The sequence below is a fragment of the Numenius arquata genome, chromosome 23 (genome assembly GCF_964106895.1).
Source record: "Numenius arquata chromosome 23, bNumArq3.hap1.1, whole genome shotgun sequence".
Classification (NCBI taxonomy): Eukaryota; Metazoa; Chordata; class Aves; order Charadriiformes; family Scolopacidae; genus Numenius; species Numenius arquata.
Window position 1 is genome coordinate 2,947,939 of NC_133598.1, and position 135,664 is coordinate 3,083,602.

The window sequence follows — 135,664 nt, forward strand, 5'->3', positions numbered from 1 at the left end:
ATTCATGGATGCACACACAAATGCACACACGTGCAAATGCACACATGCTCATACACACATGCAAATATGCACACACATGCACAAATGCACACACGCATGTACATGCAAACATGCACACACGCACACAGATGCTCGTACACCCATGCAATCGGACATGCACGCGTACACACACACATGCACTCACATGCTCATACAGACCTGCAAACACGTGCGCACGTACACACAGACATGTGAGCACACAATGCGCACGTGGCAGGCACACATGCACACACATGCGCTCATGCTCATACATGCATGCAAACACGTGCACACTTGTACACACACGCAGACATATGGGCACACGCACGCACACACATGCAAACACACGTGCATACATGCACACACATGCACTCATGCTCATACACACATGCATTCACATATGCACACATGTACACACAACCAGACACACGAGCACACACATGCACACACATGGCAGGCACACATGCACACACATGCACTCACATGCTCATACATGCAAACATACATGCACATGTACACACAAGCAGACACATGAGCACACACATGCAAACACGTGCATACATGGCAGGCACACATGCACACACGTGCACACACGTGCACTCACATGCTCATACACACATGCAAACACATGTGCACACACACACGGCAGGCACACATGCACACGTGCACTCACATGCTCATACACACATGAAAACACACGTGTGCACACACACAAGCAGACATATGAGCACACACATGCACACACATGGCAGGCACACATGCACATCTGTGCGCACACATGCACTCACATGCACACACATGCACTCACATGCTCATACACACATGCAAACACACATACACATGTACACACAAGCAGACATACGAGCACAGATACGGCAGGCACACGTGCACTGGCACACGCAGAAGTGGAGCACACACACGTCTGCACACACGTGGAGCAGATGTGCACGGGCAGGGCGGAGGCCGGGGTTGGTGCTCCCCCCGGGGCAGAGCCACCTCCCCACCATCTGTTCATGGCTGCAACACGTGTGTGTGTGCACGTGTGCGCAGGCCCGGACACACGCGTGTGTGCTTCCCCCTGCTCACAGGACACTTTGGGTGAAAACCCGCCGGTTTTCACGGTGACTTCGGCAGCGCTTCCCTGTCCTCTGACAACAGCGACAGCCTCGGACACCCCGCGCCACCCCCGTGGGGACGTCCCTCCCCGTGGCAGCGTGTCCCACGCGTGTTGGGAGCCTCCCAGGGCTCCCCGTCCCTGCAGCCCCCCCCCGGGTCCCGTCCCCGCAGGGGGAGCGTGGCTCTCGGGGCGCAGCGGAGCCACCGGGCGTCGGGGCAGGGGCCGCGGGCATGGGCCACGGAAATGGCAGGGAAAAGACATCCCAGGAAATAACAGCGAGGAAGTAACATCCCAGGAAATACCATCCGAGGAAATAACAAGGAAATAACAGCGAGGAAATAACATCCGAGGAAATAGGCAAGGAAATAACGGCCGAGGATATAACAGGCAAGGAAATAATGGCAAGGAAAGAACATCCGAGGAAATAGCCGGGGAAATAGCCAAGGAAATAACAAGGAAATAACAGCAAGGAAATAGTAGCCAAGGAAATAACAGCAAGGAAATAAGATCCAAAGAAATAGGCAAGGAAATAACAGGCAAGGAAATAACGGCAAGGAAAGAACATCCGAGGAAATAGCCGGGGAAATAGCCAAGGAAATAACAGCAAGGAAATAACAGCAAGGAAATAGTAGCCAAGGAAATAAGATCCAAAGAAATAGGCAAGGAAATAATGACCAAGGAAATAACGGCAAGGAAAGAACATCCAAGGAAATAGCCAGGGAAATAGCCAAGGAAATAACAAGGAAATAACAGCAAGGAAATAGTAGCCAAGGAAATAAGATCCACAGAAACAGGCAAGGAAATAACAGCAAGGGAAGTAACATCCGATGAAATAACAGGCGAGGAAAGAACAGCAAGGAAAGAACATCCAAGGAAATAGCCGAGGAAATAATAGCTGAGGACATAACAGGTGAGGAAAGAATAGCGAGGAAAGAATAGCAAGGAAAGAACATCTGAGGAAATAGCCGAGGAAATAATGGCCAAGGAATTAATGGCCAAGGAAATAACAGCAATGAAATAACAGTAAAGAAATAACATCGGAGGAAATAACAGCAAGGAAAGAACAGCAAGGAGAGAACATCTGAGGAAATAGCCGAGGAAACAATGGCTGAGGAAGTAACAGCTGAGGAAATAACCGAGGAAATAACCAAGGAAATAACAGCCAAGGAAATAACGGGCAAGGAAATTACAGCCAGGAAATAACGAAGGAAATAACGGGCAAGGAAATTACAGCCAGGAAATAACGAAGGAAATAACGGGCAAGGAAGTCAGGGCGCAGGCCGGCCTCAGCAGTTCCCGCACCAGAAGCAGAGCTGCAGAACAGCCGCCGTCCCCGTCCCCGTCCCTGTCCCCGTCCCCCTTAGCGTAGTTGGGCTTTGTTGAAGATCTCCTCCTCCTCCTCCGAGGTGTTCCAGTCCCGCAGCTGAGCCAGGGCCTTTTCCTGCTGGGATGTGAGGGGCTGGTGCAGGTCCCGCAGCCACTCCGGCTCGGGCGGGCCCTGGGACAGCAGGGAAGGAAAGGTTTTGGAGAGGTTTTGGAGAGGTTTTGGAGAGGTTTTGTGGAGCAGCCGGCAGCGGCCAGACCTGCTCCCTGCCCTTACCTGCTTTCGAACACCATCCCTCTTTCTCCGTCCCCTGGGCAGTTTTTTTTCATAGTGCCTGGAATAAAAGAAAGGAAAAGCGGGATAAAAAGTGGAGGCAGCTGGCGAGGGCGGTTACTGGCAGGAAGGTTGTCTGTACCCAGGGAAGCAGCAGTGGGATCCAGCCAAGTGGCGTTTACGGTGCTGCAAAACATCAGGATTTGGCGGGTTAAAGGGGGAGAAAAAAGGCTTTTGTGCATCATCTCCTCGGAATTCACCGTTCCCAGTCCGTAGGCCGGGAGGGGAGACGGTTCAGCTGCGCCCGAGGAAGGTGAGGAGCCGCAGAAGGAAGGGCCGGTGCCGGCTGTCGTGGCCGGGAACGAGTCCTGGTTTAGCCAGGATGTGAAAGGCATCGGAGAGGACAAGAGCGAGCTCTTCAACAGTCTCCGGGGAGCGGGTCAGGGAGAAATTGGGCCGAGGTGGCACCGGAGAAGTGTTTTGGTGGGAACCAGGGCAGAGAGGTGTTTCCTCAAGGTGGCAGGGATGTGGGACCACAGGGGAGCCCGGGGCCAACACATCCACCACATCCAGGGTGCAGTGGGCTGAGATGTCACCTCAACAGCTTTGGGGTCCCTTTTCTGGGTCTCTTTAAAAAGCCACATGTTTTTAACAGAGACTGGTGAGTCTTGGGTTCCCGTGTGGCTTGGGGGCTCGGGGATTAGGTGCTGTTTGGAGTAAAGATCATTGGTGACACAGCAGTGGGACCGCCCAGGGATTAATTACCTTCTCGGTCGTGATTTACGGGTGCTTTGAGATTGGAAAGCGGCTGCGCATTTTTGGGAGCAAACCTGGTGAAGGAGAGAGAGGGAGAGAGACTTGTAACATCAGGGTTTTCTCCTCATACTCTGCAAAATTAAGGGAGGCCAAAAGGTTCTTCCTCCAGCCGAGCCCGTTATACACACGTGCCAGCCTGTACCAGCAGCCACGTTTTTAGGAAGAGCCCATCCTCCCTTCCCAACTCCCTGCTTTTCCCTGCCTCCGGAATGACCCGAACTCCCAGAGCTCTCCTAATCTCAGCAGTGTTTATGTCTGCCTTTCTTATCTGCCTGGTGTTTTGCAGGGAGCTCCCCTCCTGTTTAACCCCGGACTGAAACATGTAGGGAGGCTTTTAAAGAAATAAAAGTGCCTTTTTTTTTTTCCTTCTTTTTTTTTTTTTTTTTTTTTTTTTCTCCTGAGGAGAAGGGCCCCAAAGGGGGACCGAAACCTTGCGGGCACTCTGGGTCCTCTCCCTGCCTGTCCCACCACCCTGACCCATGCGGAGCCATCAAGCCTTAGAGAATGACTTGATTTTGTCCTCGCAGAGGACAGGCTGAGAGAGCTGGGGGGGTTCAGCCTGGAGAAGAGAAGGCTCCTGGGAGACCTCCGAGCCCCTTCCAGTCCCTCAAGGGGCTCCAGGAAAGCTGGGGAGGGACTCTGGATCAGGGAGGGGAGCCACAGGAGGAGGGGGAAGGGTTTGACACTGACAGAGGGGAGATGGAGATAAGATCTGGGGAAGAACTTCTTTGCTGTGAGGGTGGTGAGAGCCTGGCCCAGGTTGCCCAGAGAAGCTGTGGCTGCCCCATCCCTGGAGGGGTTCAAGGCCAGGTTGGAGGGGGCTTGGAGCACCCTGATGTGGTGGGAGGTGTCCCTGCCCAGGGCAGGGGGTGGCCCTGGGTGGGCTTTAAGTTCCCTAACCCAAACCATTCTGTGATTCTATTCTACGATTTTGGCAGGAGGGAAGGCAGCAGGGGAACCACTGCATGGCTGAAAGCAATTGGTGTGAGTAGAAGAGTAGACCAGGGTCAGGAGAAGAGCCCGGGAGGTGAATCTTTAGGGTTGGGATTGTGGAATAAAACTCAGGGAAGGGCTGATGGGAGAGGCTGGGTTGGAAAGAAGCTGCAGCCCCACTCAAGGAAGCTGCAAAGCAAAGCTGTGGACAGGTCACGACAGATGCCAGGACAATCCCCCCTCAGCAGGCTTGAAGCCACGCTGAGCTGTATGGACGCCACGACAATCTCCAAGGTTGGAAAAACATCTCCTGTGCTACTCATGGGCATTCGCATCGGCACCCCGGGGCTCATAATCCCTGTGGGGAGGCACCACCCTGTCCCAGTGCTCTCCAGCTCCGAGGCTCAGCTGACAGCCATCTGTCAAACAAGTTATCTCCTTACCTCGAAGAGACAAGCCACCGTGAGAACAATCATGATCAGGACAGACACCACCATCGCTAACAGGGTCCCGTTAGCCAAGGTGTGCTCTACTTGCAACTGGGAGACAAGGAGAGAAGATCAGGAGAGGAGAAAGGGTTGCTCCTTCCATTCCCCGCTGTCCAGAAGGACACATCCAGCAGCGCCCAGTATCTCTCCTACCTTCTCTGTGACTTTCATTGCCTTTTCCTTGGCCAGGGCCGTGCTGTTGGAAAGATTCTGTTCCAGGAGACACTGCTCCATGAGAGCAGAGACTACCTGGTCATTTTGCCTCTCGCTGAGCACCTTTATGAGCAGCCCCGTCTTTGAGATCATCTTTGCACAGAACACCTGGAGCTTGGACTGGTGGCAGTCCATCCTCAGGGCTCGTGCCACCTGGGTGATGAATGCCCGCAGGGCTTTGTCAGGGACGAGGAAGTGTAGGTGATGGTTGACCTCGGTTTCAAAGAGGTCTCCTTGAACCAGCTCATCATCCGGGCTCTCGGAGCTACCTGAATTATTGAGGAAACTGGATTCTTCCTTTTGTTGCTTCCAGTGGGTTTGTGTGGTTTGAGGGACGGCTAGAAAATACTCACGTAGGGAGGGACCCTCTTCTTCAGCCGTGTCCTCTAGCGTGCTACTTGCAGTGGGGGGGCTGTTAACCAGCAGGTTATCAAGAAAATGCTGCTTTGTGTTTAGTCTCTGCTCGTCCTGCCTTGGAGGTAGTGCTTCCTCTGCATCTTCTACCTTCTCCACATCCTCCATCCCAGGAGTTTTCTCGGTCTGTTCCATAATATCGGAATGAATCTCAAAAGACCTGGATAGACGTGGGGCTTCTGCTGGGGAGAGGGAAAGGGAATTTTTTGAAGGAGGTGTGGATATTTTGTGTTGTCTGAAGACCAAGGGGTTGCCGTTGGGGTTTAACCTACCAGCTGCTTCGCAGGGGTTCAGGGCTGCAGGGTTCAATCCCACGTCATGCTGCTTTTGTACCCAGCCCCTGGCTGTCTCTCCCTTCACTGCTGGGATCTCCCGCCCCTCCTGCATCTGTGCGGCAGGCACTGACAGGGGTGAGACAGTGTTTTTCACAGTCACAATGATTTTAGCCTTGTGCAGCTTCTTCAGCTCAGCCATTAGCAGCTTTTCTAGAAAATAGAGTTTACTTATATCGGTTTCACTTGTCTGGTGCGTGTGCTGAATCCTGTGCAGCATCAGCCTCAGCTCCTTGCTGGTTTTGCCTTCCTGCCTGGATAGGTGCTGAGGGGGATATGAATTTGTTCTGGAATTGTGATCACTGGGGTTACAGAGATCACTGTCAGTGCTGGCCAGGCTCAGGTCAATCCCAAGCGTTACGATTTCATGGTCTCTGAGCAAAGTCTCCTTGGGACTGAGGTTCGACATCGTGCTGGCGTTGAGTTTACCGGATTGTAGCGCTTCCATTTTTTCTCCTTGTGTCTCTGGCAGAGGATCTGTGTGAGCCGTAAAACACCGAGAGAGCAGATCAGTGACTTGGCATCACAAGAAGCTTTCTGCCAAAACCCAGGGTCAAAGGTTTAGCCCGAGCAGCAGGCGCTCGTCTTTAAGACAAGGAAGTGTGTGAACTGAATGGTGGATGTGTTACAGATGGGAAAAATCTTGTTAAATCAATCAGATTATCTCATCGGGGCAGAACAGATAGAAGTTTCTTTTCTGCTCTCTCCCAGGGCTCTGTTTGAATCGATGGGAAACATCCCGGGGGAATGGGTTTGCTGTCGGAGATTTTCCCACAGCTCGATATGAGCCAGTGTTGAGTTGCTAAAATCACCATAGAGCTTTTAAACTCGGAGCGAACCTGGAAAGGAGAATTCCCAAAGACATGATGTTTGTCCCTGATCAGTTATCCCGACTAGTCCTTTTCCCTGCAGTCAGGAAAACCTGGGATATTTCACATTAAAATGCTGTTGTCTGCCACAATCTGCAGTCAGAGCGAGCCCCCAGTAATGGAGAGGTCTTTCTCTGCTGGTGGATGCAGTTACCATCACCCTGGCCTAGAAGAAGTGGGAAATGTAGGATTTTGACCCAGAGTGATGCAAACAGCCCAGGAGAGCTCCTGCCCTGGCACGCAAAGGGCACCCGCTGAGTCTGCAGAGACAGGATAAGTCTTCAAGAATCCCACACCAAGGCTGCAAACACAACCTTATCTCTAATCCTGCTTTGCAGATAGCTTAATGGCAGAGGCAGGGTGACATGGTCAAGAATATTTACGGATTGCAAAGGTATTTAAGCTTTTTTTTTTCCTGTTAAAATGATAGGAAATTGGACACATAAATAAGGTATCTAGCCCTAAATGGCTTAGCAGCCTGTTTTGCCTAGACTTGCAATGAGGTTAAGGCTCACTTGTCCACCTCCAGTTTGAAAATGAGTTGCCTGGGGACCTTGGAAACTTTCCTGTACCTATTTGCAGAAGTCCAGCTTGTCTCTGCTTTGAACGGGATGGTATTTCCCCCGTGCAGAGACTGAGCGGGACAGTGCATTGCTCAGCCTGCCTGAGGCTAATGAGAGAATAACCCTGCTTGGTGTTCCCCTAATGCCCTGCAGGAGATGGGGGTTACTGTCCTCTCTGCTGCACCCAGGGAGCAGGGTGATGGAGAGACCTGGCAATTTTTGGGATCACCCAGACAATTTTTTGAGCCTGTATATCCCAGACCCCCTCCAACATACTCCAACATTACAGGAGGTTTCTGCAGAGTCTCCCTGGGGGCATCCATACTTAATTATGGGTCTTGGGGTTTCCAGTGTGTGTGGTAGGGTGGAGGTGCAGCTCAGCACGTGCCACCTTGCCAGAGCAATGCAAATATCGCCTGACCCTTTGGCCACCTCTGTGCTGTGTCTGGGACCCCTCTTGCCACTGAGCTGTGACCAGCCAAGGTTTGGTGGCACTGGAAAGGCTCAGGAGGTTGTCAGGGTGAATTTCTGGGGCTTATGAGCAGACGGTGCCTTCCAGTGCTTGGGAAGGGTACCCGGCCTGCATGATTTCCTTGGCAAGATGCACTGTGTGCACTGGAAGCCCATGTGTTTGTTTAGCCCAGTGAGCTATTTCTTCTCAAGATAGTATTTGACACAGAAGATATGTGCAATCACGAGTAACTTTTCAACCCTTGTTTTTTCCAAGTCCTATGCTCAAGGGGGAGCTTTATGTGCCTGTGGCTCTGGGAGCAGACTCAGAGGCCTCCCAGATCCCACCAGAGCTCCCTGCAGCGGCTGATTTAAAGGCCTTGCATGAACAAAGCTCCTCTAGCTGTGCTCAGCTCACTAAATCTGCCTAGATTTAGTGTCCCCGGGACTGGCCAGGGCCCACCGGGCTGGACTGATGCCATCAATGTGGCCAACGCTGCCTGGGAACCCCCACAAACTGGGGCCATGCTACTAAAGCTAGAGGAAACGGGGCAGACGTGAGGAGTCTGCCTCACGGGGAAGCCTTACCGCACTGGGGAGCGCTGGTGGAGCACAGCTTCTCGCAGCAGAACTTGATGGTCCTGCAGGGGGTTTTGGTGATGTGGTTCTCCTGGCAGAGGCAGCAGGCCACGTTACTGGACAGCTTGCTAAAGATAAGAGGTTACTGGAGAGAAACCCAGCATCTCAATCCACGTCTCCGAGTCCAACTCAGGTGACATATAGATCAAGATTTTGCTTGGGTTTCTTCTACAGCTCTGGAAAACTTCCCACCCCACAGTTCCGATGGACAAATACGTTCTCCAAATTTCTGAGTAAGGTTTCAAATAGAAAATAGGCTTCTCTGGTGGCATCAAAATGTTGATTTTACCTTTGAAAATGGAACCGATCCCAAAACACTGTTTGAAACAGAAACGTACCCCAACTTGATTTTAAAATTCCCTTTGAAAAACCTGGAGAATGTCATCTAAACGGCGAAATTCTGTTTCTTAGCAGGTGAGTTTGGGAGGTTCTCAAAAGTAAATAGCAAACCTGAGGCTCACTGGGGTTATTCTAATTTAGTGGTGAGCTGGTTTGTTTGCCAAGCAGACCCCCTTGTTTCAGCAATTCTGATCTGCTGGCAGCTGGGGCCGAGTCCCTGCATACTCACAGCGTTTCCAGGTGGAATGTTGTCAGGAGGAGCCTGAGCAATGCCTGCTGAGTCACTTGTGTTTCACCCAGGTTTCTGAAAGGATTTGAAAAACCACATTAAATTTTCAGGCAGCGTTACCAGAACTGTGCTCTGAGAACAAGAACAGGTCCCTGGTGATTGTGGTGGTGTTTGCAGCGGGATCCACTTCTGCCTAATCAAACAGAAATGACTCAAAACCCTATCGTCTTTCTGCTTTGACCAGTTCCTAGCCCTGGGGTCTGATTCAGGAGGGGATCCTGCAGATCTCGTGGGAGATGAATGCAAACAGAAAGGGTTCCCTGGCTCAAAAACCTCCTCCTGCTCTCTTGCGAGTGCAGCTCCAGTCCTCGAAGGGGGACACTTCTTGCCCAAGAGGATGAATCCACTGTGACCTTGGAAAGAGAAATTATACCAGTGAAAAGAGAAAAATGTGCGGGGCAGAAAGCAAAGGGTATCTGTGGGACAGCAGGGCTGCCAGCAGGAAGGACCTCTGCAAAAACCCTGCATGTCTTCCTCCCTGAGGAGTCACACAGATGCGAGCGGGAGCCACTGGATGCTGTGAATTGTGATCAACACAGACATCACCTGCCCTGAGCTGTGTCAAGGCAGCGGGGTGGGGATGTGGGACCAGGATCCCACCTTCTCAGTGCCCAAGCAGGAGTGGGGAGCATTCCCACACCCTTCAGGCCACTCCACAGCCCCAGACCTTGATGTCTTTTGTGTCCCAATTCCTCCGTCACTTTGCAGCTGGGGACACACCGGAACTGCTTGCCCTTTTGCCTTGCTTTGTCAGTGTGGGGTTGTTTGTGCCTCCAGCAGAATAAGGCTGGGAGAAAAGTGAGCTTTGCTGCTGGGTCTCCACTTTCCTGACCACAGGGCACTCGAGAGAGACAAAGATCTGTATTAATCTGGTAAACGTTGAGTCAATACTTACAGATATTTGATGGAAGGCAGCTTGAAGAACGATGTGTCAGCAATAACAGACAGGGGGTTATGGCTTAGGGTCCTGAAAAAAACAACACACCTCTGTGAGGGGGTTATGGGAAGGACGTGAGCTGTGTGGGCAGGGGGACATGGGGACAGCCTGTCTCCACCTCCTCTGACCCACGAGTCTGGAAAGACAAGACCAACTGGCCCTATGCAACAGGCACTGGAGAAACGGGAGATGGTTAAAACACTTACTGTAGAGTAAAAAAAAACCCCAGTGGGTCCTGAACTGTGTAAACACAGCAGAATCAAAGTGAATTTCCACTAGATCATTGCAAAGTATTTCTGTGATCATGGAGTTTTTCCTCTTTGCCAGGCTTCACATTTCTACCCTTTGAACAGCAGAGAGGCCCAGAGAGAGTTGTGCCTGTTGGATCTGATGCGGAATTACACTGGAATCTGCTTTCCAGGCTCCTCTCTAGTGTGCGAGTGGTGTAAAGAGGTTTATGGTTGGGAAGGATCCAGCCTGCTTTTATGGATGGCAGATGTGGATTTGGCTGAACAATTTTTACTCAAACCTCCCCAAAGAATTTCCTTTCAAGTAGAGAACAAACATAGGAAATTTCAGCCTGAAGATAAAAAATTGGCTCAGTGCGACGTGTGTGAGGAAGGGCCTGGGATGAAGGCTAGAGGCAGGAACAGATGCTGATGGGCTGATTCACAAAATACATCAGGTCCTGATTATCTCCGGCTAAAAGAGCAAAAGCCCAGAAGTGCTGCTTCTGGAAAACACAACATCTCTGTCTTTCCTCCTCAGCTCACACCTTCTCTTTGCTTCCCTTGACCAGGACTTTGATGTTATTTTGGAGTCTAACTTTCCGTATTTCCTTACATTTCCACTGTTCATAAACTTTTACTCTATTACTGTATCCAGCCAGGCAAAGCTGTGGCCTATTCCTACGGGAATTGTCGTTCATAATTTATTTTCCCACCTTATTTGGTGTATCATGTGAGAAGTATTGCAATTTTTGGGAGGACAGGGAGACTGTGCTCTTTTTCCTTATGTATATGAACCCTTGGTGGGCAAAACGCCCTGGCTTCCCACTTATTTCAGGTCCAGATGGAAACAGTGATCTTATCCCTGGAAGGGGATAAGGCTTCTTGATAAAACCCACTATGGATTAAGTCACGTTTTTCTCCAGGCACCAAAAGAACAAAGTTTCCTTTTTGTGGATGTTTTTGAGACCTTTTACTTTTAAATGTGAATGTGCAAAGTGAAATATCTGGCTAGAAACCTGGGTCACATCCCATACCCCTCATCGCCCTGCCTCTTCTCCCTTCCTGCTGCATCTCTTTCTTATCCAGTCCCATGGTCTCCCTCCATTGCTCTCTGAACCTGATGCTGGTTCGAGGAAGCCATGGAATCATAGAATCATGGAATTGTCTGGGTTGGAAGGGACCTTTAAGATCATCTAGTCCAACCATCAACCTAACTCTGATAAAAACTATCACTAAACCATGTCACTAAGCACTATGTCAACCCATCTTTTAAATACCTCCAGGGATGGTGCCTCAACCACTGCCCTGGGCAGCCCATTCCAAGGCTTAATAACCCTTTCAGTGTCAAAATTTTTCCTGATATCCAATCTGAACCTCCCCTGGTGCAACTTGAGGCTGTTTCCTCTAGTCCTGTCGCCTGTTCCTTGATAGAAGAGACCGACCCCCCCAGCTACACACTCTTTTCAGGGAGTTGTAGAGAGCGAGAAGGTCTCCCCTCAGCCTCCTTTTCTCCAGGCTGAACACCCCCAGCTCCCTCAGCCGCTCCTCACAAGACTTGTGCTCCAGACCCCTCACCAGCTCCGTTGCCCTTCTCTGGACCCACTCCAGCCCCTCAATGTCTTTTTTTGTGGTAAGGGGCCCAAAATTGGACACAGTAAAGAGAAGACGGGTGGGCCAGGAGAAGGTGGCTTTCAGGCTGCAGACACGTGGTGGACCCTGGATGACATCTATGGTAGGATTCAGTCCTTCACAGAGGGCAAATCTGCCCTTCCCCACTGTCCCTGCAGAGTCCCGCTCTCATCTACTCCTTTAGACCTTGTTCCACTTACAGCTTCTGTAAAAACTGCATCCCGTGCCATGCCTGGAAAGTGCCATTCTGGATCTGGGTGATGAAATTTCCACTCAGGTTTCTGGGGGAAAAAAAGGAGATCACAGAAATGAATCGAGCCTGTCCTACAGGAAGCTGGAGCGAAGCAGTATTGATTTGTAGGAAATATGCAAATCCAAGGTAGAATAGGGAGGAAACTGCCATTTTCTCATTTTTTTCTTAACCTGTCAAGGGGAGGAAATGAAGTGCACATGTGCTTAATCTATTTCTGCTCCAGGATACAACAAGCCTTCAAGAAATGGCTTCTATTATGGCTGCGTTTGGACAACCACGCGATGATCTCTCATCCTGTTGTGGGTCACCCAGGCATCTGCATTGATCTCTTTAGCTCCCTTAGTCTTTTAGCAGGAGAAATTTAGTCATTGTTCTAAAAATAACAGGAACATTTTTCTAGCACAAGAAGGGTTATAAATGCAAACAGACTTCACTAAATACACTAGAAAGAAACTTTTATAACTCACATAAGCTGCAGAAAAGGAAGTGGCTCAAAAGCGTGTTCCTCAAGCGACAGGATTTTATTGAAAGATAAATCCCTGTTAAAATTAGAACGCGAAAAGTTAATTACATTTGCACTGTCATGTTTACTTCCAATTGCTTTGACACTGGCAGCATATATGTTACACGGCTCTGATTGCACATGGTGTATATATCTGATATTAGCTCGCAGTGGTGTGTAACCTGTGATAACCCTCCTGACCACAGGTGGCTTTCATCTCAGTGATACTTTTTTTCTAGCTCTGATCCCACTAGAATTATTTTAGGGCTTGATTTTCCTCTCTGATAACAGAAAAGATGCTTTACGCATGCACAGTTTGGCAGCTGAGGATGCATTTGCACGGTCTGCACCGATTTGTGACCCTCTGGATGTGCCACGGGGATGGAACCTGCCTTCCCCTGGTGCCATCGGGGCTTTGCTTGCTGAAGCCAGCTGGAAAAGTCTGAACAGAACCTCTTGTTTGAGGGCCCAGAGATGGGTTGGTGACCATGTGTGACCAAAATGGTAATTTTTCTCTTAATTCCTCCTTCCTACACTACATTTGGTGAAAAAGTTTTGTTAAAGGGACTCTATTAAAGATGCAAAATCAAGAGCGTGTAAGTCTGAAAAGGGCACAATGAAGGGGTAACCTAAATTCCACTTTCCTGCAGAGCTCTGCTGTGAGATGTGTGTAGACACTCAGCAGCTGCAGGATTCACCTGGCCCAGCCTTAGAAATCAAAAGAATCCTTGTCTCAGCCTGCATTAGCTGCCCAGGCTTGCTCTGCAGCAAACAGCAAGAGAGAAATACTTTTGGGGCGTGATTCATCCCCTCCTCGGACAGGTTTCCAAGATCATTTGGGTGAATGGGAAGTGCCTGTTCCTCTCCACAGAGGACAGAGAGCGCCTGAACAATTAGCTTAATCCTAGGCAATTATTAGGCATCTAAAATTAGAGGAGATGAATGCAGAAGGTTTCCTCTGTAGAAGATGGCCTGGCTACTGGAGAGGGTGTTCAGGGAGAGCGTCGGGGAGCGACCGCGGCTCTCGCCTGCGGGGTCTGGACCTCCCAGGGAGGCAGCCGGGTGGTGGGAGGAAGGTTTTTGCACGGGTGATCTCGGAAAGTGCTTTGGAGAGTTCAGTTTTCAGCCTTGTGGAAGGGGAGCGTGGCTGGAAGCCTGTTTCTTCCCAAACGGGCTCATTTAGCCTGCAACCCACATCCTGTAGCACATGCTTTCTGCTTTTAAGCTCTTGGCTCCTTCTTTTCCACAACGTAGGGCACACGTACCTGCTAAAAAGACATGGGGAGGGGGAGCTGGTGTGGGCACTGGGCCCCCGCACTGGCGTTACCTTGTTTTCCACCATTCCCCAGCACCAAGACAAGGCTTATATGCAGCCCAAGGGCTGGCTCGCCCCAGGAGCAGCTCCAGAAAGGCCAAGACCACCCTGGACTTGGCTCCTTCCAAGCCAACAGGAGGATTAGAAAATACAAATCCTCCCTTTTTCTGGGAAAAATGCAAGCACGTAAGGGTCACACTCAATAAATGATGCTACAAATGCAAACGGTGATGAAGCTGAGATACTTGCAGTGATCTACAAATAGGAGCAACAAAGGGGATTTTGGGACACCTCTCTGGGTCCTCATTTCAGCTACTCTGATAACAGAGGAATGGGACCCAAAACACAGCCCTCATGAGCCAACTCCAAGCCAGGGATTCCTTGGCTGTCAGCTTTTTTGTACAGCAGGATTTTTATCTTTGAAATGAAGTTTGTGTTGGGAAATGAGTGTACCTGTGTCTCCTGTAAGGCTCAGGTAATCTGGGCTCCGGGCACTAAAGCTCTGAGCCTCCACGGGGGGATTTATTTCTGCTGCTTGGCCTTTAGGAGAAGAAAAGACATTGTGACAGCGGCCAAGCAGAGGAAAGAGAACAGGGCAAGATTTTGCCGCTCTTGTTTCACACTTCCTTTGCCTGCGCCACACAGGAAACCCCAAAATATGTAAAAACCTGAACTTCAACGAGAAAAAAAAAACCCTAATGCTCTTCTGCTCCTTTCCAGAGAGTGTTAGAGACAGGGGACTTGTTGCAAGTTTGTACATATGACATTTCATAAGACTTCCCTAGATGCACAATTGTTTCTGACCTCGTTTTGTCTTAACCGCACCCACGGAGCCATTCCGAACCCCTCCTGGAGCAATCGGACCAGGACCTTACATCCTCCGAGAAGAGAGGTACTTGGCTGGGTAACCTCATTGATTTTTAATAGAAAAATCCTGTGCTAGCAGTGAGGTTAGTCCTGCTCAGAGCTGGAGGTTGAAGCAGAGACCTACCAACCCTGGTCCATCTGGGATTTCAGCAGAGCAAGGGGCAGTGCAGGCCTCTCTCTTCCCACCTCAGATAGCTCTCCCAAGAGTGGTCAGCAATACCGGGCTCTAACAGCGATCTTTCCACCCAAACCCTAGCAGAAGCAAGGCATGTCTGGGGTTTTGCCTTGTTCTAGGTGGTTCTCACCCCAAAAATGTCGGTCCTCAGACAGAGCCAGAGGCAATGTCCCAGTGCTGGGAGTGGTCACTGTTAGCTTGGGGTTGACTACAGGTCATCCCATAGTGGGAAAGGGCAGCAGCCTCCTCCTCTGGGTTGGATTTGGGGAAACGAAAGCTGCGCTATGGCCCTACGGGAATCCTCCCACCAGGCACTATTGCAGCGCCAAGACACACTGCTCTGCTCTGGCTGTGGCTTGAAATGGAGGAGGAATAAATCCGAGGTGCATGGGGGTGCGTCGAGCATCAGGGCTCCGAGGGAGGGTGCAGCAGTAGCCCACTGTGGTGGGCAGGGGATGGTACCTACAGGTGCTTCAGCAGGAGCAGACCCTCCAGTGAATTCCTCTTCACTGCCTGCAGATTGTTGTCCTGGAGGACCCTGGAATGAGACAAATGGGCATTTACTGTAACACCAGCTGCTCTCCAGGAGGAAGTGGAATTTTCAGGGGAAAATGTCCTGCAGCAGCTTTGCTAAATCATCCCTTTGAGTCACTACAGGGATCATCACCACTCATCTCAGGAGCAGGCACTCGCTCCTGGGCTGCTGAAGCTCACTGTAGCCTGATCATTGATTAAATAGGCACAGGGATGGTCCCATAGGATGGAAGGGAAACAGCTCATGGCATTTCTCGACATCCTAGAAAGCCCTGGGGATTCGCATCCCTCCTTGCTGAGCAGCTCAGCTTTGAGTTCAAATGGAAATGGTTTCTTGCTGAGCAGTCAGCTTTTAATTGAGATGGAACAGTTTCTGTGGGTGCTCATGCTCATCATACCCTTGGCTCAAAAACCAGATGAAAGGATTGAAAATACCTGAACTCCTGGTGTTTTAAATGCTAGCGGATACTTACAAGGACTCAGCCCACGGGTATTCCCTCCATGCTTGTTTTTCAATGGAAGAAATTGAGTTGCTAGTGAAATCTCTGCAAAGAAATGATGGACACTGTCACCCCTCAGGAAGACCCCTTCCTCTGTAAATCTGGCTGCTGAGGTGGAAGAGGAGTTTGCCTGATGAAGCAACAGCATGGCCAGCCTGGCTTCACCCCTTGGTGCTGCAGCACGAGCCCCCAAAACCAAGATGTCTCCTGCCAGTGATTCTCCGGGTGTCTCAGGAGGGGTTATCAGGAGTAACCAGAGGAGGGGAAGATAGAATTGTCTAGGTTGGAAGGGACCTTTCAGATCATTGAGTCCAACCATCAACTCAACACTGCCCAAACCACCACTAACCCATGCCCCTCAGCACCATGTCTGCCCGGCTTTTAAATGCCTCCAAGGATGGTGATTCCACCACTGCCCTGGGCAGCCTGTTCCAAGGCTTAATAACACTTTTTGGTGAAGAATTTTTTCCTAATATCCATCCTAAACTTCCCCTGGTGCAACTTGAGGCCATTTCCTCTTGTCCTGTTGCCTGTTCCTTGGGAGAAGAGACCAATCCCCACTTCTCTACACCCTCCTTTCAGGGAGTTGTAGAGAGCGAGAAGGTCTCCCCTCAGCCTCCTTTTCTCCAGGCTGAACACCCCCAGCTCCCTCAGCCTCTCCTCACAAGACTTGTGCTCCAGACCCCTCACCAGCTCCGTTGCCCTTCTCTGGACCCGCTCCAGCCCCTCAATCTCTTTCTTGTTGTGAGGGGCCCAAAACTGGACACAGCACTCGAGGTGGGGCCTCACCAGTGCCCAGGACAGGGGGACCATCACCGCCCCAGTCCTGCTGGCCACATTATTCCTGACACAGGCCGGGATGCTGTTGGCCTTCTTGGCCACCTGGGCATGCTGCTGGCTCATAGTTAGCTGGCTGTGACCAACATCCCTAGGTCTTTTTCCGCTGGGCAGCTCCAGCCACTCTTCCCCCAGCCTGGAGCATCCATGGGGCTGGTGTGACTCAAGGACAGGACCTGGGACTTGGCCTTGGTGAACCTCACACCATTGGCCTTGGCCCATCCATCCAGCCTTTCCAGATCCCTCTGTGGAGCCTTCCTGCCCTCAGGCAGATCAACACTCCCACCCAGCTTGGTGGTGTCAAGATGGAGGGGGTCTGGCCGTCGGTACTCACAGGATAAAGAGGGCCTGTCGGCGTGTGGCGGGGGGTACAGTGGCCAGGGCGGCATGTCTGCAGTCCAGCAGCCGCCCTTGGCAGCGGCAGGGGAGCGGGCAGGGCCCCTCGAGGCAGGAGGCCGCCGCCGGTAGCAGCACCAGCAGCAGGAGCGGGCGGCCGGGCCTGGGCAGGCCCATGGCGGAGCAGGCCCCCCCGGGGGTCGCCAGGCAACGGCAGGGATGCAGGCCCAGGGCCTGGCGCAGGCCTCACGGCCCAGAGCTGAGCCTGGCGCTTCGGGCCTCTCCGCCACCAGAATATAAAATATCATTACAATCTCTGCCCAAGAACTTGCCCCAGTAGAGGACTCACCACACCTCACGGAGGGCTGGTCCCTCCCTCCAGCATTGCCCCTTGTGAAACGCTGCGTCTCGCTTCCCCATTTGGATTTCTCTAAATTCAGCATCCCGCCACTGGATTTTGTTTCACTTTCCCAGTTAAAAAGCTCACCCGCTATCAGGTGCCTTCTCCTGGAGCAGATCACCCCCTTCCTCTCTTTTTTGTGAAATTAAACAAGACACACTCCTCTTGTTTCAAGAGGGATCTCAAATTATTCCTGTGGCTCTTCCCTGAGCTCTCTCATTTTATATTCATCTTTTTTTTCCCCCAAAGACAGAGGTCAAAAAACATGCACAGGGGTCTGTTATCAAACAAGCATCCCCCCCCAACCAGTGCATACCCTCATGATTCTGGGAGCTTGATGCCCCTTCCCATTGCCTGTGCTGAGATTCATTCATTCATCACCCAGAGTTACAGAATTTTACTTAATTTAATGAAAAACCTGTTAAAAAGAATCTTTGCTTTACATGGTGACAATGTCCCAACGCCTTGTAGATGGGTCTCAACCCATGTGGCTCAACAAACTGTTAGAAGACTGATGCTCATTTCCTTAAAAGAAATGTCACTTAGAGCAGTATTTTTCGTGCCTGAGCAGATGTATGTAAGTACCACAGCTACTCCTGCTGGTAAGATGTCTCCTCCTGCCGTCTCCAGCTTTCTCCTGCGGATTGGAGCGAACCTGAACTGTAGGCTCTTGCAGGGAGGGCTTGTTCCTTCTATTTTTCTTTAAGTGCCATACACATCTATTACGCTGTCTAAGTACTAATTGTGCAGTTTCCATATATAGCTGACCTGGATAAGTTGACAGGAAAACACTTCCTTTCCAAAAACAGCATATATTTTTGGGCTTAATTTTAGTAACATGAGGTTTATTGCCCATTTCTTTCGCTGTTACGTATTTGGAGAAGAAGAAAACAGTGGATATGACGCACATGTCATTTTACAGCGTTAGACTTTCATTCCTAATCAAATGCTGCAGAACTTCTGGAAACGATGTGAAGACAGAGCTGTGCTAATTAGACGGCATCTCCCGGCTAGGGAGCTCATCATCAAAACTGAGATCAGACAAAACTTCTTCTTCTTCCAGGTCAAACTGTTCCAAGGACAATTCACTGACCTGGGAAGAGAAATGAAGAGTAAATTTCTTTCTCTCCGCTGTATTTTCGGTTCATCATTCTGCACCTGGAAACAACATATTTTTATCACGTACAAGAGATAGCCTCCTCGGAATTTACCAACTCAGGAACGTTTCTGTTTCGGAAAGACTGACCGACTTCACAAGGCAATGGACCCAAAGGACACCCAGCAGCTCTCCTCCCCAGCAAGTCCTTCCGAATTCCCGCCTCTTCCTATCAGGCTGGAAGGTGCCTTGCAGAAAGAGCACCGAATTAACCTCCCACACACCATCACAAGGGAAGTGAGAGGGCAGGGGAGGTGAGGGATGACTCTCAGGGTAAAACAGAGGTTTGAGAAGCAACAGGCTTTCTGTTTGACTCCACTGCTCGCTTCTCTCATGGTCATTGCACGTTAGGTCAGTTCTCTGTGGGTTTCAAAGAAGTCAGATGGAAGGGGCTGCACAGAGGAAAATGCAGAAAGAGAACAAAGTAGCAGAAATTTCATCTTCTCAACTGATAAAAAAAAATAATCTGGTAGATGTTAGTTACTTCACACGAAAATACCTCCTATTTTACTGCTGCTCTCCAGTAAGAAAGGAAGGATCCAGCAGAGGGCCATGAAAATGCTGGGAGGGCTGGAGCCCCTCTGCTGTGAGGACAGGCTGAGAGAGTTGGGGGGGTTCAGCCTGGAGAAGAGAAGGCTCCGGGGAGACCTTAGAGGGGTCTCTAAGTCCTTTCCAGTCCCTCAAGGGGCTCCAGGAAAGCTGGGGAGGGACTCTGGATCAGGGAGGGGAGCCATAGGAGGAGGGGGAAGGGTTTGACACTGACAGAGGGGAGACTGAGATGAGATGTGGGGAAGAACTTCTTTGCTGTGAGGGTGGTGAGAGCCTGGCCCAGGTTGCCCAGAGAAGCTGTGGCTGCCCCATCCCTGGAGGGGTTCAAGGCCAGGTTGGAGGGGGCTTGGAGCAACCTGGTCTGGTGGGAGGTGTCCCTGCCCAGGGCAGGGGGTGGCCCTGGGTGGGCTTTAAGGTCCCTTCCAACCCAAACCATTCTGTGATTCTCTAAGATAGTCCTGCCCGTGGACACCAGGTGACTCAGTGTCACCAAACGGAATAAAGTGTCACAAGGTTCGTTAGACACTTCCTCCGTGCAAACTGCAGGAGTGAGACATCAGTGCAGAGCTGATCCGTCATATGAGAGTGATGCCTGCTTTCAAGAGCCCGTGTTTCAGTGAGCTCCCCTGGTACAGCAGCAGTTTCAGCCCTCTGCTTGGGACCGGCTGCGTGCATAAGGTGGCGCACAGGCAGAACTCATCTCACTGAGCACAATGATTAAAGCTTTACTTTTGTACCCAGGTATTTTGCGTTGGTGCACACTAACAGATCCCACAGTTACCTGCAGGGATTCCACCAAAGCTTTTAACTTATCCTCTGGGGCAAGGATAAATTTCTGAAGTGCCTTTCTAGATGGGGAGTTTGAATTATTTAAGAACTTATTAAAAAATCATTTGATTTAACCTACTGTGACTTTATGGGGGTTTTCACTCTCACAGATTCTATGAAGAGCAGTCCTGGACTCTGTCATGTGTCAGACTTGTCAACCTGCACCACAACAGTCCCGTCCCCTAAATGCTCGCTTTCCTGTGCTGTCTAAAATATGCATGGATTTCTGCACAAAGATACCCAAAAAAGTAAGGTTTTTAAAACCTTGGTGTGCTGTACAATTTCAGGATGTAACTACTTCCTAGGATTTAAGTCAAGGTAATTGCTGCATAAAAGGAGGGTGTCAGAGGCTGTAAGAGTTAACAGCTCTGTCTCCAGTCCCTAGATGAAACATACAGGTCCTGTGCCAAAGCTAAGTATCCACTGGTTTTACCTGAACAAGCCCCTTCAGTTCCTCTTCTGTTAAGGAGTCTGTGAGCTCCTCTTGGGTGGGATTGTACTCCACAGCCACTTTCCCGTTCTCTGAAACAGAATAAACAGCCAGAGACAGGGTTAATTACTACGGTGTGTAATGACAATAAACCTACCCTAAACTCCAAATGGGACAATTCTGCTTCAGAATGGCTTTCAGAGCAACTGGCTGGTTGGTCTGAAGGAATGTGCTTCTTTCTCTGCCTCTCTTCTCTGCTGAAAACCAAACGGCTCTTACTAAATGGAATGGAAACTGAAACCGAGGGAGCAGAAATCCATGGAGAAGAGGGAGCATGTTAATTGCTGGTCTCTGTGTACGTGATGGAGCAGAAGGCGGTAAGTGCTGCAAAACATCTGAATCCAGAACCCCACCTTTCCAACGAACACCTTACAGAGTCCAGGGAGGAATCTGGCAGATGAAAGCCCCCACTCTGTAAAATGAGGATAGTGGCACTGACCTGATCCCATGCGAGTCTGTCACTAAAGTACTTAGACACCACATAAACAGGCATCACCTAAAAGCTCAGCGAGCACAAGACCTGGAACCCAGAGAGAGCAGATCCAGCAGTTCCTGGGCAGGCCCAGAGCCAGCTGCTGTAATTAAAAACTCAAAGGAGTAGTAGCCCCAAAGAAGCAACACTGAATGCAGCAGTCAGGCATGGACTTTTGATGGCACCTGGCTGGCTTGGAAGCAGGACAGGAACACGCCAAGTGCTGCAATTCAGTTCATGTTCCCCCTGGAACCAGAACTTCCCTCATCCCTCTTTGCTGTGCACACGTAGTGTTAAAAAACTCTCCCTGCCAGCGTTTACACTCTTGGAATTTGGAGATTCAATGACTTATTTATCATAAAAAAATCTGACCTCCTGTCTGATCTTCCTTTCACTCTTATAGCTCCTAAATCATTACAGACCACAACAGAAGTTTATTTTCTCCGAGACCCCCCAAGCCTCAATGAATTCCAAGAAAGGTTCAGAGAAAAAGAATTTATATCAATTATCATGAAAGTCATAATATCATTCGCCCAAACAGCCCAGTGTTCATTACAAAAATAGGCCTCACCTAAGACTATGAGGAGTATCTTCTGAAAGGCGCTGGACAAAGCCTTCCCGACTGCGAGTTTCTGAGCTCTCCTGGAGGCTGTGACGACCTCCAGAGGATCTGAACACAACAAGCAGCACGTTATTGATATCAAGATGACATTCTGCATACGAAGCACACCAGCTGCCTTGCACTAGGAAACGCAACCAAACACAGCCTCAGGGATCTGATAAAAAGGCTGCTTGTGTTTCAGGAGCTTGGCAGCACCCTCACAGGGGGGTTTTGTGGCCAACCCCCAGCAGCAGATGACCCTCAGCCCTGTGTCAGGACCCTGCCCAGGGCAGAGCCCTGTTGGCACCTGAGCCGTGCCACAGGGACAGAATGGAGAATCCCATGGCGTGTTCACACCAGAAGCGGCTGCGGTGGGGAATGAATAACGCTGCAGGCAAGAGGGAGAGAACAGAGGGCAGGAAAGCAATCCTGGTGTGAAGCAGGGAGGGAAGAGGCACGCTCAGCATCCCTCGCTGTGTAGCACTGCAGCTCACAAGGCCCTGCGCAGATCCTTGCCTCCGGCTAAATTCAGATAGTTTATCAGGCCCACAAACTGTGCAAAAGCCAGGCTGTTCGGTGCCTGAGAGAGACTCCCAGCTGCATCCAAAACATACCTTCGCTGTTTTCTATGTCTGCCTCGCCGAGGGCAACTCCCCTGGTGCGTACCCCATGGTTGGGCAGTGTCACCTCTACAGCACACAGGTATTTCACGGATCGCTTCTGTAAGGTCTCTCCTAGTTCCTCATTCTCGCCATCAAAGCCAGATACATTCTGCAGCTGTTGGGAAGACCACAGATAATTAATTTGATTAAACAGGAAGGGGGTGTTATGACCACTTAGGCCTATGCCTGCATAACATGGACCTCCTCTGCACAGCATCTGACTCCAAGGCACACGGTGGAGGCAGAGCAGGAAAATTTACTCTTTTCACCCTATTTTAGAAATACCTCATAGTCCCCATCCTATGAGTCTCAGTCATCTTGGACACCTTCAGCACACAAAGATTACGGTCAAGCCCTGGCACCGCTTTCATCACAGCTGCCCCCATTTTTATTAACAGAAGCCCAGCCAGTCCCTCACCCATAGCAATCTTCTCTCTCCAGGCTTTCAAAATACCTTCACTTGTAGTCCAAAACACAGCTCCTGTAGCTATTATTTGCCGATTTGAGGACAATTCTTCTTATTCCACCAGCCACTCTAATGAAGAAGAGGATGAGGGGAAGGATGATGGATGAGTCTAAAGGGCCCCTTACCGTGATGATGCGACTGGACCAGCCATTAAAGCCAAGGTAGTGGTTGGCCAACTCCTGGCACTTGTTGCTGTTGAGAGCAAGGACTTGTTGCTGAAACCCCTTCTGCTTGGTGCAAACGCAAACCTGTCCAGGAAAGAAGAACCCTAGTTAGCCAGGCTTTGCTTGCAGAGTTTCCACTACAGACACACCATTGATGGCTCCGGGAGAGTCACCTGAAAGTAACCTATTCCACGACCGCAGGTGTGCTTCTAATATATGTTAAATATTTTTTTCCCAGAAATGGGCCCTGCAAATTATTCCAGAGGGATGCTGCCTTTTTACTGCTTAAATGCTACCTGGGAGCCAGCGGATGGTGGGCCTGTGCGAACCTCATGAAATTTAACCAAGCCAAGTGCAAGGTCCTGCACCTCAGGGCAATCCCAGGCACAAACCCAGGCTGGTGGGAGAACAGACTGAGAGTAGCCTTGAGGAGAAGACTTGGGGGTGTTGGTGGATGAGAAGCTCCACATGCCCCAGCAACGTGCGCTGCAGCCCAGAAACCCCTCGCACCCTGGGCTGCATCCCCAGCAGTGTGGCCAGCAGGGCGAGGGGGGGATTCTGCCCCTCTGCTCCGCTCTGGGGAGACCCCCCCCAGTGCTGCCTCCAGCTCTGGCGCCACCAACAGCAGAAGAACATGGAGCTGTTGGAGTGGGGCCAGAGGAGGCCCCGGAGATGCTGGGAGGGCTGGAGCCCCTCCGCTGTGAGGACAGGCTGAGAGAGTTGGGGGGTTCAGCCTGGAGAAGAGAAGGCTCCGGGGAGACCTTAGAGCCCCTTCCAGTCCCTCAAGGGGCTCCAGGAAAGCTGGGGAGGGACTCTGGATCAGGGATGGGAGCCATAGGAGGAGGGGGAAGGGTTTGACACTGACAGAGGGGAGACTGAGATGAGATCTGGGGAAGAAATTCTTTGCTGTGAGGGTGGTGAGAGCCTGGCCCAGGTTGCCCAGAGAAGCTGTGGCTGCCCCATCCCTGGAGGGGTTCAAGGCCAGGTTGGAGGGGGCTTGGAGCAAGCTGGTCTGGTGGGAGGTGTCCCTGCCCAGGGCAGGGGGTGGCACTGGGTGGGCTTTAAGGTCCCTTCCAACCCAAACCATTCTATGTCACCACAGTGGTAACACCCAGCCGCAAGTTAGTAAACTTTTTGCACAGGAAGCATCACTGAGACCAACAAGTATTTAATGTGAATCTATCCCGCTGCTGGATGTCACGGTGCTGAGTCCTGCACGTTGCACACCTGGTGCAGTTCTCTGTACCTTCAAGGGAGATGTCTGAAACAGCCTCTGCCCGTTGCACGTGCGCTGGGCTCTGCCGGCATCTCCAGCTGAGTAAAACTTGATGACGGCGTAATACCCCGGCCCTGCCACGGCAGCATTTCTGTGCGCTCGCACCGAGTAGAGTGGCCCAAATTTGGAAAACGCTGAAAACAGGGAATGCTGAGGGAAAAAAAAAAAAAAAAAAAAGAGAAAAAAGGGTCTTTTGAAATATCTATGGGTGCTCCAGGAGCTAAGCAACAGTGACAAAGAGAAGATGACTCATAAGACCTAATTACCTAGAAATCGAGGAAAATTTTTAGTACTGTTTAATGGCAATAAGCACTGGAATAAGGAGTGAGACTGATCCATATCTCTCCAGAAAAATAAGCTCAACCTGGCTGGACCTCTGACCCTGAGGACATCTCATCTCCCTTATCATCCACCCCCTGCATTGGGAGGAGAGCGAAGGCAGACGCGGGATCCTCTATCCCCCGTCACCCTCATCCCAGGCGGCCTCTTGCTCTCCGCCATCCCCCCTTGTGTGGGGGCACCGTTTGCCAAAGCTTTCAGATAAAAATTAGCACAATATTTTGCAGGTTGACTCATGGGGTTTTGTCCCAGCTCTTCCACCTTGTGCTGGTGTCTCTGCAGTTTTGTTGTGCAGAACCGGCTGTGCGGCACTGGGGCAGAAATCACCCCGGGGTGGCCCGACACCCCCCCAGGGCTGCCCTGTGCCCAGCGTGCGTCAGGAAGACAAGGGAACTAAAAAAAATGATTAAAACTAAACAAAACAAAAAAAAAAAAAAAGAGGGAGTTAAAAATTTATTATTAAGACACAGACAAAGCCATCAGTACAAATGGGAGGGAACAGAGGCCTTAGCTCCAGAGGGGGAGAAGCATTGTGGGGGTTCCAGTCCCTAGTCCCCAGTCCCCGGGGGATCCAGGCCCCACTCTCCCAGCCCTGGGGGGATCCCGGGCCCTGCTCCCCAGACTCGGTGAGATCCAGGCCCCCTTCCTCAGTCCCAGCGGGATTCAAGCCCCACTCCTCAGTCCTGGGGGGATCCAGGCCCCGGCTCCCCAGACCTGGGGAGGATCCAGGGCCCCACTCCCCAGCCCGAGGGACGACCAGGCCCTGCTCCCCAGACCCGGGGAGAGGGATCCAGGATCCTGCTCCCCAGATCCAGGGCGGGGGGATCCAGGCCACAGCTCCGCAGCCACAGGGGGTATCCCGGGCCTCGATCCTCAGCCCCAGGGGGGATCCCGGGCCCCGCTCCCCTGCCCCGGGAGGGGAATCCAGGGCCCAATCCCCAGCCCCAAGGGATCCAGGCCCCCGCTCCCCAGCCCCGAGGGGTGGATCCCGGGCCCCCATCCCCAGCCCTGGGGGGGGTGCCAGGCCCCGTTCCCCAGGCCCGGTCCGAGACCTCACCTCACCTCCAGCCCCGGCTCGGGCTCCAGCCCCCAGACCAGCAGCGTCCTGTCGCTCCCCGCGGGCACCCGGAACTCCACCACCTCCGCCATGCCGGGGCCGCCGCCTGCCCGCCCCGCCATCGCCCGGCCCCCGGCCCGCCCCCCGCTCCGCCGGGAGACACGGCCCGAGCTGGGGGACCCCGCCAGAAGTGAGGGGGAAAATCCCCCCAAATCCACCCCCAGCCCCAAATCCGCCCTCACAGTCCCGAATCCATCCCTCAGCCCCAAATTTACCCCCTCCAGCCCCACACCCGTCCTGCCCAGGCAGCGGCTCATCCCTCCCGGCCCCCCATGGCGGCCTGTCCCCGCAGCCCTGCACAAACCAGAGGCATGTCAGTGGGTTGCAGGTTTATTCTCTGATTTTCTTTACAAGGAGCAGGGCAGCCATGGCCAGCGAGTGGCCGGGGCGGCTGGGGAGCCGTCCCGGTGTCAAACGGTGCAGTTTCCCTCGCCGTAGCGCCGGCACTTCATCACCTTCAGGTAGGTCTCCACCTTGTGCAGGTCCTTCTTGAAGCAGGAGAGCAAGCCGTAGTTCTTCAGCAGGGCGTCCTCGTTGCGCAGGTGGATGTCGAATTTGTCGTAGGTGGGTTTGAGGATCTGGGGACCCCGCGGGCTCCGGTCCTCCAGCTCCTGGGAGAGGATGGGGAGGTCCTGGTGATGAGCATCCTCCAAGGGGCCCATCGCCAGCGCTCCCGTCTGGCTTTAGAGGATGTTGGGGTGTTTTTTCCCCCCCTTAATCATATTTCAAATGTATTTTTGAGTGTGTATTTGCAGGAAGGGTAACTACGCAGGGGTGATGCTACACAAAATGCTGCCAGCAAGAAGGGAGCTGGGCACAAGGCTGCAGGGAGGGATAACTGTGTCCTTTGGAGTCTTAAAATAAGGGGAAAGTTTCAGGGTTTCTCCATAGCTATTCTAGCCAAGGAGATGGGGAAACTGGGTAATTAATTCTCTTTTCTCCCACTTTCCCAGTGAACAGAGCTCTAACCCAGTCCCAAGGCATGTGCATCTGGAGCTGAGAGATCTGCAGTCTGCCATTCCTTCTGCCTTGCTCTGCTTACCAGCTGGCACAGTAAACAAGACGGTTTTGGTTAAGTAGACAGTGGTGTAAATGGGTGAAATGTGATTATTTGTCTAGTTTGTGTATTTTTTCCTGATGCCCAAGCATATAACATACAGAGAACAAAATCTGGAAATACTGGTACATATACCTACTTACTCCAGCTGAAGTGCTGGGACTGAAGATCTCTGTTTACTCTCAGGGCCCGACTTTCAGAGTTACTTAGATGCTAGAAGATCTAAATAGTTTTTCAGACTAATTTCTCACAGTTACAGGTCTTGGAGCTCAAGCTATATGGTGATGCTGGCAGATAAACTTAGTTATAGAGTAAGCATAACTGAAAAGGCATCCTGGCAGATAAGAAGCAATTTCATTTAAAATAACAAAGCAAAAATTAAGAATGGCCCTTGCAGAAGATCCCTCTCCAGCTCTCAGCTGCCTGGGTGCTGGATTAACTTAAGAGAGAAACATCAAAGTGCAGGCTTCTGTCTGTACACAGGCTTGTACGCGTTGTTTTTATAAAGTGTTGGAAGTCCTTAAGGCCAGGTTACGAACTTAATAAAATTTACTCCACTTTAAAGTGCTTTGCATGGAGATACAGCAGACATCCTTATGTTGCTGTTTGTACAGCAGGTTTTACTGATTGAGCAGTCTTTGGTGCTGGGTTTGGAACTGGTTTTGGTTCTGGACTGTTGTGATTTCTCTCGTCTGTGCTGCTATGGTGGTTATGGCAATGCTATTAACAATTATTATGTGGGTTTTTTATACTCCCCCGTGATGAAACATGTGCCATGGGCTGTCATGATCTCATTATCTTAAGCTAAGCAGAGTCCAGGGGATGCCACTGGTCTTTAGAGTGGAAGGTGGGGAGATTTCCCACGGTCTTTGAATCCCATGGAAGACCCTGAGAGCTGAGCCCTGTGTCTATGAGATTTCTGTTAATCTGTAACCATGCGACATGCTCCAACTTACCCTCATCAGAGCTTGGATCCCTTCTTCCAGGTCCTTTAGTTTTTCATACACTCTGTCCGAGGTGCCAAAAACCAGATTGTTTGTAAACACCTTGCTTAGGTATTGCACCGGGGTCAACCAGGACTGGATGAGAACCAGTGAAAACCGAAGAAGCTCCATATCCTGAAATTAAAGAAAAAGAAAGGGTCAAAGCTGTGCAGGTGAGATGCTTGGTAGAGTTGCCTGTGGCTCTTCCTCCCTCTGAAACAGCCCAGGGGTGACCCAGAGATGTGAAGCTCCTGCAGCTTCAGCAGATACAGAGAAGTATGCAAGCTGAGGAGCACTCCCCAGCTATACGTCCTGTGGAGGCAATAGTTTTTCTCCTCCTTGGGGTGGGAATATGATTTATAGCCTAACCCAGAAGAGTCTGTTTTACTTCATGCAGGGTTTAAATAGTAAAAAAAGGAGAGGAGGAACGATACCTTGGGAAACCCTCTGTTCCTGAAATGAAGCACGGCTGGGCTCTCCAGACAGGTCTGTGCTCACTCAGGGGAGAGAACTTACCGATTTCTGCTGGGCATCGTCCTTCCCTGTGGGAGCGGGGATGGTTTCTGAGTAACAAAAAGCCGCCTGAGAATTTTTGTTGGCGTGTCTCTGGTCCTCTGGAATATAGGTGCGTTCCTGTGGAAACATCCCAAATAGACTTAGGTCTGTTGCCCGTGTGCTGGAAGAAGACCACAGATGCTTTCCCCAAGCTGCCCTGAACTGTTTCTCTTTGCAAGAGATAACTGTGAGACATGAGGTGTCTCTGCACAGGGCTGGCAGGTAGGAACAGGAGTTTGTGTGTTGGCACAGTAGCTTCTGGACCTAAAGGTCTTCCTCTCACTAAGGCAAAGTGCTGGCGTGAACAGAAAAGACACTTGGACAGGGAGTAGGTGACCTCCAAGGACAGCTCTTGCCAAAGTGACAACTCATGCCAGCTCCTGGTGACAGCAGAGACTGGGTAGTTTTAAGCACTGAGAATCAGCCAGGGCTGTAGGTGACGGTCACAGGAAAGTCTTGGAAAATATCTGTGCCATCTCTCACTGCTTTCAGAGCAGGGTTTCTCATTGAGACAGCAGACCCTGTGTGGTGGGTTTGGACACAGGCAGGAATAGCACTGAGGAGGGGACTGTGCAGGATCAGAGGGGGGAATGCTGAGAGGAGGAGATGGGCCCAGGCTGATGGGACATAACCTGTCTTGTTCTATTAAGACCCTTTTGCCTCATCAAGAACTGACAAAGACAACACTAACAGTTGAAAAGTCTCTGTTTCTAGGAAGTTATACTGGGTGGGAAGCTGTGGCACGGTCCTGAAGCCATCAAGCTAATGTGGAGGAGATGCCCAGAGGATGCAACACTTACGAACTCTTTGTATGTCTCAGCAGCCAGGAGGTGAAGGTGCTGAGCCCTCAGCACGGCGTTGGCAAACAGGTTGGAAAGGGGCATGGCCGGGAAGGTGGCAGCTTCCTGCGGCCACTGCAGCCCCAGAGTGATCACAGCAATGAGGAGAGGAGAAAACCATGACCCTGCAGCAAAGGGGAGAGGAAAGATGTTAGCAGTCTCTTAGTGACCCTGCTGAGGACGGAGGTGGCACCTGAGAATGAATTCCCAGCCTCTCCTGTCCATGCTGGCTGAGGGATCACCTTCCTGAATGTCTTGTTTGACTCTGTGGGTGAGTTTTACCCTCCCCAAAATCAAAAGAAGCCTTGTCCCCTGTCACAGCACGAGGTTTGTGCTGCTCCCAGTGTTATCAGTGGTGTCTTCCTGGCTGAAGTCATTGTTCCTCCATGGAAACTAGAGTGTGTCCCTATGTTTTTCCCTAACATGCTCGTGTTTTTCTGTGGGCCTTGTCCTTGTGAGGAGAGCACATTGTGTGAGCAACCAGCGGATGGTGAGTCCCAGGTGAGGGGCTGGGAGCAGCTCACTTTAGCCTTGGTTTACTCCATGACCTCAAACCTCCTGTTTGCCTGCTAGGACAAGAGCTGGTGACATTACCAGTGCTGTGACCTGCTACTTTTTCTCTCTGGGATATACCTGTAGACTTTGGTGATCTCTGTCAAGCCTAAAGTTTTTCTACCCGTGACTCATACAAGTTTCCATCTGTGTCCAGAGACCACAAAGTTAATCTCAGACAAATAAATACCTTCCAGTGGAGGAATGCCCTGGAGCCTGTAGGACTTGGATATGCATTAGACATCATCCTGATCCCTGTCTTAAGCTTTGAATATGAGTTTTAGTATCCCTGCCAACATTTATGTTAATAATAACTGCTATAACTGTGGCTTGAGCTTGTTCTTCATGTTCTCCACCCTCTCCTTGCCCAGTTTAGGCTAAAGACTACATAAATTCAGTTCCACTGTACGGAAAGGTATTAATTTTCATAGATTTAGAAGTTGGCACATTTTAATTTTGGGCTGGCACTGTGTATAGCCCACCACAGTCCCACCCCATCATCATCTCCCATCACTCTAAGCACTGGCAATCCTTTAAAAGTGAAATTAAGAAAAGTACCTGGAGCCATTTCTGCCCGGTGCGTTGCTCAGGTGTTGCTTGAGAGTGAAGGTTTCCTCCTTTCATCTAGGCTGGTAAAGGTAACTGTTGAGCCACCCCTTATATAGCAGGGGGTCTGTTTAAAATGTATATATGTGTTCACGATCACAACAACATCTCTATATCTTCCCCGTGCATAAATGCACAAGTGTTCGCAATGGTGCGACTTAATCGTAGTCCTTTATACATAGATGTAAAGGTTGGGGAGGTTGTTTGCCCGGGGATGAAATCAGTGCCGAATGATTTCACCATATTCTGCTGTTTATTGCAAATAGGGCTTTTAGAAGACCCATCCCAAATCAGATCGGTGCTTTTGCATGGTGGAATTTGCCACAGAGGGTCGAAAATCCACCTGATTTTCCCGCCTGGCTCTACAGGGCAGGCTGACCAGTTTGGGAGACTTCTAACAAGTGGGATGTTTTCCCCTTTATTGTTGGCAGTGCCAGAGCTGGATGGATGTTGTTGGATGACAAGTCACTTCTTTCATGCTACCAGAATTTCCAAAGTTCAGCCACTAGTTTTGGTGAGCTGGTTTGGCATCGGTGTGACCAGGAGCTGTCACACCCAGGTGTGTGTTCGGGGACCAACCTGCCCACCCCACATCCCAGATGCCATCCGAGAGGTTTCTCACAGCCTTGGCTGGACAAGGCTATGAGAAGATCTGGTTATCAGCGTCTTCCTCCTCTTGCCTGAGTTACAAACATGAAATATCTTGATTTAAGCAGTGGGCTGGTGTGGGAAGAAGGTATTGGAGGTGGGGAAGAGGAGATGGGGAAGAGAAGATGGGAAAGAGCAGAGGTCACAGCACACCTATCCCCACTTTTGAGCAAAACAAGACAGAACCTGGGATAGGCAACTTCAGGGGAGGCTTAAAGGACTTTTACTCCCCATAAGGCACCGACTGCCCCAGACCACCCTGTTTTAGCCGTTTGTCCGGGGTTCAGGGACTGCTCCCTGGTCAGGGGTAGTGATTTGGCTGCCTTGGGCCCTGGATTTGCTGTGGCTCCGGTTTCTGAGAGGCGGCATCGTCACCAGGGTGGCTGGGGCAGAGGGTGCAAGAGCTGGTTAATAAACATGCCGGGGAGAGCGCGGTCTTTTCTGAGAAGCCCCTGGGTGTTTGCTTGCTGGAAATGTGGTGGTGTCACAGAGTAAATGTCAGTCCCTAGAGAAGAGGGAACAGTGGGTCCCGCAGCTATCAGGTATCCCGTCACCCAATAGCCAGCAACATCTGGGTCTGTTTTTCTACTCCCGATCATGTTTAAATATGTCAATATTTGTCAGAGATGAGCAGAGCCACAGGCACCCCAGCCCAGCACAGGCTCTGCTGCCTGGGAATGGTGATGCTTGACTACTGGTACAGCACCTTGCACCCGAGTCCTGCCCATCACTTGCTGCCCTGATGCCTCTCGAGCTCTCTTAGTGAAAGCATGGTGCTAAACTGACATTTTCTTTACGTTTCAGCCAGGCATGGGGATGCCAGGATGATCCAGACTGCGCGGTGCCCCTGAGGCTTGGTTTGTCCCCGTTTGTCTCTGAGGCAGAAGCGTCGTGGCGAAGGCAGTGTGTGGCTGCGAAATGCTGGGCTGGGCACACACACGCCGCTGGCGGAATCACAGTTGCATAAGCAGCTCTCAGACATCAGCTCGGCATTTTTCTAGCTTCCAAATGCCTGCCTTGGTGACCCGAAGTAGCATCTCATAAAGCAGCGCGACACTGTGTAATTTCCAAATTCCTTTTATTTTCTGAAAGAGAAAAAAAAACCCCTCAGTTCTCTTCAGGGTGGTCCCATGTCTCCACCTGCCTCGCCCCAAGCATCACCAGCGGCATCTCAACAAGCGAAGCCACTTTCCTGGCCTCTCCTGCCCCCCGGCCTGCAGTGGTTGTGTGGAGAAGACCTTCCCCAGCCGACGGGCGAGCTGTGACCAGTGAATCCTGACCCAGGAGCCAGCTGCTGGCCCACAACCCCGGCGCTGCACTTCGGTGGGCGACGACATGATTGACAGAGCTTTTCCGTGACGGTTGACTACCTCTGCTAGCTCACAACTCGGATGGTAAATATTCCTTTTCAGATTAAACTGATGGGTTTTATTTATTGGAACTAGAACTGCTTAGTTTCACTGAACTCGTCTGTAAAGATGAGGCTGACGAGGTCCAGGACTGTGACCTGTCTGCCATCCTGCTGATGGGCAGGGATACAAATCGGGACAAAAATACTGGATATACCCAAATATATTTATTTACATGAAATGCATTTTAAATGCAACCCCATCTCAGTATAAAATTACAACAAACCCCGTCACTAGGCTCCCTAGAAAGTACTCGAAGCATTTAAAATAAACCACTAACGCTACAGAAATATTTATTTGCTTCTGGCATTTTAAAGGAAGCCGAAGCTCTGGGCTGAGAGTTGTAGCCGAGCGGCAGAGCGGAACTGGGGTCGCCAAAACTACTTTTGACATTGGTGGCTTCCTCTCCAGGTGCAAAGAGCAGATTCTCCTCAATTTTCATACCGTTCGGTTAAGGCAGTTGAGCGAGTTGTTTACGCGGAGCTGAGGTAGCGGTTGGGAACTGGGAAGGCCAGAAAATGTGCCGCCTTCTTCCATTTTGTAACCGAAAACAAGGGGTGGAGGGATGAGCTCTGCTGGTCCTGAAACCTTGGCAAACATGGGAACCGGGAACAGCCAGTTCACTTCTCTCGCTGTGAATGTTCCTTTCTTTAATTAACCCATTTTATAAGTAAAACATGTTTAAGTAACATTTATATACATGTGCATGCAACTAATTTGGGGTAGTTTTATTTAACTAGTAAAAATCAACCTGAAAATGCCGGTTTTGTGCTGTTTAGATTGAATTCCAGTTTTCCGTGAAGGTGGTTTGCTACTAAACAAGAACCATCCTGTTCCCTGTTGAAAAGCCCTGTTTGCTCATGATTTTACCCTCCCTTTTCTGCCTGGGCTTTGGGAAGCAGCATGGTCCCATCTTCTCCTCGGGGCCCAAAATGTCACGAGCCACAGGGACACGGGGGCCCCGGGCTCTCCGAGGGGGGACAGACTTTCAGCCCCACTGTCCTCGTCACCCCCTTGTCCTGCTTCATTCAGCCAATCCCACCGTGTCTCTCCAGATCCCCCAACCACCTCCAAGCCCCACACAGCTGCTTCCCTGTCAAGATGGATTTTTATTCACAAAGCCAGATGTTTTTTAGCTTCTCTTGCAAGAGCAGATGTAGCCGGGAGAGGAGTTCCTGGCCCTGGGCCCTCTTCTTCTGCTTCAGTTCCTGGTGATGGTCTTTGTCCCTTATCACAAGCTGACGTCTTGGGACTGTGTAGGTCTCCCCGATGCGTGGTGAGAACTTCCAGGAGAGCCCCACAGCTGCTCTCAGCTTTTTGCTCAGGGCCCTGATGAGGTGAAGTTTGGTTTCTAGCTAAGATGGACCCATGAAGAGCTGCTCCTTATTCTCAGGGCATCCATCCTGCCAATCCTGGCATCAGGGTGATGGGACACCCCTGGATCAGGCACAGCAGGACAGAACAGGATGTGAATTTACCCATTACCTTTATTAGGGCTTGAAAAAGCAGATGGACATTTGTGTCCCACGATTTACATCCTTCCCATAGGTTCTGAGATTGGACATGTCCTTCAGCAAGGGGATGTCCTCATGACATGGGCCAGCTCTTTCTTAGACAGGAGCAAGACTTGTGCAAGACCTTCTGGGTGAGAGCTGTCTCCCCAGCTTTTCCTGGAGTCTTTGGGGAGAAGGAGGTGCTTTTGGAGGATCCTCCATCTCAGACAATTACCAGCTTGGCCTGCTGGACACGTCCATGGCTTGAGAGCTAAAGACTGGCCCAAAATCCACTTCTTGTAACACCCACATGGTGTTGCTTACCTCGGCTCTTCTGCCTGCGTTGCAGCGGGGTCTTGCAGCCCAAGGAGGGTCCTTGCAGCATGGAGAGTGATCATGCCTGGTCCTCTCCTTCCCAGGGATGGTGGGGCTGGAGGAGACCCACCACCCACCGTGGTACTTCCATTGCATCTACCATGCAGGAGTTCAGCGCTGTGGTGTGGGGCTGCCCGGGGTTTGGGGCCAGTTCGTTACTGGGGGGACAGCAGGTAGCTCCTAATTTCTACGTAGGCTTTAGGGGTTCATCAGCGGGGTGGTGAGAGAGACAGGGCAGCCTTGGTGGGCACAGCCTGGACACAACAAAGCCAGAACCCAAGGGCAGCAGGACCCGAGCTCCACGCAAGGCTGCTGGAGATGGTTTGCAGGCACCCATCAGAGCTGTGGTCCAGGCCAGGAGCTGGAGGCCGATCGCCGTGGGTGCCATCAGGGTGCTGGCAGGGAGCCGTGCCACCGGTGCTGGCCTGGCGGTGGGCGCAGGACCCCTCACTCTTCACCCGGGTGTTCCCCAACTGTCCACTTGGCCTTCATGTCCCGGAAAGGAGTGATGTCCTCGTAGGTGGCCATCTGCTCCACCTCCAGGCCCTGTGCCAAGAAGAAGGAGGTTGAGACACGGGAAGGGGACCATGGCTTTGCCTGCAGCGAATCCCACCTTGGGACCCTCAAGCAGGGACCCATCACTAGGCTGTTACCCTGGAGATCGGGGCAGCTTCTGAGAGGGGAGAAGGTGGAGATAGATGGCTGGATGTGCTCAGAGCTTTGCTTGGTCGTACAAGCAGCTCTTTACGGCTGATGTGCAACAAGCACTTGGGAGGAAGATGCCCTGCAAAGCCTGGTGGAGCCCAGAAGACAGCGAGCAAGGTCACAATTGGCTCTTTCAAGGCTCAGGTTGATATTACAGAGGCATTTCTATAATTAATGATGAATTACCTCATAGGTGTGGTCCTCCTCCGGGCTTTCCTTCTCTTCACCCTATGGAGAGGAGAGTCACAGGTTGAGTGTCATCAGCACCCACTGGGATCTTCTGTCCCTTGTCCCCAGCCTCATCCCCCAGGTCAGGTCCAACAGCTTCCATGTGCAAATCCAGGCTGTGCCTCCCTGCCCCATTTTAGATGCTTATTCTCTACTGCAGCCCATCATGCTCCCATGCAACAGCCCCATCCCTAGCAGTGTCCTGCCCCTGGGGACATCCCAGGCTGATGCCCAGAGATGCCTCTGATGATGGGCTGGAGATGCCGTCACCACTTACTTTATCTAGGAAGAGGAGCATGGGGACGCTGATGAAGACGACCAGCAGGATGGACTGGATGATGATGATGGCGTCTTTCAGGGTATTCCTGCTCTGGATCTGCTGGATGTTGCTGTGACCTGGAAGCAGCAGCACAGGGAGAGCCCTAAGTCCCACCACTGTGCCCGGCTCCTGAGGAACGGAGACGAGGTCGGCATGGCCATGGGTTTGTGTGTCAGCAGAGGGGATGGGGGGACCAGGGTCACATGCCCTCCCCTTCGGGAGAGAAGAAAGCATTGCAACCCCTGGGGTTGGCATCAGGGACCAGCCCTGGGATGAGACAGGGTCCTTGGGCAGGACCCACCACTAGGCAGGACCAGGAAAAATCTGATTTATTATGGGAATGCAGTCCCCAGGATGTATTTCTGTGGGATGGATGTGCCAGGGAGAACCAGGGGGAGGGCGTCCTGCTGCTTGATGGCTGGCAATGAGCAAAGAAACCTCTGGGGGGCCATGGAGCATCTACATCTGAAGGGGTCCCACCAGCATGAGGAGAGGTGGGTGCACAGGAGCATGAGATGGGGTTCACATGGAGGAGGAAAGGGTGAGAGAAGGGGAAGGAGCATCTCCTGGGGTGTGTGGAGGAGGAGGATGGGGGGCTCCCACTCACCCATGACTCTAAGCTCTGTCCCACACAAGTGCGGCCGCTTCTTCTCTGCCATGAGGTTCTTGCTGTCACACACGTAGACGCCGTTGTCCTCATAGGTGATCCTGAAGATGGTGAAGTTGATGTACCTGTCTCTCCTCTCAATGTTGTAGCGGGAGGTGTTCTCCAGCTCATAGAGTTCATTGCTGTCCTGCGCTATTTTGTACCACTGCATGATCTGGGGCTCCTTGGAGTAGCAGATGAAGTGGACAGGGGCGTTCTTCTTGGCTGCCACGTAGCGTGGGTGCTGCTGCACCAGGGGGCACCTGCCGCCTCCTATGGGACAAGGGTGGTCATGGCCAGCAAGGACCCCGCACCCAGGGGAGCATCAGAAAAAAAGCTACTCCCACGAGACCTCCCCCCACAGCGTCTCCCAGATCAAGAGCTTTCCGTTTTCATGGATTACACTCCTTTTGAGCATTCATTTTTGTTTTGGTGAATCATCATAGTCTGGGGGTAGGAATCAGAGACTTTTGGTGAAAACGCGCTATTAATGGAAATTCTGATTTTCTGTGGGAATGGATTCACTCAACTACTGTTTTTGCCGCTCCCACCCCTCCCTTTGTACATCTCGTTAGTCCCAGCTCCAAAATTACACCCTGTGCCGACATGCGCAACAGAGCCTTTGCCAGGACAGACCCACCCATGCTCGTGCTTCCACATTTTTTGCATTTTGCTGTATTTTGTATTTTTGCCTGTGTTTTGGCCCCAGAGCTGGTGAGTTTGAGGGCTCGTCTAGGTTGCGGAGTTCATGCCTGATACCCCCCTGCGTGGGAATGGCACAAGCCTGGTCCCAGGGCACGGCTTGTTCACGCAACATGCTGGGCAAATGCAGAGGAAAAACTCGTGTGTTCTTCGGAAAGACAAAAGGGATTGAGTCTTGCAGAGGGAGAGCAAGGTGCAGGGCTGGGGACGTGCCATGGAGGAGGTCACCACCTGGGAATCGCCTCTGTGGTGGGGAAGGATGGTGGGTGATGGGACATCTCTAGCTCTGCAGGGGACTAGCACCTTTGTGGTATAGCCAGCGGGGACAGGAGGGACCCTGGGGACACAGGTAGGGAAGAGCCCAATGGGTCTGGGAGGTTACCTGTGCTGCTGCCGGTGCTGTTCTTGTCTGCTGAGATCCCACCTGCAAGACAGAAGGGCCCTGAGAGAGTGGCCAGGAGCTCAGGCAGGACAAGCCCATGTAGGACAAGCCCATGTAGGGTGTCCCACATGGGATGGCACATCCCATGAGTCCTTTGTGCCCACTCCATGTGGGATGGAGTGCTTGGGAGCATCAACCAGAGCCCCACTGAGAGGACCCAGAGCAGTGGAGATCTAGGTGCAAACCCTTCCATTTCCATCCCATCTCCTGAATTTTCTCTAAGCTGCTTTCTGGTTGATGTCCCATGAAACCTGCCTTTGTTGTTAATATTCCCGCAGGCTGGCACCCTCTCAGAGGGACGCAAGCCTTGTTATTTACACTCTCCATTTTTTGAATCAACCAGAAACACATTCCTTGCTGGGGCTTCCCTGATCTTGGAGCCCCTTGATGGCCAGGGTGGGTTCTCAGACCCTGGGACCATGCAGCCCCCCTGGGACAGGGGCTGGATGGAGCTGTGCGCCCTACGATGCAGTGCAGGAAGCGGGGTGAAGCAGGGGGACCCCCAGCACCCATGGGTGCCCCTGCCCACAGGTCTGGTGCCCCTGTGCCTCGGTTCCTCTTGCTGCAGCTGGGCAGGAAGCACCAGCCCTGTTTATCGCATCGCTTCAGTGCCCAGCTCCATCCGCTCGATCAATATTCGCCAAATGCCACCACGGGGAAGCTGGCACGGAGGTGGAGGCTGCACCACCTCCTAGCACATTGGGGCAGCTTCAGAACTCACCCCCAAGGAGGAGAAGAAGACGAAGAAGAAGACAAGACAAAGATGAAGACGAAGAAGACGAAGAAGGAGAAGGAGAAGGAGAAAGAAGGAAGGTTCAATTCCCCAGCCTGAGTTATTGCCTTGCCACCCACCCGCAGACCTTTGCCCAGCAGGGACCTCCTGGCTCAGCCATGGTGTCCCCTCCTTCTCCCAGAGCCTCTTCCAGGTCCGTGCTGCCCTCCAGCACCTACATCTCTGCAGGCAAACTGCCCCCTCCAGCCTCATTTAATTTGTTTTCTGAGATAGGGAGATGCACCTTGTCCAGGCTGTGCGTTGGGTACTTGTCCCTGCCATCAGGCCGACTGGGGCACGGGGCTTTGCTCTCCATGTTTTGTTGGTGTTTCTAAACAAAGACCAGGCTGGTTCCTCACCCTGAAAACCCTCACACCCCTCAAAGCCAAGGTTTCCCTTGCACCCACAGGTGGACTGAGCTTCCCCTGCCCTCCCTTGAAGCCACCCAGGAGAGCCAGGATGAAAACCTGTGACCCCGAATCCCTGCTGGACTTGGGTGGCCACACAAAAACCCTTTAAATGCCCTTTCTCCCAAGGGCACAAGTTTCCCCAGCTGAGGGTGGAATCTGCTGCAGGTTCTGAGGGTGTCCCCGCACCAAGCAAGAGGAGTTGGAAGGGGACAGGAGTTGGGTCCTGGGTTTAGCTGCTGCTTCTCTGTGGGGATGCAAAGAGGAACAGCATGGGGATGTTCACACAGGGCCCCCAAATCACCCCCAAAAGCCTGTTTCCTCCCATTTCTCCTCCGCTCCCGTGCACTGAACCCCACAGAGCACAGGGACATGGGTCGGCCATGGCCCCAGTGATGTGCTGGCCCCATCCTTAGGCCTCTGAGAGCATTAAATGGTAAAAAAACCCACCCAACCCTCTCTTTCCTGACACCTGCAACCACAGCTGGGCAGGCACCGAGGCCACCCGCCCGCCCCGGAAAGCTCCGTGCTGGGGGCGAGAGAGACGCGTCCCATCCCTGCACCCCAAGGGGAAGCAAAACCCCAAACCCGAGGCAGATGTTGAGCCCCGACCCCCCCCGTGGGTCCATCCTGGCTCCGAGCGAAGGAGGACGATGATCACAATGTTTAAATCCAACGCATTTAAAGCCATCCCTGGGCGAAGCCCTTCATCGCACCGAGCCCGGGCGCATCCCCTGGGTGCGTGTTTTCAAAGCCCCTGTTTGACACCTACCCGTGACCAGGGCCATCAGCCAGAGGTTGGCCTGGAGCACCCACAGCCTGGTGCAGAAATCAGCCATCTTTCACCTCAAACGGCAGGGAAGCATCCAGTTGGCCAGCCCTCACCTCTGCAGGACGCAGCGGCTGCTCCGACCGGCTTGGTCTCCCAACCTAAAAATGGCGAAGCTGCCGCTACGTGAGACAGCCCCTTTCCTGCTCATGTAAATCCTCCTCGGTGGGGACTTTCCCCTCGGGGCCGGTTTTGAATGCGGCGCAGACGCTGGGGCAGCCGGTGCCTGCGCCCTGGGCACCCTCCAAGCCTCGTGTCCCCAGGCTCTGCTCGTCGCGGTGACCACCTTTGATGGAGGTGGCCACCTTTGATGGAGGCGGCCACCACTGGTGGTGGAGATGAGCCCACCTGCAAAGCACTCGGGGCTGCAAAACCCAGGCTGAGCCCAAGGGATGTGCCCAGGGAGCAGGAGGTGACCATCAGTGCTGTCACATCCCTTGACGGGGGTAAAAGGTGGGGGTTACTCCAGGGTTGTACCCCAGCTTCACAGCAGCATGGGGAGGTGTTGTCTTCCCCCCCCGCCCAGTTTAGCCCTGCAAGTGATGGGTGCAGGAGGTGATGGTGGCCCAGTGGTAAGAGTTGGAGCAGGAGCAGGGTGGGACGAGGGGATGTTTGTGGGGCTTTTAATCTCTGCTCATTGAGTGGTGCAGTTGGGTTGGTTCCCCCAGTTCCCATCCCCAACATCCCAGAGAGTCCCCACAGCTGCTCTTCCAGGGAAGGGTGAAATCTAGAAGAGGAGAGAGATGACCGAAGTGAGGCGTCACCTCCCTGGGTACCAGCCATGCCTGCTCCTCCACATCCTGATTGCCATGAAACCCTTCTCTATGAGTCCTTTGGAGACAACCACTCCATGGGGAAGCTCAAGGTGGCACCCCAAGGTGGTACCCCAAGGTGAGCTCTGTCCCCCTCTGCTCTCACGCAGAAATACGGTTTCCCTCCATGCCGTGCCCTCCGGCTGCAGCCCTTCACCAGCTGCGGGTGAGCACTGAACTGTAAATCCATGTGAAAAACACCTTTGGGTACTTTTGCCAGTTGTGTTGGTCCCCAGAGCCCCGGTGGCTCTGCCTGGGGCCTCCCCAGACCTTCACCTTCTGCAGGTTTGGTGGATTTTTTACTGGTTCTGAGCATCCGGAAACTGCTGGGAACCAAACTGAGCCTCATCTTGAGTACGAGGGGACGTGAAGCGAGAAAAAAGAGAAATAAAGGTTTCCAGAGAAAAGCTGGCCCCAGGAGAGGAATAGAGATGATGGGAGAGGTGCCTACTCCTGGTAGAGGAGGCAGGTCATGCCATGCATGGTGCTGTATGTTGGTCCCTGCTGCTGGCACCCCTGGTCTTGCTGGAAAAGCACAGCCTGGCTATGACATCCCAGCAAGGCAAAAGCCATCGGGGATGTCCATGTGCTCGGTGGGCACTGGAGGGATTTCCATCAAGCCCTGGGGTGGGAGATGGCAGCTGCGCTGAGCGAGGCGGGGATGCTGGAGCTGCTTGGGAAAGCCCCATGGGGCAAAACCAGGAGCAGGACACAAACTAAAGAGGGTTTGCAGTGACAGTGGCCAAATTACCCTACTGCCTGGCCTACAGGCTCCTTGGCACCCTCAAACAGGTACAGACCTGGTCCAGAGAGGCTTGGTCAATCCTTGAAGTCCCCTGTACTTGCAGTGCCCCATAGCACAGGATGTAAGGAGACCTGAAGGTCTCACGGGGAGGGTCCTGTGTCCCCATGTCTCTTTCCCTGGGCCACCCTGGCTCCCCAGAGATGCTGCCAGGCAGCTGTGTCCTTTCCCAACCCATTCCTATTCATCAGGGCTTGGGTTTCACTGCTGTCCTTTCCCCTGCCGTGGGAGGACGGGGACGGTGGGTCACACCACCTCCTTCTTCCAGCCCCCTGCCTGCGTGGGTACCATGATGCTCAACTTGAATTACGCCAGCCTTGGGACAAGCTGTTCCAGCCAGAGCAAAAACACAGCAGTGAGGCCATGCCGTGGCCCTCAGGGACGTCAGCGGATCCCAGAGGTGGCTCCTCCTTCAACCACACGTTGATGTAGAAACCTCCTTCGCCCACTGCTTCCTTCTCCCCATGATGCTGAACTGCTCCTGCGTGGCTGGTGGGGCAAGTTTGGCCCCACAGAGCCTGGCATGGGGGTCTACACCTCCTCCAAGCCCCCCTCTCTCCTTGCTGAACCTGCAGCAGCATTTCCTGTGGCTCCTAGAGGTGGGGCTCATTGCTGTGAGGCGCCAAGGGCTCCAGAGGGACTCGTTCAAAGAATCATAGAATCATAGAATGGTTAGAGTTGGAAGGGACCTTAAAGATCATCGAGTTCCAACCCCCCTGCCCCGGGCAGGGACACCTCCCACCAGACCAGGTTGCTCCAAACCCCCTCCAACCTGGCCTTGAACCCCTCCAGGGATGGGGCAGCCACAGTTTCTCTGGGCTCATGAGCAGAGGAGAAGCTCTGGGCTCTGAGCTGGGTTGGAGGCAGCCCGGGGGGTCTCTTGTGCAGGATGGGACCGCCAGGTCCTGCTGAGGATGGCAGGTCCACCCAAAGCCACGCAAAAAGGGTCCCCATATCTACCCTGGAGCAAAGGGAGGGGGCATGGGTAGACATTTCTCCCTCCAACACACACCAACGCATTCGGCATCGTAATCATAGACCGTTTACGGTTGTTTATTTTAAGAAATGTACAAAGAAAAATGCCTTTAGCGCACACGGATCCTGCTCTTTGGCATTTTTTCCACCACCGACGACACGTACGTACAAGCAGCATCGATTGTGAACCACAATCCGGGCTGGGAACCGCCGGGCCAGGGATGCTCCCCCACGCAAACGCCATTGAAAGGGGCTCAGGCTCCTGTCCCAGGGAGCACCACCCTACGCAACACGGAAACGACAGGCACGACGCGACGGGACGAGCAGAACGACCCCGGCTCTGCCGCCTGGCCGACAGCACGTGGACGCAAGCAAAGCTCAGCACCGCTCCTGGCCAACCTGAACGAGGGGCATCCGTAACGGCTCAGCGCCAAAATCAGCCCAAGGAAAAAAAAATATAATAATAATAATTAATAAAAAAAAAAAAAAAAAAAAAAGACAGACCCTTTGGCTTCAAGAAGCAGCCCTTGTTTTAACTGGAAGAGGTTTTGGTTCATGTTTGGTTTGATCTCAAGAGGGGTTTTTTTCGCTTTTGAAGGCAGAAGGCGGTCCAGAGAAGAACTTGGGGCCTTCTGCACATTTTTCTTGAATTATTTGCCTTTTCCCCACCTGCGTAAAGAGCAGTTAAAACCCTTCCCCCCTCCCTGGGGAAACCCTTCTTTGCTGGGAGGGTTCCTGGTGAGGACCCGCCTGGCCCCAGCAGCTGCTGCAAGGTCATCTCCGGAGCCCCAGCCAAGGGAAGGATGCTCTGCCCCAGGATTTTGGGATTTACACCCCTGTTGGGCACTGATTGCATTAAGGCCCTCGGGTGGCTGGTGGGATTTAAGGGACCCCCCATTGAAGCAGCTCATTGTAACGACCGTTCAAAGACCCACCCTGATCCCTGGGCATGCGTCTCGTTAATTACCGCTAACCAAGAACATCCATCAGGACATTTCCACTTGCTAGGGGGCTTGAAGAAACCCTGGAGGGTTTTGTTGCAGGGACTGGGGATTCTCAGAGGAGGTTCTCCAAACCCTACCTTTGCCCATTGCTTTCCTGCCACAAAATCTGGATGAAACAGGAAAACGGAGAAGAAACATGAATATAAATACCATTTACATTCGTACCGTAGAGACCTGAATGATTTATGATTTCAATGCATATTCAGAGACCTTTAAAACCTGATATTTAACCCTGAGAACATATCTGCAGATGCTTTGTTTTGGCTACGCAAACAAATCTTTAAGACATAATTGCACTTTCTCTGTATATAACAAAAAAATAATGCATAAAACTTATTCAAATATTCAAAAGAAAGGTGCTAATTTAAGACATTGGAGATTTTTGTTCAGAAAACCTTGCCTTTTCTGTAATTATTTTTAATATTATTTCACTTGGCTCATCTCTCACTGGCTACTTGTCTGCACTCCGGAAGAATAATATACAAGAAAATCTCTTAATTGTGAAATAACATTAATAAATAATTACTTTAAGTAAAAGGACGGCCATACTCATTTGTTAACGTCTGAAAAACATCGTTACCATGATGAGATCATTTCAAAACTAAAATGTTTCTCTTTCACCGACGATAGAATTCACATTTAATTCTCATAATAAAAATATTAAACTCTTTGCAAGTGCAGCGAGCTGTAAAAACCAGGATCAGTGAGAGATCCTGCTTCGAAAGTTAAGGTGTCTGCTTGAATTATCTGAAATTAGCTTGATATCTAAGATCTATTGATCTGTATATGGAAGAGCTCTTGAAAAGGAGATATAAATGAAGTCTTTTCAGGCCAGGAGAGAGACGGAAGCCTCTTTCTGTTATACCAACGACTCTTTCACAATGCATTCCTTATCCCATCCTTCCGCTTTGCCAGGAGCATCTTGAGTCTCTGAGCTGGGAACGGGTGCAAGACCAAAGGCAGGGGCTGTCTCCACATCTGTCCCACTGTTCCCATACATCTCGTGCATTTTGGTGGCGATCAGACCTTCCTTCTCGGGTGCGTCGTCATTCAGGGCCTCCTCGTCCTTACTGTGCCTGTACATGTAGGACGCCTGCTTCACCGAGCGCCTCAGGAGGTACCTCCGGAAAGCCCTCTGGATCTTTGTGGCACAGACTTCCTCATGTTTCCTTTTCAGAGTGGTGGTGATCGGTTCATAGGAAACTTTTGAGGGGTTTGCAGCCATGAACTTCTCCTCCATGGTGGCCTTCAAGGCATCCATCTCTCCTGAGTCTCCCAGCACTTCCTTAGTCAGGGCAAAGAGGATATCCAGACAGTGGATTTTGTCCCCAGCAACCATTGGTAGATCCATGGTGATTAGCTTGATCTTGTTTGGCTTGGGAATTTTGAGTGGCTCCTGTAAGGTGTCTACAAAGTCAGATAAGGTGCTGTACGCGATGAACTGGGTGGCGTCTGGGTCAAACTTCTCCCAAGTTTCATAAAACATTTCAAAATCATCTTCGCAGAGGGGTTCGCTGCTCTCCTCCGTGGCCACATTGAAGTTCTCCAGGATGATGGCAATGTACATGTTCACCACAATTAGAAAGGAAATGATGATGTAGCTGCAGAAGAAGAAGATGCCGATGGAGGGATTGCCACAGTCCCCTTTTACTGAACTGCCAGGGTTTTCCAGGTTGGGGTCACAGTCGGGGGGACCGCTGTTCAGGATGGGGCTGAGGAGGCCATCCCATCCAGCTGACGTGGTGATCTGGAAAAGGCAGATGATGCTGTTCCCAAAAGTTTCAAAGTTGAAGATGTCATCAATCCCCGCCTCCTTCTTTACATAGGCAAAGTTGGACATCCCGAAGATGGAGTAGATGAACATGACGAGGAAAAGCAGGAGGCCGATGTTGAACAGGGCAGGCAGAGACATCATCAGAGCAAAGAGGAGTGTCCGGATGCCTTTGGCCCCTCGGATCAGCCGGAGGACACGGCCAATCCTTGCCAGCCTGATCACCCTGAAGAGGGTGGGTGATACGAAGTACTTCTCTATGATGTCTGAGAGGACGATACCTGTGAAAGGATGAAGGAGAGGTGAGTTTGCCATACTCTGCAGCCAACACAGGGAGGTGAGATGGAGCTCCTCCAGCTGCCAGAGTTGGGCAGATAGAGGGAGATGAGACCACCCCCGATGGCACACAGGTCTCTTCTCCTCTGGTGGCAACGGGAACATATTAAAAAATAAACTGTGAGCACAGACCCAGAGATTAAATGCTGGTTTCTCTGTTTCAGAGACAAGGGGAACCCAACAGCAAGGAGGAGTGAGACACATCCCCAGCACATCCCCAGCCCCTCGTCCAGCCTGGTGGCCTCACATCCGTTTTGTCTCAGAGTCCTGTTGGCTTGGTTCTGCTCAAAGGGTGGGTGTAAGGGGGTGGCCAGTGACAGCTTGGTGGCTGTTGATCAGCTAGACCATTTCCACTCTTCATTATCCAGAGGGACCTCTGAGGAACTGGTGGAACAAGCAGGACTCACCTAAGATGGAGAGGATGACCACCACAAAGTCAAAGATGTTCCAGCCGATAGTGAAGTAGTAGTAACGCAAGGCAAACATTTTGAGCACACACTCTCCAGTGAAGATGACAATGAAGATCAGGTTTATCTTGTAGAGGACAGATGTTTTGAGTTCACTTTGATCATCAGTTTCGACCATCATGGTCACCATGTTCAGGCAAATCAGGATCATGATGGTTATGTCAAACACCTGCTTGGTAACAAAGTCAAACACCATCCCTTGAAACTTGTTCTGTCATAAGGGCCACGTGGGTGATGATGGAGAACCAGAGGTGAGGTGGGAACAGACACACACAAAACAGAAGACACAACAGAAAGAGAAGAAGGAACTGTATTTAGAAGAGCATAGAAAACCTCAGGGTCGCGGCCAGTACGTGGGTCTCATGGCCACAAAAACAATGAGACGAGGATACCCAACACCTTGCAGGATGAAACCCATCTGGTTACACCACAGCCAGGAGGCGTGGGCACAGGGGACAGTTGCTTTCTAATTATATCCACAGCTAATGCATCAGGGCGAAAATAAACACATGGAAAAGGCCTCACTTGAGCAGATCTATCACAACCAAACCCAAGTCACAACTGTGTATGTATTGGCTGGGCCAGTGTCCCTTCTAGGAGTGTTGAAAGCTGAGCTTTCCCCGAGCTGAGCTTTCCAACTCCCTTCTGGAGAGGAGCTGGGAGCTGAGATAGGAGAAATCCCTAATCCCTGCAAAAGTGAACCCTGTCCCTTGCCCCTGCCAGCGGACCCAGGGCTGAAGAGCAGACCCAAAGGATGTCGCCTGATGTGAACCTCTTCTGAAGCTCCGTCTCTTAGCAAGGTCCTGTCTGAAGAGCAGTGATAGGGAGCCAGGATTTGGCTTGTTGCCCTGGCAAATGGCCTTCCCTAGACCCTTCTGATTCACTTTGGGACAGCTGGTGGCTTGAAGAGCTCCCTCCCTGCTGCACCCCAGGGTGATTAACCCAACATACCGATGGCCTGGGGATGGGCTTCTGCGGCTTCTTGGAGCCCAGCTTCTTCATGGCATTATAGTATTTCTTCTGCTCTTCCGTCATGAAGATGTCTTTGCCTCCAAAGTATAAAGGGAATCACCTTGGTTAGTCTTGGGGTCTTGCCTCCTCCCACCAAGCATCTCTGACCATGCTCCTTCCCACCAAGTGTCTCTAACCATGCTCCTTCCCTCCAAGCATCTCCAGCCAAGCTCCTACCAGGCTCTACTCACTGCACTGACTCAGTTAAACCTTCTTCCTCCCTGCTTGCCCCTTTCTCTGCTGCTTCCCCTCATTCACAGCACCCATGGGTGCTCACCCCAGCGCTGTGGTTTCCTCCTGAAGGGGTGAGATGCTGCCTCCCAGCCCACTGCAGAGAGTGGGGCACCCCACACCCTGCCGGGGATCACTCCCTACTTGCTGGCTGGATCCTGCTGGGACCCAGACAGCATCTCAGGGGACTTCAGAGCTCACTCGGCACAAACAACGTGCTCTGTTACCCCCCCTCTGCTTGTTCCCCCCTCCGGCAGCCCAGGGGCATCGGTCCCCTGCTGCTCGTTTGAAAGCAGAAGTCGAGTCTCTCCTTGATGCATGGAAAAATGATGAGAAAGGGTCACGGGGTAGGAAAAGAAAATAATAGTGACGGCACAGGCATACAGCTGTGCCTGCTGGGGCACAGGCAAGAGAAACCACAGCCCTCCTTCACCTCCTCCCTCTGCATCCATAAACAACATCCTCTATAAATGCTATGGCCAGGACACAAATCCCTGGGTGCTGTTTGCCCGGCTCTCCTTGTTCACTAACGGATAACAGCAATTCAGGTTGCAGAGGGACCCTGGGGGCATCCGAGCCCTGGTCTCTTCATCCCACAACCCTGCTGGTCCTCTCCGTCCTGCTTCGGACTAGATGATCTCCAAAGGTCCCTTCCAACCCCTGCCAGTCTGGGATTTTGTCCTGGACCAGTGCCCAGAAAATACTTATCTTTTTCTTCTGCTGGTTGAAGTTGTCAATGATGACACCGATGAAGAGGTTCAGGGTGAAGAAGGCGCCGAAGATGATGAAGATGACGAAGTAGATGTACATGTAGAGGTTGATCTCATACACTGGCTGCTCTTCAATCTGACCAGGAGAGATGGGAAACGTGAGACTGTCACCCGAAAGCATGTCCCCAAGCCCTTGGACAATCTGTCACTGTATCTGGACAGAGCCGTGGGGTGGCTGCTCCTAAACCTTTGGCAGATGCTGTGTGGATTGAGTGGTTCCCATGGGAGCAGCCACGGGAAGGGACATCCATGTGACACAGCCTGGGTGACAAGGATGTGCTGACCCCCATCCCACACCATGGGCTGGGGAATAGGAAAGGATGCCCAGGTGCAGCGATATCAATGAGCAAACTTGAGTTTCTTCCCAATAATCAGCTTTCCAAGGCCTGAAATAAAGCCAATAGGGGAAAGGAAAAGTGGTTTAATTCATGCCACGCCAGCACAGAGGGGTGACACAGCCTGGCAGCCTCGGAAAACGCTCCTCATCAAGGAGTATCATTTAATTCTGCTCTAGAATTGACTGGAAACATCCCAAGGTGTCACAACCAGCCTCCCTCATTTCGAGGAAGGCTCTTGGCAGAAGAGAGAGGTTTTTCTCCCAAAACAGCTTTGCCCCAGGTGTTCGGGGAGGCAGGAGCCCGAGCCGTTTTCAGAGGGAGCTGGAAGCAGCTCCTCCACTGGGCGCCAGCAGCTGCAGCCGGGTGAGAGAGCGGCTGTTTCTGGTGCTAAAAAAAGGCAACGAAAACAATAAGTTCAGGCCCGTGGGTGTGTGGGGCTGACCCTCTTGGCGGGGCACGGGCAAGCTCACTCAGTTAGAGAAGGGTGGGATGTCCCTTGTTCTCTGGCTCATGGCCGTGTGTGCACACATGGGCTGGCCAGGGGATACTTTTTGGGATGGATCACAGTAGAAACAACCCCTGCATGAAACCCTTCAAAAGATTATTTTTTTGTAACCACCCATTTAACCCAAGCCTGCTCTGTTTAAATAACCCAATTATCAGGGGGCCTACATAAAATAACCCATTTAGGGAGCCTACAAGAAAGCTGGGGAGGGACTTTTTACAAGGGAGTGTAGTGATAGGAGAAGGGGGGATGGTTTTAAATTGAAAGAGGGGAGATTGAGATGAGATCTGGGGAAGAACTTCTTTGCTGTGAGGGTGGTGAGAGCCTGGCCCAGGTTGCCCAGAGAAGCTGTGGCTGCCCCATCCCTGGAGGGGTTCAAGGCCAGGTTGTAGGGGGCTTGGAGCAACCTGGTGTGGTGGGAGGTGTCCCTGCCCAGGGCAGGGGATGGCACTGGGTGGGCTTTAAGGTCCCTTCCAACCCAAACCATTCTGTGATTCTATGATTATTGCTCAAGGGAAGCCAGGCACTTTATCCGGGGTGGGATGAGCTTTCCCAGCTGGAGGAGCATGTGGAGGGCATCGTGTCACAGCAGGGTGAGGGATGAGCCCTCCAGGTTGGAGCTGCGGAGGCAGAGAGGGGATTTCAGACCATGAAGCTGACACCGAGAGGAGCGGTCTGAGCCCCAGCTGTACCCCAGGTGGGGTGGGAGCCCCGTGTGGGGGCCAGGGTGCAGCTGGAAGGGTGGCTGTGGTGCAGGTGACAATGACATGGGTGGCTCAGGGACAAAACTGGCTGCCTTTTTTAGGTTGTACACCTCAGCAGGGGGGATATTTTGGGGGGTTCTCCACTCTTTAGCCCATGTCCTAGCTGAAGCCATGGGTGGGATGCAGGCAGCACCCCCAGCATCCATGGAGCCATCCAGAGCCAGGGCGGATTTTGTGGCTGGGGAGTCCATCCCCAGCCCGTGCTGAGCACCTGCTTGGCCCCAGGACTCTGCTCCCAGCCTGCTGGGGGAACTGGCCCTGTGGGACAAGCGATGCTTGGTGCTGGTTGTGAGACATCCCAGCTTCTCCTCTCACCTCGCGAGAGTCCACAGCGGCATACATGATGTCCATCCAGCCTTTAAAGGTTGCCTGTGGGGACAGCGGAGAAGAAATTTGTTGGGAGGTATCTGGGGCTGGAGAGGGCAATGGGTGTGATTGGGGTTTGGTTTGGGGGTTCAGCTCTGAACATGCCTGCTCAGCCTGCTCTGAGTAGGTTACAGCTTCTCTGTAGGAATGGCAGGAGAGGGACCATGAGTTGAATCCGTGAGAAAAATGCCCTGATACAGAAATACTGAGATTTGCTCGTGCACACACAAAGCTCCCTTCTGTGGCTGAGGTTACCAGGGGCTTCCCAAAACACTGCTGCAAACCAGGCTGGGAAAAGAATCAATTCACTCTTTTCTCCCCCAAAACCAAAGTGCATTTCCCCAATGGCAAAGCTGTGCTGGAGCTGGCTGCCTCCCTCCCGCTCCCAACCTCTGCCACCTCCATAGCTCTGACTTCTTCTGCATCGCTGCCTCTGCTACCTGGATCCCGATCCTGGCACGGTGCGTCGGGGGGACACTGCATCTTTTACAGGCTTTTTCTGCTGATTTGTTAAACAAAAAGCCTGAACATCTTTGTTTCCTGATTCTGATTGAACAACAAATCTGAAGAGGAAGCTGAATTTAAAGTAGGTTGATCAATTTGGGTTATGCTCCGATTCTGCAACCACCAGTTCCCCTGGATCTGATGGGAGTAACCCCAGCCCACCCCATAACAGAGCACACACCTATATTTTTATTAAAATTGCGGTGAGCAGTTCCTCTTCTGCTCGCCTGGCTCAGCTGCGGTGGGTTCAGTGGAAGAACGGCTGCGTTCGCCCACTGTGGACACATGCGCTCTTTTTCCAGTCGTCATCTTCCCCATGCAAAGCTCCTGCAGCCCACGACTACAGCACAGCGAACTTTTTAAACGGGTTGGGGGAAAGACAGACCTCCCCTCCTTGCTCCTGCATCCTGTGCTCTGCAGAGGACTTCTCGCAGCCCCAGGCTCGGTGCTCCCTATACTCATCCGCAGTGGTTCCCTGGTGACATTTATCTTCCCCTTCCATCTTATACCCTCTCCTTTTCCTCCTTGGCTCTGCAGGGTTTGGTTTTTTTTTTTTTGTGTTAAATACTAACTTTGGAGCTAAGAAGCAACAAAGATGCTCCATCTGGGCATCAGGGCAGCATCTTGCTTCAGCCCTGATGCTAATTTGACTGGGGCAGTGATCGTACCCCAGTACATGGCACCGGTGAGGCTCCACCTCGAGGGCTGGGTCCAGTTTTGGGCCTCTAATGACAAGAAAGACATTGAGGGGCTGGAATGTGTCCAGAGAAGGACACAATGGGGCTGGTGAGGGGTCTGGAGCACAAGTCTTATGAGGAGAGGCTGAGGGAGCTGGGGGTGTTCAGCCTGGCGAAAAAGAGGCTGAGGGGAGACCTTCTCACTCTCTACAACTCCCTGAAAGGAGGGTGTAGCCAGGGGGGTTTGGGCTCTTCTCCCAAGGAACAAGCGATGGGACAAGAGGAAATGGCCTCATGTTGCACCAGGGGAGGTTCAGCATGGATATTAGGAAAAGTTTCTTCACTGAAAGGGTTGTCAAGCTTTGGAACAGGCTGCCCAGGGCAGTGGTGAAGTCACCATCCCTGGAGGTATTTAAAAGCCGGGCAGACGTGGTGCTGAGGGATATGGGTTAGTGGTGGTTTGGGCAGTGTTGGGTTGATGGTTGGACTCAATGATCTGAAAGGTCCCTTCCAACCTCGATGATTCAGAATCACAGAATCTTCATGGTTGGAAGGGACGCTTGAGATCATCGAGTCCAACCATACACACACACAAAAAAAACCCCAACCCAACAATCTCAGGCACTAGAGCATGCCCTGAAGTGCCACGTCTACATGTTTCTTAAATCCCTCCAGGGATGGCGACTCCACCACCTCCCTGGGCAGGCTGTTCCAGGGCCTGACCACCCTCTCAGTAAAGTAATTCTTCCTGATATCTAATCTAAACCTCCCCTGCCCCAACTTCAGACCATTTCCTCTGCTCCTGTCATTATTCGCTTGGGAGAAGAGGCCAACACCCACCTCTCTACAACCTCCTTTCAGGTAGTTGTAGAGGGCAATGAGGTCTCCCCTCAGCTGCCTCTTCTCCAAACTAAACATGCCCAGTTCCCTCAGCCTCTCCTTGTATGACTTGTTCTCTAGACGTCTAGTTCTCTAATTCTAATTGCACTGCCCTGTTACAGTGATGCATCACGTGAAGGGATGGCAGCTGTTTTCATTACGTACCACCTGCAGCAAGGAGAGGTATCCCAAACCCACGTTGTCGAAGTTGACCTTGACATTGACCCATCTGACCTCGTTGGTGTGGAGGAGGGCCATGCAGTCGCTCTTGTTGTTCACCACACTGATGTCAAAGAGCTCCCCTGTGGTTGTGTTGACACATCGGTAGTACTTCCCTGCAAAGAGGTTCACCCCCATAATGCTGAATATCAGCCAGAAGATGAGGCAGACCAGCAGGACATTCATGATAGAAGGGATGGCACCCAGCAAGGCATTCACCACCACCTGCAAGGGGAGAAAAGACCTTGGAGGACCTGACTTTGGAACCAGGATAGCAATGATGTGGAGCTTCATGTCCCTGTCCCCCAGCCTTACCCACCCCACAAGCACCAGGTGGGCTCAAACTGGATCAATGGTGCTTTAATATCAATCCCACTGACTTGGAGTCCCCTGAAAACCAACTGGGATGGGTCCCTGATGTAGGTGACTGCTGAATGGCGCCACGTTGCATGCCTGTGTCAGAGCCAGCAGCACACGGGGGAGGCACCTACCCTCATGCCTTCAAATCTGGACAGGGCACGCAGTGGTCTCAGAGCCCTCAGGGTCCGCAGGGACTTGATGGCTCCCAGCTCGGAGTATCCCAGCCAGTTTGCTGTCAGGCTGACAAGGGAAACCTGGAAGGAGCAGCCCAAGGGATTAGCAGTGTCTCAGCTGGAAACACAACTGAACCCCGTCCCTGCAGATCCTGCACTTCCCTCTCTGCCTAGCACTACCTCAGGCCGGTGGACATCATCGTCTTGGGACACAGGGATTGGCATCGAGTCCTTGGGTCCCTGGTGACCAGCCACCTAGAGGATGCCCCTGCTTCTTGGGTATGAGAGTGGAGGTGACAGGGGATGCAGAAATAATGCCTAGGTGGGATGACCTGCTGTGTCACGGAGCTTGTGGGAGACCTTACATCCCTTCACATCTCTACTGGGGTCTGGTAGAACAGCACAGGGTTGTTCTTGGCTTGAGCTTAAAACAGAAAGGGGTTTGAAAGGGTTTCTGCAACCAGGGAAAGAAGTGGCCCTTCCTGTGGGGGACCATTATTTTAAGCAATGGTCTAAGTCCTCATTCCACAGCCACCCATTGTCCTTTAAAATACAACATGGGTTCATTTCCAACAGCCTGCTACAACCCCCTAATGCTCCCAAATCCCTTGGCTAACTATGACTCTCATCAGACCACACTTACATCGACGATGAGGAAATCCAGCCAGCACCAGGCGTTGGTGAAGTACACCTTGAAGCCGTAGGCCACCCACTTGAGCAACATCTCTATGACGAAGACGTAGGAGAAGACCTTGTCAGCATACTCCAGGATGGTGCGTATCACCTTCCGCTGTTCGATGTAGATGTCCTCAAAAGCCTGGAAGAGACATGGAGCTACGTGACAGTCATTCTTCCATTAGACCCGCTGCCTGGCTCAATGCAGCCACATCCACACCTTTCCTTGGGTTTGGAGCAGCTTGAAGAGTCGAGAGCCTTGCTACAGGTGGCATTTACCGATGCACCTGATCAACGTGGGGTCTAACTCTTGTTTGTGAGCTCTTGTTGGCTGCGTAGAGCAGTGTTTGTCCCCAAGCAAAGCTTCACTGCAGCAAATGTCCAGCTGCACCTAATTCCCCCTGGTCTGAGCACAAGCCAAAAGCCAGGACACCAGCCTGCACCTCTGGATGCCCTGGTAGTTTTGAAAGTGCTGCTCAGGAGCACTTGGGGTTACTGATACGTGCTCATGGCATGTAAGACACAATTAGAAGTAGGGGCATGGTGACCAGGTGTTGCACAGCTGTTTTAGCACAGCTTTCGATCCCGGCACTGGCTACAACCTCAGACATCCCCAGTCTGCACTTCAGAGCATGATGCAGACACGTAGAGTATGTCTGAAAAACAGTTCGGTCCCTCCGTCCTCCTTCCCTCTGTCTTTCTGCCCCCTGAAACTTGCAGAGAAGTTGGTCTCCCCATTAGCTCTGTGTATTTACAGGTGCAGCTGAGTAATATCCAGCCCAAATACTCCGAGAGGGCACACAGCTTTTTAATGAGGGTGATTTAAATGGACACTCGGGTCTGAGAGGGTGCACCGGTCTGAGGCTGGAAGTGCTGAGCAGCAAAATAATAACCATGAATTGTTCGAAAAGCACCTCCCGACAGCCAGTTATGGAGGCAGTGAAGTAAGGAACCATCTGCATAAAGCTGAATAGATGGTGCGGATAGTTCATGGTTGACATTGAGAGCAGGATGGGAGGCTGTAGGAGGTTGCATCCCCTTGAGCCCATGGACCACAGCCCACGTTGTGGGGCTGTACAGGGGTGACCGTACCGATGCAGGGCTCTTGGAGGGCAAGAGGAGGATGTTTAGATGCTTTTTCAAGGCTGTACATGGGGCAGACCTGAGCCAAATGGGGTTTTATGTCAAACATCTGCCCACAGCTGTATTATTTTCCACAGGAAACAACCAGGTGATGCCCAGAGCCTCTGGTGATGCTGCCTGGGCTCTGCCTGCATTCCTGGGCTCCCACCAAGCTGGGGGGCTGCTGCAGAGCAAATGGGACAGGGCAACAGGTGGGACCTACCAGCGCCCCACTGCTGAGGAGGATCATGAAGACGATGAAGGTCTCAAACCAGTCGTGCTCTACAATGCGGAAGCAGGTTTTCCGGAGGTTCCACCACACCTTCCCTTTGTCACTGGTGATGTCCACGTAGAGGCAGGGAAACCTCTTCACGCAGGCTGGGGATGGGACAAAGAGCTGTGAGTTACCTCCTGGCTGGGGTGCTTCCACTATTTTTGCTTTTATTGTCTTTTCAAACCCTCTAGGTGAGGGTTGGAGCAGGCTCCTGCTGGGTTTGAGGGTGTGCACGCAAGAGGGGAGCCCCACAGGGACCCTCTACCTGGTGGTACAGGAGGATTTGGAGTTTGGGCTGAGCTAAGTGAACCTGGGGGTCGTTTTGCTGCAAGAATTGGTTGGCAAAGGGTCCTCCATACCCACCTCCCCCTCTTCACGGGGTCCCCTGCCCTGCTCAGTCCCTCACCTTCAGTGAAGCACTCCTCGGGCTCGTTGCTGTCCTCAGCCTCTTCTGCCACCTCCTCCTCCACTGGCGGTGGGGGCTTGTAATCCACGGTGCTGCACACGGATGATGTGTTGTCATTGGGGAGGGGAATCTGCAAAGGGAGAGGAGGATTCAGGCTGGGCTGCCCTGCGGAAGGGATGCTCCTGGGCTGTGGATGCCTCCAGCCATCCTCCAGCTCCTCCTGCCCCCACCGTGGGAGCCAGCTGGTGGGACCCCCTCCCTTGAAGGGTCCTCTGAGTCCCTTTCCTATGAAAATGCAGCCCAAAACAAAGCTGTTGAATTCTCCAGGGCTACAAACCATGAAGCATTGTTGGTGCAAGTGCTTGCACAAGCTTGGCTTTTCATCCAGGTTCAGAGGAGCAAAAGGTCCCCTGATCCCAGCCTTCCTCCCAGCACAGCAAGTCCATCTCCCGTCCGCTTGTACCATCACCTCAGGCTGATTTTCTCACCTCCTCCTTCTCCTCCACACGCCCCTGACTAAGAAATTCTCTGCCAAACACCCTTTGGTAGAAGGAGACCTGCAGAAAGCTGGGTGGCCACCATGGCACGTGTCTCAATTCCTGCTGCCTTGGTTTGTGCCGAAGGGCTTTTAGACTGAGGTTCACTCAAGTTCAAAACCTGCATCCCAAATATCTCTCACCGGCTCCATCCCACGCCACAGCTCGGCTTGGCCAGCTTCCCAGACACCACTCAGCGAGGCCTGGAGGGGCTGATAATGAGAGAAAACCTTGGCAAGGCCCTGGGATTTTTTTTCCTCCACTTTTTTTTTTTTTTGGCTTTCTGAGAAGACCTTCCACAGCACTTGGGGAAAGAAGAGATCTCCAGAGCTGCCTGTCCCACCTGGGAATCTGAAGATCTTGGGTGGACATCCTCAATGCAGGATGGCACTGGCTTGCATGAGGAGGAGATAATCCTCCCCCATGGTTTCTTTCAGTAGTGCTTTCGGTAGTGAATAAAGCAGCTATTCTGTCCTCCAACAAGCCAGGGAAGACCCGCTGGGGTAATTTGAGGCACTGTCATTGCCTGCAGCTTCAGAGGCAACATCCACATCAGTGGGAGAAGACATTTCTTTGGGGGACCCTTTCAGCCTGCCTACTGCAAGCTAAGGACACACAGGTCATTGCCTTGTGGAGCAGGACACAGCAGGAGCGGTGGCACGAGCTGTTGGCTGGTGGCTTTGCACGAGCAGAGGGGCCACCCTCCTCTGGGGCTCGGGGTGGGGGGACAGGAGGGACAGGGGGATTAGGAGGCCTCGGCATGGAGCCAGGCAAGCTGTGACCCCGGGGAAGGACACATGGAAACCATCTGTCTCTAGGACAAGAGTTGCAAAGGCACGAGGTGGGGATGAACCAGCCCAGCTAGGCTGGAGATCAGGGGAAAGGTGCCCATGGCAGGTCCTCTTTAGGGAGGCACAGTGATAACTGTGCTGGTCCCACTGCATGGTCCCCAAACCACATCTCTGGGGGTTCCTGAGCCCCATGTACCTACAACCAGCAGGTCTGCAGGGCAATTTCCATCACACACCTGGAACGGCACCTCCTGGCTGGGTGTTTCCACCAAATCCAGGGCTTTCCCCATCCTTGCTAGTCCCAGACATTGGCATTCAGGCGCTGCACACCCAGACTCACCCTGTGACCCTCAAATTCACAGCATTTGATGACACTCCAGTGGTGTGCACAGCCCAGAGCATCCTAGGAGACATCACCCTGCCTGGCAGCGTGGGGATCTGAGGCAGAAAGCCCCCAGGAAGAGCCCTGAGCCACAGCATGAACTCTTTTCACACCCGTGGCACACGGGCGCTGCCATCCCCGTCGTCTCCTCGCTGCTTCATAAGGCAAAACATAAATCAACCGTAAGATGCACAAGTGCTTGAGGAGAGCAGCCACGCTGCTCCCTTCACCCTGCCGCTATCGTTCCACCCTGAAGAATGTCCTTGCCTCAGAAAGGAGCTTCTCTGGGAGAGCATTTATCAGCGTTTTCTGAGCAGCCCATCTGGAGAAAAAAACCACAGTTTGCAATTGCCACCGGTGGCCCGTGTCCCCTTCACGAGGTGGTGTGCTGGGCTCTGGCTCCATCTGGAGCTAATCGAGGGCATGTGAGCAGCAATCTTGCCCGAGGACCAGCTCAGAGCTCCCACCAATTAGTGCCTGATTTCTAATTATCATTTCACCCCATGACCTGTTTGGGCAGGGGCTGGGTTGTTAATGCACCCTCCCTGCTTCGCACCTTGGGCAACACTTAGCCACCAAAACCAGCAGCGATGGTAGGGTGAACTGGTAGGTAGTGGTGGAGAGATGCTGTTTGTCCCCTGCAGGAGCTTAGAAGCCAGGGATGTCTCTCAAAATCTGAGCTCCCTGGAGGGTGTTGGAGCAGGTGCCGCTAGATGTCAGCTGAACACAGCCCCATGGTGCTGGAGCCACATCGGGACATGTCCGATAGCTGTGTGCTGAGGTTTTCCCCCATCCATCGGGAAGTGCATCGTGGTGGTGGGGAACTGAGGTCCATTGGGACCCCACAGACCAGGCTGGATGTGCTCCCCTGTGGTGGCTGGGTTGGCATTAGCATCCAAGGCCAGGTTGGACGGGGCTTTGAGCAACCTGGTCTGGTGGAAGGTGTCCCTGCCCAGGGCAGGGGGTGGCACTGGATGGGCTTTAAGGTCCCTTCGAACCCAAACCATTCTGTGATCACCTCTGTGCAGCACGACCACATGCCCTGTGTGCTATGGCATGGCCTGGGTGTACTCGGGATTAGTGCTACTGGACTGGACTTGTAGTAGGAAAAAATTTTGGGAAAAATGCCAACTCTCAGCCCTCCTGCTGGCAGCGCTCTGGGGAACGACAACAGCAACTGCCCTCGCTCCTTCCCTCCACCAAGGTGCTCCAGGCAAGCTTGTCCCTTCTGAGCACAGCAAGCAGCACAGTTGCAATGGGTCACAGCCAGCCACAATCACTCCTGCCATCTTTTCCCTGCAGCCCCAGCTGCTGAAAACACCCAATTTTCCCAGTTAAAAACAAAAAAAATGAATAGATAATCAAGATTGTCACCTCTTCTTGCACCGTGCCCCGAGCGAAGCCGGGTCCCTGTCACTGTGAGGAGCTGCAAGGAGCCAGCAGATGGGGAGGGAGGCGGGTGGCTCTGGGGTTTTGGGGGTCGTGGTTCGTTTTCCAGCCCTGCACTGGGATCCCTGGGCAATCACAGCCAGGCACTCAGCAGCAGTTGTGATGGCACCCAAACTGTACCCCTGCCCTCTGCCCCAGCACGTTACCCCCAGCAGGACCAGCTGGGACAGAGCTTCCCAAAGGCTCCCCAGCTCCTGAGCGGACACGTTTGCCATCGATAGTGATGATAAATCCCAGGGTCAGAGCTGTTCTGTTATTCATACAAAACCCCTTTCCACGTTGCTGCAGTTGCTCCTCTCCACCACATTATCCCTGCTGCCCTGCATTTCCCCAGCACCTCTGTGTGACCACGTTGTGAGCAGTCATTTCCCACCAGACCGTCACGTTCCTTTCTGTGCCCGCTCAGGTCTTCCTGAGTTTCTTCTCTCACTCTTCCCAGAGCACCGAGGCGATGGGTGTCCCACGAGCCCTGGCAGTCCTCCCTGCGCCTCGACACTGCAGTGCCAACATCAGCTGTCTCGTCAGCTTTGGATCCAAAATGCACTGCTTCATGTTCACTTGTGCTAAGCTCCTCCATCTGGTTCCATACCCCCCCCCGCCCCGATGATGCTTTCTGAGGCATTAGCAGTGGATCCAATGTTAGTGCCATCAGCAGATTTCCTGGCATCAAATTCCTCTGGAACATCTTTAACCCCCAGCTGAGCGCTTTGACCCTCGCACCAACCCTGTGGTGCCCCCTGCCACTAGCGCGAACCCCATAGACTGACACAAACCCCTGCTTGGACCCCCCCCATCTCCAGCTTACACTGGGAAATGCCAGGTTGAAAAACCCCAAGTCTGGCCCATGCTACACGTTGTGGAAAAGCTAGAAGTAACCAAACCCAGCATCTTTCTTGGGTCAGTCCCAGTTTTTGGGTTGAAACCCTTCCACCCACCTTTCTTACCTTGATGTCCTCGGTGTCGGACTGCGTACTTGTCTCCTCGTAGAGGTCAGACTCCTCTGAGGCGATGGGGACTTGCACCGTCAGGTTGGGGTTGTTAATGAAATTCATGTGGTCCAGTTCATCCATGAAAAAATGCTCTTTGCCAGCGACTCCGTCCAAGTATTCCAACTTGATCTCCTGGCCAGTGTCCATGTGGTTTAGCACAGAGTTGTCCCTCTTACTGTGCTCTTGCTCTTCCTCCGGGGCCACCTTCTTCCCCTTCCACAGCCTGCGGAGCAGCGTCAGGAGAGAGGTCTTTGCAAAGTCGATCCCCCTGGTGATCCTGCCAATAGCGATCTGCAAATTGTTCATCTCTCCATCGTCGTCGGATGCCGCCAGGCTATCAGCGCTGAAGGAGCTCAGCAGCAAAGCTAAGAACAGGTTCAGGACCTAGAGAGGATGAAAACAAATACCAGCGCTGATGTTCAGCACCAACATCATCCCTGTAGGCATGGACCAGTCATGGCCATGGAGAAGACACCTTCATGGAGCATGTCATAGGACTCCCTCCTCCCATCACCCAGCTCTGGGGACTGCAGAGATGTCGACCCCATCTCCTGGAGGACACAGGCATGGTCCTTCTCACTCCTCCCTGGGCTGTGATGAGTGTAACCTCAGTGTCACCTCCAGATGCATGGGTCCTGCTGATCCATTTGCAAGCGATGTCAGTCATTGCTTCAGCCCCTCTCAAGCCATCTCCCCTGTGCATCCATCAACATGTCCCTCCCTTCACTCTCTTGGAGCTCTTGGCCTGACTGGTCCCCATGTGGGAGTCCCCAAGCCTATGGTGGTTCTCCCCATCACCCATAGGGATGCAACTCAGCTCCATTCCTTCTCTTCCCATGGAGAAACCTCCTGCTTATTGTCCTCCCAGCTGTGACCCTTACTCTCCTCTTTGCTGGCTTTGGTAGCTTAGACACCCAGCGAGGTCCTGAGGGTCTCCAACACCCTGGAGCCACGTAGGAGCCTGAACCATAGCCATAACCTCATCCCTTTCTAAGAGAGACTGCTTTGTTCCGTGGAAAGTGCTATTTCATCTCAGCACAAGTCAGCTCATGGGATAAAAATGCTCTATAGAGAATCACAGAATGGTTAGAGTTGGAGAGGACCTTAAAGCCCATTCAGTGCCACCCCCTGCCCTGGGCAGGGACACCTCCCACCAAACCAGGTTGCTCCAAGCCCCCTCCAACCTGGCCTTGAACCCCTCCAGGGATGGGGCAGCCACAGCTTCTCTGGGCAACCTGGGCCAGGCTCTCACCACCCTCACAGCAAAGAAGTTCTTCCCCACATCTCATCTCAGTCTCCCCTCTTTCAGTGTCAAACCCTTCCCCCTCCTCCTATGGCTCCCCTCCCTGATCCAGAGTCCCTCCCCAGCTTTCCTGGAGCCCCTTTAGGGACTGGAAGGGGCTCAGAGGTCTCCCCGGCGCCTTCTCTTCTCCAGGCTGAACCCCCCAACTCTCTCAGCCTGTCCTCACAGCAGAGGGGCTCCAGCCCTTGCAGCATCTCCATGACCTCCTCTGGCCCCGCTCCAACAGGTCCATGTCCTTCCTGTGCTGAAGACTCCAGAGCTGGACACAGTGCTCCAGGTGTGGTCTTCCCAGAGCAGAGCAGAGGGGCAGAATCCTCCCCCCCCCGGCCCCGCTGGCCAGGCTGCTGGGGATGCAGCCCAGGATGTGGATGCAAATGTTCTACATAGCTCCAAACACAGGCTCTCTTCTGCTTCCCCCAGATCTCTCCTGCTTCATCATGCCCAAAACGTGACTGGACCCCACTGTGGCCTCGCCTGGCATGGGTGGACTCACTACATGCCAGGAACCTGGAGCAGCTCATGAGAAGAGGAGCGGGATGGGCTTTCCTGGGCATTTGGGAGCATCGGCAGTTCCTGGACACGCTCTGTGCGGAGCGGCCGATGGGCCAAGCCCACAGCTGTTGGTGTTTGTGCCTTTTTGTGCCAGCAGCGCATCTGAGATGGGAATTAGCTGCTATTCAAGGTCACTGCTGTTTTCACATGGCTCATACCATATGACTTAAACCGCATCTTTAAATAAATCCCTACTATCCCGTCAGTTTAATACTTACGTTAAGTACCAATTACAGCTAATAGTTGCTGTTGGCTCTGGCTTTTATGGACAGGAGTCCGTTACCTTGTCACCCGACTGACTTCCTCCCTTTTCCCTTAATAACCCCAAAGGAAATGCTCAAAGTGTCATTAACAGTAAAGGACGACCAGCCGTCGTCTTATTCCTCAGCAGAGGAAGTGGGGAGAAACACACACCTCCCAGCGGCCGGGATACTCGGGAGGCTGCGCAGGACGGGCTCCGGCACTCGGAAATACCAGAGACACAGCCAGGAGAGCCTGGCAGAGGGGACGAAGAGGGCAGAGATGGCTCTGTAGGTGGTAGTGCGCTGTGTTTCTCTACTTAGCTTTAAAGGAACCCTGTGCAGCAGCACAGGACACAGCAGGAGCTGCAGAGCTTGCATGGAAAACTGGGGTGCAATCTCAGGGAGGGTTGCACCTCCGGGAGGACTGCCTCTGACCCCACCAGCTGAAAATCCTGCTGCCCCCATATTGTCTCCAGGAAAGTCTCCTGGAGGGGTGGATGGGTTGTCCAGCTCCAAAAACTGGCTCCGCAAGAGGAAAAGTTTCCAGAACCCCTTTTGGGGAGGGTCTCCAGGGAGCCCCTGCTGTGATTCCCAGTCTCTAAGCTCCTGCACCCTCTGCAGACTGTCCTGGAGATGCTCCTGCCACTTACGGATGATTTTTAGCCTGGTTCAATGTTGCAATTCAAATGAATGTGATTCCCCCTTGAAAGGTAGCATTCCAAGCCATTACTGACTGCTGGGTGATGGACAGCCCCGGGGGGGTAACACGGAGCTGCTTCCCACCATGAGGTGTCACCCAGCACAGACCCCAGGAGACCCCAGGGTGAGGTCTGCAGCCAGCCCAGCTCTCTGTGCCGCTATGGTGGGGGGGGTGACAGTTCCAAGCCCCAAAAACCTGGCATGAGCCAGGGAAACCAAGCAGCACCCAAATCCCAACTTTCTGCCCTCAAAGAAGGACACTCCAAGCTGCCCTACCCCTGACCCGAGCTGTGGAGGGGTCTGGGTTTCTCCCTGGGGCTGCTTTCGCCCCACTGGAGGGCTGTGCCAGCCCGGGGCTGGAGCAGCTACCCGAGAGGCGTCAGCAGCTCCCCGGGCAGATAGTTTTTCAAAGCAAATTCCAAAGGGCTTACACAACCCCGGCAAGTAACAGGAGCAATTCGGCAAGCCGCCGCGCTTCTCTCCCCTGCCTTGCTCCTTAAGAAGGGCCCACGCAGCCTGGAAAACAAGCTTCAAAGCCGCCAGCGAGAGGGTTACCAAGTTTAGAAAGGATTTCACGCTCGCCTGGAACTTGCAGACCTGCAGCGCGGGCAGCGAGCAGCTCGGGTTGGCAGGGAGGGCAAGGGGCAGGGAGGGAGGGTGACGGTGACCAGGGTGTCACCAGGACCTGGGGGAAGGAGCCACGGACTGCCAGAGGGGTTGTGCATCCCTGGGATGCCACCCGGACTGTGGGGAGGATTGGGGATGCTGGGGGTCTGCTCCCAAAAGCACCCAGGAGGAAAGGGCCAGGCCCAGGGCCAGCTGGATATAATGCTCTCTCCACCTCTCATCACAGGAGAGTGGGAAATGGGGAAGGAAAGCCTGAAAAGCCACGTGAAGAAAGGACAGCTTGAAGATGAGTTCTCTTTTGCCCCAGAGTTGCTCCTGTCCCTGCCACAAGCTCGTTGTTAAATTTTCCCTGCCTCGGTTTCCCCCTCTGTTCCTTCCTGATCTGGTTTCTGCTGAAGGTCCCTCAGAAATTGCTTCTTACCCTGCTTCACATGGATCTGAGCACATAGCACATCCCCACTGGGTCTCCAGGAGGGAGGTCAAGCCCTTGGCCTGTGCTTCTATACAGCTCCAACAAGACCATGCCTACAGACATAGCCCTGTAGATGAGCTGAGATGGACATCATTGGCCAGAAAGCGAGGGACAGAGGTGTCCCTACCCCATAACACTCTCCATCCTTGCCCCCCACCTTTTACTGAGGGTCCACCCCAGCTCCAAGACTCACCACAAGGTTCCCGATGACCATGACCATCATGAAGACGATGAGGCACATGGTCTGGCCGGCCACCTCCATGCAGTCCCACATGGTCTCGATCCACTCCCCGCAGAGGATGCGGAAGACGATGAGGAAGGAGTGGAAGAAGTCGTTCATGTGCCAGCGGGGCAGCGTGCAGTCGAGGGAGATCTTGCACACACATTCTATGTAGCTCTTCCCAAAAAGCTGCATCCCCACCACAGCAAAGATGAAGACGATGATGGCCAGCACCAGTGTGAGGTTCCCCAGGGCGCCCACCGAGTTACCGATGATCTTGATGAGCATGTTGAGGGTGGGCCAGGACTTGGCGAGCTTGAAAACCCTCAGCTGCAAGGAGCAAGGAAACACGGCATTGATTTGCCTGGGGCTTTCATTGCCACAAGGTGTCAGCAAGGCTGCGAAGCTGGGATTAAACCTTCGTGTGGCAGTTTTATTAAGGCAGGAGAGATTAAACACCCAACTGCTTTGCAAAGAGCACAGATTCCGACTTTCCTAAATATTTAGCTTGACTCTCAGTGTTATCTTTAACAGGGAACAAGTTGGTGATGACCATAAAGGAGACTGAACGAGCCATTCTCCACCCTGGTGGCAAATGCATCCCAAACCCCCCTGCCCAGCTCGTCCCCACGACACGTACCAAGCGGAAGGAGCGGAGCACGGAGAGCCCTTGCACGTTGGCCAGGCCCAGCTCCACCAGGCTGAGGGTGACGATGATGCTGTCAAAGATATTCCAGCCCTGCTGGAAATACTCGTAGGGGTCCAAGGCAATGAGCTTCAGGACCATCTCCGCTGTGAAGATCCCCGTAAAGACCTGTGGGAAACAGCACCCCGTTAGCTTTCTTGAAAGCCAGTGCTTGGCATGGGGTGGGCAGCACCTCTCTTTTTTGGGGTATTTCCAAAGTGTTTCATCCCGCTGGGTCTAGCCCTGCTCGAGAACGAGATCCCCAGTGTGGCTTGTGGAACCAGACTGGGACTACTGGGGACCAATTGCTACTGGAGAGACTTGGCAAAGCTGTGTGTTGGCAGGCGGAAATTAAAAATAAAAGCCTAATTAGCAAAGGGACCCCTTTCAAATAACTGCTGAATCACAGGGATTCCCAGCACCGGGAACTGGGCTGCTACTGGGATGCCCCTGCCCCTCCCCGAGCCCTGCGAAAGCTGATCCGGCTTTTACACATTATGCTTTTCCTGGGACCACAACGGCGGGGTCATTATCACATTACCCCAGAGCGGGATCAGCAATGTGGCAATTAGCATCCTTGATGCAATTTCCTGACATGGCATGTGCAGAGCGGGGCCGGTGGCAAATTCCACTCAAGATGCGGATCGAGTTGGGATGCGCAGGTCCCTGCCTCCAAGTTTGCAGAAAGGATTCTGCACTGGCATCAGGGCTATGAAGATGATGAGGGCACTAGAACATCTCTCTTACAAGGAAAGGCTGAGGGACTTGGGTCTTTTTAGTCTGGAGAAGAGAAGCCTGAGGAGGGATCTGATCAACGCCTATAAATACTCAAAGGGTGGGTGTCAGGAGGATGGGGCCAGTCTTTTTTCAGTGGTGCTCAGTGACAGGACAAGAGGAAATGGGCACAAACTTGAATACAAGAAGTTCCATCTCAACATGAGGAGGAACTTCTTTCCTGTGAGGGTGGCAGAGCCCTGGAACAGGCTGCCCAGAGAGGTGGTGGAGTCTTCTTTGGAGACATTCAAACCCCACCTGGATGCACTTTCCTGCCCAACCTGCTCTGGGTGGACCTGCTTTGGCAGGGGGTTGGACTGGATGGTCTCCAGAGGTCCCTTCCAGCCCCATATCATTCTGTGATTCTGTGATCCCAGGGGATGCTCCCCAACATCCCCCTTTGTGTTTAATCCCACAAACGTCCCCCTTTCTGCTTCCCTGCTCTCTTCACTTACAGCCCGGCCATCCGTCTGCCTGCAGTGAGATGAGCAGCAGGCACTGATGCTTTCATCTCAGACACAGGCAGGCGATGTGGGGGGAGACCGTGGCTCAGTGAGAGCTGCTTCTCCTGCTTCCATCTCTCCCTGGCCCTTCCCCAGCAAATCATCTCCATCCCCACCGGCATCGGGACGTACAGGCAGCCAGAAACCACTGCCGGCCCGAAAGGAACAGCTTGGAGCCGTCTTTGCAGCCTGACCGTGCTACGAGCAACCGCCGATTAATCCCCTTGTATTTCCTGAATGAAACCAGAGACAAAGCAGCTATGTGCCCAGCGTCATCCCGCCCGCCCGGGGCTCGGGCACCGGCATGTGTCACTCTGTGCTCTGGGCACAGAGAAGCCCCAGCAGGGGCTGGAGCAGGGCAAGGTGGCAGGAGAGGAGACAGTGAGCTCTCCCCACCCCTCAGCTGCATTTCCCAAAGCCACCAAGGGCATCCTGGACCTGTCCCACCAGCAGGTTGCACCCAGCTGAAAGCCCTTTACCCGGAGCTCCAAGCAGGAGCAGCCACAGCTGGTTGGTCAATATGCCCATGAAATCGGAACAGCCCAGACTTGCAGTGATTTCACTTGGAAAACTCCTGATTATTATTATTTTTCACTGCTTCCTCCTGCTGCATGGGGACCTGTTTGGTCCCAGCATCTGAATGGCCCCTGCTCCGCCACGTGGCCACCCAGCACCGCTGAGGACACTGTGGGGTTGGCCAGGGCTGGCAGCAGCTTGTGCCTGACCCTGTGGAAGATGGATCAGGATGGCTCTGCAAGGCCATGGCCACATTGTCAAAGACAAGATGCACCAGGTGAGACAGAAGCAGCAGCAGAAGGTGGAACAGGGGGTGATGGATCACACCACCATATCACTTCCCTTGATCTGAGCTGTCCTGGAGCCTGACCCACCTCAGGGATGCTGGGACCAACACCCCCCTCCAGGCCCCAGCCTAAGGACTTTCGCAGCAGCTGGAAAGTGTTTCCAGGCACATATAGAATCACAGAATGGTTTGGGTTGGAAGGGACCTTAAAGCCCACCCGGTGCCACCCCCTGCCCTGGGCAGGGACACCTCCCACCACACCAGGTTGCTCCAAGCCCCCTACAACCTGGCCTTGAACATCTCCAGGGATGGGGCAGCCCCAGCTTCTCTGGGCAACCTGGGCCAGGCTCTCACCACCCTCACAGCAAAGAATTTCTTCCCCAGATCTCATCTCAATCTCCCCTCTTCCATTTGAAGCCATCACCCCTCCTATCACTACATGCCCTTGTCAAAAATCCTTATCCAGCTTTCTGGTGACATGATGGCAGCAGAGGGGATGTGCCCACCAAGGTGGATGGTGTGGTGCTCTAAATGGGGAAGGACGGGATGTCCGCAGCTACTTACCAGGTTTCCCACAGTCAGCACATTCTCAAACTCCTCTGTCATAGGGTAATGCTCCATGGCCATGAAGACTGTGTTAAGCACAATGCAGATGGTGATGCCCAAGTCCACGAAGGGATCCATTACCACCATCTTGACAAATTCCTTCAGCTTCACCCACGGAGGACAGCAGTTCCAGATCAGGAAAGTGTGGGCAAATTTGTACCACCAGGGCGGGCACTTCTGGTGAGCTTCCTCCAGCTCTGAGGGCAGAAAGGAAAAAAAGACATCAGTGTAGGCTTCTCCTACCTTCCCCGGAGTGGGCCAAGTGCTAACCCCCTAGAAGAGACCTCTCCTGAGGTCCTGAACCAGCCCTAGACCATCTATGAACTTCATATGGGGGCTAAAAGTAGGAGCCTTCCCATGCCCAGACAGTGACGTTGCAGACCTTAACCTCCAAACCAGAGGGGGGTGGAAAGGCAGTTCATTCAGGGAACTGTGGGTCCAATCCTGCTCTCAGCACTCAGGCAGGATTTGAGGTGTCCCTGCCACGCTGGGATGGCAGTGACACCCAAGGGAACTGCCCTGGTACGGCTGAGGGGCTCAGTGCCCACCACCAGGGAGGGAAGGGCTGAGGAGCCTGTTATTGCTAAGCCCATGGTACTTTTTGCTGAAGTTGAGACAGCAGCTCTTGGGAAGCCACTCAACAGCTCTTGATTGACTCTGGGATGACTTTAGGATGATGCTGGGATGAAAAGCCTTGCTTGAGCATCACTACAGTGCCCTGACCACATTTGGAGGCCCCAGGTCCAGAGTCATCCCTCACATGGGGCTGGAGATGTGGGACAGCCACTGTCACTGGTGTGTGCTGAGCACCCAAAACCCTCCAACGCACAACGTTTGGGCTAAAACAGCCAAAGCACACAGCCCTCGCCTAGGCTGGAGGAGGAAGTACCTTCCACAGCGTTGGAGATGACACTGATGGCACTCCCCACTCTCTTCTCGAGGCCTGGCCCATCTTGGTTGCCCACGGTGAGGTGGTTGTGGTCCGATTTTTCTGGCTCATTGGTTGGGTTGAACTAGAAGGAGAGGAGGCCACAGGGGGTGAATGTAGAGCAGGGTATTTAATGCACTTAAAGGTAGAGCAGGCAGAAAAAAAGGGGCATGGTCTAGAGAGACCTTGGGGTGCAACATGGGAGCTGCAGGTGGGCTGCATAAAGCCTTGTAGGACCTGACCCACAAGCTGGTCATAAGCCTGTCCCTCCACCGGGGTTTGTTGGGGTGGGCACCCTCAAAGGATGGCAGAGACAGAGCCGAGCACGTACATCAATCACCGTCGCAGACCGCTCCAGGACGACCTTGGGGACCACTTGCCCGTTGCAGTCCTTTGCCTTGTCCTGGTCACTGTTGAGGTCCGAGTCGCGCTCCTTCTCAGCCACGCTGCTGGGCAGGGAACCGCTGCTGGATCGCCGCTCCTGCAACTGCAGCAACCCACGCCTCCATCACCCCCCTGTCCGCAGCCATCGGGAGCTCCCACAATCGCTATGGGCCACCAGGATAAGGGGGGGGAGAATTGAGCCCCAGGACCATCCTGGGTAGGACTTTGTGGCTCCCAAAGTCTGCTGCCACAGGACCTGGGCAGAGGTGAGCTCATTAGCAAACTCGGATACTCTGGAGCAGCGAGGAGGGATAACAATTTGCCGCAGCCAAACACATGCCTGAGGTCACAGGCTTTTCTCTTTTTGCTGCTTCACCATTTGGGCAGGGTGAGTAATTCAGAAAGACAAAAGTATGGCAACCCCCTAATTTCTGTCCTGCAGGAAATTTTGATCTTTGAAACACCCTTTCATCCCAAAAGGAAAAGCAGCAAAACTTTCAAGGCTCTTGCTGAAAATGTATCATCCAAGACTTTTGGACTTGCAATGAGTTTGTGAATGTTTGGGTCAAAATTTGAATTTTTTTTCCCCCAAATGGTGTTTTATTTGATTTTCATTTGCACATGCAATCCTTCCTTTTTTTTTTTTTTTTTCTTTTCTTTCCAACAGTGCTATTAATATTTGAAGTTTACTACACCCTCTGGTAGCACTAAGGATGTCACAGGGGAGAGGGAACCCGTCTGTTCCCACTGCACATCACTGAGATGAAACACGATTTCCATGTTCAGGCACTGGATATTAAATGGATCCAAACACCCATTTCTTGTAGTGCTTTGCCCTCACTCTCTGCCTTATTCCCTCTGACTTCTCTATTTCTCTAGGTGACAGTAAATGAATAATAAAGCCTTTGGGCACCTCACTGGTTAATTTGTTCAGGGAACGGGCCATGGCATCAGCTTTATGCCCAGCCCTGGTGTCCCCATCCCTTGGGCAGGACCTGCTGAGACCCATCCTGCACACAGCAGCAGCCAGATAAGAGCAAAGCCACTTCCTCAGAGGATGTTGTGGCTTGGCACAGATAAGCACTGAGAGATAGAGGCTCTAGAGAGAGGAAAACACTGTTTTGTGTCTCTCTCTACATGCGAGGAAACTGGTCTTCTGCCCAGACTAACAGTTAGATTTGCAGGGATGTCTCCTGCGGACCTTGCTAACATTGGCCAAAATGATGAGTAGAGATGGGAAATGGCTGGGCTGCAGTATCAGACATCACAGAAGCTTTTGCTCACATTTTTAGAGGCAAATGGTGGCTGAAAAGGGGCTCCTAAGGACTGGAAAGGGGCTAAGGTAACATAGTCTCTCCAGCCCTCTCTTCTCTTTCCAGTCTTGGCCAAAAGCAAACAGTTTGCTAACGCATTTAGCTCTGCTGCAACTTCCCTGGCTTCCTTGAGTGCTTCTTTTGTACCCTGATCATAATCTGCCCGCCCAGGCTTTCTGCCAAGTTTCCTGCTCTTGACGTGCTGCAGGAAGACATATTGTTAGCTCTGGGGCCTTTTATGCCTTATGTCTCACCTCCTCCTTTTTGAACAACGCCGCACCTCTGTGCTGCACCTCTCTGCTGCCTCCCAGTGCTCCCTGTGCTGGATTTTGCATGTGGAAATTAAAACTTTTCAGCCTTTTTTGATTCAGCTGAGACCCCCAAAATAGTTATTCTCACTTATTGTCTACAATTCCCTTAAAGGAGATTGTAGCCAGGTGGGGGTCTGTTCCTTTTCTCCCAAGTAACAGGCAATGGAACAAGTGGAAACGGCCTCAAGTGGCACCAGGGGAGGTTCAGGATGGATATTAGGAAAAAATTCTTCACTGAAAGGGTTCTTGAGCACTGGAACTGGCTGCCCAGGGAAGTGGTGGAGTCGCCATCCCTGGAGGTATTTAAAAGCTGGGCAGACGTGGTGCTGAGGGACATGGGTTAGTGGTGATTTGGGCAGTGTTGGGTTGATGGTTGGACTCGATGGACTTGAAAGGTCCCTTCTAACCTCAACCATTCTATGATTCTATGATTCTAATTATTACCTTTGCTTACCATGGACCAAATGGGGTTTATTCTTAGATTTTACATAAATAGAGGAACTACCATGCTTGTTGCTACTTCCCCTTTTCTCTCCCTATTCCTAAGGTCCCTCATTTTGGCTTCCACACTTTCCACCAACCATCCTCTCTTGCTCCTCTTGATGCTTCTTCAGCTGCTCCATGAGCTGCTGAAATTCCTCCTCCTTCTGCTGCTCCTCCAGCAACGTGGCGTCGTTTTGCTCTGCATAAGCCATGGCCACCACTGCCAGGATGAGGTTGATGAGGTAGAAGGAACCAAGAAATATAACCACCACGAAGAAGATCATGTACGTTTTCCCTGCTGCACGCAGCGTCTGTGGAAAGAGGAAGCACAGGCTGTCACACCACCTTGGCACGGTACCGGTTTGGTGATGCTTCCAACGAAAGGTCTTGCAGCAGGGCACCCTCCCCTTTGTGGAAGGAGTACAATATTTTGCTCCCATCTTCCCCAAGGGCTGATTGTTGCACATTTGACCTTCCTGCAGTCCATGGCATTGGGTTAGGACTTGTGTGAAACAGCCAGAAGTCTCAGCAAACCCAGCCATGCTATCTGGTAGCCTAGGGGCTGCAAGCATGTATGGAGATGGAACCAGTATTTCATCAGAGAGTCCTTTTGCTGTGGCAGGGGCTGATGTCTCTCAGCCCCCAACTTCTCAGGTCTCCCCCTTGGGCCAAAACCAGTCCTTTTCTAACTCCAGATCTGGGCATCATCATTTCCAGAGGACACGTGTAGCCTTCAGACGTAGGTCTGCTTTTATCTAAACAGTCCCTGGACCCAGGGTCAGCTGAAAATTCATGATGTCTGCAATGTCTCCCTAAAGGGTGACTCAAGCCAGGGGACAAGTGACCTGTCTTTCCCCCTTACCCTCTCCCTTAGCTCAAGCCAGAGAGGTACTGGATACTCCTGTAAATCCCTGATTTCCATGATACAGCTGAAGCAAACCTGGGCTTTGCCCTGGAAAATACACTGCACTGCTCAGGTTGGGGAGCTAGGTGGGACCGTGCCCCATCTCCACTGATTCTGGTTAGATCCATACATCATGGGACAAGATCCCACGACTTTCCACTCAACTGACTTCTTCCATGTTCTATGCCAGGGGCAGCATCAAAACAAGAAGAGTATTTGCACAAGGATAAAAATTTGCACTGAGTCCCCATGCCCACCCACGAGGGTCCCACGGGCACCTACCAGCTGGAAGAGGTTCTCCCAGAAGTCCTGCGTCATGAGGCGGAAGAGGGCCAGGAAAGCCCAGCTGAAGGTGTCATAGCTGGTGTAGCCGTAGTTCGGGTTCCTCCCCGCCTTCATGCACTGGTACCCTTCGGGGCACTTCCTACCAAAGGAGCCACGGGGGCAGCCAGTGTGAGCCCCCGGCGCCGCCCATCCTGAGCCCACAGCAGAATGCTCCAACCCTGGAGGTGCTGAGATGCTTCAGCAGGAGCCCCCACCCCAAGCTGATACAGTCCAGAACAATACCCCCTCCAAGCTGATACAGCTGGAATTCCTGGACCATTCACCTGTAAAGCCACATTCCCAGCCCCAGTCCTGTCCCATCCCAAGCATCAGTGGTCCCACAGGCTGCACTGGCTGCCTTGTGCCCTCCCGGAGAGCCAAAGGGGACCACGGCCACCAGTGTGAGCTGCACTCACCCAGCATCACTGCTGTTCCCGCAGAGCAGGGCATCAAGCGCTCCCTCCAGAAAGTAGAAATTGGCTTTGCATTTGGGGAAAGAACAAGAGGTAAAAAAAAAAAAGAATAAATACAAACATTGATTTTCAAATTCTTGGCAGCTCCTCACTGTCAGCAAAATTCCCCGAATCCCAGCGTTGGGCACTGGGTCATCTTCTCTCTGCTGACTTTGCTGTTTTGCATTGAACTACTTGGCAGTAGCTCAGGCAGCTCATGGCTTTGTTTCACTGACCCAACTAGGTGGCTCCCAAGGCCATAAAGAGCTCTGGAAACAGCCAGATTGGCTGGGGTCAGGCCTCCTGGGAAGGTGGGTTAACACCTGCTCAAAGGACCAGGGCTGCTCTGTTTTTCTGGGAAAATGTACAAAATAGCAGGACATCACCAGGGAGCACCGGGAGTTCCCCCATGGGGAATTTCAGGGGTCCCAAAAAAGCCTGGGGAGATGCTCTGCTACTGCTCCATGGCCATCACCTTCCTCCTGCTGGTCCCATCCCAACCAGCCCCTACCTCGTGGGGAAATCCATCCCACTCATAGACCAGGGGTCCTTAAATCTCCTCTTTACAGCTCAAGGACAGACTCAGAGCCATAGAGCTGCCTAGAAGTGCCACCAGAGGTCACCTGCCCCCAGGGACACACAGATAAGCACCTGGAGACACCCACCCCAGGACATGGCAGAGGGCAGCTGGACCCCGTCCTGGGCATCACAGCCCTTCCAGGAGCCACAGAGGGATTTCTGGAGCTCCCTCAAAGCATCCCCGGCTCTGCCTGGCTTCTTGCCACCAGGCTTTTATACAACATATGTGGGCTCGTGGAGGAGATATCCTGCTGGTGAAACTCCAGGTGATGTGTCTTTGGCCTGGCCCCAGTAGCTGTTAACCCAAATACATGGCCGCAGGGTGCTGTTGCTATTTGCACCGCGCTCATTAGATCCTATATATTGAATTTGCACCCCTACCAAGAAGCCTTCCTGTAATTAATGCCCGAGCAACTTGTACAGTTGGGCAAAGCAGCTCAGCTGAGACGTAACCCGACCTTCTGCTGAGCTCTGCTGAGTGCCCTAAACGACACGTGAAACATCCCTGTGGAGCATCCTGCCACTGCGCATCTCTGCTGGGCAGGTTTTCTGAGATTTTTTACATTTTCATGGAGTTAAAACAACTCCAAACCAAAGAACAAACCAAAAAAAACCCACCACACTTTTCTGGGCCAAACGTGTTTCAAAGAAGTGGTAGGAAAGTAGCAAACTTGGAGACCTCTCCAAGGACCTGTGCTTGATCCTACATCTCCCTCCTTCCCCTCTTCTTGGCTGTCATGGTGTTGCATGCAATGCTCACTGGACACAGCGGTACTTGGGGAAGGACCCAGCTGTGACACAGCAGTCAAAGTGGGTGAGAAATGTCATTCCTGCATCCTTCCATCTGGTTTTCCGCCCAAAATCCCATCTGTTCCGGGAGGGTTGGGTCTCCCTGCTGTGACCAGCCGGATGGAGCAGCTGCTCCCCAATGAGGAGACTGTGCCCTCACTAGCAAGTGATAAGAGACGGACACCCTGGTTCATCCAGGCCTTCCCATGGTGAAACCTTCCTGGAGGAGTTTAGCCTGCCCAGGTGGACTGCATTTTCCCTGGCAAGGAGGATTTGATCCCATCTCTCCATCCTGTGAGTATGCACCACCCCTGTTTCACCCACCAGCCACATCTCTCCCTGCAAAGCACCTCAGCAGGAAGATCCATGCAATGAAACCATCTTGGTCTGGCACGGAGGAAGACTGAGGAGCAACCCAGGGTGATGGGTCAATGGAGAAGGCATTTAAACTTGAGCGTTTACCTTCATCGTTGATGTAGGCCTCAAAATCAAAGGTGCTGTTGCTGGTGAAGTTGCTGGTGAAGTTGCTGATCATGCCATCGGTGAAGTTGCTGATGATGCCATCGGTGAAGTTGCTGTAGAGCGTTGTGTTGGCCAACGTGTCATTGTCCAGCCCTAAGTCCCCCAGCAGGGTGTCATTGAGAGGGGGCCACCGCACACACTTCTGTCGGAGGTTCCCCATGAAGAGCTGGAGACCGATGAGGGCAAACACGCTGAGGCAGAAGACGGTAAGGATCATGACGTCCGAGAGCTTCTTAACTGACTGGATCAGAGCCCCAACGATTGTCTTCAGCCCTAGAGGGGAGGTGTTACTACTGAGCTAATGGCTTGTTTGCTAATTGTGGAGAAGGTGCTATGGCATTCCCGAAAGGTGCTGGATCTGGTGGGGACATGTGGTGTCACCAATGTCACCCCATATGCCCCCAGCTCTGTGCCCCATGTTGCATCCCAGCTGCCCCTTTGTCCCCACACGTTGCTGGGCAGCCAAAACTCTTCTCCCACAGCTGTCACCCTTGGACGAGTGCCAGCCAAGCCTTCCCATGCCAACCTGAACCCAGGTATCACAAACCAAAGCCCACCCCAGCCTGGTAGTCATCAATTCCTTTTGGCTTTAAGTTTTGCCCAAATGCCAATATCTGGCCTTTTTTGGCTGAAACCACTAGAGTAGACCACTTTGCTGTGGCACATGGAAAAGCTATTTGCCAGCCCCGCTGGAAGGTGCTGAGCACCGCTCCCAGCTCCAGAAAAGCCTCTGTGGCCCGACGCCCCCACGTGCTGCTGTCCCATGGGTGGTCGGGAGCCCAGACAGACCCTCCAGCCTGAGCCCTTCAAGCTGGAGAAACCCCACAGCATCTGAGCGAAGGTGACAAAGTGACATCTGCATTAAACATCAGGATTAACTCATCTCTCCCCCCCAGCATTGCCATTTCCTCCGCAGAGGAGGCTCACCCACGGATCCTCAGAGAGCTTTTGACACGGAAGTTGTTGTTCCTGTCACCCAAGATCTACAAGGATGATGGGTGATGCTGGGACACCCTGACGTTGATCTTAAAAGCAGCTCTGAGCACAGAGCTTTCTCACGTGGAGGCCATTCTCTGAAGACACATGATTTTTATCCCTGTCATCATGCCAGTTCCCCCCCCTCTCAGAACTGTTTAGGTAAAACCCTGTTCTCCAAGGGCTTGTCTGTGTTGGGAAACTGCTGAGGAGAGACGTTCTAAAACCGCTTATTTTTGCAACTGCTATTTCTGCAAAGCCTCTTGGGGGGATGTCATTCCAGAAAGAAGGGGCAGCTTACATGTTCCTAAATGCAATTTTTAGCCTGTTTGATGGAGGCAAAAAAGCCCATTCAAATACGAACCCTAAAGATCTGAAAACTGCAGAGACAAGAATTTATTCACTGCAAGAAATGATCATTTTCAGTTCAATCTCATGCTTCTTCAAGGGGTTTGACCTATCATTTCTGTGAGCTTGCACTAGCTGGTACCAAAGCAGGGTATTGAAATGCTATCAAAATTTGGGAAACAGCCACTAATACCACAGGCTGGACATTTGGGGTGATGTTAAACTGTGTGGCTGTTGCACTAACACCCATTAAATATCTCAACCCTGGCACCAGAGCAGTCAACAGTGGGGACAAAACTGAGTTTATGGCTCTGAGGACCAAGTGAAGCCCATAAACACGATGTGAGCACAAGCCCACTTGAGGAACCCTAAAAAACACCACGTCTGGCTAATCAAGAGCTTTCCCTGGCCAAACAACCGAATGAGCGCAGCTCATTTCAAGATATAAAATCATCAGGACCTGACCCAAAAGCTGAATTATGTGGAAAATTATTCATAAATATTGAATACCTTATCTCCTCTGTTTTCTCTTAGAGCTGGCAAAAGAACAAGGAATTGCTGTGAACTGTGGGAAAGTGCTCAGGGAAAGGGAAGATATGGAGAGGAGACCCCTTCTTTAAGTCTCACCTGGTATCACGGTGATAGTTTTCAAGGCACGGAGGACACGGAAGGTCCTGAGAGCAGAGATGTTCCCCAGGTCCACGAACTCGGTAATGTAGCTGCAGGACAGGAGAAGAAAGGGTTTCAAGGGCTCTGCATGGAACCCACCCCTCTGTTTCTCAGCCTTTCTCCCGAGGGTCCCACCCCGGGTGCAGTGGTCAGACGTCCTGTCCTCCCCGCCATCCAACCAAACTCACGCCATGGAGATGACCATGAAGTCCAGCCAATTCCACGGGTCGCGCAGGAATGTGAAGTCGTCGATGCAGAAGCCTCTCGACAGTATCTTGATGAGCGACTCGAAAGTGTATATCCCAGTGAAGGTGTATCTGAAACAGGAACAGACACTCAGGGGATGCTCACCTGGGCCAGCTCAGGATGGGGTTTTATCCACCCCTGCCAGTGGGTGGACACCTCATCTTGGGGAGCTGAGTTTGGGGGGACACGGGCTGCTGGGTTCTTTGGGTGCTTCAGCATTGGGGAAGGTTTTCACCTCATAAGGCCAGTTGGGACATCTTGAGGTACCAGTCCCTTTAGTGACTATTCTGTAAGATCTCTGATCCCTGCTGATGTCCCACACCACCATGCTCTCTGAAAATCCTGCTGAGATCTGACTGTGCAGAACCACAGCAGAAAATGCTGGATTTTCCCTTCTCGCCTGGGGCTGGTTGTCCATGCTCCTTGGGCTGGTACATCTGCTCAGCCCCTCCAGACTATCCCTCCTGACCTGACCTCTTCTGCAGTGGTTTGCTGTCACAGGAACCCCACCAGATTTTGGGCAGCTCTGAAACACTCCACCCTTTGCAATGCCTAATGCAGAGCGTGGACATCCCTTTTGAGGCCAAGAGGCCACCAGCATCTCCCAGTGACAGCTCTTCTCCTCTGAAGGGTGCCCGGATACCAACACCCCTCTCTCAGCCTTGGTCCTGTCCCTCCTGAGGATGGCCAAGCTGGGATGGCCCCCATGGCTGGGAGAGCTCGCGGGAGGCAGGAACTTACTCCACATTCTTGGACCACGCCGGGGGGTTGCTCAGCGTCATAAACACGCAGTTGGTTAAAATCGTGATCATGATGAACATGCTGAATAATTTAAAACCCGGTCAAGGAGAAATGCAGTGGCTGTTGCCAGATTCCCGCCTTCACACAGTTACGAAGCCAAGTGCCCCAACTCCTCCTGTCCTGGCTCCCACCTTGGTCCCATGCCCTGACCTGCTTCTCCTGCAGCTCTCTCCTGGCTCAGTCCTGTGGTCATTCTTTCTCCTTCGTCCCCCTTTTCCCCTTAGTCCTGGCCCCTGTCCTCCCTTTCTCCTCCCCTCCCCATCTCTGTGGCTCTACCTCCTTTCTTGTCCCCTGTGCTCCTTCCTCTCCATCACCCCAGGATACAGCCTTCCCCACTTCTCTGATCCCTCTACCACATACACCCCCTCCTTTTCCTCCTGCCTCCTGGCCACCAACCCCTGCTGCCACCAGAGCTCTGCTGGGATCACTTCCCATTCATCCTAGTGCCCCTAATGCTCTGGGGGTCCTTTCCTGTCTTTCCATCTCTGCTTGTCTCACACCAAAAGCCCCAAGTTGCCTCCTCCCCTGTACCCCAATGCCATGGTTCCTCTGCCTTCCCTCTCCCAAAGCATCCTTTGAGCTCTCCAATTCACCCACTTCCCAGATGGGACAGAAGCCCCTGACCTGTAAATATTTTTCTTCCTTTCCAAGTGTCTCTAGACCTCAGGGACCTTGAACCTCTTCCTAGGAAGCTCCACCACTTAGGTTTCTTCCCTTCTCCAACCAAACTGATTCTTCCCTACTTCAACCAAGACTGAGCTCTTGGTGCCACCAAGGTGCCCAAAGCCCTCAAGCTCCCACTCCTTTGGAAAGGACCAAAGCACTGGGATGGGTGGGCAGTGGGTCCTGGCCATGGTGGGGGCCAGCCCAGTAGATTTTCTCACCACACCACCATGAAACGCTCCTCTCAGACCTCTCCCAGGGCTGTTCTCATTCTGAGCATCAGGGTTTGACCTGGCAATGGGGCAGCATCCCAGAGGGCAAGGATATGAATGGATAAGCACTTTGATGGCTCCTCTGCGGATGGGGTGGAAGGGCCCCAGCATGTAGAGGGCAGGGGTTGCTGAGAAGCGGAAGATGGATTTCCCTTTGTTGAGGACTATGAATGTCTGTGGAGAAAAGAGAAGAGGGAGACGGATTAGCCCCTCTGCACACCCCCAACCCACCCACAGATCAAGTGCCACCACTAAAGGTGGGACCTCTATGCATGCTTTGGATCTCCAAAGGCTTGAGATTTTGCCAAGGAACACATACTTTGTAGGAGAAGTAACCACAGCAGTCTGTGGCTGTAGATTACCAAGATGGGCTCAGATGACACCCTGGGGCATGGTGAAAAGAAGAGGAGGGTCCATGCTTTGGTCTTTTTCTTGGGACTTATATCTATTGCCAAGTCTACCCAAGGGGCAAACTGTGCCCCTCACCTTCTTATCCTTGTAGAAAGGGTCCAGGTCCTCCAGAGGAGTCCCGATGAGCTCCAGTGGTGGGTCACCATAGATGAGGGGCAGGTTCTTGCCGGCTTCCAGGTCACTGCTGGGCTTGATCTCCTCTTCCTCGGGCAGCTCAACTTGCTGCCGCTTTATCTTGAGCGCCTCTGCCTCGGCGATGCGCTGTTCGATGGCAGTCAGCGAGGCAGGGGTGAAGGGGCGGAGGTTCTCGGGGCCCGGGATGTGCGGCAGGCCGGCCATCCTCTCATTCTGCTTCCGAGACGCCTTCACCCAGCCTGCCGGAAAGAGAGGGGCTGAGAAGGCAATGCCAGCCGGTGCCGTTCTGGGGCATTTTTGCTCAGCCCTTGAATCCAGGGAATGGCACCGAAGGATCTCGGTGGGTTTTTGCAAATGGGTCTATTGCAGAAATATTGAACGTGCAAGAAAGGTTATTATGCATGGACCGCTTGCAAACGGAGCACCCTGTGTGCTCCTTCTCCTCCCAGACCCCCATTCAGCCTCCCATCAGAAAGCACCATCAGGTTGAGTACCACTATATGAGCTGAGCAGTTGGTGTCACAACCTAGACAGGGTTGTTCAACAAAACAGAACACCCTGGGCACCAGCGGCGCTGCTCCAGCTGCCTCCCCTTTACCATATGCTGCCGGACACAGACAGCTTTCCTCCTGCACCTTGCGCAAGCAACACGGGGTGCTCCAAGCTGAGGTTCCTCAGCCAGAGGAGCTCAGTCCTGCGGGGTCAATGGCCATTTCCCAGCACCGGTCTGTAGGAAACACAAGTAACCTGCAGTGCTGGGTGGCTCTGCTCCCAAGAGGAAGGGGTTAAAGTCTTATCTTCAGCCAAAAAGAAAGGCAATAATGACACTTTCTAATGTTACAGAGATCAGGATGACTCCCCAGACAGGAATAGGATGGGCCATTTGGGAAAGATAAGAGTGGCGCCACTGAGCAGCAGAGCAACAGAAAGGGTTGGAGAGAGGGAAGTGGGGAGAAGGGTAGATGCACCCCAAGGAACAGCCTACTGTGCCCTGAGCCAGGCTGAAATGCCTGGCAAAGGCTTCCTAGACACCAAAAAGCTCCTTTCTTTGGGTCACCTTGCCTCGGCTCTACCTGGATATCTATTCGCCCCACTAAACATCAGCTTGGATCAGAGATGAGCCCAATATTCATTGTGTCAGAGGATGGGGACAGTCTTTTTTCAGTGGTGCCCAGTGACAGGACAAGAGGAAATGGGCACAAACTTGAATACAAGAAGTTCCATCTCAACATGAGGAGGAACTTCTTTCCTGTGAGGGTGGCAGAGCCCTGGAACAGGCTGCCAAGGGAGGTGGTGGAGTCTCCGTCTCTGGAGAGATTCAAAACCCCCCTGGACACGTTCCTGTGCAACCTGCTCTGGGTGGACCTGCTCTGGCAGGGGGTTGGACTGGATGGTCTCCAGAGGTCCCTTCCAACCCCATATCATTCTGTGATTCTGCACCACTCCATCCCGCTTTGCAGGGATACTGGGATAGATGCAACTCTGTGCCTCCCCCTCCCCAAAACCAGCATCCCACTTGCAGATAGTGACTCCTCCATGCACCAAAACTTTACGTGATGCTGCTGAGAAAGCTTTAGGATCAATACTCCTGACAGCCCCAGCCCTGCCGTGCTGAGAGCTGGGAACCCGCAGACCTTTGTAATTAAGGAGAACTGGACATTTATAGCCCTGATGGGAAGAGAGGCTCTGGGTGCGTAACGGTATCGACATGTTCCTATGGTGATTATAAAACCGAGTGATAAAAGCAACGGCGAAGGGCGGTATTGATTTCCAGCAGCGCAGGATAACTGCATTTTAGAAACCACCACGCTCCCTCGCCATCGCTGCTGAACTGAGTCTCGGCATGCAAAATGGAATGTCTTCTGCCGAGGGCAGGTGGCCCCCACGGCAGCACAGTGTTGTGGGGGCATTACTGCTCACCCCCCATCACATCCAGCCCTGGGGATGAAGCAGGGACCGGGCCCCATCTGCAGCATCTCTTGGACAGAGAACCCCTTTATCACAGTGTTTGAACAGCCCCATCCTGGCTCCAGCGCCAGGGTTTTCAGGCACGATCAAAACGCAGCTGGTAGAGGGATGGGAGTAAATTGCTGCCTTTTGGAACAGGGCAACCTTTAAAAAAAAAATAAAAATTCAAGTGGCAAGAGCACTGATTTTTGTATTTATACCTGTTTTAGAAGAGGGAGGGTTTTGTCCTTGCTGAACAGTGTTATCTAAGAGGATAAACTGAGTCACATCACTGCAAAGCGGAGTCTGGCACTGCCTAAACCCCAGCTTGTGGCCCAAACTGCTGCAAAACAGAGAGCCTGGAGCTGCTTTTCCCCACAGCCCCATCTCACCCCAGGCCCGCTGGGCCCCAAAGGTGGGACCTCAAAGCAAGGAAAAAGGGAATTTTTGCCACCACATGTCCCTGCGAGGGGATGGTGCTCACAGCAGTGGGTCAACAGGGCACCACTCTTGCTTCTTCTCATCCACTTATTCTGGATTTACACCCATTTCACACTCTACTTGAGCAGCTCTGGAAACCTGACCTTTGTGTTCCCTCCATACCAGTGGCCTCGAAGCTCCAGCCAAAAGCATGGGGCTGTGTTTGACTGTCACCCTGAGTCCCACGGGGCATGCACTGACTCATGCTCAAGCAGGACCCGCAGCACCCATGGAGGTATCAACCCACCTCATCTCCTGGGAACTCTGAGGACTCACAGGAGTGTATTGGTCCAGGCAGCCTCAATTTCTCTGGAAATGGGGTTTTGCAGAGTTTTTAGGGTGCGTGCTACAGGCCATGCCAGTGCTTGGTAGGGCTCCAGCCCCTTCAGCAGCATACTGCTCTCCAAGGTTTCCGTGCATGGGGTGCTGCATGGTCCAGTTCTTCCCTGGAGCACTGCATGGTCCAGGTCTCCCCTGGAGCCTTGGTCCATGGGGTGCTGCATGGTCCATTCCTTCCCTGGAGCCTCCCCTGGGCGATGCCCCTCCAAACCCCCAGAAATGCCCTGTCCCCGCTTGCCGCCATCCCCGGCGGAGGTGGCTGTGCCTCCAGCTGCCACCAGCGATCACGGCAGGAGTCAGGTTTCTCCAGCCCCATGACTCTGCTCATTCCTGCCCCGGCAGGAGTGAGCGCAGGAGGAGAGCTCGAGTGAGAAGCACTGGCTTTGCTTTCAGGCCCGTGTCTCCTCTTCTTCTCGCTGGGCTGAAGCCACCGTGCCACGTTGATTTGGCTGCTGATGGAGCAGCCCCTGGCAGCACCAGACATGGGGCTTGCAGCCGCAGGGGTTGATGCTGAGGGCCGGCAGCACTGGCCAAGGCTAAGCAGAGGGTCCTCAAGGGGAATGTTGCCCTGGGCATGGAAATGCTTTGTGGATTTTTGGGGTCTTTGGCAGCATCTGGTCCTGCTCTGACCCCTTTGCAGCCACCCAGAGATAGTGGGATGAGCCCTGGGAGCAGCATCAGAACTTAAGCCTATGCCCAGGTCCCACACAGTGCAGCCCCAGAGCCATCAGCATCTCTGGTCGGCCACCACTTCCCCGAAGAGAAGGGGCCAAGAGCCAAACGCAGGCTCTGTGGGGGGCTCAGCACCCTTCTCTCTCCCAGTGAGCCCAGTTCCCACACCAGCTTGTGTGTGGGAGACAGCCGGGTCCCACCACCCCAAGGGATGCAGTTCACCCTGGGACCAGCCGCCGGGACAGGGAGAACAGCCCCTCTACTCCCGGCTGGGCACATTTATAGCAGCTGCTATAAATAACCGAGATCAAACTCTTTGCATCTCTGATAGGTAAAAGCCTTTGGGGCGCAGCAGCGAGTGCTGCCCCAGGCACGAGTCACCCCATGGGGCTCAGCCCCAGCCCTCCCCAGGACCTGGGTCCCCTCAGGGTCCCTTATTGAGAGCAGACTCTTGCCCCATCGGCTCTCATGCTGAGACATTAACAGTTGGACTCAATGATCCCAAGGGTTTTTTCCAACCTTAATGATTCCATGATTAACTTAGTCACTTAAAATGTCTCTGCAAAGCTCTGATCTGCTATTTATTGCCTTCTTAAATCTGGGACTCCCAGCTAAGCTGTATAACTCCATTTTACTGTGACACACTTGAGCTGTTGCTTTTGGACACACTGCCCATGTCCGATGCCTTGGATGAGCATCTCACTCCCCAGTTCAGCATCCTCAATTACCAGCAGGCAACTGGGAGCAGCTCCCTGCTCAGGAGCGCGTGATCTTCACTCTGATAGACATTCGGTTTCCTCTGATATTTTTGCTACTCTGAGGCCACACTAATGAATCAGCCTCCAAAATAACAGGAGTGGCTTGGAAGCTACCAGAGATGCTGCGTAATAGGTTCTGTATGATCAGGACAGACAGAAGGGTGATGGGGTCCTGTCTGAGACAGCCTGGAGAGCCACCCCATCCAGACTTGGCACTCCATCCCTGCACAGAAAATAACCTCCTGTGGGCTGAGAAAGAGGGGAAAGGACTTTCTTGGCTGCTGTGTGTGGACATGTGTCTGTGAGGGACACAGGGTGGCCGGGGACCTCCCCGCATCCTGCTGGCACGTGCAGGTGCTGGGCTCAGCCCATCACCCTGGCTCCAGGGCTCTGCTCCTCCCTCCCCAGGGCCTTGTTCCTGAGCAATGCTCCCTCAGCCTGGAAAGCTCAGAGAGATGCACTTGTTCCCTCCCCATACTCAGGGCTGGGTTAAAAAGACAGGTATAACTGGGATGTCTCAAGTGAAGACATGCTGCTCCTCGGAGATCTCAGCTCTACAGACAGCCAGAACATGGAGACAGCAGTGAGACGCTCTGAGTATCTGCAGTGATGCAGCAAGACCACCAAACACATCTTGAGGAGCTGCCAACTGCAAACCTGCCCTCAAGACTCATCCTCTTAAGAGGAGACGCTCTGGAAAGACCCTAGAAGAGACCGATAGGAACACAAGTCCAAGACAGAACACAACCTGAGTGGTCACCAACAAGTGTAAATCAGCTTCACTCACCAAGGGCCAGCAGAGCCAGATGATGCTCAGCCAAGAGATCGCGGCACAGGGAGGGATGCCCTGCAGCAGGGATTAACGTGGAAGCAATCAGCTCGTGCACCAAAGCCAGTGAAGAGCCAGTGTCAGGGAGACAAGGGCTGGCCCAGACGCTCGTAGCTGCAAGAAGTTAATGCCGGGGGAGATAAGCCAGAACCCAGTAGCTCAAGAGCTCTGGAAACCAGACCCTGCTGCGCACACAACCCAAACCCATCACAGCACACTGAAAGCACAGCCCTGCAGCACCCACGGCTCTCTACCTGCACCCCAAATCCTCCTGGGGTACATCACTTCCACCCAGACCATCACCTAGAGGCTGACCACACACAGGACCACAACACAACCCTCTCCATCCCTCCGTTATTTATCCCCCTGAGGACACCCAGGGTGGGGCAGGATGGTGCAATAGGGACCAGCAGGGACTGCAGGGTTTGGGAATGAGTCACAGCCCAGTGATGGGTCATCAAACGTGCGTCTCAAGTGCTGCTACAAACACCATCCATCCTCCTCGCTGCCCATCTGCGAGGCAGCCTCTCGCTTGACTAGGAGACCCCATGGCTCTCCCTCTCCCAGCCCTGCCACTTGCCCTATGAACCCCCCCAACAGCAGGTCCCCTCTCCACCCCCGCATGCATTAACTAGGTTTCAGAAACCAAACCTACATGGACTGGGAGACCTGCTGCCAGGAGAATCAGCCCAAGGGCAGGACACTCGGAGCAGTCAGGACAACATTTATATGTCCAAGGAGGACAGAGAGCTTTATGGGGGTGATAAAGCTCCTCTTTGTCCAGAGGAGGCCACGGAGATACTGGGAAGGCTGGAGCCCCTCTGCTGTGAGGACAGGCTGAGAGAGTTGGGGGGGTTCAGCCTGGAGAAGACAAGGCTCCAGGGAGACCTTGGAGCCCCTTCCAGTCCCTCAAGGGGCTCCAGGAAAGCTGGGGAGGGACTCTGGATCAGGGAGGGGAGCCATAGGAGGAGGGGGAAGGGTTTGAAAGAGGGGAGATTGAGATGAGATCTGGGGAAGAACTTCTTTGCTGTGAGGGTGGTGAGAGCCTGGCCCAGGTTGCCCAGAGAAGCTGTGGCTGCCCCATCCCTGGAGGGGTTCAAGGCCAGGTTGGAGGGGGCTTGGAGCACCCTGGTGTGGTGGGAGGTGTCCCTGCCCAGGGCAGGGGGTGGCACTGAATGGGCTTTAAGGTGCCTCCCAACTCGAACCATTTTGTGATTCCATGGTAAATACCAGAGTCCTTATCCCCTCTGCATTCCCCACCTCTGTACCCCTAGTGCTCAGCCCCAGTGGTGGGACCATGGGGGGAAGGAGAAGATGCAGGGCCAAATCCTGCAACCACACCCAGCAAGGCAGAGGGACCTCAGATAGATCCAAACCCCTCCAGATGCAGGTGCGGTGCAGGAGGCAATGTGACCCCTGTGCTGTGGTGGCCATCCGCTGCTGTGGGTTTTGTATGAGCTCCAGGATATTTGGCTTCTCTTGTGACACTTGAGTGCATGGAGCAACACGGTGCTTTGTCGTAAAGCCTGATGGTTGAGGAAAAAAACCCCTTCTGGTGTGGTCCTAGGGATGTCATGCCTTGAAAAAAGTCCTATGGAGTGTTTATTTCATGCTGTATTTTGCCCAAGTTTTGGAAAAAAAAAAAATTGGGGAAATAGAAAAAAAATCTAATGTGAAATGTTTTTTTTTTCTGCCCACAAATAGCACAGGGTGTGGAGAGAGCGGCTTTAAGTCATGCACATGGGTGATTTAACAACCAGGGCCTGGAGCTGCATTAGCATTTTCAAGATTATATGAGTTTCTAGTGGTAACTAGGATAAACACCCTTCAGTTGTGCCAGACAAAATTAGCCATTTTATAAACAAGTTTATGTCCCTTTCGGTAACATGATAATGTGCTATTTAAGTGTCTGAGGTTTACTATCCCCAGATATATGGTTGTCCCTTAATGCTCTGCTGTAACTACATTACAAGGACTATCTGGAAAGACATGTGAAGTTTCCAAAATCTTCTTCTGCATACAAATACCTCTTATGACGCTGCCGTGGGACACTGGAGCTCCACCACTCCGGCGGTTCTGAGCCCACCATAAACTCCCTCTGGCTTTAGGTGGCTCTTTTTTAAAGGGAGCTGGTGCTGAAGGTTCACGAAAAGAAAGTAACACCAGTAAAAAAGTTAAGAGTCACCCCAGTCCTTTTCCCACCCTATTTTCAAATAGCAGTGGGCTCGGAAGACTTAGAGAATGAGGAAAAAAATTAATTCTTCATTTCCCAGCATTATCCTTTTTAATTAATGAGGTTTTTAAATGCTCAGCTGGGAAGTCCCATGGGATGTCTGCCTCAGACACCAGTCTTTTTCCCATCAAGCCTGGCCAACACCGCTGGCTCCTCTTAGTGACACGTCCCCCTGTTACCACCGTGGGCTTTTACCCTCCTCTCAGCGTCTTTTGTTCCTTTGCCTGAAGTATGGTCCAAAGCAACTGCACTGGCAGGAATGCGGGATGCTTCCAAGCAGCATCCGTCATCCCGGGGACATGGGGGAAGTTATGCTACACTCCTTCATCAGGGAGGGGAGCCATAGGACGAGGGGGAAGGGTTTTAACCTGAAAGAGGGGAGATTGAGATGACACCCCACAGAGGGTGGTACTCAATGGCTTGAAGTCCAGATGGAGAGCAGTGACAAGTGGTGTCCCTCAAGGGTCTGTGCTGGGACCAGTACTGTTTAACATTTTTATCAGCGACATAGACAGGGGGATTGAGAGCACTATCAGCAAGTTTGCAGATGACACCAAGCTGTGTGGTGTTGTCGATACACCAGAGGGACGGGATGTCATTCAGGGGGACCTGGACAGGCTGGAGAGGTGGGCCCAGATGAACCTCATGAGGTTCAACAAAAGCAAGTGCAGGGTCCTGCACCTGGGAAGAAACAATCCTCAGTATAAATACAGACTGGGGGATGAGGTATTAGAAAGCAGCCCTGAGGAAAGGGACTTGGGGGTGTTGATGGACGAGAAGCTGGACATGAGCAGGCAATGTGCACCTGCAGCCCAGAAGACCAATCACATCCTGGGCTGCATCAAAAGAAGTGTTGCCAGCAGATCCAGAGAGGGGATTCTGCCACTTTGCTCTGGTGAGACCTCCCCTGGAGTACTGTGTGCGGGTCTGGAACCCTCAATATAGAAAGGACATGGACCTGATGGAGTGGGTCCAGAGGAGGGCCACCAAAATGATCAGGGGGCTGGAGCACCTCTGCTGTGAGGACAGACTGAGGGAGCTGGGGTTGTTCAGCCTGGAGAAGAGGAGGCTCCGGGGAGACCTCATAGAGGCCTTCCAGTACCTGAGGGGGGCTACAGGAAGGCTGGGGAGGGTCTCTTTACAAAGGCTGGCAGTGACAGGATGAGGGGCAATGGTTTTAAGTTGGAGAAGGGGAGATTTAGATTGGATATTAGGAAAAAGTTCTTTACCATGAGGGTGGTGGAACACTGGAACGGGCTGCCCAGGGAGGTGGTTGAGGCCCCTTCCCTTGAGATATTCAAGGTGAAGCTCGACGAGGCCCTGGGCAACCTCATCTAGTTGGGGGTGTCCCTGCTGACTGCGGGGAGGTTGGACTAGATGACCTTTGGAGGTCCCTTCCAGCCTGGACCAATCTATGAATCTATGAGATCTGGGGAAGAACTTTGCTGTGAGGGTGGTGAGAGCCTGGCCCAGGTTGCCCAGAGAAGCTGTGGCTGCCCCATCCCTGGAGGGGTTCAAGGCCAGGTTGGAGGGGGCTTGGAGCAACCTGGTGTGGTGGGAGGTGTCCCTGCCCAGGGCAGGGGGTGGCCCTGGATGGTCTCTAAGGTCCCTTCCAACCCAAACCATTCTATGATTCAATGATTCTATGATTCTGTGATTCCATGACTCTGTGTTGCCTGCAGTTTGCCCAATGGTGAGCAAAAGGGATGGTCTGTTGAAAGCCCTTGGACAACAATGCCGGAGCAAGCCCGGTGCTGGCAGCTGCCTTTCCCCAGCCAGACCAGGGGGACTGAGATGCTGCAACAAGTTCGTGCTCTTCAGGTGCCATCCTGGTCCCCCCAGGTTGGTCCAGCCCAGCCAAGGTCACTCTCTGTGTGTTACCCACAGCACCAGTGATGCTGGTATGGGCAAAATGGGCAAAATGGGCATGGGCAAAACGCTGGATTTTAGGGACACGTTGAATGAGTTCACTGCTATGGGAATGATGCTGCTTCGCTGCTTTCTGCCTGCTGGACGCTGTCTTTCTTGAGTAGACCAAAAGGAGGTCTCCAAACGCTCTCCAGCCCCTTTCCTGGCAGCAGCCAACCCACCCCCTGCTTTGTGATGCTTGTTGGGACAAGGACACCCTCTCGGGGGATTTACACTGGGGAGGAGAACGTGATGCCCAATCCCATGTGTCACAGCTCGTTGCAGCAGCACCTTCAGCCGGGTCCCAGCCACCATGGGCCAAGCAAGGTGCTGCTCTCATCCCCAGCTCCTTGCAAAGATGTGGCCGAGCCTGGGCCATCGCTGCCTTCCTTTGGAGAGCCAAATCCTTAATGCTGAACATGCTAAAGCGGCACCAACCACCCCCTGCTACATAAACCGCTAACACCCCCCCCCCCCCAAGTCCATTCCCTGCAGAGGTACCTCCACTCTTGCCACCGGTGTCGTAAGCAGCATGGAAATGAATTTTATACAATTCACTGACTGTTATTGACCTGAACTCACTCAGATGCCGGCACTTCACCTCCTGTTTGCCTGCAGCCCTACCAAGGGTACCTCGATGTGCTTAAGGCGGGGGTGGCACACATAGGCTGGAAGCTGAGAAGTCCTCAGATACTCTCCTGGGCCACAGATGGAAATAGGAGGTTGCAACATCCTGCAGCAACGCACTAACCCCCTCCTGCCTGGAGCCAGAGGATGCCGGGGGGGGTACCAGTCCCATCCCCACCTCCTTTCTGCACCGCCCCCTCCCCTCCCTGTCCCTACTGACCCCCGGGAGGGGATTCCTAGAAAGGGGACACTGGGGCGGATGGATGCTTGGGTTTATTTTGGGGGGAATTTGGCTGCGGTGGAGGCTCGGGCAGATGGGGAAGGGTTAAAGTGGGGACCCTGCGCTTGCCCACTGCCCACTGCCTGCACTCGGGTGTCATCCAACCTCCCGCTCCTCCCTGCCAGCGGCTCTCATGTCAGGCTGGGAAAAGATCTGAGGGGTGCTGAGAGGGGACAGCGTGGGGGAAGGGAGGATGGCATGGGGCTGGCATGAACTGCTGCCCCCACAGGGGGTCCCCCAGACTCAGGGGGAATAGGGGAGCAGTGATGCAGCCACCTCTGAGGGATGCTGGGAGAGACACCACAGGGATCCCCGTAGGGATCCTAAAGGAGCAGCACTGGGAGCAGGTCGCGGACCTGATACTCCCGCAGGATTGGCAATTTCAGGGGCACCTGCAGCATCCTGGGGCTGGAGGATGCCCATGTTCCCATAACAGCCTCTGTACCCCAATACCCCGTACCAGACATCACGCAAACTGGGACCAACATGGGGCACCTGCAGCCATCACAGCCCACCCCATGCCTAGCTCCAGGCCCTGAGCTCCGCATCTCTGCTCTTGCCTTCCAGCTCCTGAGGGATCATTCAGATCCACTTGGATCTGGATAAGGCGGACTCGGAGATATTCCCAAGGGCTGTATAAATAACCAAGGAGGGAGGGAGCTGGACAGACAGACAGGCACAGAGGCTGAGCACCCTTCCCAGCATCTCCGGAGCTATGGCTGGGATCTTTGCCCTCAGAACTCCCCAAAGGATCCACCACCTTCTCCTGCTTCCTCCTCTCCATATAAATGACCTCATTAGTCCGACTTGCTGAAAACGGTGCTTGGCGTATCGTCATTGCTGGCAGCCGCTCGTTCTCCTACCCCTAAATCCAACAAGTTTCCCCATGTAAAGATGGAGCTGCCCGAGCGGCTCCACGGGGCCCTTTTGCCCTGGGTGGTGCTCAGGGGACCCTTATGTACACAATGGAAAGCAGAAGATGCTATTTAAATATTAGCACAGCCAGATCAAGGCAGGACTCTGCGTTCTTTAGCCAGTTCCCGTAAATATGCCCTTTTTTTCCCCTGAACCATCATGACGTCAGGCATTTTCCTAGCAGGGACTAGAGGAGGCAGCTCCGGCACTCATGGCATCAGTCCATCAGCTACATATGCAGGGTCTCCCCTGCGTGACAGGACCCACTGGGGTGTCCCCCACCCTCCCCGGGGTTTTATGGAATTGTTGATAAATCCTTTGCCCCACGTTGGGCTCTCTGCACGCCCAGCCTGACCCGTCTCATCCCTACGGGCAGCGGCACAGGAAAAGGGAGGAAATGTTGGTGTTTATCTTCAAATTTCATTTTGCCAACTCAGCACCAGCTTCGAGGAGCGAGGGGGCAGCAATGCAGGAGCCAGCCAAGAGGGATGGCTGCTATTATGAGGGATTTGGGGGCCAGGGTGGCCGATTGCCTCTGAATAGACCCCAAAATATCACTTTGGGGGGAGGGGGGGTGCACAGTGGTCCCCGCACGTGCAGCGAGTGACGGGAGCTCTGCAGAGCCCCATGCACCCACCGCAGGTCAGAGGTGTGTGAGGGGGGATCCAGCACCCAAAAAATGAGCCAAATCCCACCCCGGCACTGCCTGTTTCTCCACTGCCCATGGGGGGATCTGAGCCCTGGACCCCACACGGGGCTCATCCCACCTCCCCCACACCCCAAAGCTGTCGGGTCTGCGTGCGCACCCCACAGCCCCCACGTGCAGATGGGGGGACAAAGGCATCCCACCTCCCTGTCACCCTGTCACCACTCCTTAGGCATGGCAAAGGGGTCCCACCTCTTCCTGCTGTCCCCAGGGGGGTCCCTCCCTGCTGCCCCACGGGGGACAGAGGCTCTGCAGGGACAGGCACCTTCCTGAAAGGAGACACTGTGAAGCAACCCCCAGAGCTTGCCTGCAACCTGGCTTGGCCAAGCTGAGGTTTATATTTAGATCTCCAGAAGGAGAAGCCAGGAGAAAGGCGACTTTTAAGCCCTGCCTGTAGCTCCCTTCCTCCGGGTGGGAAGGTGGCTCAGAAACCGGTCGCCCGTCACATACCCCACCGTGCCCTCTCATCCTGGTGGCAGGTCCGTGGCCACCGAGGGCCCAGTGGCTGCTGGCACCCGTGTCCCCATGCCCTGCCTGCACGTTTGCAGGGACTTTCTCCCTCTGTCCTGGGTTGTTTTCCACACAGGGGGATCTGGTGGGTGCCTACAGCCCTAAACACCACCCCAGCGACAGCGGGGGCTGTTCTGGCCCCATCCACCTCCAGCGCTTGGACTGTGAACCCCTCGATGTTGCTTGCACTGCGCTGGGCACAGTGAGAATGACAAACCCGGTGACATCCAAGACCCTGTAGACCCTTCCCAGTGCCCTGGCATCAACCCAGGGCTGAACCCGCTACTTACTGTTGGGTAGAGAGAGCGAAATCCCAAGGAGAGACCTTTTAGGGCCAGAATTTCCCTCTCCTTCGACTCCTGGAGGCTTTGGCTCAGCAAGTGGCTGTTGGCAGAGCAGCTGCTGCTGCTGTCAGATGGTCATGAGTGAAACCTGAGGACATGCGGGGTCCTTCAGGTAGCCTTCGGCTCCGTCTCAGCTGTGGCATTCGTCCCCCGCCGCGCCAATCATGGGGCTGGCGGCGCCTGCAAACCCCCCGCCGCCACATCGCCCAGTGCCGAGGGGGTCCCTGCGTGCATGGACCACCCCCCCCAGCACCGTGGCCACCCCGGCCATGCGCCCAGCCGGTGGGACGTGGCCACCCAGGGCGGTCTCGGTGGCGGAGCAGGGTGTCCCAGATGTTGAGGTGGCTTCAGGCTGGCTTTGGCACCAAATGGGCTGGTGGGGAGGTGGGAGGGGAGGCGGGAAGGGACCCCAGCCAGCACCTCCCCATCCATCTCTCCCAGAAGTGACATTAAGCTGGAAAGAGCAGCGGGACAACTGCGAGGGCTGGGTGGGGGGGGAGCCGGTGCCAACCGTGCTGCCAATGTCGTCTCTGAGTCAGTGGCTTTTTGGGAGCGTTATTTGGTCCTGCAGCACCCAGCACTGGCCACGGCTCCTCCTCTTGCTTGCAAGTGAGGGTCATCTGTCCTTTCTGCTTCCTTCCTTCCCTGTGCCCACCCTCCGCCGCTGCCAAATTTTGCACCAGCACCACGTTTCTTTGCACGCCAGGAGCATCCGATGGCCAGGATGGCCAGCAGCCCTGCAGGATCACCCTGCTTTGACACCAGGATGTTTTGACACCCCGTGTCCCTTGAGGCACACCCTGCCCAAGGAGACCTCCCTGAATCTGAGCCAGACCAGGGTGTAATGGGGTGATGCAAAAGGGTGGCTTGCTGCATGGTTGTCCCCCTCCTTGTCCTTTCTGACAGGGTCATTGGATGCTCTTTGTGTGCCCAGGTAGTTCTACAGGTGTGTAGGGTGCTCAGGGGGCACCCAAGGTTGGGAGGAGCGCATCGAGGTGTGCTCAGGTTGGGGTCACCCCTTTTTGGGGTGCACAGAGCTGTGTTGGGAGTGGACCAACCATCCCAGCACCCAGCCTGGTCAGAGGGGACTTGTCATAGAATCACAGAATGGTTGAGTTGGAAAGGACCTTAAAGCCCATCCAGTGCCACCCCCTGCCCTGGGCAGGGACACCTCCCACCAAACCAGGTTGCTCCAAGCCCCCTCCAACCTGGCCTTGAACCCCTCCAGGGATGGGGCAGCCACAGCTTCTCTGGGCAACCTGGGCCAGGCTCTCACCACCCTCACAGCAAAGAAGTTCTTCCCCAGATCTCATCTCCATCTCCCCTCTGTCAGTGTCAAACCCTTCCCCCTCCTCCTATGGCTCCCCTCCCTGATCAAGAGTCCCTCCCCATCATCTCTCCAGCTCTACTGGCTCTGTGCAACTCTCCTGCTGCTTGTCCGGTCCCAAAATACCCTGTAGCAACTTTCCCATGCTGACATGGGCTTTATTGGAGCTGAAGCATCTGCTGTCCCCAGCCTGGCATCCCTCGCTGCCATGTTCCCATGGCAATTCCCCTTTCCCTGCCTCCAGCCTCTTGCCCGCGGGGATCATTGTGCTCACCAGCATCCCAAGAAATCAATAAAAACAGGGCCAAGACTGCAAACCTGAGCTCCCAGGGAGCTGGGAAGTGAAGTTCCTTGGCTCGATTTTGCTTTTTGCTCAATAATTTTCCTTTTCTGTTCAGAACCATGTAAACACAGCGGCGCAGGAGACCGGGTTTAGCTCTCGGGGGAGAGGTCGCGCAGCGTGGGATGGAGGATTAGCTCCACGCGGGAGATGCCGAAGGTGTGCTTTGGGGAGCATAACTTTGATTTTTTTCAACTAAAAACCGACCCCAGGGCTCTTTTTGGTGGCTCGGAGGTCAGGCTGGGCTCAGAGCAGCTAAAGCCAAGGGAATGAAGGAGTGAGGAGCTCCCAGGGGATTGCTGCACCCAGGGCAGCGAGCACGGGGAGCCTGTCGGGAGCTCAGCAGCAAAGCACCAGCCCGTACCATGGGCAAAGAGCATTCTCCCTGTGTCTGGAGGTTGGTGGCTTCAGCCAGCCGGGAGGGCAGGGACAGGGACATCCTCCCTCTGTGGCTGTGGGGACTTTCCACTTGCTTCGTCGGTCACAGCAGGAAATTCAGGGGATGCCCGGCGGGTCCCACCAGCTGCCAGCTGCCCCAAAACCAGACTTGTCACTGCCCCGAAGCCTGTGCAAGCTGCGCTGGCCTTTTTTCACTTTGCCGATAGCCTAGAGCAAACCTGGGGTGAGGAACGTGAGGGTGGAAACCGTGGGATGGGGTTTCTGCCCTTTGGGAAGCCGGGGGCACCCCGGGGTGCCCAGCTGGGCACCGGGCAGGCACAAGGGCACAGTTCTGCTGCAAAACCAGCTAAATCCCAACTGGAATGGGAGCCCAGGGTACCCAGGGGTACTCACAACACTAATTTGGGAGTAAAAACCGTGTCCTTGGGGTGACAGGGTGGGATAAGGGCGATGCCTGGCACAGCCTGAGGGATGCTGGGGTGTTTGAGGTGCCTTGGTTGGCACCTTCCCCCGAAGCTGCCCGTGCTGGGCGCATCCTGCCCCTCTGCCTGCTGTGGGGGGGACCGGCTGCATCCATGGGGGCTCTGTGGGGCTGAGCTCTGGCTGGTCTCTGTGCCGGAGAGAGACGGAGCTGCCCACACAGAGCAGGATGGAAACAAGCTGTGCCAGCAAGCCAGGGCACGGGGAAGGGGCATTTGCAGGGTGAAGTCCCGGAGCCACAGGTCCTGGAGCAGGGATGAAGGAGCAGGTGCCAGCACAGGAATGGGGGCACCCTGGGCACCCAAGCAGGGTGGCCTGGCAGCCCCCAGAGGAGCAGGGATGCAGGCAGGGAAAGGAGCAACAGGCAAAAGCACAGCTCTCCCAGCCTTATTCCCATCCTCGTCGCTGATTAACGCTCACCTGGCCAGGGCTGCAGAGGGGGGTCCTAGGGGAGCCCTGGGAAGCGTGCGGGGCTGGGTGCCCACTCCCCCGAAGCGAGGTGGCCCCTTACCTTACTCCCTGGGTGCTCTCCGTGCCCCGGGCAGAGTCATTGGGTGCTGGCACCCGGAGCCAGCAGCCGGTAGCCCCCCGGGGATGTGCTGGGGTCCCTCCACGCCGGCTGAGCCCGTGTCCCGGGCGGTGTGTGCAGGGACACTGTGCGCTCCGGGGCTGACACCCTGGATCCGATGTCAGTGCCCACGGTGGTGTGGCGGGGCCGCAGTGCCACCCACCGGCAAAACACCCCCCCTTTCCCCTGACTCCCCACAGCCCCGGGGTAGGACAAAGCACCCCCTCGGCAGGGTGGGCCATGGGGACACCAGGCTGCTGTGATACCCTGGGCCCTGTTATGGTTTGAGAAACCCACAATTTATTGTGGTTTAGACAATTATTCTGTCACCCCATGACCCCTCCCCACTCGGAAAGGGGAACCAGGGAAAGCAAGGAAACACAAGGGTTGAAATATAAATAGATTTACTAGGATAAGACTAAATAATTAACAATAATACCAAAGAACCAGTATTAATCCTGATACTAATATAAGATATACAAGGATTATACTCATCCCACTCTGTCACAGGAGGCACCCCCCGCAGGGACAGCCAATGTGGGACCCTGCAGCTTCGGGAGGAAGGGAAGGGCTCAGGGCTCCGGCACCGGGGCAAGGAGTTCCCAGGATGGCAACCATCAAGGGAGAGAGAGAGAAAGAGAGAGAGAGAACTCCTCAGCAAACTTTCTAATTTCTATTGAATGTGACATTCGTGGTATGAAATAACCCTGTCGGCAGCTCGGGTCAAGTGCCCGGGTCTCACTCCTCCTCATCCCTGCACCTGGGGAGCTCGAAAACACCGAGACCTTGAAACCCACACCCCAGAGCTTGCTGTAAAGTAAATATTTTCACAAATTCAGACACTAGAGTCTTCTAAAAGTGCAGATTTCCCCAGCATTAGAAGAGGCATTAGTCCTGTGTCTCTCACACCAGCACACCACGCTGGAGGGGAGATGGGGAAAACCTGTCTCGGCTCTTTCAAGGCTCAGCAACCCCAAATATGCGGCTGTAGGACATGGTCCATGCTAGAGATGCAGCAAACCCTTTTGAAAACCTTTCCTGCAGACTGAAGGTGACACACAGTCCCCACGGGGGTGCCACATTTCCCCTCCCTGCATGCGTGGTGGCCTCCTGCCTTCCCAGACTCTGCCACACACTGTGGAGGCCATGGGGTCGAAGCCCAGCGGGTCATTTGGGGGGCAGGTTTAGCACCCAGAAAGGCCCGTTTGCAGCTGAAAATACACACAAAACCCAGTGCTTTTCAAAGCTTTGTGGCAACTATGACGTTCCCACCGAGCATCCCCAGCCCTGGTGCAATCTGCTGCTGTCTGCCTCCCATCCCTGCCAAAACAGCATCTTCCTCACTAATGATGGAGAGAGATATTTATTCACCTGTGGACTCTTCACAGCTGCAGGCAGGCATTTATTTGACAGCTGCCGTACTCCTCTGGAGGTTTCCTGGCCGGCAATGCAGGATGTTACTGGCCCGGGGGGTTGTTTAATGAAACATCTTCCCATCTCACCTCAAATCAAGTTTGGGGCTCTGTTTCCCTCTCAATGCCTCTTTGTGAAACCGGGCGAGATCTCTGGAGATCCTGCAAAGTCCGGAAAGGGGCCAGCCAAGTGGGTTTTATTTAAGGAAGGACATGTGGCTACACAGAGAAATTACAACCCGGGAATTGTGAGAAGCTCTGCCGAGATTGGGTGGCCAGGGTCTTGGGGACATGGGAGAGGCCAGGAGGTTTGGGGAAAGGGCATTTGAGGCCTTTCTTGCTCCTGGAGGTGTGTTTGCCGAGGCAGGAGCTCAGCCCAGGGAGGGCGAAGGATGCTCATGGGGGCAAATGGGGCAGGTTGTGGTGTGGTGGTGGCAATGCCGACCTGGAGGGGACACGGTGCCCCAGCACCTCTGGGACAGCCCGTGATACACCCATCTTCTGCTGTTCCTCGCCTTCCTCCTCCATCTCCACTCCATGGCCATGCCCAGAGCCTGGCTGCTTCATCAGGCAGGGAAAAAGCAGATATCCCTAATCTCCCCTGGGGGATATTTCAAGGTATTATGGACATTGGTAGGGTTTCCACCCTCTAGCAAGCCTGGTACCAGGGGTTTGTAGCCTGCGTTTGTAGAGCAAACCAAACCTCTGAAAAGCAGTGCTGGATTTCAGAACAAGATTTTATTGGCAAAAACCTCATTAGTTCCAGGAGAACGAGTCCCCAGTGATGACGGGTGAGCCCCACTGTTTGCAAACCATCCTGTCCCTCCAGTGCAAAGCCCCTGGGAGAGCTGCAGAGCCCCTCCGAGCTGGCATGGAAAGGGTGATGGACTGTCTTCCCCGGCACTGAGAGAAGCTGAAGGAACAGGCTTGGGAGAAAGGGAAATGTTTTGGAAATCAGGGGAGGATCTGAGGCATGAGACCATCGGGGGTCTCACCTAGGGAGCTGTGGGGTTTTGTCTGTCTCTGTATTTGCTTCTCCCACTCCCAGAACAGCTCCTGGGGGTTGTGTCTGGGCATCTTTCCCTAAGGGAAACAATTTTGTAAACCAAGGAAGGTAGGGAAAATAACCAGCAGTAAATCCCTTCAGTTTGCATTCCAGTGCCAAATGAGAAATGCCAGATGTCCTTTATGAAATGGTATTTGTGTTTCCTACCCAGTCTCAGGACAGAAGAGATGGAGAAGCTCTCTTCCCTTTACCTAAAACACCGACCAGAGAGCTTTGAGCAGGTGAGACACTGTCACAGGGATCCATGAGATCCACCAGCACCCGAGCAGGCAGAGCCTTTCCCAATGGCCATTCACAACCACCCTCTGAGGATGCCAGACCCAGAGCCTACAAAATCCTTTTCGTTGTGTTTCTGGGACTGTAGCCATGGAGCTGCACCACCACCACCATCCTCGGGGAGGTATTTCCCCCCCAAGACGCCATCCTTGTCATGCTGTGAAGTCTTGGGTGGCCAGGTTGAAGACGTTGCTCTCCATGGATGACTGCCACTTGCCCCAGTTCCTCTTGATCTCAGCCTGGACCTGAAGTGACACCACAGATGGGTGCTGGCACCCAGGGGCACCCATCAGCACCTGACGGAGGGGTAGGAGCTGCACCTGGGGCTCAACAAGGGATTTGGGGTGCCAGAGGGTGGGGACCCCCATGGTTGTGTGTATGCTGTGCTCATTGGAGTGCACCATTGAGGGTGTCCCTGTCCCCATGTGTGTGGCTGTGGAGCCTGGGGGGTGGGCGTTGTGGGGGACACCCACCTCTCCATTCAGGAAGCAGTACAGCAGAGCCACCAGGAACCCCTGGGAAGGACAGAAAGAGAAAATGTCACCCAAGGAAAGGGGCTGGGTGCCTCTGTGTTTATCTGCTGCCTGCATGTAGCATCCTCCCACACCTCTTACCCCATCCCACAGGCAGAAGGTGTATGGGGTCAGTGCAAGTTCACAACCCACGACCCTTGTGCTTTGTCCCTGGTGTTTGAGGGACATCGTCCCCTCCCAAAAGAGTGCAAAGCCCCAGCAGCACATCCCAGGGTCCCCTGGTGTGATCTTGGGATGGGACAGGACAGGTACATGGGGATTTTTCCTCCCCATCTCCCCCAGTCTGTACCTGGTAAGAGCCGAGGACCAGCTCGAAGTAGAGCCGGGCGTCCACACCGATGTGCTCGGGGAAGAGCGCGAACACCACGTAGTGCACCCCAAAGAGAGGGATAAGGAGCAGCGTGGACTTTGTCAGCCTCCTGCAGAGAGTGTGGTGGCATGAGCAGGGGGCCTGGGTGCAGGTGATGGTCCTGCTGCCCTGTGAGACAATCCCTTCCCAAGAGCTTGGTCTTAACCCAAAATAGGTTTTCCATGACAGGCAGGTCTTGGAGGCTCCAAGGATGATCCTCCTCTGTGTTCCTCCAGGGAAGGGTCCCTGCTGCCCTGGGTCCCCCCAGAAACCGGGGTGAGGGGACTCCCCCCCTTGCCCAAGCTAGCCCTTACATGTACTGCTGCTTGTAGTTTTTGCTGATGTCCGGGGACCAGATCTTCTGCGCTAACATCCTGGTGACATTGAGGAAGATGAGGAAGTTCACCTGCCATGGGAAGCTGTGTCTCAGGCTCTGCACAGACCCCTGGTTGGGTCCCCCTGTCCCTATAGGACCCCCAGTTCTAGGGTTGGGATGCCTAGGGGACCTACTCACAAATATGGCCAGGAGGATGGGAGCCTTGATCACCCACCAGTACAGACTAGCGTAGTCATCCCAGCACCTGTGGGAGAGGAGAATGGCTCTGCCACCCACTTGCACCCTTTTAGCCCAGGTCTCACCCCACTTTTCTCCCCCGCTTCCAGCCCCCTGCCCCATTTGCACAACACCTCTTGCAATAGGACCCCACCACAGCATGGGCCCCACCAGAAAATAGAAATAGCTTTAAAATAAAGTGCTGCCCCACTTCTCCCCTCCTGAGCCTCCCATGCAAGAGGTTCATCCCCCATGACTTGCATGGGAGACATATGGCCGAGCTGGCCTGGAGAAAGAAGAGGGGTGGCTGCTCTTACCCATGGTTGTCGTACTGCAGCCTGGTGACCACCCAGACACAGACTGTCAGCATGGGGACGCCTGCAAGGACAGGACCCAGGCAGGGATGTGGAGTCACCCTGGGCCTCTGGGGAGCCGCTGTACCTCCCCTCCATCCCTTATGCCCCAAAACACGTGTCTAGGTGAGGTATGAGGCCCTGGAGGTGGTAGGAAGGTGACAGCCTTTCCTCTTTCTCCAGGTTTCAAAAGCAGATGGTGCCCACTGATGGTGATGTTTCGTGTCACCTCCTGGCCACCAACCTGCCACTCTCTGTGCTCTGACATCTAACCTGGGCACCCAGGATGGTTGTTTCCAGCCCTGGATGGATGTGGGAAGAGGGAAGGACCTGTCTCTGTTCCATCCTGACCACATTCAGGATGGGTGGGCAGCAGATGCTGCTGCAAAGGCTCTTTGGTTGGCGTTAGCAGGAGTTTTTGAGTGATTTTGCACACATGCCGTGAGGGCAAGGACCATGCTCACTGACCAAGCATGAGGCTATACAGAGAGATGCTGGGGTGGGGGGGCCATGCTGTGAGCAGCCATGGGGACCATCGTGCCTGTGAACCCCTGGCCAGGTGGGACTCAGAGCAGGCAATCCCCCAAAGCGGTGCCTAACCCAGTCTGTGTCAATGGTACCTCAGTGGAGGTGGGTGGGTGTGCTGGGGAACCCCGCACTCACCCCAGCCAATGAGGATGTACCACCAGATGTACCTCTTGTCAGAGGTGAAGGTGAGCAGCAGCAGGGTCTGCAGGTACATGCCCTCCACCAGCAGCCAGTAGAAGTTGGCCAGGACGGAGTACTGGAAGAAGGCGATGGCTGCTTTGCAGTTCACCTGTAAGGATGATGAGGAGGAAAGGCTCAGGAGTGTGGGCTGGCGTCAGACCGTGTCCTGGGGGCACAGGGGATGGGCAGCCTCTCCGTCCATCTGGTCAAAGAGACCTGTGATGGCCCTTCGGTGCAGCGCCAGGGATTTTCTGCTCTGCCTGTGCAGCATGGACAGATGGACGGGCTGTTATTGTAGGACCTTTAGAAACCTGTCCGTGGTGTCCACAGCGTTGTATCTGAGCTGCACACAGGGGTTTCTGCTTCTGTTGACAACCCCAGATCTGCACAGCTGGAGGTGCCAGTTCTGTTTGCATGTACATGGGGCCGTGCAGAGCTTTAGCCCTGCTGGGACACCCTCTGAGACCAGGGAGAGCTTTGAGGGCAGAACATGTTCGCTGCAGGCAGAGCCCATGCAGAGATGCTGTTGTGAACCTCCTGAAGTCCACCCAAGCCAACCTTTCCTCCCCAGGTTCACAGCCTCTTTATCTCTCCTCTTTTCAGTGCTAACTCCACCACAAACCCACTCTGACCCCTCCAGATCGGCTCCTGCACCATGTCTGGGTTGGGACTTGGCGTCTTACCGTTGACATCGTGCAATGGTCGACAGACTCATCTGAGAAGAGGACGGCGTCCTTGATGAACACGGCAGCCCCACGCAATATGAAGGAGGTGAAGAAGTGGATGTGGATGGAGTTCCTGGTGCAATGAAGCTTCCTATGGGCAGAAGAGATGTGCTGTGCCCAGGGAGGACCAGGGAGAGCAGATGGGCAGAGAAGCTTCTCCTTCAGGAGCCACTTCCCTGCCTGGACCCCAGCCCAGGGGACAACATCTTGGTGGTGGTCAAGCACAAAGCCCTGGAGAAGGTTTTCCTGCTCTGAAATCATGAAGGACAAGGTTGTGCTGTGCTCGGAGCTGCTGCCCGGAGACGAGGTGTGCTGGGGCACATCCTCCAGCCATCTCCGGAGAGCATCCTTCCGCAGCACAGTGAGGTCTGCAAAAACAAAGCCGGAAAGGGCAACTGAGGGTTTAAAGTCTTTGTGTCAGCAGGAAAGGACAACGCTGTTGTTTGTCTCATGCCTCCCTGGTTATCCGTGTTGGCAGGGATGGACCCTGGCTGCTCTGCGAGGGGAGAGACCAAGAGCATCCAATGATGCTCATGATTTACCCAGCTTTCCTGCAGCCCACAGGGCAGCCAGCACTGATCCCTACCTGAAGCAGGAGAAGATACCGATGGCCAGGAACAGGGCTGCCAGGGATGTGGAGTAGCCACAGGTGTAAAGAATCTTCATGGTGACGAAATAGCCTTTCTAGAAGGGAAAGCACCAGTGGAGTGAGGCTGAGAGGTGGTGGTCTGCGATGGGCAGGGAGGTGGCAGGGTGATGGCCCAGCCCTTGCGCCCAGCCAAGCTCAGATCCCTCCAGGCAACACAGCAAAAGGATGAAGCCAAGGACACATCTTCATCTTCATGTTTCATTGCCCAACATGGGGTAGGGTGATGCAAGGGAGGGTGCCCCATGGCCCTGGGGGACCCACTTGCCTTGGCCTCGGTGTCATTGCTGCTGCCAATGGCCTCCAGCTCACAGGCGTTGTAGTAGGGAGGGCTGGGGAAGCTCCATCCCGACTCGGTGCAGTTCCTCCAGATGAGCACTGCAGCAACAAGAAGGGACCTCAGGAGAGCCATGGGCATTGCCTCAGCATCCTCACCCCAAAAATGTCTGGGGATGGCACCCTGCTCTCAGGGAGGGAGCCCACATCCCAGCACCAGCATCGTGGCTGTGACATAAACCTGGTATCCGAGTGGCCTGGCTGCCCCATCCCTCCCATCCAGATCACATCTCTGCCCTCCGGTGCTGTTCCTGGAGGTGCCAGGGCATTTTAGGGCAAGATGTAAAAGCAAGCATGAATCCTCATGGTGGGAGGGAATTAAGACTAAAAAGGAGCTTTTTCATCCTGTGAGGGCTTCATCAAGCCTCTCCTGAGCTGTTTCTGCCCTAAAGCAAGCATTTACCAACCCTCCATCGCCTTTGCCCAGCCGAGGAAGGGCTTGGATGCCGTGGGAGCCAGTTGGGGGCTCTCCTTCACACTCGGCTGCCCCTGAGATGGATGGAGGCAGCAGCTCCCCCGGCAGCAGCACCCGCCCCGGGAGAGTGCCCGGCCTTGAAATAATCATGATCTTACACTGCGTTTTTCATCCACATGGCTTGGAGTGGTACCGACCACGTCAAGAGCATTAGGCTGGTGTGTGGATGGAGAAAGGAGGGCACCGAGCAGCTCAGGACTCTTCTGGTGTCACCCAGTTGGAGGATGAGGTCCCCAAGTGCTCTACCCACAGGGGATGCTTGGTACTGGGTGATGAAAGGGTTTGGGGACTCCCCTGGCGTGGCAGAACCCTGCTTTTGCCCATCCCCTGCTTGGATTGCAATATATGCCAAGCTTTTAGAGGGGGCAGGAGCTGTGGGACCGGAGGGGAAGGTGTGGGGTGGCAGAAGGACCCCAGGCAGGCAGGGGTGGGTGCAGCTCAGCCCTCTGTCCTGGAGGAGGGATTCAGAGCACCGCACCTTTGGAATTCTTGAAGACATGGAGGATGTTGGGGCAGGCAACGGCTCGGGACTGTCCGACGGGCAGGGCCGACCAGCAGCTCACTCCGTCCCACTCGGTCAGGCAGCCTGGGGAGGGAGGGGACGGTTGGTGCCGCTGGGAAGGGACGTGCTGGACACACACACACACACAGACACAGCCCCCCGGAGCCTGGGCACGTCTGCGGGGGTGTAATGGGAGAGCAGAGAGCATCCAGCCGTCACCCGATCTACGGGACCACGTTGTACCCCCTCAGGAATTAGGAGCATCCCAGCTCCAGTTCTGGGAACGACCTCCCCCCGTGCTGAGATCTCCTTTTAGCCCCACGGCGAGATGGGACCTGGTATTTCTTGGGGCTACATCAGAGCCAGAGCTGCTGCGGGGAGATCCCAGGGGATGAGGGTAATGGGAAGGGCTGGGACTTTCCTGGTGGCATCTGAAATAATGCAGGTTTATGCTGGATTTCTGCCCCCAGCAGCCATGGGACGTCTCTCCAGCCCGGAGGAGGAGGACAGGAGAAAGCACTGCAGGACTTGCTGGAGAGTAATTAACTTAAATATGTTTTGCTTCTCTGTCTAGCACTAAGTTCATCTGTAAATGACTCCAATTGCCTTGGAAACGAGCACGGCCGAGCAGACGCGGGGCCTTGAAGAATTAGTGCTGCAGCACAACGGGATGAGACACAGACATCACACTTCCAGGACAGCTCTCCTCCTCGCACATGTACATTATTAACCTTGTAGATATACATTATTAACCTGCAGCCACGTCTATTCCCTGCCAGGGAATGTGGACTCAGACAAGTCTAATTAGTTTTCTCTGATTTTCGGCAAAGCCGTCTGTAGGTATCCGGCCAGGCTTGGAGGGATTTGCAGGACTGTCATTAGAACGTCAAGGTACGTCTTAATTTCTGCTCTGGAGGACAGGGGAACTGAGCACAGCTGCTGGGGCTGGTGCTGAGAGCGGTTGCTTCATTTCTTGGGGTCTGAGCAAAATCTCTGGATGTGTCTGTATGGCAGAGCCATTCCTCTATATATAAATGCATCCCTCGCTGTATGAACAAGCTCTTCCAGCCCAGTGAGTGCTGTGGGACCACCTGGTTGGGAGCCAGAGGACCCGTGGCACAGGGACTGCGCTGGGATTCACGCAGCTCTGTAGTGCCTTCCCAGGGAATAAAGTCACCCCTCCATTTGGATGGGGAGAAAAGGTTTAAATCTCCCTTCCCGCCCTGTTTCCCTCTCCTGGGCTGGTGCAGTATCTAAAAAATCCCCATTTCTTAGTGGTGTGCAAAATGGGGACAACTCTCCCATGGAGAAGAGGTGATGGAGGCAACATCTTGGGGGAAAGGGTGAAAAAACACGAGCAAAGGACCTGGCACCGTGTCTCATTGCCCACCTTGCAGGCAGGAGCTGTGCCCTCAGTGTCCCCGCGTTGTTGGTCCCCAGGGGCCACCACATCCTCTCACTGTCCCCTGTCCCCGGGCTCCTGGCTGGTGTGGCCCAGCAGCCCGAGGTGTTTGGTTTGGACTGACCCAAAGCACCCTGCTTTATTCCAGTTTTCCCAGTGGAGAGCTGAAACATCCCCGAGATCAATGTTATCCTCATGATGTTCTCCTTCATGTGGCCGAAAAGACCATTTTTTTCCCTCAAAATACAGTTTGATGGGAAGTTCCTGCTCAGCATTTCTACTGGTCAATTATACGTAGGCCTGCCAGGGCCACCTCCCTATTTCTCACTGTTCTAACTGGTACCTGGAGAACTCCAAAAGAGATCATTTGAGCCTCACCAGCTGGTTATTTTTTCCCGACTATTTCAGAGCAGAAAATGCTGCGAGCAGCGGAGCAGACTTTGAAGCGAAAGCATCACAAATGGGGTCTCTGACCAGTTTTAGGGCCCCACAGCATGTTCCCCAGCAGGACGCTGAGGTCTGAGGTCCCTGTCCTGCTCCTTCATGCTATTTTGCTACCGTGTCCAGGGCACCTGAGCCATCCCCTCCATTGTCACTTGGTGCCACGCTCTTTGCGGGACCTTCCCCGCGTTGGCACAAGCAAGCATGGGGGAAGGGATAAATTCAGTTCAAGTGGGCAGCGGAGGCGGCAGGCAAGCAGGAATCCTGGGATTAAATACTGATTTTAATTATGCATTCATGCTTCTTGCTCATTTTCCTACAGTGAGATTCCTTCCCCCTGGCTGACACGATCTGGGCTGCAAAATGGACTTTTTCCAATCAGCTTGGCTTTTCTCTGCTAAGCTGGATGATACGTTATATCTCTGCACAGTTACTTAAGCAATTATGCACCTTAACATGCATTTATTGAGATGTTTCATTTTTACATTTGTATTAGATGAAATCCATTGAATGACGCATTTCTTATTCACTAGGTGATAATTTCTACCCAGAATTTGAGCCAAGCTGCTTCTGGATGGAAATTGAAATGTAATTAAAAAAAAAAAAAGTACGAAAGCAGCACTTTAAAACTGTTTTTCAATTAGTTAATTGGTTTAAAAGTCCCGGATATGTAAAAATTAAGTCGCTCAAAACATGTTTAGCATTAAAACTAACTGAATTAGGAAGGCACGAAGTGGCGACATGCACCGTGCGACACGGGTGGTGATGGCCAAGGCTCTGCATCGCCCTGCCTGGCCCTGGGGCATCGGTGCAGGGGGGATGGGAGTGGGGCACATGGCTCTTTTCGGGGCATGGACCTCGCCGTTGTTTCATTGCCATATGCCTTAAATCTGGGGGGACTCAGCCTTTGTGGTTATTTGTATCCCTCAGCCCCCCTGTGCTCCCTGGGTAAAATCTCAGCTCCATTCTCTCCTTGCAGCAGCAATTTTGAGGCTCTCCAGGGATGCGTAGAATCGTCGAATTGTTTTGGTTGGAGGGGACCTTTCATATCATCGAGTCCAACCATCAACCCAGCTCTGCCCAGTCCACCACCAACCCATGTCCCTCAGCACCACATCTACACATTTTTTAAATCCCTCCAGGGATGGTGACTCCACCACTTCACTGGGCAGCCTGTTCCAATGCTTGATAACCCTTTTGGTGAAGAAATTTTTCCGAATTTCCAGCCTAAACCTCCCCTGGTGTAACTTGAGGCTGTTCCCTCTTGTCCTCAACCTTCACCTCGGTGCTGCTCTCCATTTTCCTGAAAATACCCGCTCTTCTGCACCCCGCTGCCACGGATCGTCCTCCAAAGATCCCCTTAGCAGATCCCCCCCATCCTCCCGAGGAAGATGAGCTCTGTACACGGCAGGCAGCTTGAGCTCGCACTCACCTCGCTGCCCTGGGGATCCCGGGGGGGCTGACGTTTGCCTTTCACTCCTGATAATCTCCAGACATTCAGCTTCTTGCTCTTGGAAATAGAGGACAACGGAGCAGTCGGGATGTGTCGCTCGCACCTTGGGAGGGAGGAAAGGGCAGACAGTGGGGTGCCGGGCATTAAAAGACCTGAGCAGGCAGGGTACCAGCCAATATCCACTATTTCTGCTGCAGCCAGACCCAGGAGAGCCTATCTACGTAACGGTGCTTTTGGACCCTGACATTTCCTTAGCTTTCTACTGTTTGCCTTGTAAACACCATAAAGAACCACCGCAATTATTTCTAATTCCCTCTGAAAGCGTGTGATGCTTAAGGGCACCGCTCCGCCAAGACGCAAGCTCCACGCAGAGGAGCTGAGCTTAAAGACGGAGGGGCCGACCCCATCAGCAGGGCAGAGGCGAGCACGTTCAAAGCCTGAGCAAGGAAACCATGTAATTAGAGATTTGAAAAAAACCCCACCTATTTGGGCACGTCTACTCCATCCCTTGCCAGCTGAATTTTGCTCACACGGGTTTTGCTCACGTTCAGGGTGGTGGATTTTAATCAGAGACATCGGTAATGGCTGTTGGAATTCACCCTTCTCCTGTTCCTCTTCTCTTTGGGGAGATGCTGCAAAATGGGCACACTGACCTCCTTAAAGCTCTTGGGCTTTTGAGCAGAAGTGCTGAAACACCAAAGAGCTCACCCTGACCCCGCAGCTCCCAAAAACGCAAGGCATGTGGTGGCTCAGTGCCCTGGGAGAGAATCTGCCTGGGAATCCCCACTTTTGGGGTTTGTCCCTTTGGCTTCCATCTGGAGAGACGGGAGATTGAGGCTGAATTTTGCATGCCCATTCCCAAGCATCTATGCCCATTCCCATCCATGCCCATTCCCAAGCATCCATGCCCATTCCCATCCCTGCCCATTCCCATCCATCCATCCATCCATCCATCCCCACGGAGGGATGCAGTCGGGGCTGCAGCATCCAGAGATGGGGCCTGCCTGGGGCAGGGTTTTTGGGCCAAGGAGATGGGATTGGGTTGCTGATGGTTTTACGTGTGAGGCCAGAGATACAAAAGCTGGAGAAAGAAAGGGATGAGGGTGGGCAAGTGGACTCAAGGATTGCAGGAAGGTCTGGGAGGATAAACCATCGCTTGGCTGAGTCCTGTCCTTCCCAGCCCTGTCCTGGCCATCGTGCAGCCCCTCCCCTGGGGCTCCTTCACCTCCCCCAGGAGATTTAGTTTCCTTTTCCTGCTGAGCACAAGATTTACAAGGAAATTCCCGGTCTGCAAAATACATTTTGGTGATGGCTGCTGGGCACAGCACTGAGAAAGCACATTGTAGTGAGGAAGGATCTGGACTGGCCAGAGGTGCCGCAGGCCCTTTTAGCTGCAAAGCTACTGTTTTTTATTATTTATGGCAATGCAGCATGGCTGCTGGAGCAGCAGAGCAGGTAACGTGCAGAGCTCCCTTTGGAGCTTGCTTCAGGGCAGGCAGCTCCTTGCTGTGCCTCAGTTTCCCCATCTGGGAAGGAGCCTGATGCCATTGCTCTCCTTATAAAGCCCTCAAAGCCTCTGGCACTGCCCGGGTCCTGCTTCTGTTCCCTGCTCTTTCCCCTTTCTCTCTTTTTTTAAGTTTTCTTTCCTCCTTTTTCCTTTCTCTTTTTTTTTTTTTATTTTCTTTCCCCCTTTTCCCTTTCCTTTCCTTTCCTTTCCTTTCCTTTCCTTTCCTTTCCTTTCCTTTCCTTTCCTTTCCTTTCCTTTCCTTTCCTTTCCTTTCCTTTCCTTTCCTTTCCTTTCCTTTCCTTTCCTTTCCTTTCCTTTCCTTTCCTTTCCATTTTTTACCTTTTCTTTTATTTTTTGTCCTTTCTTTTTCCTTTCCTTTTCTCCTTCCTTTCCCCTGCTTCCCCTTTCTTTTAATTTTCTTTTCCTTTCCATTATTCAAACCCTCCATGTTAGCTAAGGAGCTGGTGGAGCGAGCCAGCTCCAGGAGCAATCCCGAAGGCTTCGCAGAGGAACACCGAGCCGAAACCCTCTCCTGTCAGAGCCCTCCACCCCCCGGCAGTTGCTCCCGAAGAAATTTGACAAGTTCGGGCTGGCTTTGCCGCACGGCTGCCAGACTCACTGTGCATTGCTCTGGCAGCATGGCCCCCCCATGTCCCCCCCATTTCAGCGGGCACCTGGTGCCCATGGGTCCACCCAGTGATGGGGAGCACCCAATGTGTGGTCCTTGACCCCTGCACCCTGCAGCTATCTCAACCTTCACACCTGCAGATGCTCCCTCAGGCACCTGGGTTTTGGGGGCTCCTTTGAGGCATGGAGAATGATGTGAGCGAAGCCCCTTCCTCCAAGACCCATGTCAGGATGGAGGGGACCATCCCTGGGGCAGGGCAGAGGGGGGTCACCCTCCCTGGAGCATCCCCTGGAGCTGAACGCCCACCGGAGCTTTGCCGGCTGCCCCGGCCAGACCCCGAGTGCTGTCCCAGCCCCGGGGAGCACAGTGGGGTCCCAGCATCGCCCACCTCCCTCCCTGTTTTGCAAATCCTCCCCCAGAAGCTGCTGTGAAAGCAGCCGAGTGGGTGCAGCAGTGCCGGCAGCACTCAGAGCTGTGGCTTGGTGTCACCCCTGGGTCAGGCAGCTGGAGGGATGGGGACAGGGGTGGGGACGTGCTGGGGGAGACCTGACCCCTGACCAGGACCACAGGCATGCTGCTCCCCAGGGGTGGCCGGACCCTGAAGTGGCTGTCACAGGCAGGGGACCGCCACGCATACTGCCCACCCTCTCCCCGCCACGGTCCCCTCCTCCCTGGGGACACTTACCTGGAGCATCGGGAGCACGAGCAGCAGGACCAGCAGCGTGCAGGCACCGGGGGGCTGCCATGGGCCCCCCATGGCTGGAGCCAACTCTGTGCTGCCTTGTCCACAGGTGTCCTGACTCAGTCCCCGAGGGGCTGGGGACAGCCCGGCTCCTCCTGTGTGGCCCTGTGGGTGGGGGGCCACATCGGCAACCCGGCTCCCAGGGGTGACCCTGCACCCTGCTCCCTGAACCCCACTTTTCCTGCTCCTTCCCAGCCCTGTCCTGCTCCCAGCTCCCTCTGGGACCTTTTCCCGTGGAGGATGCTCAGTCCCTCTCGGGTGGCCCTGACCCACTCCCCGTCCCCACTTGGCTCTGACTGTCCCCCCCACCTTGCCCAAGATCGACGGGCTCTGTCTCTCTGCGAGAATGAATGTCACAGCTCCTGGATCTGGTAATATGGGAGGCTCCACCCTCCACTCCCCCTCCCCACGCAGAGGGCTGGATTCAAGGAGCAGCACGGGGGGGACACCCCAGCCTGGCACTGCCCACCCTGGCCACCACCGGGCTGCTAGCACCCCCTTATCTGCTCCTGTCAGGGACCTGGGGACCCCCAGCTGGGCCCAGAGGGATGCACAGCGTGGGTACGGAGCCCTCTCGCCTGCTGCTTGGATGCTGCTGAGCTGGAAAACCACTGGGTAAAGGTTGTGGGAAGTGGGGGTGCAGCCAGGATGGGGTGCAGGGGGCATGCCATGGGTCTCACCCTCTCTGGCTGGCTCCAAGTGGGACCTGGGACTAGAAGAAGGTAGAGAGCTCAAAGGAGATGTTGAGATGCTGGGACTGTGCACACACATGTGTGCAAGCACATGCCCTGACACACGTGTGCACGTCTGGCCACACGCATGTATGTGGCGTGGGGTCAGTGATGCTCCTTCAAGCCCATGCAGGTGACTCCACCAGCCCTGGCACATCCCCATCCCCAGCTCCATCCTGCCCGCTCACCTCCTGTATCTCCTCCCAGGGACACCCCCTTTCTGAAATGCATCCTGTGCCCAGAAAGGCCTGGGGTGGGCACTGGGTGTCTGACAGGCAGCAGGCAGCTCTGCAAAATAACCTTAATTCTGCTCTAACTGAGGATTTTGGTCTCGTCTGAGCTCATGACATCGGTCATTTGGTGCTACTGGGATGGCGGGTGGTGGTGGACCCCAGGAGTGGGAGCAGCCCATGATGGACACACACCACAAACCACCCATCACAGCATCGCTCCCAGCCATGCCCAAGGATGGGGCTGTCCTTGGGGTCAGCTATGGACCCCCGGGCCCTCACCTGGGCTCTTCTCCTTATAGATATATAAATAAATTTAAAAAATTAATATATTTTATATATTTTTACATATATATATTATATATTAATATTATGAATATATATGTATAAATATATATATCTATATATATACAATTCTCCATGCTACAACGCCCCAGCCCCTTTAGCAAAGGGAATTTTGACCCAAACTTCACCATTTTAATGCTTTTAGCGATGAAGCAGAGAGGGCAGGAGAGGTGAAGGAAAGAGGAGGAAACCCAGGAGCGCAGGGAAGGTGGCGGTGATAATTTTTTGGGATGAAGGATCCAGCCTCGTACTCCCGGGCCCCCCAAAATCCTCCTCATCAAAACAACCCAGGTGTGGGCAATGGTGAAAGGAGGGGGTGAAAATGGCCCCAACGGCCCTTGCTGGAGGGTGGAGGGCTGGGGGCTGGGGCTGCACTGCACTTGGTACTGGGGTGGGAGGAGGGTGAACCGTTTCTGTTGCTAATTTTAGTAATCCTACGTCATTACCATTTCTTAACGAGGCAGCAGATCACATTAGCTACTCCTTCCATAACTCCTCATAATGAGATACGAAGCCAATGAATGAGCGGCTGCCGTCGCTCCGCCATTCAAAGACCTCAGTAAGAATCGCTATGTAAATTAAATACCCCTAAAAAGACAAAGCGAATAAAAGAACTAGGTCCTTCATATTTAAAAGCACTTGCTTGACATTATTAGGAGTGACCGCCGCTGCTCTCGGGCCGGCGAAGGCTGAGCCCGCGGTGATGTTGACACAAAAGGCTGCTGAGACCCGGCCAGACTCATTACCGTCTAATAGTTTCCACTGAAATGCAAACACCCGTTCTTAATCATTTAATTTGCCAACAGCATATAAACATGCGGAGGGAGGGTGCCTTATCAGACGCTGCGGAACCCAAACAAAAACAATACCCGATGCAAACAACCCCGTGCCCCACATCGCCCTGCCCCACGGGCAGTGGCTCCGGCTGAGGGGCAGAGGAAGGAGGTGATGGGGGACACTGTCGGTGGACTTGAGCCACCCAACGTGTTCCCCACAAGGCCGTGGTGCCATCTGGTGGCGAATTGACTTGAGGGTCCCGTCCCCAGCTGGTCACTGGAGGGGAGCAGCCCGGTTTGGCTGGGTCCAGTCCCTGCGGTGGGAAAGGCCAGAGGAGATTTGTCAAGCACCGCATCGCTGGAGCACGTTGCTCTTCCCTTCCCCAGCAAGCACCCCATGTGATGGGGGGGAGCAGTGGGGACCCCTCAGGCAATGACCAACCACCTCCACCTTTCTGAGCTGGTCCTGCCCTTCCTCCACTGAAGATGAGCTGGGACAGACGATGGTGGCTTGACCTCCTGCCTGGGTGACCTGCTCAGCCCTGCTGGCAATAGGGACATCGCTCTTAGGGAAGATGCTGGGAGGGCTGGAGCCCCTCTGCTGTGAGGACAGCCTGAGAGAGTTGGGGGCGTTCAGCCTGGAGAAGAGAAGGCTCTGGGGAGACCTCTGAGCCCCTTCCAGTCCCTCAAGGGGCTCCAAGAAAGCTGGGGAAGGACTCTGGATCAGGGATGGGAGCCATAGGAGGAGGAGGAAGGGTTTGACACTGAAAGAGGGGAGATTGAGATGAGATGTGGGGAAGAACTTCTTTGCTGTGAGGGTGGTGAGAGCCTGGCCCAGGTTGCCCAGAGAAGCTGTGGCTGCCCCATCCCTGGAGGGGTTCAAGGCCAGGTTGGAGGGGGCTTGGAGCACCCTGGTGTGGTGGGAGGTGTCCCTGCCCAGGGCAGGGGTTGGCACTGGATGAGCAAAGAAAGCTCAGCATCAACGAGCTTTGGCGAATTAGCTGAGGAGCAGAACAGGGGCACATGGACCGGGAACACCAGGATGCATCCAGCCTGGATGAGCTGTGCTCTGATACGGCCCAGCAGGAACAACCACCTGAGCTGCCCTCCCATAGCTGGGGAAGACAACAGGGTTACGGCACATCCCTTTTGTCACTCCCCCTTTCCCAGAGAGATTCCCAAAATGAGGGAACACAGGCAAGAGGCAGCAACCTTGCCTAAGACTGGTGGAAGATGAAGTAAGCACAACTGAAGCAATTCATCCCCCAGTAATCCTTGCTGGCTCTTAAGGGGTATAAAGAAACCAGTCCAAAAACCAGTTTGTTGTTGCACATAAAGACAAACCCCGGATGCAGTGGCAGCTTGGCAGCCACCGTCCCCTGACCTCTGCATCACGCTGTCACATGCAGCCACGTGGGCACACACCTCTCAGGGATGCTCTGTGGGTCCAGCAGCACGAGTGGGTGAAAACATCCCATTTTGAAAGCTAATTACAAACAAAAATGCCACTTTCCTCTTCCAGGAGGTCTCAAGCTGCTGGTGCTCGTCTTCCCCGAGCCATCATCCAGCCACCATGGTCTCCTCTTACTCTGAAACACTCTTTGCAGGCTGTTTCCTTCCCCAGAGCCTAAAATCAAGCAAGAGGTTGTTGGCGAGGGCTGGGGACACCCTGCTTCTTTGCCGTCAGGTGGGAAGGAGGTAACACAATTAGTAATTTCCAGCCCTCAGTAAACGAGCACTTGCCACTTGCAAAAAGTGACTTCATTTGCTTTGGAAACAGCTGAGTCATTTGTAATTACCGACAGGCACCAGCAGCAATCCTGGCGCTGGAGGAGGACTAATGGGAGCGCCCGTGGCTGGAGGGCAGCCTCCGGGGAGCTTCCCAGGGCTTTGGCATGGACACGAAGCCTCATGGTCACCGCTCCCCCAACCCACAGCCGTGTATGTGCCTTTGGCAAATCCTCCTCTCCTGTCTCCTCTACTCAGCCACCACCATCCCCATCACTGTCACCACTGATGCTCCTGTGCTGGTCCAGGCAGGGAGCACAGAGAGAGCTGGAGGGTCCCAGACTGGTCAGGATTTGCAATGCAGTGAGTGTGACCTCATTCCATAGAACCACAGAATGGTTTAGGTTGGGAGGGACCTTAAAGCCCACCCAGGGCCACCCCCTGCCCTGGACAGGGACACCTCTCACCACACCAGGTTGCTCCAAGCCCCCTCCAACCTGGCCTTGAACCCCTCCAGGGATGGGGCAGCCACAGCTTCTCTGGGCAACCTGGGCCAGGCTCTCACCACCCTCACAGCAAAGAAGTTCTTCCCCAGATCTCATCTCAATCTCCCCTCTGTCAGTGTAAAGCTGCTCCCCCTCGTCCTATGGCTCCCCTCCCTGATCCAGAGTCCCACCCCAGCTTTCCTGGAGCCCCTTGAGGGACTGGAAGGGGCTCTAAGGTCTCCCCGGAGCCTTCTCTTCTCCAGGCTGAACCCCCCCAACTCTCTCAGCCTGTCCTCACAGCAGAGGGGCTCTAGCCCTCCCAGCATCTCTGTGACCTCCTCTGGACCCTGTGCCCAGATCGTGCTTTCCTGGCCAGTGCTTATGGTGTTGGTGTCACTCAGCATCCATCCATCACCTGGCAGTCGATCCACCCACACGGACATGAGTGCTCCTGCCCGAGGGGGCCTGGGCAGGGGTTGCCCCCGCTCTGATATCTGCAGCTCTAATTCAATGGCGCTGTGATTTAAAGAAGACTGAGAGCCGGGCTGACATGCACGGGTGGCCACACGGTGCCGGCATCTCCTGCTCCGTCTCTCCCACTGATGCTCAGACCTTCTCTCTGCGTGACAGACGTGCTGGGGGACTGAAAAAGGGACATGCCACGGTGCCAGGCTGCAGCCAAGCACAGCTCTGCCCTCAGCCGAGCCCCCAGCCTGTGCCCTGTCCTGCAACCCTGTGCGAGATGCATCGGGGCTGTGGGTTGTACTGGAGGGAGATGATAACACCTCCAAAGGGGCTCAGGCTGCCATGGGGGGTGCTGAGGATGTTCAGAGCAGGTCCCCCGTCTCCCCTTGTTGTCCCACCACTGGCAGAAGGTTTCCTTATGCTGGTCAGCCCTTCACCCCAAAGCTTGAATCTTTCCTACAGATGAGAACAATATTAGCGCCAGCGAGGCGGGTACCCAGGCTCTGTTTGGAGCAAGGCAGGCTCTGCCAGAAGCAGGGGGTAATCAGCACGGTAATTAAATGTGCAAATAATGGGAATTTGGGAGATATAACAAAAGGCAGAGAAATAATCCGGAGGGGCTCGGAGAAATTAGGAACTCAGAGCAAAATCTAATCAAGCAGAAAATAGCCCATCTAGAGCCAACGGCTGGGGGCTAAGGCAGCTGGCCTCAGAGAGCTCGTCCCCTGGCATCTGGGGGTGTCTCCAGTGCCATTTTGGGGCAGAACAAGGGTTTTGGGAGAGATCTGTTCCTGCTTGGTGAGCAGGGCTGGCTGCAGGCTGGGTTCCTGGGAAAAGTTCCCAGATCTGCACTATCAGTGGATGGTGGATTTTGGATGTAATATCGATGGAAATAATGACCCAGAAGAGGGGTTGTGGGGAATGCAGCTGATGGAGATGGAGGAAAGATACCTGAAGCCAGTGAGAAATTTAGCTGTTTTGGGGGAGAAACTGTGTTTTCATGGCAATGGGGTTGCTGGGGCTTAAATATTTTATGCAGAGTAACCCTGAGATGAGCTTGGACACACAGAGCTCCCTGGCCAGGGGGAGATAAAGGGAAAATATGAGCTGGTTTTGGTCTGCTGGACACAAATCCCCGTGTGAGCATCTTGGGAGGGACTGGTGGTCGGAGAGAGCAGCAGGCTGGAGCCAGGCTCTGGCACAATCGATTCCTTCCTGGGTTTCCATGGTGGGATGCGGTGGCCAGTCATTGCATCTCCAGGGAAGTGGTCCACAAGGCTGGGAGCCAGACCCAGGGGACCCAGTGCTATGCCATGGGCACCATGGGGACCAGATGGTACTGGTGGGGCTGAGTGACATCCCCAGTCCATGTGCCTTGGTTGTGCACAGGGGGATATTGTCTCTGAGGACACGCAAGGGGACATCCCATGGGGTGGAAGGACCTTCTCCCTCCACCAGTGGAGACCCCAAACCTGTGGTGCACAGGCAGGGATGCCTCTATCCCACGGCAGCCACTGCAGAACCTTGTAGATCGGATCCCAAACATCTAAAGCTATCCCAGTCTCTCAACCAGACCCATCTCCCAATGATCCCTGCAAAGGCACCTCGCCAGGTTTGCTCTGACATCCCAGAGCCCCGCTCCAGGCACAGGTGACACAGCTCATCCCCACAGGGACACACTGTCACTGCCTCCCAGTGCTTTCCACCAACGCTTGACAAGACCTTTCAACAAGTCCCAATAAAAGAGGCGGTGTGGCGAGGAGTGAGCCGCCCCGACAGGAAACACATCCCGCCAGCCCCTGCCCCATCCTTGTTTTCCCATTTCTATGCCTTCTGCCCCAGGGAGGTGACCTGGCAGCAGGCTCGAAGCCAAAGCAAGGCAATGACCCTTAAACGGAAAAGAAAAGGCTGTTAAAGTTGGGATTGCCTCTGGCTTGGGATGTCCCAGAGCCCCAGATTACTGAAGCCCAGGAGATGGTAGCAGGGAGATGTCATCACATCTTGTTTTCCCTCTTGTCCCCTGGCTGAGTGACCTTTGCTCTGTCCTGGGGTGGCTGTGTTTGGGCTGGGTATCCCCAAATATCTCCTTCAGCCCCCCAGACTGGGAACCAGAGGCACCGAGAGCACAAGCACAGGGGCAGGAGCAGCCCTGTCTCCCACCAGCCATGATGGATGGGACCTGCGAAGACCACAGGGCGCTGGGACTTGGGATTTTAGGAAAGCCCCCAAATCCACACACTGTGAGATGCTGCCAGCAGCCCCAGCACTGGGACCAGGTCTTCCCTGCCACTGGGCTTGGAAAACCCTGCAGCTCCCTGCTTCCAGCTCGATTCCCTGCGGGGCAGGTTGTCCTGCAGGCTCAGAAATGCCATCAGGGGGGCACAAGCCATCCCTGCCCCACAGCCCACTGCAGTGGGGGGGTTATTCTGGGGATATACCGCAGGGAAAACCAGCCCAAGGACATTCCTCTGCTGGCCAAACCTGCGGGGAAGGGTTTGTTTAGCCCCAGCAGCTATAGCAACGAGCCCTGCTACCAGCAGCAGCCCAGCTCTCCCCATTGCCTGCCCCAGCCATGGAGGTGGGGGAACCCCATGGGGCCTGGGGGGACACCCAGGCAGGGACCTACATCATCCCACACAGGGTAAGCCCTGGAAAGCAGCTCTGTCTCTGGATTTATGGGGTAGTCAGGGCTCACGAGGGTCAGGTGGGGAAAATGGGATGGGATGGGGTGGGAAGAGAGAGGGGCTGGTTTTAAGTGGGCACTGGGAATGGGGGGCTACAAAGCTGCTCCTTGCACAACACCTCCCTGCAGACCCCGGTCACTGGTAAGGCCACTTCTGCACGGGGACATGTCCCCAGGGGTTGGGACTTGCCAGGAGTGCAATTCATCCAGGTTTGCAGGGCTGCATCCCTGGAAAAATGGGGGAAAAAAGCAAGCCGCCTCCTCCTCGGAGGCTCTCACCCCTGCTCCCCCCAGGGTCAGTGTTGCTTCTCCTCCCTGCCCCTCTCCTCTCTCCTCCCTGCCCCTCTCCTCCCCGGCTGCCCCACTAATAGGGCACTAAATTAAAGCAAGAGTGGGAGATCCCTGGGATTTTCCTTCCCCTCCTGTCTTTCAGCTCCAACCCAGGAGATCTGATGGGGCCGTGCCGATGCCCCAGCAGCCGGTGGTGATCCTCCAGCAGCTTCCCGGGACCGTGGCTGCCCTGGCTCCCCCTGCCAGACCCCCAGACATCCGGGGAGGTGCGTGATGGTAGACGGCATAGAGGTCAGCGTTAAAACCAGCTTAACTTCATCCTCTTCTTTTTTCCCCCAACCTTTTCAGGATGAGGGGCAGGCAGGGGGTCTGTGCCTACCATCTGCATCTTTAGTCCATGCTTTGATGGCTGCTTTGCCCCATGGGATGAAATTTTTGGTGGTTTTACCAACCTTGAAGTCTGGGCTGGCTTTGGCCACACCGGGATGCTCCCAGGGAATGGTTTGGAGCTGTTTTTTTTAACTCTGCCTCTCTCCAAAACCCCATTTCATGTGGGTGTAGGGAGCATCACCAGGGAAAGCCAGGGTGATACGGGCTCCCAGGTGGAACCGGAGTGGGACACATGCCAGCCCCAGAGCCTGTGGGATGTGGAGGCGGGAGCAAAGACCAACTGTCTATAGGGGCTTCACCCAACCTTGTGCAATGCAGGATTCAGCAATCCGGGCTGGGGGAGCAGAGATGGGGAGCTGGTGGTCCCCAGGACATGCTGCGGGTGAAGGCGTGCAGCATTGCAGGGAGGGGGAGAAGACTAAGCTGTCTTTAAAAACACATGGAGGAAAGGCCACGCTAAAAATTGGTGTGGGAAGAGAAGGGAGACCCCATCCCGGCCCCTCGCAGCTGGCTGCTTTTCCAGTGGGACGGGTGGGATGCATTAAGAGCCTCCAGCCCTTCGCGTGCCTTCTCCTCCCCGTTCAATGCCTGGCTGCTGGCCCGCTCCCTCCTCGTGGCTCCGACCACCTCCCGGGCTGTCCCGTAACGTTCCTCGCTGGAGGGTTGGCTCCCTCATGGGTGCCCTGGGAGCCTGGCCCGGCAGCTGCAAAAGCATTTTGGGATCTGGCATGTGGGACACAGGGATGCCCAAACCCCTTTTTTCCCGGGGGGCTCACGGGTCTGGTGCGCAAAGCCAGCAGATCTTGGGGAGGCAGGGGGGGCCCTCCAGCAGGTTTGCAGGGATTTTGCGGGGGAATTTCATGCCTGTGACAAATTGGGGATGCTTGGATGGGGATGCAGAGCCAGACGCTGTACTTCCCCTGCAGCCAAATTGCCCTCAGTGGCCACCTCGTGGCTTGGGCAACCAGCCAAGGGGACTGGGATGTGAACACGTACGTGCACAGCCACTTCGGGTCCCAGCTCCTCGTGCAGAGCCAAGAAGGGGCTGGGGAGGCACCGAGCACCCCCATCCTGCTCCTCTCCTGCACCCAGCTCCATAGGTGCTTGCTCCTGGGAATGGAGATGGGTCCAGCCCCAGCTCCTACCTCCTCGGGAGCACCCTCTGCATGATGAGGTGCCAAGTGGAGCTGACCCTGGTGTGGTTCCCATGCAGTCCCACCCCGAGGACACCGGCTCTGCTGCCTGGTGCCAAGGCAGAGCCTTGCCAAGCCGCTGAGCACTGCCAGGACCACAGCAATTCTCCTCTGAATGGGCGGAAAGTCTGATGCCTCCAGCACCAGTAATCACCTTTTGTGAGCAGCCTTCAGCAAGCCAGACCAGATGTTTAATCACATTTGCAAATAAGAAAAGGCTGGAATATGGCTATTTTAAAGCTTTATCCAAGCAAAATAATTTTTAAATGCCACATGGGCCTTCCAAGTTGGGGTGGGGGGAGTCTGGCATAGATCCCACTGCTTGGGCACAGGGACAAGCCTTGGTACCACCCCATCCCATCCCAGGCATTCATCCCATGGCCATGTTTCTCGTGCCCTTGCTCTGATCTCTCTCTGACGCAGAGCCCCTTACTCTCCGGCAGATTTAATTGAGTTGATGATGATTCAAAACTTCCAAATGCACCAGGTGGTGATGAACAGCCTGGCTGTGTCTGCTCTGGCGTCCTTCAGGTTCTGGCCATCCCCAGCCGCTGCCCAGGTAAGGGTCAGGGATGTTGCAAAGGGACTATAGGACCAAAAGTACCAAAGAGGTGGGCAAAGAGACCTTCCCGGAGCTGCTCAGGAGAGCAGGATGCCAGTGTCTTGCTTCGGCACAGTGTGGGACCCCTCCAGGCGCAGAAGCTGGGTGGTCTCAGTCCATCTCAGCCCAGGCTCTGTGGCCCCTTGGGGTTTTGTGCTGGTTTGACCCCAGCTCTGCCAGTGCAGATCACATCCAGGCTTCTTGGAAGTGACTTAGCCCAGCTGGGAAGAGCCAGGGCCCTCCCTGCGTGCTGCGGTCCGGGCAGGGTGCAGCCCTGGGCTGCGGTGGCTGAGCAGCGCGGCTGAGCACTATTCATTAAATCTGATTTAAAAGTCCATGTCAAATACAAATCATATTAAACATTTCATCTCCGTGGGGGGAAACAAATGCTGCTTTCTTGGCAGGAGCTGGGCTGCGGGCAGCTGCCTTGCTTGCTGCCAGCTGGCATCTCTAGGCATGTCCCCACCCGTGCTGCCCGCCCAGTGCCCACCAGTTCACCCATGACCAGACTCTGCCTCTCGCATCTCAGCAGCCGCATCAAACGGGCTCTTCCCAGCAGCGTTTTGAGGTCCCAGCCGTGGGGCTGCCACCTCCCCGTCTGCCCAGCAGCCGGGTTCCCACGCTGGCCAGCCGCGGGGCTTTGTGTGGGATCGAGCCCACCCAGTTGGACCCCGGGAGAGCTGTTCCGTGCTGGCGGCATCGCAGCCAAGCGTGGCTCTGTGGGAAATCTCTCGCTGGCGCTTTGGGGAGCGGTGCCCCAAGCTGCTGAGAGGGGCTCGGCACAGCCCTGCGCTTTTGTTCCTCCCTGCAGGCGATGGCGGGACCTTTGCAGACTGAAGAGGAAGAGGAGGCTGTGGTGTTCCACCATCACTACATCCCCTACCCTGGTCCCGCTCCCGTCCTGGCATGGCCAGTCCCGACGCGGGATCAGGGACCGGTGGCTGTGCGGTACCTGGGCACAGGCTCATTAGCCGAGGATGGGGAGCTGTGAGTAACGAGGGTGCTGCGGGGCTGCATGATTGTCACTGTGGCCCCTGGTGTAACAGGACTTCCAGCCCAAGCTGGGACACAAGGGGCAATGCCAGGCTGGCACTTACTCCTCTCCTTGCTCCTCTCCAGCCCTGCGGTGCCCCCACCTCCACCCCCCAGCGCCACGGGGACCGTGGGAGCCAACGTCCCACCAGCATCGGGTAAGGACACATTCTCCCCTTTTCCCTCAATGAGGGACATCTTGCCCTCAAACATGCATCAGCTGTCAAAGCTCCTGGTCAAAGGTTGAGCCCTCCCTGCTCCCTCCATCCATCGGATCCTGGGGGTGGCCATTGCACATCCTCCAGCTCCCCTTTTCTCCCTGCAGAGTACTACGACGTGGTGCAGGAGAGGCTGTGAGCTCCACGCTTCCTGAAGTGGTTTCTCCTCCACATCCCAGCCCTCAACCCCAGAAGATCCTCCAGGTGCTGGGGTGCTCCATGATATCCCTATTTTTGGGGTGGCTCATGGGGGAGGAAGGCAACGTGCCCAGCAAAATGCACAAAGTGCACAAAGTGCGTTTTGCTGGGCACGTTGGCTTCCTCCCCTGTGAGCCACCCTGAAGGCAGGGGGTGTCACGAAGCCTGTCACCAAATCCCAGGTGATGTTGTGACCCCAAATGGGGACAGGCTTCATCTCCACGCTCTGCAGAGGGCTCATCCCCAGCACGTTTGTGGGGACATCCCAACCCTGGCTGGACAACATGTCCCTGCCAAGCCATGAGGACTCTGCAGCACGAGCTGAGCTGTGTCCCCATGGGTGGGTGGGAAGGAGAAGGAGGAGGAGGAGGAGGAGGAGGAGGAGGAGGAGGAGGAGGAGGAGGAGGAGGAGGAGGAGGGTGATGCCAGCCCAGGTGGTCCTGGTCTTCATTAGTGCCTTCAGATCTCAATGCAGCACATTGCCTGTAATTAATTTGCTTTGTTAAGGAAGTGCCCTGCTGTCACTAATTAAGCATGTGTAATTACCCAGGCTGCTGGCTTCCTGCCTGAATGCAGGGATCCCTCCAAGCTGGGGGGGGTTGAGGGAGGTGGTGAGGCTCTTGCACCTGGTTGGGGGGGCTATATCAGTGCCTGCTGAGGGTGCTGGGGCGATATGGGGGTGCTGCTGGGCTGAACACAGCATTGGGAGAGCTGGATCTGGCCTGCAGCTCGCTCCTTGTGGGGATGCAGTTGGAGCAGCAGCCTGAAAAGGGGTGATCATGGAGTTCCCCAAGATTCAGTGTCTCCTCTGCTCATCAGGAAGAAGGGGGAAGTGGGGGCAGATGGGTGCTGGAAGCTGTCCCCTGCCTCTGCTACCTCCCCAACCCCACTTAGGGGTGACAGCCCTGCTCTGACCCTAGTGGGGTTACAGGTCAGTTGTCAGGAGGCTTTGCCTCAAGAGCAGAGCTCCTAGCAGGAGACTTCAGGGCTGGTGGTCATCTGGAGCTCAGGCCATGCAGAAAGATGGTGTCCAGGCAGTTGCGCCTTAAATCTCCTCTTTCTGCTCCCATTGGGCATGAGGACTGCCCTGTCTCTCTTCTGGGGTCACTATGGAAAGGAGAGTTTATCCTCCCCAAGCCCAGGACTGAGCTGGACTCTGGCACAGGCAGATCTGCTCCTGCAGCAAAGCTCAGCCTGGCTCCTGCTGAAGTTGGAGGAGAAGCTTCTCAGTGTGGACCATAAGAGTCACGTTGAGTTGCAGCATGAAGACATGTCTCCTCCGGCTGCAAGAAGGGCTCAGCAGAGCAGCAAGAGCAGAAGGGAAGGAGACCATCCAAAAGCAAAGCAGAGTTTGACGGGAAACCAGGCTGGTGCACAAGGGCTTCCTCATCTGTAGAGACAGGAAGGGAAGAAGGAGAGGAGTCACCTGGGGATGGGGCAGACAGGAAGTCTGGGCTCAAGATATGGCCCAATCTTAGCTTGAATATGAGGATAATGAGAGGAATGGGAGGATGAAGCAATGGGGATTGCAACACCCATGGTGGAAGTAACCCCTGGAGCCCTCTCTGGGTCACGGTGGTTGAACTGGGGCACCCTTCAGCTGGCAGCATGGAGAGCATCACACAACCAGGAGGCCATCAGCATCCACTCGCACCCACATCAGCAGGGGCAGGGAGGAAGTGTGGATGGAAAGAGCAGGCATGGGCATGGAGGGGAATGGAGCAGGGGAGATGTGGAGTGGTTCTCCTGAGGGTAGGTTGTGTCAGATGAGGGATGGGGCTGCTGGGTTTGACCCAGGTGATGTGACGCCTCTCTCCAGTGTGGTGTGATGGGTGTTTGTCCCAGAGCTCTGGTGGGGTTGTTACAGGAAGGCACGAGCACAGCCCTCTGCTCGCAGGGTCCTGCCCCAAGGGTCAGAGATGAATCGATGGGTGTGCGCAGCGGCACATGGAAATCCCTGGCAGGGCTTGGGGCAAGGAACAGCCAGGCTGGGAGATGCTGCTGGTGGCTGAGACCAGGCCAGAGTTACCTCTGCAATGATGAGCACTTGCTTTTTAACAGCAAGTTTCTGCATGGCAACCCAGAGTTGGCTTGGATCCTGTGTGCCCAGTGCAAAAGCAACAGAGTGGAAGGAGAGGCTAATTACAGCCCTGTGAGTGTTAATTGCACCTATGTAAACACCTAACGCAATGCAGGCCCTGGCTGGGGCGAGGGCTGGCATCTCCTTCAGCCCAGGGTGGGAGCCGGAGGGGCTGGCAGGGCTCAGACCACTGTGGCATCACCCGCACCTTGGTGAGAGGTGCTCGGCCTTTAGAGGGGAAGGGCAGAGGGAGTCCTGCAGCCCAAACTGGGGGGAGTGGGGAGATGGGGAGCCCCGACACCATGTGCCTGCTGTGGACCCAGGCAGGGAGAGATCTTCCAATAATCTGATACTCAGCAGGGTGAGGTTTTGGGATTAGCCATGATGCCAACAGGGAATTGCACTAAACCTTACTGGAGTGGTGGGCATGGACCAGAACCAGCTCCTGCTGTCCCTACCCACAGAGATCCCTCTTTCCCAGGGTTGGGGTCCCTGTGGCCAGGAGAGGCGCCCAGAGCATGGATGCTTTTGTGACCAACAGATCTGATCTCATCAAGTCAGAGGCACGTCAATGGCTTTCAACAACCCAGGAGGGCACTTGTCAGCAGTGACACTTTGGGTGACCCAGGGTCCCCGACGTTGACTCACCACCACTCTCCACCCTCAGTGGGGTAGTCTGCCTCCTGTCTGAGCCAGTTCATCCTCAACACACAGCACCTTCCCCTGGACCAGCCCCAAACACCCACGCACTTCTCTGCTGATCCACCCGAGTCACCTGCCGGGCTCCTTGGCATCCCCTGCTCCACTCGCCCTGCTCCCGGGGACGCGGGCTGAGCTCCGGGGCATCCTCTCACCACACCAGCACGATGGAGGTGGTCCTGCTCCATGCGCTGCTGCTCCTCCTCCCCTTGGCAGCCCTCCTGCTTTACTGGTACAATGCCACCTTCCACTACTTCTGCAAGGTGGCCTTCTTCAACTGCTGGATCTTGGCCGTGTCCACCCTCCTCTCCCCCTTTGCGGCTTTTCGGGGACGCTCTGTGGAGAATATGAAGTGAGTATGGCCTGGAGATGCACTTCTGATGTGGAGACGGCTGGGGCTTGGCTGCAATGGAGGAGCTCATGTGTTCTTGTGGACACATGCTCTCTCCTGCTCTGGGCATACCCACAGCCATGTTACAGCTGGTGGCTGAGCCCTCGGGCCACAGCGAAGGCTGTGGTCATGTCCGTGTAGCAATGAAAGGCTGCATCGGCATCTTGTGGTGTGGTGAAGAGGTGTTGGCCATGCCCAGGGAGGGTTACACCACGATGGAGGTGGCCAGTTGGGTTGGGACTAGTGGTCCATGGAGGATGAAGTAGCATGGAAGGGATCATCCTTGGCCATCACAACGTTGGGGTCATTAGTTGGGTGGGCAATAGGGGGGTCTTGGCAAAGATTGGAGGTACAATCATAAGCAGGATGCAAACGCACACCCATTGCAATCTCCTTGGGGACTTTGGGATGTCTCGGTGCCATCAGTCATCAGGCATGGCACAGTCATGTCCTGGCGAGTCACGCGCTGGTGTTGTCAGCTGTGCTCAGGGGTGGTGGCAGCCGAGATAACATCGCTGTGCAACACGAGAGGAAGGTCTTGTTGCTTTCAAGGGTGTCGCAATCTTTTTACTGGATTCGTGGGCATGACAACATACCAGAAGGGATATAATTACGTCACAGTGAAAAACGTCTGAGTATTTGCTGTGCTCGAGCCATCACGTATCTGTGCTGATGGATTTTGGGCCCTTGGCAGGAGTGTGGTCAGTGGTTTGATGTTATCAGTTGGTGGTGTAGCCTCTCTCCCTTGTCCTTTCTGTGCAGAAACACTGTGCACACACGCATGCCTCCAGAGGTGCTCTGAGCCCTGGTGCAAACGCTTCCAGCTCAGTGGAAATACCTGGTGTGAGGCAGCGGTGACTCACGCTGCCTTATCTCATCCCACCGACAGCCCAGCAGCACGCACGCCCCGTTCTGTCTCCTCCTCAGCCTCCAAATCCCAAAGCCTCGGGCTTGGAGTGCATTCCTGTCATTAGTCCTGGCTTTGGGGCATTGCCATGGGTGTTTTGTTTCCCTGCAGATACAGGGACCTTTGAGTCTGCATCTCCCAAGGGATGGGTGGGCTTCTCATACAATGGACCCTCCAAGCGTCGTGCTGCCTCCTCCCTCTGTGCTGGCCTCTGCTCTCTCCTCCTGAAGTTCTCATCCCTACCTGGTGCTTTCTGACAGCCCTGTCCCCTCCCCTGTCCCCTCTGGGCTCCCCCCGACCAATGGCTGCCAGATGTGTGGACCGTGGCATGGATGCTCTTCGTGCTTTGGGTCTGAGTGCTCCATTTCAACACCAAAAGCATACCAGCATTTTATCTCCAGGGTGCTGCAATCCCTGTTGCTCCATCCACCCTCCATTCCTCTCGTTATTCTCATACTGAGCATCACCCTTCATCAGCACAGCCATCCTAATGTCACCCTTCCTGTCCAACCCTCCCTGGATGGTGACACCGCTCTTCCTTGTTCCCCCTTCCATCTGCACAGACAAAACCTCCATCTCTTCCCGACACCACAGGGCCAGTGAAGGTGCTGTCTGTGATTTCCTCTAATGAATGAAGCTGAGTTGGTTTTCCCTTCCCTGCTCTCTTCCCCCTCCACCAGCAGCGCAAAGCTTGGTGCCTGCAGCCCTGCCCTTTGGGTCATCTGCAGGGACATTCCTGGAGACGACCACATCCCTGTAGACCCGTCTGTCTTGCGACTATTTCTCTGCATGTCCTTCTTCAGTGCTCATCCATCTACAGTTCAGCACCTCTCGTCTGCGACCCAGACTGTGATCCTGGTGTCTGGGTTTCCAGCCCACACACCCTGATCCAGCTGTGCATGTAGGGGAGCCTCAGGGTGACACTCACCTGGCCAGAGGCAGTTGTCCTCATTGGGATGTGAAGGTTTGCACCTTGGCTGCAGGCAGACATCCCATCCTTTCTCTTCTTGCTTCCCCATCATCCCTGGACATCAAAAAGCCTGTTTTGCTTTTTCTCTCACCAGCTTTAGCTGGTTGCTCTTCTTCATCAGCAGCTCCGATGCAGACTTTCTGCTACTGAGGCAGCAGCGGGCCTCACCCTGGGGACGGTAACGGGGTTAGCTCTGAGCCATGCAGGCTACAAATGCGCTTGGAAAAGCAAAGCATCACTGCAACTGAACACTGATCCACCTTGGGACACACTATTTTCTCATGTAGAACAGATCTAGCCTGGCCAATCTTGCACCCTGCACCCTGAGTGATTGTGAAGGGCTGGAAAAAATCAAGCAGCGCCCCACTCCCTGCATTGATCTGGTCCCCACATGTGTTCCTCTGCCCTAGGCTCCTGCGTGCTGCGATCCAGCCCCTCAAATACTTCTATGGCATCAAGATGCAGGTGCAGGGCTCTGAGCATCTGAACATCAAGGAGCCCTATGTGATAGTTTGCAACCACCAAGCTTCCCTTGACCTCATGGGTATGTGCAAGGGAGAGGGGGAGTCTCATCTGCATGGGCAACCTTTGGGGTGCTGCAGGGGTGAACCAGACTCACCCTGGGGGTTCCCAGAGAGGCCAGCACCAGGATTTGTCCAGGGCAGTATAGTAGGCATAGGCCAGAAGAGCTGGTGGGACAAAATCTCAGGGCTATGGGTGTGCTGGGACAATGGAAGATGATGCCAGGTCACTACAGCCACAGGACTGGTTGGTTCTGGGTGCCTTTGGGCAGGGACAGATCCTTTCCTCTTCCATCCGTCCTCCAGGCATGGTGGAGGTCATTCCCGACCGCTGTGTCCCCATCGTCAAGAGGGAGCTCCTGTACATGGGCACCGTGGGGTGGGCCTGCTGGCTCAGTGGCATGATCTTCATCAACCGCCACAAAAGAGAAGATGCAATCAGTGTCATCTCCCAGACGGCCAGGACCATGCAGCGTGAGAATGTGAGGGGGGCTGGCAGCAGGGGGGAGTTGGGGAGGACTGACATAGCAGGTCCCAGGGTGCTCTGGTCAGGGGCCATGCTCATGTATCTCGCTCTCCCATGTAGCTCCGAGTGTTGATTTTCCCTGAAGGCACCAGGAACCAGGAAAAATCCATGCTGCCTTTCAAGCGTGGGGCTTTCCACTTGGCTGTGCAGGCTCAGGTAAGCCCATCCTTCCCCTCCACTTGCCCTCAATGGAGTGGGGTGGGGTGTGCACTCTGGGGCAGCGGGATGGGGACATGAGGGTCTTTTGGGGTCTGCAGTCCCCAGGGAGGTGCAGGACCTGGTGCAGGACCCAGGGAAGAGACCAGGATCTGCTGAAGCCTGGGGCACAGGAGGAACTGGAGTCCCACCTGGGGAGGGGATCTGTATGGAGAACATTCCTGACTCTCCATCTCCTGCAGGTTCCCATTTTCCCCATCGTGATCTCCCCGTACCGGGTCTTCTTCAGCTCCAAGGATAAGAAATTCACCTCTGGTAAGGGATGGACAAGAAGCCCTGGTGCCAGAAGGCAGGGCTGGTGGTGGGGATGAAGCATGTAGGACTTGGAGGTCTCTTGGTCTCTTTGTGGGACACTGAGGTGTGGGGAGGCAGCTGGTAGTGGAGGATGCTGGTGGGAAGAACTGGTTCTTAGTGGGTTCATCTAACAGCATCCCTGGCCTTTCCCTTCTCTCTCCAGGGACGTGCACCATCCGAGTCCTCCCCAAGGTGGAAACTCGGGGCCTGAGCCCAAAAGATGTCCCTGAGCTGACAGAGACTGTCCGCCAGGCCATGGCTGATGTCCTTGCCGAGATGTCTGCAAATCACTGTGGGGACCAGCGTGCTGGGGCAGGTGCTGGCAGAGGGACAGGCAGCCTGGAGCATCAGGAGGACACAACCTGGACCAGAAATTAGGCAGAAACCCTTGGGGACATAAGGGAGGTGGCACAGCCACCCTGTTCCCTGCAGATGTGACCACCGGACCTGCCACCACCTCAGCAAGGTGCAAGCAGAAGCAGAGGGATGGGGACTGGGCAGCACCTTGAAATCAGTGTGAGGTGCCCCCAGAGACCCCTTGCTGTGACTGTGCGCCTCTTCCCCGGGGCATTGCCTGTCTCCCCCAAACCTGGCGCTGTGCTTGGCCCCGGGCAGCAAGCCTGGTCTGCCTGCTCTGCCTGGCAGGATGGCTCCTGCCTGTGCCCGGGGTGAGGGGAGGGAGGTGCCAGGGCTGGGGCTGGGGGTTCACCGCACTATTTTCCCACCCCTGATGGCGTGACTTGCAGTGGGGTTCACCCATGGACTTGCTGGGTTCCTTCTTCCAGAGGCTCCTGCAAGCTGGCAACACTGGTCAGATGCAACCACCTCTGGGGAGGGGTCCAGAGCACAGTGTGTGGCTGGGGGGCCAGGAGGTACAGGGGATGTTGCCACAATGGGAAGAGCATCCTCGATGCTGAACTATGAGATGAGGGTGCAAGATTAAAGGGTCCATACCTGGTGGTGTGTGTGTGTATGGTGTCCTACCTGAGCCTCGGGGAGCGTGGGGAGGGGGATCCGTCTCTTTATGGCCATGTGCAATGGCCAGATCGGTGCAGGTAGAGCATCCCTATGGACACTACAGCTTCTCCATGGGGTACAGCACTGGACGGTGTGAGGAGCATGCGGCAGGGTGAGAGTTACACCAGGGTGGACCTCTCCCTGCCAGAGGGATGAGCAGTAAGTGCACAGAGAAGCACCAATAAAGCCCAGAAACATTGAAGGGCAAAGGCGTGTGCATTGTGCCCACCTGGAGCAGGAGGAACCTTTCCATGGCCTCTGGACCATGGCACAACCAGACCCATCCACCAGCTACTGTTTTACCTGGTCTGTTCCCTGCAACCAGGCAGGGCTTTGGGCATCTGCTGGCTCCTTCCCAGCCCAGCAGCTCCTGTCCCAGCCACCCTGGGGTGAAAGTAGGGCAGAGAGAAATCCAGTGTGTGGCTGTCCCCAGTGCTGGGAGCAGGGTGGGCAGGTGTCACCTCCCATCTTCAAATAAGATGTGCAAACCGTGGCCAAACAAAAACAAAGGGCACAGTGTGCCAGTTCGGCATCGTTCCTGCTCTCAGGAGTGGCTGGCTCGTCCTGGAGGAAATTCTGCAAAACCGTGAAATCATTGACATAGACAAATACCACTGGGCAAAAATACTAGCAACAGGAAAGAGGCTTCCCATGAATAACAACTCACCGGATCAGAGACTGTCACGTGGAGGTGGTGAAGGGCAGTGCGCATGTGAAGCATCTAATTTCCTAGAAAACTCCTTTATTCCCTTCCCTCCTGTCAGGGCTCCCTTAGTCGGTCAGCTCTGGGCTGGCTTGACGGTCCCACCACCGTGGGTGTGGTTTGGCTGCCCAGAGCCTTGAACCCTGCAAACCTTGGGTCGAGTGGTTAAACATTGTCCTAGCTGGATGGCTGGGTCCCAGCCAGAGACCTCACTGGATTTTGCTTGCTGCCAGTGAGGAGCTAAAAGGTTGAGGAGAGGAGGAAGACCCAACGTGGGGGCTCTGGGATCACCTTGCTTCCACTTGGTCCCTCAAGCATGGGGTCTGCAGCTGCCCTGCCTTCCCTGCTGCTTTGCATCCTACACCTCACGGCTGGAGCATCTGCAGAGCCGTAAGCCCTCTCTGTGTCTGCCTGTCCACGCCTGGTGGGATGGTGGGTGGTCTCAAGTGGTGTGACAATCCTTGCTGTGACTGTGGTTGCTGGTTGGGGTGGTGGGTTGTCCCCATAGAGGACTTTCCATCTGGGGATGGTGTCTCTGGGTTTCTTTGGTGTAGGTGCAACCTCACACACAAGCGCAGAGACTTTCCTCCATCTGCAGATGGACCCCACGGCTGTTTCCTGAGGTGTTTAGGCAAAGGGGGCTCAACTCCGGTCTGTGCACTGGTCAGCCTCTCTGGGCAGATGGGGGTAAGGCTGGGTGGCACAGCCCTGAAGAGAGCATTCAGGGCTGGAAAAAACCCAAGTGTCCCCCAACCCTGAGACTCTGGAGTGGAGGGGAGCACTGGGATTTGGTGTGGGGGCGTCCCTGCTCTCCTTGTCTAGTGAGGTGTCTCCTCCCCAGATGCTACATGGTGCTCTTCCCCTCTGTGCTCTACTACCCACACCTGGGCAAAGTGCACGTCCACCTCATGGACCTGGAGGACCCTGTGCAGGTGACACTCCACCTGGCAAGCAGCCATGGCATCCCCAACATCACCCTGGAGGCACAGGGCAACGACATCCTCCAGCTGAACTGGCCCCGCTTCTCCAACGTGAGTCACGGCCCCATGGAGGGGCTGCAGACCTCGGGAAGGGGTATCCATCCCCTACCCATTGGCAGAGCTGGACTGGGGGAACTGTGAGGGGACATGGGGTCCATCCTGGATGGGCAATGACTGAGCTGAAGAGTGGAGGGACATGAGCCACATACAGAGACCTTGTGGGTTGTATCTGCATCCTCTTCCCATGCACACCGGTTTCCTGGTGCCTTCATGGGGCAACATGGTGACAATGGGGTGGTGACAATGGGGGACAAGTATGATGACTTGCTGGCATCCAACATAAAGGCTTTACACCCATTTCTACTTGCTCTTTCCCCGGGGGCAGATTTCTACTCCTCCTGCAGGGATCGACGAGGTTGCACATCTTCACGTCTCCATCCAGGGAGGTTCCCTGCAGGGATCGACGAGGTTGCACATCTTCACGTCTCCATCCAGGGAGTTTCCCTGCAGGTCTCTGAGCAGAGGAAAGTACTGGTGAAAAGCCTGGAGCTGGGGATCTTGGTGCAGACAGACAAGGAGGTCTACAAGCCTGGACAAACTGGTGAGGGGCAGGAGCTGCTGGGAGAGCTCACGGGCTCTTGGAATGAGATCCCTGGCTCTGGATCCCAAGTCCCAGCACTCACTCTTACTCCTGCCTTTGTTCCCTCCAGTGAAGTTTTGAATTGTCTGTTTGGATCAAAACTTCATTCCCAGCAACAGGGAGGTGAGATGGGGTTGGGGTGCGGGGCAGGGGGTGTGAGGAGGCAATGGGATCCCCACACGCACAAGACGATCAGCCTTCAGTGTCCCCATGAGCATGGAGGGGACAGGAGCAGGGAGGGAATCCCCCGGACACCACAGGGACATGGGATGGGGGGGACACACAGCTCTTCCCACCACTCCCAGCCCGAGTGTCTGGGGTGCAGCCTGAATTATTCCCTTTGCACCATCCCTTCGCCCGTCTTCTCTCGTGTGTAGATTTTATGCACCATTATAGCGCCTGCTGGTTTTAGCCTCCTGGTGTGATGCATTGCACAGCTAGTGCTGTTTGCACAAGGCGATGGCTGTGGACGTGGCAGAAGGAGTTGAGCAATGATAGTGTCTCCGAGCCCCCCAGCCCAGCAACTGGCTCTGTAGGGGCCAACTCAGCTTCCACAGACCCCGGCTCAGCTACAAGCTCAGCCCCCTGTGCTTTGATCCTGCTAAATCCTTCCGCTCTCTCTTTCTTTGCAGCTTCCCTTGGTGGCCGCGCAGGTGAGTTGTCACCCTGTGACAGCTTCCCTGGGAGGAGCAAAGGGCCCCAGGATGTGTGTGGTGCTGGGGACAAGGAGTGGGGACAGGGACATCGCTGCTGCAGGTGATGAGAGGGGAGAAGGGCTTGGGCTCCTTATCCACATTTCCAGCCCACTGGGGGTCAGCTCACTGTCTGCCGGCAAGATGGGGTTCCTCTGGGGAGATGATGCTAAGGGGCAGGTTACATGGATGAAGACAGCAGTGGCTATAGCCACAGAGATTTTGACCCAAACTGGAGAACCCCCAAGCTTCCAGTCCATGCTGGAGCACCCCCTGCCAGCTCTGGCTGCTGCAGTCAGGCTGGATCTTGGCTAATACAGCCCCCGGGGGAGAAATTTCCTTCTGGAGTGGTGATGCCCTCAGGGCTGCTCTGAGCATGATGGCAGGGCAAAACCTCTGCTTCTTGCAAGGATACACAGGGTGACTTTCAGCACAGGAAGGACATGGAGCTGTTGGAGCGGGGCCAGAGGAGGCCACGGAGATGCTGGGAGGGCTGGAGCCCCTCTGCTGTGAGGACAGGCTGAGAGAGTTGGGGGGGTTCAGCCTGGAGAAGAGAAGGCTCCAGGGAGACCTTAGAGCCCCTTCCAGTCCCTCAAGGGGCTCCAGGAAAGCTGGGAAGGGACTCTGGATCAGGGAGGGGAGCCTTAGGACGAGGGCGAAGGGTTTGGCACTGACAGAGGGGAGATTGAGATGAGATGTGGGGAAGAAATTCTTTGCTGTGAGGGTGGTGAGAGCCTGGCCCAGGTTGCCCAGAGAAGCTGTGGCTGCCCCATCCCTGGAGGGGTTCAAGGCCAGGTTGGAGGTGGCTTGGAGCAACCTGGTGTGGTGGGAGGTGTCCCTGCCCAGGGGTGGTCTTTAAGGTCTCTTCCAACTCAAACCATTCTGTGATTCTATGACTTGAGTCCTTGAGGTTGTCAGCCCCCCACCTCCACAACACACCGTGGAAGACAGGGCTGATGCCATGTGTCCCCATGTGCAGGATCCCAGGGGGAACCACGTGGTGCAGTGGCAGAAGGTGAGCCCATGGCAGGGCATCATGGACCTGTCCTTCCCGCTGGCAGCAGATCTGACCCTGGGCATGTACAACATCAAGGTGATGGGGGAGACACGCTTCTTCAGAGTGGACAACTACAGTGTGCTCGGCTCTGTGCCCAGGCATTGCTGCTGGAAGAGGGGACCCATGAGCACAGCCGTGCCGACAACAACCCGGTGATGTTCTGGGGTGGTGGCAACAGCAGTACGTGGCACAATTGGAGTAGGTGGCACAACTGCTCTGCTCGGGTGTCTCCAGGGTCTCTGTCCTTCCCATCCGCAAGCATCAGCCGCCTGTGCCCTTACTTGCTTTGGTGCCATTTTTCCTCTACTTCTGACTGCTGGAGAAATCCCTTGGGTCCTGAAGGCTGATTGGGAGTTCCTTCCCCTTTCAGCATCCCATCCCAAGATATCCCTCTGTCGTCCACCTCTCCTTCCCCACTCTCTGCCACTCTGAGACTAATTAGTGTGCTTGATTAGTGCCCTGGAGAGCTACCAGGGCGACTGTGTTTTTCTTATTGGGTCTTTCTAACTTTGAATCTAGTTATAAATAGACACTATCTTTATAACTAAGTACTAGTCATAAATAGACACGTCCTTAGTGTCGCGTAAAAAGCCCAGTTTCATCCCAGCCCAGCTGTGAGTGGCAGACCCTTAGCCTCTATGATTTCCTTGCAGCCATCAAGAGGGGCATTTTGGGGTAAAGCTGGGCATTTCGGTGGTGCGCAGCTCTTGGCTGAGCATGGTCCTGCTCATACTACAGCTCCTGTCACACCTGAGGACGACTTTTTTGGCATTTGTTGCCCAACAAATGTGGGTTTGCTCTGTGCAAACTTCCCCCCCTTATCTCCAGACTGGGTCTATGCACCAGCATGGTCTGGTAGCACTGGTCGGGGAGGGGAGAGCAGGCACCGGACCCCACTGCCCTGGGGGGAATCACCAGGACAAACTGCCGAGCGCCCCTCTCATCTCCCCCTCCACAGAGAAGTGGCGAACAGCCAAGCAAATCTGTATGGTTGTTTATGTGACGGCCAGAATCACCATCAAAACCACAGAAGAATTCTACAAGCCTGGGATTCCCTGCACCAGGATGGTAATGGGGGTGTCCCTGCACCCTGCAGGGCTCCCCCTGCACCCTGCTGCACCCAATGCTCCCCACTGACCCCCAACCCTGCTGTCCCAGCCCCAGCCCAGGGCATCTCCCCTTCCCTCCCACTGCAGATGATGCTGAAGGGAACCAACAGCTCTGCCTTGAGGGGGAAGGAGGCGTACAGAAGCTGTGTCTGTGCAGATGAAGAGACGACCTTCCAGTGGAACATGCAAGCCACCAGACTGGGTATGGAGGGGATGACAAAGGGCTGGGGAAGGGGGAGGCGAGGGAGTCTTACCCGGTGGATAAGTGGGTAAGACCCAGTGGGTAAGACTCATATAACAGAATCATGGAATCGCCGAGGTTGGAAGGGACCTTTCAGATCCTCAAGTCCAACCATCAAGCCAACACTGCCCAAACCACCACTAATCCATGTCCCTCAGCACCGCGTCTGCCCGGCTTTTAAATACCTCCATGGATGGCGACTCCACCACTGCCCTGGGCAGCCCATTCCAAGGCTTAATAACCCTTTCAGTGTCAAAATTTTTCCTCATATCCGATCTGAACCTCCCCTGGCGCAACTTGAGGCCGTTTCCTCTTGTCCCATCACCTGTTCCTTGGGAGAAGAGACCGTACCCCCCCCCTGGCTACACCCTCCTTTCAGGGAGTTGTAGAGAGCGAGAAGGTCTCCCCTCAGCCTCCTTTTCTCCAGGTTGAACACCCCCAGCTCCCTCAGCCGCTCCTCACAAGACTTGTGCTCCAGACTCCTCACCAGCTCCGTTGCCCTTTCTGAATTTGTTCCAGAATCTCAATGATTTGCAAAACTCCTCTTTGTCACTGCTTTTCTGATCCTTTCCTCCACCTCTCGGCTCCCTCTCCCCTCCCCTCTCTCTTCTTTCCCTTCTCTGCTCTCCAGCCTCTTCCCTTGATTTCCCTTCTCCTTCCCTGGCTCCCTGGGATGGCTCTGAGCTGGAGCCAGTCCCTGAGGCAACATCACAGTGACATTCCACATCTGCCCCCTCAGGGAAGGTGAATGTCACCGTCATCGCCAGGGCCTTGCACACCAAGAAGCCCTGCGGCACCGAGGTGCCCGTGGTACCAGTCCACGGGTGGGTGGACACCGAGACAAAACTCCTGAGGGTGCAGGTGAGCAGAGCAAGGTGGTGGCTTCCACCACCTTCTCGATGGGAGCAGAGCACCCAGAGCATCTCCCCATCCCTTGGCTGGGCTGGACGGTGCCGATGGGTGCCTCAAGGTGTGGGGAGAGCATCAGCACCCAGAGCAAGGGGGGAGTGTGTCCATGCTTAGGTACCACCACTAGGATGGTGCCTTCCCTTCTCTTTTGGGGTGAGATTGGTAGATTTGAGGCTGCTGTGTGATGTGCAGTTTTCTCCCCTCATCACACCGTGCACGGGGCTGCTCCGAGGACAGCCCAGGTGGCCCCGAGCTCTCCCAGCATGTCAGAAGCGATGGGCTGCTGGTGGGGACAGGGTCCAGGAGGCGTGTGTGGTGAGGAGGGGCATTTCTGGGACAGAGAAGGGCAGGCTGACTCTGATCCTGGTCTCATGCACACTGTATTCTTGGTTTTAAAGCCTCCAAAACAGATGCAAAGGGAAATTGCAGCTGCCTGGCTGTCCCTCTGCTCCTGACGCATCACATCCCACCACGTAGCCACGATCTGGCAACCTTTTCCCGTCCCTTCGTCCCCATCGCCTGACCCCACAGGAGCCTGCAGCCATATGGTTGAGATGAGGTCTTCAAAACCCATCCCTGCTCCCCAGCAGCCATCCCACGTGGGTTGGGGGCTGCCCAGGGAGCAGCCGCTTTGCTGCCCACCATGGAGTTGTGGTTTCCCTTGAGCTGATGCCAGTGCAATCCCTCGGAGAGGGAACGAGGGCAAGCAAGCTGGCCCTGGGCTGACTAAAAGCCTTGGGAGATCAGTGCAAGACTTATGGTTGGGCATGGAGAGGATGCTCAGAGCTGTCCCGAGCACAGCCCTTCTTCTGCCCCTGCTCAGCCAGGGTTAAAAATAAAGAAAAATGCACGTAGAAGTGGCAAAATGTTTTTCTTGCAAGAAATCTCCCTTTCCGTCGTGGTTTCGGCCTAATTTACCAAAACCAGACCAACAGATGGCCCTTCCCCCCCTTCTCCCCTCCCCCAAAAGAGGAGAGAGGAGGAGAAAGAGATAAGGAGATTCAGAAGTTTAGAATGAACTAAACTACTTTAATGAAGAATTAATATTAAAATAAAAATAAAGAAGAAAATAATGAAATAGATACAATATATAGAAAACCGTATCAAGCTCCCAGGATGACAGTCACGTCACCGGCAGGCGCTGGGGAAGTCCCAGACTGGACTCAGTGACAAATGGGAGCTGGATTCCAGCTCTGGAGTCAGGAACACAGGGATCGGGATCAAAGGCAGATGAACAGACAGAGTCCTCTCTGGACGTCGGCCATCGCAGGAAGGGGGCTGACCCTTTGATCCCTCAGCTTTTATACTGAGCATGGGGCAGATGGGATGGAATACCCCAGTTGGTCAGGTTTGGGTCACCTCTCCTGTCCCCTCCTCCCCACCGATGTGACCCCTCTATGTTTTTCCGTTTCCGACCCTCTAAGGGGGCAAATAACGAAATTGGCTGACCTTGGTTGTTACAACAATAAGTATAAGCAAGGGCCTCTCTGCACACCATCCCTTGGCATGGAGCACAAACATTGGTCTGATCATTCTGAGAACAAGCAGTTTTCTCCACAATATGCCGTTAATTTCAGAGAGTTAGAGGAGGCCTGGCTAGGATGTAAAGTTACAGAACAGAAAATTGGTTCAGTTTTACTTCAAACTGGGACACTTTCTTCAGGCTCTTTCCCACCATCCCTGACCAAAGCCAGCTTTGTGTCCCAAAATAGCCTTTGTGTTAGGAGCTCAGCTTTCCTGTCCTCCTTAATGATGGGTCAGAGGGGCTGTACCTTCACTTTGCTTTGCTGAATAAAAAACTTGAGACCAAACCAGAGAAAGCATTAATTTCATGGGCACCAAGGCAACAGAAGAAACAACGCAACACAGGGTCAGTGGTGCCTCATCCTGAGGGGCTGGGGGTGCTGACTCCTGCTCCAAAGTCACCAGCAGCACCTAATGACATGTTCTCCGTGCAATATTTCCCCTTGGCAACTCCACAGGCAGCGCTTGGAGAGGCAGAGGTCCGCCCCACTCCCAAATCAATCTCCCCTTGGCCACTCTGCATCCTGCCCCGTGCTCAGAAGGGCTCAGTGCTGAATCACCCCCGGGATGCCCAGCGGGGCACTGACCCACCTCTCGGGTAGCGGGATGGGCTCAGGGCCATGCTCGCCTCTCATATCCATGAGGGTGGTGGGGACCAGCCTCCTCCGGACACCGGCACCGTGTGGGGCTGCTCCCAAAGGGCAGGGAGGCGGGCACAGGGCTGTATCCAGCAATATTTTAGCAGGGAAGGCATGGGGACAGCAGTCGTGGTCATCCCAGAGTCCACGGGAAAGGGGTCAGCCCCCTTTGTGGCTTCCCATGGTGTATCCCGTGTCCCCAAAGGGAAGGGAACGGCAGAACCCCGGAGCAGGGGATGCACTCAGGACACTAAGTGGCTGACTTGGAGCTGCCTCAACTCTCCCCAGTTCCCACCAGGACAGAAAGAGGCAGCTCAGTTCATGTCCTGGGCAGTGTCCGGCTTCCAGGTGCAGTGCACAGAGGAATGAGAGCAGGTGGACCTGGCACAACAGCCCAACGCCGTCCTGCCCCTGTGCCCACAACTGATTTGATGAAATTGGAAGAAACTGGGTAAAAACACAGCCTGAGACCTGCTATCAGCCCAAACAGCTGCTGTTTGGCTAAATTTGAAACACCTGGAAACAAGCCCTTCTGAGAAATCACCACCAGCTGA

At 54.2% G+C, this 135,664-nt stretch overlaps 6 protein-coding genes across 7 annotated transcripts; 1 reads left to right on the forward strand and 5 right to left on the reverse strand.

Annotated features, from left to right (window-relative positions):
• Positions 1–17,981: 17,981 nt before the first annotated feature.
• RDM1 (RAD52 motif containing 1) lies at positions 17,982–25,780 on the reverse strand. The gene is made up of 7 exons (XM_074162848.1): positions 25,658–25,780; positions 24,227–24,406; positions 22,942–23,064; positions 22,303–22,465; positions 21,659–21,757; positions 20,559–20,647; positions 17,982–18,685 (listed from the first exon to the last, which is right to left on the reverse strand). The coding sequence occupies exons 1-7, from the start codon at positions 25,772–25,774 to the stop codon at positions 18,581–18,583; spliced, it is 876 nt and encodes a 291-aa protein (XP_074018949.1). The 5' UTR covers positions 25,775–25,780; the 3' UTR covers positions 17,982–18,580.
• A 342-nt stretch (positions 25,781–26,122) lies between these two features.
• GH1 (growth hormone 1) lies at positions 26,123–29,191 on the reverse strand. Its single transcript, XM_074162700.1, has 4 exons — positions 29,108–29,191; positions 28,269–28,385; positions 27,726–27,887; positions 26,123–26,323 (listed from the first exon to the last, which is right to left on the reverse strand). Exons 1-4 carry the CDS (start codon positions 29,189–29,191, stop codon positions 26,123–26,125), a joined length of 564 nt encoding a protein of 187 aa, XP_074018801.1.
• A 5,485-nt stretch (positions 29,192–34,676) lies between these two features.
• Positions 34,677–39,289, reverse strand: CD79B (CD79b molecule). Its single transcript, XM_074162962.1, has 6 exons — positions 39,223–39,289; positions 37,212–37,253; positions 36,089–36,397; positions 35,440–35,558; positions 35,121–35,162; positions 34,677–34,775 (listed from the first exon to the last, which is right to left on the reverse strand). The coding sequence occupies exons 1-6, from the start codon at positions 39,287–39,289 to the stop codon at positions 34,677–34,679; spliced, it is 678 nt and encodes a 225-aa protein (XP_074019063.1).
• A 4,442-nt stretch (positions 39,290–43,731) lies between these two features.
• On the reverse strand, positions 43,732–88,860 carry SCN4A (sodium voltage-gated channel alpha subunit 4). The gene is made up of 26 exons (XM_074162677.1): positions 88,776–88,860; positions 77,802–78,100; positions 77,371–77,489; positions 76,321–76,410; positions 75,522–75,650; positions 75,292–75,383; positions 73,282–73,614; positions 71,416–71,479; positions 70,958–71,099; positions 69,870–70,082; positions 67,612–67,767; positions 67,242–67,365; positions 66,311–66,549; positions 63,623–63,796; positions 62,956–63,312; positions 58,823–59,251; positions 54,721–54,850; positions 54,264–54,418; positions 52,887–53,060; positions 52,202–52,324; positions 51,657–51,935; positions 49,381–49,434; positions 47,397–47,534; positions 46,398–46,502; positions 45,387–45,657; positions 43,732–44,924 (listed from the first exon to the last, which is right to left on the reverse strand). The coding sequence occupies exons 2-26, from the start codon at positions 78,063–78,065 to the stop codon at positions 43,732–43,734; spliced, it is 5,547 nt and encodes a 1,848-aa protein (XP_074018778.1). The 5' UTR covers positions 78,066–78,100; positions 88,776–88,860.
• Positions 88,861–96,429: 7,569 nt separating this feature from the next.
• Positions 96,430–107,666, reverse strand: LOC141474789 (vasoactive intestinal polypeptide receptor 1-like). Of its 2 annotated transcripts, none has more exons than XM_074162869.1 (13): positions 107,574–107,666; positions 104,733–104,856; positions 101,434–101,541; positions 100,413–100,522; positions 100,085–100,182; positions 99,457–99,589; positions 98,729–98,882; positions 98,030–98,090; positions 97,674–97,740; positions 97,474–97,565; positions 97,100–97,229; positions 96,751–96,792; positions 96,430–96,522 (listed from the first exon to the last, which is right to left on the reverse strand). In XM_074162869.1, exons 1-13 carry the CDS (start codon positions 107,643–107,645, stop codon positions 96,430–96,432), a joined length of 1,284 nt encoding a protein of 427 aa, XP_074018970.1. In that variant the 5' UTR covers positions 107,646–107,666. The 2 variants fall into 2 exon arrangements, with proteins under 2 accessions (XP_074018970.1, XP_074018969.1); XM_074162868.1 differs by having other exon boundaries at positions 96,512–96,597; positions 96,720–96,792; positions 107,574–107,645.
• Positions 107,667–114,962: 7,296 nt separating this feature from the next.
• On the forward strand, positions 114,963–118,937 carry PRR29 (proline rich 29). Its single transcript, XM_074162996.1, has 6 exons — positions 114,963–115,031; positions 115,507–115,630; positions 117,373–117,506; positions 118,360–118,535; positions 118,668–118,738; positions 118,906–118,937. The coding sequence occupies exons 1-6, from the start codon at positions 114,963–114,965 to the stop codon at positions 118,935–118,937; spliced, it is 606 nt and encodes a 201-aa protein (XP_074019097.1).
• Positions 118,938–135,664: the final 16,727 nt, after the last annotated feature.

Excerpts from the sequence above, each read along its gene's own strand:
- RDM1 (XM_074162848.1), bottom strand. The coding sequence starts at position 25,774 with ATGGCGGGGCGGGCAGGCGGCGGCCCCGGCATGGCGGAGGTGGTGGAG. Across the intron at positions 23,065-24,226 it reads TTCAGACATCTCCCTTGAAG|GTTTGCGTTTGCACCAAGCA; the intron begins GTACAGAGAACT and ends TTTCCTGGACAG. Across the intron at positions 20,648-21,658 it reads GATACTCCTCATAGTCTTAG|AGAACGGGAAAGTGGCTGTG; the intron begins GTGAGGCCTATT and ends ATTCTGTTTCAG.
- GH1 (XM_074162700.1), bottom strand. The coding sequence starts at position 29,191 with ATGCCCCTTTCCAACCTGTTTGCCAACGCCGTGCTGAGGGCTCAGCAC. Across the intron at positions 28,386-29,107 it reads CTGAGACATACAAAGAGTTC|GAACGCACCTATATTCCAGA; the intron begins GTAAGTGTTGCA and ends ATGTTTCCACAG. Across the intron at positions 27,888-28,268 it reads ACGATGCCCAGCAGAAATCG|GATATGGAGCTTCTTCGGTT; the intron begins GTAAGTTCTCTC and ends CTTTAATTTCAG.
- CD79B (XM_074162962.1), bottom strand. The coding sequence starts at position 39,289 with ATGGCTGATTTCTGCACCAGGCTGTGGGTGCTCCAGGCCAACCTCTGG. Across the intron at positions 36,398-37,211 it reads CAGCACCGGCAGCAGCACAG|GCGGCAGGTGCCCCCTGGTG; the intron begins GTAACCTCCCAG and ends GTCCCATAGGAG. Across the intron at positions 34,776-35,120 it reads AGGAGGACCACACCTATGAG|GGCCTGGAGGTGGAGCAGAT; the intron begins GTAATTCATCAT and ends TTCTTGGCACAG.
- SCN4A (XM_074162677.1), bottom strand. The coding sequence starts at position 78,065 with ATGGCCGGCCTGCCGCACATCCCGGGCCCCGAGAACCTCCGCCCCTTC. Across the intron at positions 63,313-63,622 it reads TGCTCCGCTCCTTCCGCTTG|CTGAGGGTTTTCAAGCTCGC; the intron begins GTACGTGTCGTG and ends TGCTCCTTGCAG. Across the intron at positions 59,252-62,955 it reads TGGTCATCGGGAACCTTGTG|GTCCTGAACCTGTTCTTAGC; the intron begins GTGAGTCTTGGA and ends CATCCTCTCTAG.
- LOC141474789 (XM_074162868.1), bottom strand. The coding sequence starts at position 107,645 with ATGGGGGGCCCATGGCAGCCCCCCGGTGCCTGCACGCTGCTGGTCCTG. Across the intron at positions 97,741-98,029 it reads CTGCAGTACGACAACCATGG|GTGCTGGGATGACTACGCTA; the intron begins GTAAGAGCAGCC and ends CCTCTCCCACAG. Across the intron at positions 96,793-97,099 it reads TGGTCCTCGGCTCTTACCAG|GGGTTCCTGGTGGCTCTGCT; the intron begins GTACAGACTGGG and ends TGTCCTTCCCAG.
- PRR29 (XM_074162996.1), top strand. The coding sequence starts at position 114,963 with ATGGAGGTGGGGGAACCCCATGGGGCCTGGGGGGACACCCAGGCAGGG. Across the intron at positions 115,032-115,506 it reads CCTACATCATCCCACACAGG|CTCCAACCCAGGAGATCTGA; the intron begins GTAAGCCCTGGA and ends CCTGTCTTTCAG. Across the intron at positions 117,507-118,359 it reads CATCCCCAGCCGCTGCCCAG|GCGATGGCGGGACCTTTGCA; the intron begins GTAAGGGTCAGG and ends TCCTCCCTGCAG.